General features: G+C 41.4%; 8 protein-coding genes across 22 annotated transcripts in view; 1 reads left to right on the forward strand and 7 right to left on the reverse strand.

The window, feature by feature from the left end:
• The first annotated feature begins 7,577 nt into the window (after positions 1–7,577).
• Positions 7,578–13,874, forward strand: traip (TRAF-interacting protein). 4 transcript variants are annotated; one of them, XM_045705352.2, is made up of 16 exons: positions 7,578–7,635; positions 8,935–9,046; positions 9,197–9,254; positions 9,398–9,484; positions 9,620–9,659; positions 9,777–9,904; positions 10,002–10,096; positions 10,211–10,324; positions 11,451–11,538; positions 11,659–11,748; positions 11,869–11,957; positions 12,073–12,228; positions 12,341–12,392; positions 12,546–12,653; positions 12,883–12,933; positions 13,160–13,874. In XM_045705352.2, the coding sequence occupies exons 2-16, from the start codon at positions 8,949–8,951 to the stop codon at positions 13,271–13,273; spliced, it is 1,368 nt and encodes a 455-aa protein (XP_045561308.1). In that variant the 5' UTR covers positions 7,578–7,635; positions 8,935–8,948; the 3' UTR covers positions 13,274–13,874. The 4 variants fall into 4 exon arrangements, with proteins under 4 accessions (XP_045561308.1, XP_045561307.1, XP_045561305.1 ...); XM_045705351.2 differs by lacking the exon at positions 7,578–7,635 and adding an exon at positions 7,880–8,187; XM_045705349.2 differs by lacking the exon at positions 7,578–7,635 and adding an exon at positions 7,880–8,117.
• Positions 13,875–15,778: 1,904 nt separating this feature from the next.
• Positions 15,779–52,298, reverse strand: LOC106582870 (metabotropic glutamate receptor 6). Its single transcript, XM_014166437.3, has 11 exons — positions 51,596–52,298; positions 49,835–50,445; positions 24,686–24,902; positions 24,394–24,529; positions 24,091–24,245; positions 23,806–23,946; positions 23,491–23,691; positions 22,580–22,719; positions 21,706–22,329; positions 21,223–21,534; positions 15,779–16,018 (listed from the first exon to the last, which is right to left on the reverse strand). Exons 2-11 carry the CDS (start codon positions 50,402–50,404, stop codon positions 15,779–15,781), a joined length of 2,736 nt encoding a protein of 911 aa, XP_014021912.1. The 5' UTR covers positions 50,405–50,445; positions 51,596–52,298.
• Positions 52,299–52,435: 137 nt separating this feature from the next.
• Positions 52,436–58,123, reverse strand: comtb (catechol-O-methyltransferase b). The gene is made up of 6 exons (XM_014166440.3): positions 57,968–58,123; positions 56,312–56,483; positions 54,346–54,463; positions 53,629–53,822; positions 53,348–53,479; positions 52,436–53,173 (listed from the first exon to the last, which is right to left on the reverse strand). Coding segments are annotated over exons 1-6 (801 nt in total). The 5' UTR covers positions 57,970–58,123; the 3' UTR covers positions 52,436–52,990.
• Positions 58,124–58,661: 538 nt separating this feature from the next.
• On the reverse strand, positions 58,662–69,526 carry LOC106582871 (SRSF protein kinase 3). The gene is made up of 14 exons (XM_082967803.1): positions 69,423–69,526; positions 65,876–66,456; positions 65,668–65,755; positions 65,390–65,477; positions 65,157–65,263; positions 64,848–65,013; positions 64,489–64,591; positions 64,304–64,307; positions 63,493–63,865; positions 62,661–62,758; positions 60,441–60,548; positions 60,291–60,360; positions 60,072–60,164; positions 58,662–59,877 (listed from the first exon to the last, which is right to left on the reverse strand). The coding sequence occupies exons 2-14, from the start codon at positions 65,995–65,997 to the stop codon at positions 59,693–59,695; spliced, it is 1,605 nt and encodes a 534-aa protein (XP_082823929.1). The 5' UTR covers positions 65,998–66,456; positions 69,423–69,526; the 3' UTR covers positions 58,662–59,692.
• Positions 69,527–70,912: 1,386 nt separating this feature from the next.
• On the reverse strand, positions 70,913–99,008 carry LOC106582873 (coiled-coil domain-containing protein 120). The gene is made up of 11 exons (XM_014166441.3): positions 98,865–99,008; positions 80,632–80,794; positions 80,438–80,540; positions 79,857–79,975; positions 78,918–79,022; positions 78,692–78,812; positions 76,497–76,556; positions 75,908–76,064; positions 75,687–75,788; positions 74,302–75,330; positions 70,913–74,199 (listed from the first exon to the last, which is right to left on the reverse strand). The coding sequence occupies exons 3-11, from the start codon at positions 80,484–80,486 to the stop codon at positions 74,103–74,105; spliced, it is 1,839 nt and encodes a 612-aa protein (XP_014021916.3). The 5' UTR covers positions 80,487–80,540; positions 80,632–80,794; positions 98,865–99,008; the 3' UTR covers positions 70,913–74,102.
• Positions 99,009–100,298: 1,290 nt separating this feature from the next.
• LOC106582874 (uncharacterized) lies at positions 100,299–112,798 on the reverse strand. 8 transcript variants are annotated; one of them, XM_045705158.2, is made up of 17 exons: positions 112,565–112,798; positions 110,744–111,444; positions 110,048–110,191; positions 109,607–109,745; positions 109,160–109,482; positions 107,996–108,078; positions 107,784–107,833; positions 107,439–107,579; positions 107,302–107,355; positions 107,079–107,099; positions 103,885–103,983; positions 103,438–103,602; positions 103,030–103,218; positions 102,806–102,877; positions 102,391–102,477; positions 102,105–102,278; positions 100,299–101,889 (listed from the first exon to the last, which is right to left on the reverse strand). In XM_045705158.2, the coding sequence occupies exons 2-17, from the start codon at positions 111,217–111,219 to the stop codon at positions 101,413–101,415; spliced, it is 2,694 nt and encodes an 897-aa protein (XP_045561114.1). In that variant the 5' UTR covers positions 111,220–111,444; positions 112,565–112,798; the 3' UTR covers positions 100,299–101,412. The 8 variants fall into 8 exon arrangements, with proteins under 8 accessions (XP_045561114.1, XP_014021922.1, XP_014021924.1 ...); XM_014166447.3 differs by having other exon boundaries at positions 102,749–102,877; XM_014166449.3 differs by having other exon boundaries at positions 103,030–103,239.
• Positions 112,799–113,985: 1,187 nt separating this feature from the next.
• On the reverse strand, positions 113,986–131,471 carry LOC106582875 (CXXC-type zinc finger protein 1). 3 transcript variants are annotated; one of them, XM_014166450.3, is made up of 14 exons: positions 131,345–131,471; positions 119,150–119,262; positions 118,956–119,056; positions 118,730–118,872; positions 117,077–117,232; positions 116,809–116,955; positions 116,548–116,655; positions 116,145–116,323; positions 115,851–116,058; positions 115,594–115,704; positions 115,197–115,246; positions 115,004–115,100; positions 114,730–114,882; positions 113,986–114,407 (listed from the first exon to the last, which is right to left on the reverse strand). In XM_014166450.3, the coding sequence occupies exons 1-14, from the start codon at positions 131,345–131,347 to the stop codon at positions 114,261–114,263; spliced, it is 1,716 nt and encodes a 571-aa protein (XP_014021925.1). In that variant the 5' UTR covers positions 131,348–131,471; the 3' UTR covers positions 113,986–114,260. The 3 variants fall into 3 exon arrangements, with proteins under 3 accessions (XP_014021925.1, XP_014021926.1, XP_014021927.1); XM_014166451.3 differs by having other exon boundaries at positions 131,145–131,442; XM_014166452.3 differs by lacking the exon at positions 131,345–131,471 and having other exon boundaries at positions 118,956–119,003; positions 119,124–119,262.
• Positions 131,472–143,649: 12,178 nt separating this feature from the next.
• The window catches only part of LOC106582876 (transcription factor E3), an 11,177-nt gene continuing 10,647 nt past the window's right edge, over positions 143,650–144,179 (reverse strand). For all 3 annotated transcript variants that reach the window (XM_045705233.2, XM_014166453.3, XM_014166454.3), the window contains one exon: positions 143,650–144,179. This exon is cut by the window's right edge and continues 1,801 nt beyond it. The gene's annotated coding sequence lies outside the window, so the exon portion shown is untranslated.

Consider the following 144,179-nt stretch of genomic DNA (forward strand, 5'->3'; position numbering starts at 1 on the left):
AGTTATTTTGCCAGGTCAGATAATGATTTAAGTTCTCCCCTGGAAATATAAAATCAATGAAAAGAAAGTTGAAACTCTCATAGTCTAAAACAGAGCAAAACCTACCACTTATTTAAAATACCACTTATTCTAACTCCAGTAAAAAAAGTATGTGGATGAGAAAGGATACATGTGAGCCCTTGTACATGGACATTCCTACTCCCTCTTATCCAGCCAACACACACTGACGGTTTGTTCACATTTGATTTCAATCACTTTTTGACTGAACCCCTTTTGACTTATATTTGCCCATGGTAAAAGTGGTCAGAAAGTAACTTTTTGGACCTGAATGCCAAAACATTAAGAAGATAGAAATGCTCTAAATTGGCCCATTTTGCATACCCCACCCTCCCACCCTGTTTTTAATTTACATGCTCCCTCTCGGCCAAATCCTCAGAGATTATAACATCAACTTCCACTGCTACAGAGACAATACCCAGGTTTACATTAACAACAAACCGGACACCATCTCTGCCTTAGCAAAACTTAGCAGCTACCTAGAGGACATCAGGGCATGGATAAAAGAGAACTTCCTCCAGTTGAACAGAAGCAAGACTGAGGCTATACTTATTGGGACACCCAAGCAGGTCACCAATGCTGGAAACATCTGCCCTACAATCAACAGTCAGGCCATTCACCTGTTATCTCCAACCCAGGAGTCAAGTTTGATCCTTCTCTGTTCTTTAAATGCCTACATAAAACAAATATGTAAAACATAATTTTTTCAAAACATTGCCCGGGTCATGCATCCCATCAGCCTCCCAGCCAGATGCAGAGAAACTCAACCACGCCTTCATTTTCTTTCGGATCGACTACGGAAATGCGCTGTTTGTGGGCCTCCCAGCCAAATCACTACAGAGGATCCAACTAATCCAGAACAGTGATGCCAGGGTCCTTACCTAGACCAAGAAGTCAGACACCATCAACCCAATCCTGGGCCAAGTCCACTGGCTACCAGTGTTAGCAATTGTTGTTATTCTTCAATAACACAAGCACCAAAACAAATCAGGGGGAGAAAAATAGGTTTATTTGAGATGGACAAATCAAGATGTGATGCTGGGAGGTAGATGTTCAGTCTCCTCTGTCCTCAGCTTTTCTCCACTGAACAAAGGAACAGGATGCCATTTTTAACCCCCCACGGTAGCCTGGGATTGACCAATCAGAAGTCCTTGCAGTACGAATGTCCAAATAACAAGTATCCTGCTCCCGACTCAATGTACAGAACGTAGCACACGTAGCTCTGAGTTCAGGAGTGACATTCCACAGATTCTTAACAGCTGTTGAACTGAAACCCAACTCCTATTTACAATTCCCTATTGACCATTAGTACTCTAGTTTTTAGTCATCTCATCCTCTCAAACTCTGCGTTGTGTATTTATCTTCAAAATAATCTTATACCGGTCAACTACAGGATCAACTTCTAAATCCTCGTGCTTCTATTTAAAGCCTTGAATGGATTGAGTCCAACCTAAATCAGCGACCTCATCTTAATCAGCTACTTTTCACTCTCCGCTCCAGCCCCTCCCTACTGCTTCAACGTCATGGTGTGTGTGTAGGTGACAGGGAAGTCAGGCGCAGGAGAATCAAACTTGGTATAAATGGAGTAGTTTAATAACGTAAAACAAAACCTCCAAAACCAAAGTACATAATAAAATAAACGTGGGTACAAGAACCCGTCGCGCACCAATCGAATATCACGAGCATAACAACAAACAATCTCTGACAAGGACATAAGGGGTAACAGAGGGTTAAATACACAACATGTAATGAATGGGATTGGAACCAGGTGTGTAGGAAGACAAGACAAAACCAATGGAAAATGAAAAATGGATCAATGATGGCGAGAAGACCGGTGACGTCGACCGCCGAGCACCGCCCGAACAAGGAGAGGCATCGACTTCGGCAGAAGTCGTGACATTCAAGTCCCCAAACACGTCTCCGAACTATGAAGGACCGAGCCTTCTGCTCCCTTGCCCCTCGCCTATGGAATGCTCTCCCTGACCAACTGAGAGCCGCACAATCACTCTGAACTTTTAAAACGGGCCTTAAAACCCATTTCTACTGACTGTCTTTTTCATGGACGTCTCCAGCCATCACCGCTACCTAGTCTCAATCTAAAATGTATTGAGCACCTAGCACACTATTGCTATTTTACCTGCCTTGATTCTAAATGTATGTTGTTTTTATTGTATAATGTTTATTTGTTTTTACCTCAGTAGAGCTTTGAGATAACTCCGTTATGAAAAGGACCTCTCCATAACATTTTTTTAATAAACTTCCTGTAATTCTACAGTGTTTCTTAACAGGGGGAATCCATATTTCTAAACAGAACACAACAATTTTTCGTAGGTTTCGTCAAACTAAATTATATTGAAAACGTGTTTTAATGACTAGATTACTAATCTACTCCCTTCCCTGAAAATCCCACCCCTAATAGTGAATTGACAGGTCTGAAACCCTACAAACCCTGTGACTCACAAACATCCCACCATTTCCCTGAAAATTCCACCCCTAATAGTGAATTGACAGGTCTGAAACCCTACGTACCCTGTGACTCACAAACATTCCACCCTTTCCCTGAAAATCCCACCCCTAATAATGAATTGACAGGTCTGAAACCCTACGAACCCTGTGACTCACAAACATCCCACCCTTTCCCTGAAAATCCCACCCCTAATAATGAATTGACAGGTCTGAAACCCTACGAACCCTGTGACTCACAAACATCCCACCCTTTCCCTGAAAATCCCACCCCTAATAATGAATTGACAGGTCTGAAACCCTACGAACCCTGTGACTCACAAACATCCCACCCTTTCCCTGAAAATCCCACCCCTAATAATGAATTGACAGGTCTGAAACCCTACGAACCCTGTGACTCACAAACATCCCACCCTTTCCCTGAAAATCCCACCCCTAATAATGAATTGACAGGTCTGAAACCCTACGAACCCTGTGACTCACAAACATCCCCCCCTTTCCCTGAAAATCCCACCCATAGTGATTGATTGACAGGTTTAAAACCCTACCAACTCAGTGACTCTCACAAATATTCTGCTCCTCCTCTGACAATCCCACCCACAGTGCTCGGTTGACAGGCCAAACTGTTAAGAATGTGACCAGAATAACACATAACAATGAGGAAATTAAATAAAAAATGGGAGGAATAATATTGTCTTAGCCAATAAGGATTTGAATTAGAATTTTGCACTTGGTAGGTCAAGAAGAATCAAATCAAATGTTATTTGTCACATGTGCCGAATACAACAGGTGTAGAGCTTACAGTGAATTGCTAACTTACAAGCCCTTAACCCACAATGCTTTAAGAAGTTAAGAGAAAAAAAAGTGTTAAATAAAAAAGGTAATTGAGGTAATAATTAGAGTGGTTAAATTGCACATTGAGTTTTCATATTTTTGTCACAAATAATGCGATCAAAATAATGTACTACAATTACAAATGTGAACTTTGATTTATATTTTAACTATTTTCTTTCTCAATATGACAGTGTTATCTGGAAGGGCTTTGAACAAGAACTGTCAACTTGAAAATACAAACTGTGGAGTCTTGCAAATTAAATTTGGTCATTGATCATGTTCACATAAAAACAATATTGCAAACAAATTATTAATTTATCAGTATCAAATGAGCATTTTTTGTGCAGCTATATATACAGTACCAATCAAAACTTTGGACACCCTTACTCATTCCAGGGTTTTTATTTATTTTTACTGTTTTCTACAATGAAATAACACATGGAATCATGTGGTAACCAAAAAAGCATTTGGTTGAAGACTCTCAAAAATGTCATATTTGAGAGTCTTCAAAGTAGCCACCCTTTGCCTTGATGACAGCTTTGCACACTCTTGGCATTCTCTCAACCAGCTTCACCTGGAATGCTTTTCCAACAGTCTTGAAGGCAGGACGCCCATCTGTCACCCTAAGTTCAACACTGCTGGCTTCTTCCACACCCACATCTCTTACCTGGAGCCGGCCTCTGACCTTCGCCTCATCCTGGTGTCCGCCGACCGGGAGGACTTCTTTAACCTTTCTGATTGCAAGCATCGCAGTCTTGGAGTTCCACATATGCTGAGCACATGTTGGCTGCTTTTCCTTCACTCCGTGGTCAAAATCATCCCAAACAATCTCAATTGGATTGAGGTTGGGTGATTGTGGAGGCCAGGTCATCTGATGCGGCACTCCTTCACTCTCCTTCTTGGTCAAATAGCCCTTACACAGCCTGGAGGTGTGTTGGGTCATTTTCCTGTTGAAAAACAAATGATAGTCCCACTACGCGCAAACCAGATGGGATGGCGTATCGCTGCAGAATGCTGTGGTAGCCATGCTGGTTAAGTGTGCCTTGAATTCTAAATAAATCACAGACAGTGTCACCAGCAAAACACACCCACACCATCACACCTCCCCCTCCATGCTTCACAGTGTGAACCACACATGCAGAGAACATCTGTTCACCTTCTCTGCGTCTCACAAAGACACAGCGGTTGGAATCAAAAATCTCAAATTTGGACTCATCAGATCAAAGGACAGATTTCCACCGGTCCAATGTTCATTGCTCGTGTTTCTGGGCCCAAGCAAGTCTCTTCTTATTATTGGTGTCCTTTAGTAGTGGTTTCTTTGCAGTAATTTGACCATGAAGGCCTGATTCACACAGTCTCCACTGAACAGTTGATGTTAAGATGTGTCTGTTACTTGAACTCTGAAGCATTTATTTGGGCTGCAATTTCTAAGGGTGGTAACTCTAATGAACTTATCCTCTGCAGCAGAGGTAACTCTGGGTCTTCCTTTCCTGTAGCGGTCCTCATGAGAGCCAGTTTCATCATAATGCATGATGGTTTTTGCGACTGCACTTGAAGAAACTTTCAAAGTTCTTTAAATTTTCCGTATTGACTGACCTTCATGTCTTAAAGTAATGATGGCCTGTCATTTCTCTTTGCTTATTTGAGCTGTTCTTGCCATAATATGGCTATCTTCTGTATACCACCCTTACCTTGTCACAACACAACTGATTGGCTCAAACGCATTGAGGAAAGAAATTCCACAAATTAACTTTTAACAAGGCACACCTGTTAATTGAAATGCATTCCAGGTGACTACCTCATGAAGCTGGTTTAGAGAATACCAAGAGTGTGCAAAGCTGTCATCAAGGCAAAGGGTGGCTACTTTAAAGAATCTCAAATATAATTTTGATTTGTTTAACACTTTTTTGGTTACTACATGATTCCATATGTGTTATTGCATAGTGTTGATGTCTTCACTACTATTCTACAATGTAGAAAATAGTAAAAAATAAAGAAAAACCCTTGAATGAGTAGGTGTGTCCAAACTTTTGACTGGTTCTGTATATCCATAAATTGCGGCCCTGAACCTGCAATATAAATTATAAAATGTTACTCCGATAATATGGGACATGTTTGGGCTAGGGCAGCCTGGGTTTCCAACCATTTATTTAATAAAGGTTAGTTCCTAAAACAGAAATCACGAGCTACAAACAGCCTGCATTTTTTGTTATTGTGTAGGCCTAATTTGATAAATTGAAACAAAAAACAGCACTGCATGCATAATGTAATTGCGTTTTGATTTGAACCAAAATTATTCTACTGTTAGCCTGCCTTGAGAATCTTGCCTTTTTAAAATGAGACAAAATATATGGGGTTTACATTTGAATCTGTAGCCTGCAGTTACAGGACTAGGCTACTATCAATTATTTGTATTTTGTCATTTTCAACAACAACCACATTGAGTTAGCTACATACTGTAGTTCATAAAAAATCGTGTAGGAAAAGAATAATTATGAAAAGTATGAGGAATAACGTGTATTCTCAGCAAGCACATTAATTGACCATTCTGTTTTTCCCCCAACATTAACTTTTTTTGGCACTTTTGTTTGAAGCAATGTTAGTCACCATGAACATTTTTTAAATGAACTTGTCTCAGTAGCATACATATTTTCTATATTAATTACCAAGTCAAGCAGCGCAGTTTGTTTTAACGAGGTATAAATTATCCTGTGCTTTTTCATTTGCCGCATTTACGCGAATACACAGCTACAGGCAAAGTGAAATTATACAATGAATTAGCTCATGATGCACGCTGCTCAAATGATGAAACAACGACACAAATGTAACAACAGCACAACAAAATAGATTTAAAAAATATATATATATTGCTGGTGCCTTTTCATTTTATACACCAGCAGCGCAACTAGTGCTTTCTAATTGCACTGAACTAAAATCGTGGCGCGTGCGACAAAGCAAAACTTTCCAGTGGTCAAAACCATTCATCTTGAGGCGACGGGGTGCAAAATGCAATCTGTTAATTATCCATTTTAATACACACTTTCTCAAAACATTACTCATAATATAAAATTACAAAAGACCCAATGGATTATGATTTTCTGGTAAAAAAAAATAAAAAATTCAAATTGAAAGTTGGGATGCAGCTGCTCGGTTTGCTCCATTACTCACGCGACTATGGATGCAACAGTTCTTTCACTGCTGCTGTCTCTCTTGGGAAATTATGACACAGCGAGAGCCGTTAGCGTAATCAATAGCGAATGTGGCTTGTACAGTATTTATTCTAAACGATTTCCAATAAGGAAATATCCAATATCCAAATAATTATTCTAATTCCTGTTTTCATTGGAGGAAATGATTGAAGCAGCCAATTTAGCCTATGTTCAAGTGGCCACATATTTCAATTAGAGAACTATTCATTTTCATTGTTCAGGACAACCACTGGATTTTGTATTCCCGAGAAGGGAACTGTTCTGTAGTAACATGACATCTACAGTAGGTAGACTACAAGTGGACATTGCTTGCTGGAGCACAATGCCACCATTAGAGTTGTCTTGCCCACCTGGTTCTGTGCCCTCCACCAGGCCTGTGGTGGGGCTTTCAGTCCTCTCGTTGCAGAGACGTCCATTGGTGCCAGGGTGCCATTCTGTTGGATCTCCCATGGCACACCCCTGTTGTGGACGTCTCTAGCCATCACTGCTACCTAAGTAACTACCTGGACAACCACCTGAAACACAAGATAGTAGATACCGAGTCTGTCAACATCACAGAGGGGGTGAAGGTCAACATCTGCTTACAAAACAGTGAGTTTCTGTGTGAGCAATCGTGTCGTTGTGCATCCTGCCTCAAAGTTTTGAGTATGATACACTGACAGTTTTTCTGTGTGACTATGTTGCTATCATGATAAAGATAAAAGGGACTGGTACAACACTCTTCAGTCAATCGCTATGGTCATTGCGATGGAAAGAGGCCTCATCATTATACCTGTGCCATTATGGTGTATGTGACAGCATGAGCAGTGCCATTGAGCCTATCTCCATTTTAAGTAATACTGTAACGACCCGGTATTGTGTTCTGTGTTTGTGGGTGTGTTATGGTTCTCATGGCTACTAGCAGGGGTTAAATATGTCAGGACAGAGGGAAAGGTTGGGGGGGGTATGATGGGTAATCCCGCGGGATTTGGAAATGCATAAATAGGGATTACTGTCTCATCTTCTTTCTTTCTGTTCGGGGCCTTGATCTGTTCCTATGGGAGTGACCCTTAACTCGACATGGTATAATTGTGTACGTTCGGCATTTAGCGGCATGGGCTGTGGCCTGAACAATAGCCCAGTTTAGGAATAAACCTGTGTTCTGACCTGTACACCTAGAGTCCGTCTCTTTTTCCTTTATGACCCAGCCGGGTCATTACAATTTTTCATTTTCTTCTTCACGATTGGCTGATCCCTCCTGATGACCCGGTTGGACATGACTCCAACAGGGTCACCAGGAGGGATCAGCCAATGAAGTTGGAAGTCCCACACTGTTGACTACATTAAAATGGTGGAAGCGCTCAATGGCGCTGCGGTGCCAATGCTAATTCAGCCTTTTGGCCACTAGAGGCCCACTATTACTCATTTGTTCACATTGGAAACGACAGGCCGTGGTCTATCTTGAGTTAGTTATGAACCCACTCGCTTTTGGAAACGACAGGCCGTGGTCTATCTTGAGTTAGTTATGAACCCACTCGCTTGGGCTGGCTAGCACATCATGTTCTGAGAGAGAAGGTACAGGGTTGCAATCGTTAGTACAGTTTCGTTTTGCAACAGAAACGAGTTTATTATTCGACAAATTCGGGTATGTCCCTCCCCGTTTCGTTCAGTTTAAGAAACGTTTTGCAACAGAATCGGCGTAATGAATACGCCCCAGTTGTTTCGCTATCATTGAATCTTGTGGAATTAAGTATTTTCTCCACATTTTCGCTCGTATTGGATACGTTCCCGAATGCTTATATTTTCACTTCACGAGGGTTTGCATGGCCTTGATTGCCACAGATCCGTTCATATTTTCTGCGGGCCTAGCTCGCTATTTGTGTTGGGGTTAACACTATTTCAGGGTTTATCTCAGAGTAATCTCTTCCACGGCAGAAGTCAGACAGAGAGAGCAGACAGGAAGATATCTGAACGTACCATTTTGATGATTACGTACACGCAAGGGGCGGGGACTTTCACGTTCGAACTGCGCCGCGCGAGTGTTGTGTTGCTAGCTGGGTGTAAACCGGTTTCGATAATTATTCTAACTGCAATGAATAATATACGGATTAATGTAACAAATACTCAATAGCTTTAAGGTAAATACGGGCGAATGTATGCAACGCAACCTGCTGTATCGTAGGTGACAATGAGGGTTAACAGCTATCTAGTTGGCTAACGCGAGCTAGCCGGCTAGCTAGGTTGCTAACTATTGGTTAGATAACTTGGCAATAATAACAAAGCTAGCTAGCTAGCTAGCTAGCAACTTAACTACAGGTAGCTGATATCAACATTAGAACCAGCAAACATGACTATGTTGAACACACATGATAACTTGCTTTTTTCTTGACAGGGTTTTCTTCAAAAATGCCTATTCGTGCCTACTGTACCATCTGTTCAGATTTCTTCGATCACTCAAGAGATGTGGCTGCCATCCACTGTGGGCACACCTTCCACTATGAATGGTGAGTTACCAATGACTGTCAGAGGAATCAGTCTCTACATTAAGGAAATAGTATGACTAGCCAGTACTTGTGGCCCTAGCCAAATGTAGTAGTCTAGCTATTGTTGAATGTCAGTTGTGTGTAACTTTTCACTCCTTCCTCTGCTTACAGTCTTCTTCAGTGGTTTCAGACTGCCCCCAACAAGACATGTCCACAATGTAGAAAACAGGTAGGACTAACTTGCTATACTGCTGACCCCTTTCTGAACACTGGTGTTTCATTCTGCACACATTACATCAATCCCATTCATCTCAAAATAACCCTACAAATACTTTTTCTACATGTTTATCTTTGTCTGGACTCTCCCCTCAGGTTAGCACCAGACACATTATCAACAAGTTGTTCTTTGACATTGGTGGTGAAGGAGAGGGATCCTCTGCAGATCCAGAGTGTTTGCAGGTAGGCCTACACCTGGAGGACTACCATCTTGACTCACGTTGTGGCTACATTAAATAGAACATTGTCATTGCATGTGAATTGGGGATATTATTGTATGATGTCGCTTATTCAGTGTTTAATTTTTTTCTTCTGCAGAACGAGCTCGATAGAATGAAAGCTGTTTTAAGTACCAAAGGTAAGAGGCCAGTGAACACAACTGATGCTTGCTTTGATAGACCACGTGTCATTATGATGGTGTAACTATTTTTGGCATTTGGATAGCTGAAACATTGACTTGTATTTCTATCCTCAGAGAGAGACTGGAGGGACAGACTGAAGATGCTAGAGGGCTTGAAGGAGACTGTGGACAGGCAGAAGAAAGACCTGGACAGTGTTAGGAAGGAGATTGGCGAGAAAGAGATGCTCTGCTCAGTTCTCAGGGTAGGACGTTAAGTTGTCAAACGTAAAGCCAAATGTATTTACATGCTCCTTTCTACCTGACATGTCTCTAACATTTTGAGGGTTTTGGAACTTTCAGAAACAGATGAAATACCTGGAGAACCAGCAGAGTGAGACTCAGGCTGCTAAGGAGGAGGCCCGACGACTCAGGACCAAAATGAAAACATATGAGAGGTAGCCCACAGACTCACACAATAATCATTTTCTGACTTTTGTGCCAACCCAAACCATACTGTGCTGGCTTGTATATTTTACTTGTGTGTGTGTGTGTGTCCTTGTCCTTCCCAGTCTGGATGTGGTGTTACAGGGTCAGAGGGCTGAGGTGGAATCCATGATCAGTGACATGGGTGTTGGCCAGGCTGCCGTGGAGCAGCTCTCCATCTTCTGCATCTCTCTCAAGAAGTAAGGAATGTCAAACTTTTACACTATACACTGAGTATAGCAAACATTAGGAACGCTTTCCTAATATCAAGTTGCACCCCTCCCTTGCCCTCAGAACAGCCTCAATTCATCAGGGAATGGACTCTAGAAGCTGTCAAGCGTTCCACAGGGATGCTGGCCCATGTTGACTCCAATGCTTCCCATAGTTGTGTCAAGTTAGCTGGATGTCCTTTGGGGGGTGGACCATTCTTCATACACACAGGAAACTGTTGAGCATGAAAAACCCAGCAGCATTGCAGTTCTTGCGTCTGGCACCTGCTACCATACCCCGTTCAAAGGCACTTAAATGTTTTGTCTTGCCCAGTCACCCTCTGAATGGCGCACATACACAATCCATGCCGTAGTTGTCTCAAGGCTTAAAAACCCTTCTTTAACCTGTCTCCTCCCCTTCATCTACACTGATTTAAGTGGTATCAATAAGGGATCATAGCTTTCACCTGGTCAGTCTGTCATGGAAAGAGCGGGTGTTCTTAATGTTTTGCATACTCAATTTACATTGTCAGGGCAACAGTGTTTTGTAAGGATTTTATTTATTTATTTATTTATTTCACCTTTATTTAACCAGGTAGGCAAGTTGAGAACAAGTTCTCATTTACAATTGCGACCTGGCCAAGATAAAGCAAAGCAGTTCGACAACATACAAAAACACAGAGTTACACATGGAGTAAAACAACATACAATCAATGATGCAGTAGAAGAAAAAATAATTTAAAAAAAATTAAAAAGACTATATACAATTATAAGACTATATACAATGTGAGCAAATGATGTGAGATAAGGGAGGTAAAGGCAAAAAAATGCCATGGTGGCAAAGTAAATAAAGTATAGCAAGAAAAACACTGGAATGGTAGATTTGTAGTTTGAAGAAAGTTCAAAGATAAAATATAAATAATATGGTGCAAAGGAGCAAAATAAATAAAATAAATAAATACAGTAGGGGAAGAGGTAGTAGTTTGGGCTAAATTATAGATGGGCTATGTACAGGTGCAGTGATCTGTGAGCTGCTCTGACAGCTGGTGCTTAAAGCTAGTGAGGGAGATAAGTGTTTCCAGGATATTTACCAAGTAATTCCTATTATCATTTGCAGAGAGTATGAAAACCTAAAAGGGAGCCTCCGATATTCAAATGAAATGTCTGAAAAGCTCAAAAGGGAGGTATTTGCTTCAAACAACAAGGTAATACATGTATACATTATTTTTTTTTTTTAAACACATTAATTGAATTGTTCTGTGATAATGTGGGATGTCTCACCTACTTCCAATCTGAGACTGACACAGTTTCTCATGTCTCTGTAGTTGCAGAAAGCCACAATGGAGATGAACAGGACCAATGATGACCTGAAAGCTGTCCAAAATGACTTGACCAACGCAGACAAAGAGATCACTGTAAGGAGCCCTCAATTCTAGAAATTATGAGCACTATACAATTTGCAAAGCTATGTTATATTTGGGTAATAAAAATACTGAGTTTACTATTCCACTACTTTGTGTTTTTAACACTGTTAGAGTCTGAAGAAAAAAGTAGAGATTCTTCAAAAGACCCTGAGCACACCAACCCGCACTAACGAAGCCTTGAGCCGACTAGTCTTTGAGAGGTTTGTCACTTGACCAATTGATTTTCTACACAGCGAATGCTACTTATTATATAGATACCTTCTTGCTAGATCTGGTGTTAGTCACTAATTGGGGTCTTTCCCCCTTGTCTTTCAGCCCTGCCCCAGTGGAGCTGCAACAGCCCCGTCTCCACCAGCCTGCCAACAGTGAGGACATTGACCTTAACATGACCTTTGACATCACCACACCTGACCTGGTGGATAAGAGGGCGTCACAGGTCCCATCCAAAAAGATGCGTCTGGATCCAGCCACGTGAGTCTCCCTCTACAGTGTGTCATTGACGAGGGACATATGCTCCTGACACTTATTTGTTAAACGTTTCTGAAGTATTGATCATATTTATCTTATGTTCTTTCTTTCTCAGGTTGTCGTCCTCGCCAACCAAACACCGTGACAGCGCCTCGTTGGGAAGCAAGGTATTTTACCACTTCCAAGGGTTCACCTAACACATGCACCATATGTACTGACTTTGTGTTGACCACATTGCTCTGGATACATTTAAAGCTAGACGTGTTGTACTTTAGTGTGCATGGCATGCCATAATCTTCTGTGTTTATGAATTCTCCCAGGCCAGAGAGGAGGCAGCGCCAATGGGTACATTCTTCCGTAATTCCATTCTGTTCAGGAAGAAGACCTTTGGCAGCATGCTGGACCCCCAGAGGAGTAAACTGGGAGCTGTAAGTAACCTGACTCTATTCTCTTTCCCTCACAACACTGCAGTTACTGTATGATTGTTCTGGTGTTTTTCTTACTATGAGCCTGTTCCACATTTTCACACCATCAATTACAGTGAAGTACAGTGCATTCCACCTAATGACTTCCAAAACATGACCCACAAATGTCCTTGCTTTCCTGTCTTGTTCCTGTCAATGATATGACAAAATGTATGGCTATCTCATATTCCAGGTCAGAAGTGGTTATGATGGACTTGGAGGGAGAACCAAATTCTTCCAACCTGTATCCATTTTCTTAAACCGTACAATTCAGGTTTCCTGACTGGTATTTCTCATTGAAGTGGGTGTTGAAGTACATATTGTGACTGAATTATATCCTCTATGATGTCTATTGATAAATGTATGTTATACATTGCTTTAACTAATCTCATAGGAAACAATCAGGGAGGAACAGGGAAATGCCATTTGTTATGGAATGCCATTTTCCTTAACTCAGCCACCCACACCAGTCTCCTTTGTCAGATATTCGCCCGCTTACGATGAAGGCAAAGAGAAAAAAGGTTTCCCGACCAGCTCCTCCCAAGATCCCCACCTGTCTTACTCTGGACAGTTTTCTGGAGTGACCTATGACCTGTCCATCCGATTAATACAGACGTGTCAGATGCACCTCTGACAGTAGGGGCCAGCCGGTCTGGAACAATAGAGAGAGGAGCAACCTGAATAGGTTTACCGGTCAAGTAAAAGGACTATGGTCTACTTTGGTTTGCGCTTCTTACTTGAGGGCTTGCTCCAAGCTTTGGGCATGAATGGGAACAGCAGATGGTTTGGTGTAGAATATTTGTTTTGGTGTATTGAGACTTCTTTTGTCTCATCATGAAACTCTGTCTGTGTGTAGTAATCTTGTTTTGAGATGTTTCATCTAATTGTAATTAAGTGTGCGGTACAGAGTTATTCTGGGAACTTTCCTGCATTATGAGCATCTGTGAAATGTCAGCCATTTGACTGTTGCACATTACAAAAAACCTCTCTTTCGCACTTGAACATTTGTTTTACTAACACTGTCTGAATATTGTAATACAGCACTGTATTGAATATTTGTTTTCCACTTCCCCAGAACATCATCCTCTTGTTTTTAGTGCTATTTATTTTAGATACATACTTTTACTTGTGATTATTGCGTAAGATCTCTTATGTTTGTGAAATAATAAACTATAGTTTCCTTAATTGTTGAGTGGGGTGTGTTAATGTTTTATTTTTTAAGTCTACACACTATGCATCTCACTATGATACTGTAGCAGAGATGCCCTCTCCACAGCATGGTCCAGTAATGTGCCCTACAGTCCACTCCATGCTACAGAATGGTTAAGTTTCTTAGCCAGCACTTTGCTGTTTTACTGTACACTTTTAATAAATCTCCAGCAGGGGGCAGTGTAAGCATGATGGCAGCCTCACAATGGCTACAGTTACAGAAGTACAATAGTATGAAGGTGGAATTATTGGGTTTTATCTATATTTTCGTTTTCACAGTATTTTAAGTAAAAATTAATTTAAAAAAATTAGATTCCTGAAAACTTGAGCATAGTCCCAGCCAAGCCAAAAAATAATCTTACTGCAAATAACTTAATGGAAACTGTGCTGCCTCCACTGCATTGTGTTCTGACAAAATCAGAACGCAATACCGCTCGGCACAGAGTGAATGCTACACGCATGCGTTATGCGATCTAGGACTGCTTGGAGTGTGACCTGAACTGGGCTATCGTCATTTTGTGGACCATTACAGTGCCACAGTATTCATTTTCAAATACGTTTACATAATTTAAATGATATTGTAGTGATTTTATTTTAAGGGAAACTTGTAACATTACATACATTTTGAGAACACAAAACAGTGATTTAATGGCACAATATTGAAGAACACAAGTGATCATTGATGCTAAAACCAGCGATATTCTCAGTGAACTCAAGTGTTACCATTAACTGTTCTCATAATCGCAACACCAGCAGCACTATAAAGAGATTGTTCTTAATCTACAGAAATGCCATACGTTGTTGTGATTCTAACAATTGTCTCAGAACACAATATCCTGTTCAGAACCACTGGTTTCCAATTTAGAAAGTAGCATTGTATATATAAGTTATTACTGCTAAAGCAATTAACAGCAAACTAAACCAAAGCATAACAGAACATGTTAAAATGGTACCTTACATGAGATCTGGCAGTATTGATGTCAGTAATCAGAATTTCCTACAGTTGTTTCTCTTTACCACTATGTCATTCAAGAACCCTACACTAGTTATTCCATGATAAAGTGGTGCATAGAAAAGCAAGTTCCTTCCAGTGTAATCAGTAAAAAATAACAACGCGTCAAAGTTGTGACACCCATACAAACAGTACTGTGGAAACATTCGTATAATGTACACACAAACTCACAACCCATGCGGTGCTGATAAATCAAGTAAACAACAAAGCTTGTTCTCAAAGGATCCTACTTTAGGTCCTCCAGTCAGGAAAAGGTTTAACATTTTATTAACTATTGATCCAACTAATTGTCCTGAGGAGAGAAATCAAAGAGAACTAATTAATTGCCATGGTCACTTAGACATATCCTAATGTAAAAGAAGACTTTGTCCTGAAATCTAGCAAAGCTGTCCACAGTGTTCATTGTGGACAGCTGTCATTTATTTAATTGTTTTATTTAACCTTTATTTAACTAGGCAAGTCAGTTAAGGACAAATTCTTATTTACAATGACGGCCTACCCCGGCCAAACCCTAACGACGCTGGGCCAATTGTGCGCCGCCCTATGGGACTCCCAATCACAGCCAGTTGTGATACAGCCTGGAATCGAATCAGGGTCTGTAGTGATGCCTTAGACCGCTGCGCCACTCGGGAGCCCCCTCTCACATGTGAGGGAGTGCTTTGCCAAGAGAGACCATTATAAGCTGTCATCTGTTAGGTGCCAGGTGTTGTATTCATCTCTGGTTTCCTGCTGGATTATCTAAAGTGATTGAAGAGAGAGACAATTACCAATTGTTTTAGTGAAAAATGAACACTAATCTGTTTCTATATCATTGTGAATACATACAGTAGCACAGGTGAGGGATCAGTGGATACCGCCGCTGCTTTACTCACTGTGATCGGTCAGGCACTATGGCACTACTTTTGGACTCTCCGTTCTTCTTGTCGTCTTTCTGGGAGAGTTGTGAGGTCACTGTGGAAGCCACAGCCTTGGAGCTGCGCTTGCGTTTCTGCACGTTCTGCTCCGGTTGGAAGATGATGACGTAGACCTTAGGGATGTACAACATGCCCAGGGACACCGTGGCACTCAGGCTCATGGACACCGTCAGGGTGGTGGTCTGGATGAACATCTAGAGCAGAGGGAAAACAGGGTGAAGGTTAATAATAAATACCTCAGTATACACCTAGACATTTTACAATAGGGTTTGGATTGCCTGGCTGAGGACTATATGAATTGTCTGTGTTGCGTTCACAATTCAAAATATTAGTTTTCCTGATTTTCCTTTCTATCCTATGCCTATCCTTCCATCTATTAATCTGATAATACCCCCGAGAATGAGAATATAGTATTTTGATAATATTCTGAGAACACAGTAAAACTGTACATTCAATAATTCATAATAATAATGTATGGAGGTTGTCTTACATAATATTTTCCATGGCAATCCCCATGACATACCTTTATTATACCTAATTATTGTATGAAGAATCAACAGGAGGTGAAATAGGAGGTACACAGTATACAGATGTTGTTTCTTCATCTGAATGTTCAAGGACACAGCTGTGTTTTTAGCCTGGGATGAATGATTTATATTCCAGTATAAGCACTGAGGAGTGGTGTTCTATTTATGGGCCTTCAGAATGTCTATTCACATGTTGTTCCTCTGTTGTCAGGCTGGCAACAACAATACTAAGAACAGACTTGTGGTCTGAGTCCGATGCACTGACAATTCAAAAGCAGTACATCTCATGAATAAATGAAGAAATACATGGAATAAAAAAATAAATAAACAAAGACCTAAAGTGCATTTGGAAAGTATTCAGACCCCTTGACTTTTCCCCCATTTTGTTACGTTACAGCCTTATTCAACAATTAATTGAATTGTGTTTTTTCCCTCATCAATCTGCACACAATATCCCATAATGACAAAGCAAAAATAGGCTTTTAGACATTTTGGTAAATCTATAAAAATATCACACGTACATAAGTATTAAAACCCTTTACTCAGTACTTTGTTAATGCACCTTTAGGGGCGATTACAGCCTCAAGTCTTCTTGGGTATGACGCTACAATCTTGGCACACCTGTATTTGGGGAGTTTCTTCCATTCTTCTCTGCAGATCCTCTCAAGCTCTGCCAGGTTGGATGGGGAGCGTCGCTACACAGGTTTTTTCAGGTCTTTCCAGAGATGTTCGATCGGGTTCAAGTCCGAGCTCTGGCTGGGCCGCTCAAAGACATTCAAAGACTTGTCCTGATGCCACTCTTGCGTCGTCTTGGCTGTGAGCTTAAGGTTGTTGTTCTGTTGGAAGGTGAACCTTCACCCCAGTCTGAGGTCCTGAGAGCTCTGGATAAGGTTTTCATCAAGGTTCTCTCTGCATTTTGCTCCGTTCATCTTTTCCTCAAACCTGACTAGTCTCCCAGTCCCTGCCGGTGAAAAAAATCCTCACAGCATGATGCTGCTACCATCATGCTAGACCGTAGGGATGGTGTCAAGTTTCCTCCAGACTTGAGGCTTGGCATTCAGGCCAAAGAGTTTAATCTTGGTTTCATCAGACCAGAGAATCTTGTTTCTCATGGTCTGAGAGTCTTTAGGTGCCTTTTGGCAAACTCCAAGTGGGCTGTCATGTGCCTTTTACTGAGGAGTGGCTTACATTTGGCCACTCTAACATAAAGGCCTGATTGGTGGAGTGCTGCAGAGATGGTTGTCCTTCTGGAAGGTTCTCCCATCTCCACAGAAGAACTCTGGAGTCCTGTCAGAGTGACTATTGGGTTCTTGGTTACTTCCCTGACCAAGGCCCTTCTCCCCCGATTGCTCATTTAAGAATGATGGAGGCCACTGTGTACTTGGGGACCTTCAATCCTGCAGAAATATTTTGGTACCCTTCCCAGACACAATCCTGTCTAGGAGCTCTACAGACAATTCCTTCGACCTCATGGCTTGGTTTTTGCTCTGACATGCACTGTCAACTGTGGGACCTTATATAGACAGGGGTGTTCCTTTACAAATCATATCCAATCAATTGGATTTACCACAGGTGGACTCCAATCAAGTTGTAGAAACATCTCAAGGATTGAGCTCAGGATGTACCTGAGCTCAATTTAGAGTCTCATAGGAAAGGGTCTGAATACTTATGTAAATAAGCTATTTCTGTTTTTGTATAAATTTGCTAAAAAAAAAATAAAAAAATGTTTTGTTTCGTCATTATGGGGTATTGTGTGTAGATTGATGAGGAATATTTTGATTGCATACCTTTTAGAAAAAGGCTGCAACATAACAAAATGTGAAACAAGTCAAGGGTCTGAATACTTTTCAAATGCACTGTAGCTATATAGCACAATATCCCTTATCTTCTCTGTCCTCGTCTTTGTCATGTTTCTTATTGGCTCTCAATGTCCTGTCCAGCACTGATGTGGCAACGCATGGATGACCAGGGAGCACTGTTCATCACAGCCATTCATATGAAAGATAGACTCAGCGATATGGTGTAGATAACAAAGTGTGTCAATTTCCACAACAATTAAGAGTGTTGACGCGAGAGGCTCAACTTCTCCACTCTTTTGGTGCCCTGGCTACCACGCTGTAACAGCGTGAAGCGAACCTGTGCACAGGTGCAGATATTGTGTGTGAGACTGTGTGAGAGCAAAATCTTGCAACTCGCTCATCTCTATATCTGCGGTGCTGCAACTTCATTTTGAAGAGTTTACCATTAAAGACATTACTGACTCCAGGCTAGTGCTAGGTACAGTATATGTATGCCTCAGCCACTTCTGATCTTCTTTTTCCTCTAATTGGTCTTTTGACCAATCACATAAGGTCTTTACACAACAGATCTCTTTTAGAGCTGTTCTGATTGGTCAAAAGACCAATTAGTGAAAAAAGATCAGAATTGGGCTGCCTGTCTAAACGCAGCCAAAGTGGCATTGAAGTATGACAGACAACAGTTCTAATGAGACTTAGGCAATCCAGAACAGAAAGGGATCTTTTCTTGTCAGGTGCATCATCAAGCAAGTCAACCATCTGCACGAAAACAACACACATTTCTGCATCGCAGTGCTTGAGGCGTTCAATCACTACAGCCCCGGGTTCACTACAGCCCCGGGTTCAATCTCAGGCTGTGTCACCAGTTGGACAGTGTTTCCTCCGACATATTAGTGTGGCTGGCTTCTGGGTTAAGCGAGCGGTGTGTCAAGAAGCAGTGTGGCTTGGCAGGGTTGTGTTGTCAAGAGCCATGAGGACCATGGCTCTTGACCTTCGCCTCTCCCAAGTTCGTAGGGGAGTTGCAGCGATGGGACAAGACTGTAACTACCAATTGGATATCACGAAATTGGGGAGAAAAAGGGGGTAAAGTAAAAAAATAACATATATATATATATATATATATATATATATATATATATATAATAATTCACACATTGAGGGAAGTCAGTAGAAAAATGTAAGAAAAATAGCCAACCCCCCTAAGTTTGCCAACACCTTCCATTCACACTTCCCTATTGATCAACTTGCAATTCTTTACACTTTTCTGAGTACCTCTCAAAGTCTAATGCATCAATACCCTTGCATCCTATCTAATAACACTCCTTCCCTGTTGTACTGTTTTAATACTGTCTGGTCAAAAATGTCAACTAATGCGATCTGACAACTAAATGTTATTGATGCTATATTTAGATGTTCTAAGCTGTAAGTGTGTAATTGAATAGCATGTAGTGGATATTTTTTTGTCTCTCAGAGACCCATTTTGCCACTGAGCTTGTCTGACCTCTTTTCTGACCTCTTTGATTCATTTCATTTCGATTTGCAGAGGTGAAAAGACTAAAGACTTAATTTAGGCTGACTGATTTAACAACACACTCTACTAGTCTGAACATACACTACATTGCCAAAAGTATGTGGACACCTGCTTGTTGATCATCTCATTCCAGAATCATGGGCATGAATATGGAGTTGGTCCCCCTTTGCTGCTATAACAGCCTCCACTAATCTGGGAAGGCTTTCCACTAGATGTTAGAACATTGCTGCGGGGACTTGCTTCCATTCATCCACAAGAATATTAGTGAGGTCGGGCACTAATGTTGGGCGATTAGGCCTGGCTTACAGTTGGTCTTCCAATTCATCCCAAAGGTGTACGATGGGGTTGAGGTCAGGGCTCTGTGCAGGCCAATCAAGTTCTGCCACATTGATCTCAACAAACCACTTCTGTATGGACCTCGCTTTGTGCACAGGGGCATTGTCATGCTGAAACAGGAAAGGGCCTTCCCCAAACTGTTGGTACAAAGTTGGAAGCACAGAAACATCTAGAATGTCATTGTATGCTGTAGTGTTAAGATTTCCCTTCACTGGAATTAAGGGGCCTAGCCAGACCATGAAAAACAGCCCCAGACCATTATTCCCCCTCCACCAACTTTACAGTTGGCACTATGCATTCGGACAGGTAGCGTTCTCCTGGCATCCGCCAAACCAAGATTTGGACTGCCAGATGGTGAAGCATAATTCAACACTCCAGAGAACGCGTTTTCACTGCTCCAGAGTCCAAAGGTGGAGAGCTTTACACCACTCCAAGAGACGCTTGGCATTGCACATGCTGATCTTAGGCTTGTGTGTGGCTGCTCGGCCATGGAAACCCATTTCATGAAGCTCCCGACTAACAATTATTGTGCTGACGTTGCTTCCAGAGGCAGTTTGGAAATCGGTAGTGAGTGTTGCAACTGAGGACAGACGATTTTTACGCACTTCAGCACTCGGCCGTTCCCTTCTGTGAGCGTGTGTGGCCTACCACTTCGCATCTGAGCTGTTGTTGCTCCTAGACGTTTCCACTTCACAATAACAGCACTTACAGTTGACCGGGGCAGCTCTAGCAGGGCAGAAATGTTACGAACTGACTTGTTGCAAAGATGACATCCTATGATGGTGCCACGTTGAAAGTCACTGAGCTCTTCAGTAAGGCCATTCTACTGCCAATGTTTGTCTATGGAGATTGCATGGCTGTGTGCTCGATTTTATACACCTGTCAGAAAAGGGTGTGGATGAAATAGCCGAATCCACTCATTTAAAGGGGCGTCCACATACTTTTGTATATATAGTGTACCTCCTTCTTTTAAATCCTGACCATTGTTCCGCTGTCAGACAATGAAGAGGATGCTGAACATACTGTGAGTGCCGCATGGAAAAAAATCTGATATTAAAGGTAACAAACTAGCATTTGATAACAGTCTAGAACCTATTCTAGAAAACATACTTTAGTTCTAGAGTTGCTTTTTTAAGTATATACAAAATTGACTTTCTCTGCCAATGGATAAATACCAGCAAATATAGAAATATGATTGATTTTCAAACCTTCTCAGTAGACTGTGCTGTACCAAAGAAGATGGGCACAAAGGCCAGCCAGATGATACAGGTGGTGTACATGGTGAAGCCAATGGGCTTGGCCTCGTTGAAGGTCTCTGGCACCCCTCTGCTCTTGATGGCATACACAGTGCAGGTCACCATCAGCACGATACTGTAGCTCAAGCAGAGGACCAGGGCCAGGTCGGACATGTCACATTTCAGGACCCCACGTGCAAACTCTGGGTTGGGCGGCCGCTGCTCCTCATAGTCTATGATGGTGTGTGGGGGCACCACTCCGAACCAGATGAAAATGCCAAGTAACTATGGAGATACAGAGAATGATCCAAAGATTGATGTGGCCCATGATTCAGCAGATCAATCTAATTCTACTGTATACCATTCCAGATACCATTTCCTGTCTTTAACAAGCACTGTTGTATTACTGCCTTGTTTTCATCAAATGCAATAGGATAGAGGCAGCAACTCACTTACCTGCACACCAATGAGTATAAAGGTGATGATCAGCTGAGAAGCAGGGCTGATGAACGGAGGTGGCGTGACTGCTTTCTTGCCCTGCTCAAAGATACGGTATATGCGGTTGGTCTTGGTGAGCATAGCTGAGTAGGTAATACACATGCCCAGGCCCAGCAGCAGCCTGCGGAATGCACACACTGGGGCGCTGGGCTCTGCGATCATGAGGAAGGTGATCAGGTAGATGAGGAAGATGCCTGTCAGGAGAACGTAGCTGAGCTCCCGGCCGGAGGCTCGGACGATGGGGGTGTCGTTAAAGCGGATGAAGGTGATGATGCATCCGGAGGTGGCCAGGATGCCCAGGACAGCCAGGAACACAGGGATGATGGCCCAGGGGGAGCTCCACTCCAGTTTGATGATGGGTGTGGACCGGCAGCCTGTTCGGTTTGGCATGGGACGCATATCGAAGGGACACATGTCACAGTTTAGCTCATCCAGCTGGTATTGATATCCGTCACACAGTTCGCAGTGCCAGCAACAGGGTACACCCTTCACCATCTTCTTCCTCTCTCCTAACTCACAGGGGAAACTGCACACAGAGTCAGGGACTGCACGGTCCCCACCCGACCACTGCATCTCCTCAGCCTTTAACAGAGACAGAGACAATGTTAAAGAACATTAAGTGAACTCCTGAAGTAGTCACATCATGTCATTACTGGGGAAAAGAGAATGAATGACTAAATGGAGCTAAATAAAAGTGCATGAATAACTGGAATGAGTTTGCTTAAATTGAAAGGTAGTTAACTCAAAACACAAACAGTACATTCCTCAATGCAATAGCAACACTGATAAAGTGCATCATTGAAAAATAAAATAGACCAAAACAAATGTTTACATTGAGTCGCAGATGGTTTGTCCACTGGCCAATACACCGGTAGCCAGGGTTGGTGGTGTTGGAAAGTTGGAACTGGAAGATGTCATAGCGACCAGGAGCATCTCCATTCTCATTGAACATGACCCCAGTCCCTGCACTGCCTGTTGGATAGAGGAGCAAGGATTTTTAACAAGGCTACACGCTAGTGGGCCGTGCAATGCTTTTACCTTTGAACAAAGAAAAATGAAACCTACGGTGAACCTAAGGCTCATGTCTTACGCAACCAGGGCAAAGCTGACCATAAGATTCTTCCTGCTGAGGGTTCCTTTCCATACATGCTATTTTTTTTCTGTACTCTCTGTTCCCTTCAAGCATTCAATCAGAGAGGGCTTCCATACAAGCAAAGGTCATCCACAAACAGGGAAAAGGAAATAGCTTTGCTTTTCACAGAAAGCTTCTTGGACTCCAAGAAAAATATTTTTCATGAAAGATGGAGATGAAAAGAGGAGTGTTTCTTGTGTATGAAGAAAGAAGAGAGGCTGCCCTGGGGAAGAATAGTGCATTGAAGAGGTTAACGCAGAGTGCAGTGACGTCTTCAGACTGACTTCCATCCACACGTTTTTGGAGTGACTGACCTCTCAGACTAACCTCTCCGATGGTATGTGATGGGAACCAGTAGTGGAAAAGGCTTCATGAAATCAGGACATTTCCTCTGTTTGGGCTTTAATTAAAAATATATATAATTTCAATTATCAAGAGTATTATCTAATTTGACAGCCACAACAAAAAGAAAAGTCAGGATAGAAGGTTAATTTTCAAACTCGATCCAAACAAAGTTTATTGAATGTTCCCAGACCTGATTAACTGCTGCTCCAACGGAATTGCTCAAGACTCCTTTTTAACAACCCCTGGTCTGTACATTTCCAACTCACCATTAAAGTTGACTGAGCGAATGTAATGGAGCAGCTGACTCCCTTCCACTGGGTCCATCTTCTCACAGATGCCCATGGAGCCCGGACAGAGATCCAGGTGCATGCTGTGTAAGGCATGGGCCATGGCATACACCGCATCTATCACAAACTGTACTTTCCCTTCCTGCTCGTACTGAGATTCCTGTGCGATTCTCTCTTCCCCTGAAGAAGGGAGGAAGGGTGGCATACAATGGATAAAACCTGTGTAGCCTGTAAGTAAATCTGCTTATTTGAGATAAACCTTTGAAATATGTCAGAAATAATCTCTTCTCCTACCTGTACATTTTCTTCTACCAAGGTCGTACTTGATACCTGGTCGAGTGAGTTTACATTTGAAGTCGTCCTCCCAGTATTCTGCAAACCAGATGTTCCTTCTGTTGTTTTTCAGAGATCTCGAGGTGAAGTAGTTGTCAAACCCTGGGCAAAGGACCAACAGAGCATCACTATCACCTTATGTTTAAGACTTTCCCAGACTTTCCCATCCCCCACTAAAGTTAAATTCATATTGAATAACAAAATACAATGTATCTCTGCAATATCTTTTTCATGTATTTGCCTTACCATCGATGGAGGCCCTCTTGGGGAGGATGGTGACAGCCCCCTCAGCCACATCCTCCTGGTCCAGGATGGGGGAGCTCTTGGCCCCCCAGCTGTCAGAGCCCACAAACAGGAAGTGACCCGTCAGGTTGGCCCTCTTTGCTGCCTCCAAGACACGTCTGTGATAAGTGGTGATAATGGATTAGCACACTGGACCTTCATTAGCTCTAGAGTCTATAGGAACTTGACAATGTGGAGCTTAAAGAACAAGTAGCATGGTGGTTATGTGACAACAGTCCTAGGGAAAGGAACTAGTTTGCCACTAACCTGATGTCGTCCTCATTGGCAAAGATGATGACCCCACGAGCATTAGAGGTCTCCATTAGTCTCTTGATGATCTTATCAAACCCACCTGGTTTCGGCTCTCGAGGGATTTTGATGGATTGGCCGATGCATAGACCTCCTGAATGAAGGGAGAAGAAAGACAAGACCCAAACCAAGGCTGCTCCTCCATTGGACGTCATGTCCTCCCCATATAGTACCATCAGTTCTAACACTATATTGGCCATGGTTAAGCTACACCAGAACATTTTAATTCACCACTAAATTCGGTACAAACCTGCCTCTCGAGAAATCTGGAGGAAGGCATCGACGCCGCTCTCACCGTAGTTTCCTTCTGAGGCCAGTGTAGATACATAGTTCCACCCCATAGCCTTGACGATGTCCACCATGGCCTGGGCCTGGTAGGAGTCAGGAGGGACCACGCGGGAGAAGAACTCATAACGACTTTTGTCACTCAGCTCTGGAGCCGTGGACGCATAACTAATCTGGGGGATCTGAAAGATACAGACGTTACATGATGTTTCCCTGCTGCATGGTTTTAAGAAGAGACCGGAGACAGTCATTAGATTCAAAAGGAGGGTTAATGGATGTTGGACAGCTACTGAACCAGACACCATGTGTTATTATCAAATCAATCTTCGTCGGGACAAATCAGACACAGTTGGTAAACTAACCACATAATACCTTATGATGACACGTTGCCAGTAATTGAGAGTACTGAATAGTTCTCACATGTCCAGCCAATGTAACCCACTAGGACATGGCGACATTCATCCACTGTAATATTTCTAGAGCTTTACTACTGGTTTATGTCGGCAATAAAAACCAACGTCATGGTGAAATACAGATGGTAAATTTCACTGCTGTAAAAGCATTTGTTTGAAAAAAATTAATGGATGAGAGGATTAATTTACTGGTGTGCTACTTCCTTAATGACACAGTTTATGTGAGTGGGCTTGACTCTGATCCCACTAATGCCCGCCCATGGCTTGATGAGAGGTTCTTTAGAGGGAGTAGAGAAAGGTAGACACACAAAGGGTTGTGAAGGGAGAAGAAGAGAAGAGGGAGAGAACCATTTCACAGATTATCTGGAAGGATTATATGGGTTTTAGTCAAATTACATTGAACACAGAGGGACAGAGACAGAGATCAAGAGACAAGGTTACCATATCTCAGCTGTAAGCCATACAATATATTTAATTCTGATGGTCACGTGCAACTTAAATTTGCTGCTTTACTTTAACTCTTTCTCTCTAGTGGGAACATTCATCTATTACTGTGATATGTATGGCTCCTACTAGTTTATAATCTTCTGTCTGGGAGGGTGAAATTCTAGTGACCAAACATTGATGTGATCAATGATAACATCATCTTCAAATATTTACATTCCAACACTAATTCCTAAAGCAACATGAAGCCTCCTTTAATACAAAATACAAGGATGCCATAATTTATCTTCAAAATCAATTAATTATGGCTGTCAGACAGTCCATCAAAAAAATAAATACATCTGTAGACTGTTATGCTATGTTGCAACCCTAACTGATTCTTTGGCCCTCCCATGTACATTTCAGTGCCATGCGTGTTGAGTTCAATGACATATCCAGGGATCTCTGACCTCAACCCCATAGACAAACCTAACCTTTTTCTGACAGGAACATTTAGAGCATAATTATCTAGATTTCCATTCAAATGTAGTTGTAATCCTTATCATTGGCATAAAACACTCATAACTGAACTGACTTAGAGTAGCTGACATGTTATGTCAAGGTGCTATGACACATTCCTCCTCTGTGTAACCCATTTTCATTCAGAATATACTGAAATTACTGATGGCAAAGCATCAGTAGGCAAAGTATTGTTTAGTAGATGCGCTAGCACTCTCCATTTATAGAATCCTGCTCTATAATTGCACTGTCCCTGGACCCTGCCTTGTCTTACCTCTAGCCCTTTCCCATAGCTCTTACAATTCAATCTCAATGTTTGTGTAGTCACAATTCAAATGTTTGTGCTGAAATTCAATAAAATACCACAAAGAACATGTAGTTCAGATGTCATGTTAGAATATTATGTAATGTGATTAAAGAGAACAATCATTCAAATATCTGATATGGGCAGAAAGCTTAAATTCTTTTAATCTAACTGCACTGTCCAATTTACAGTAGCTATTACAGTGAAATAATACCATGCTATTGTTTGAGGAGAGTGCACAATTATGAACTTGAAAATGTACATAATAAACCAATTAGGCACAGTTGGGCAGATTTGATGCAACATTTTGAACAGATATGCAATGGTTCATTGGATCAGTTTAAATGTTGCGCATACACTGCTGCCATCTAGTGGCCAAATTCTAAATTGCGCCTGGGCCTTTCTCTTGCATTTCAAAGATGATGGTGCAAAAAAAGCATGTTAATTTCTTTGTATTATCTTTTACCAGATCGAATGTGTTATATTCTCCTACATTAATTTCCACAAACATTTCCACACACTTCAAAGTGTTTCCTTTCAAATGGTATCAAGAATATGCATATCTTTGCTTCAGGTCCTGAGCTACAAGCAGTTAGATTTGGGTATGTAATTTTAGACGAAAATTGAAAATAAGGGTCAGATCTTAACTGAGTAACTGTGCATACTCTAAAAAAGTGCATACTGGGAAATGGCAAAATAAAGGAATCGCTGGAGTAAATGAGGGATAGAAAGTATATTGAAACCACAGGTGTTTCCACACAAGTGTGGTTTCTGAGTTAATTCAGCAATGAATTCCATCATGTTTAGGGTATTGTAAAATAATAGAGTCAGCTATAACTCTGAGTTGGACGGGGACAGACTATATAGAGCACCTAGATGGACAGTATAGCAAGCAACTGGACGGCCCCGCCAGGAGGAACCGTCGAATGGATGTTGAACTGGATGCAGTTCCGCATCCAGTTCAACATCCGCTCGTGGACTGCCCCAGGCCGGGGCTGTCCAAGTGCACTATACATTCCGTCTTAGAGCCCACGAGTGGATGTTGCGCAGGATGCAAGGACGTCTCAGTCAGAGAGAGCCACTGCTCAACTGGACGTGGAAGTGTAACCAGATCTGGACGGATTCTGCAGTGATTTGCATTTTGCCTGTACATTTCATAATATATGTTTTTTTTTTATAGGCTTATATGTTGTTTTGGACTATTGTTTAAGACATTCTTTCAGATCAAATTCGATTGTTATTGTTTCAAACATTTGTTTTGGTTGTAGCAGTTGGGCTAGCTAGCATGCTAGCTAACAAGCATACTGGTTTGGTTAGCTAGCTAGCTAGTACACACTAACTATCTAGCTAGCACAATACAGCACTAGCTAGTTGGGTTTGTCTAGCTAGCACAATACAACACTTGCTAGATAAGTTGGGTTTGGTTAACTAGCTAGTACACACTAGCTTGCTAGCAAGTACACTAGCTAGCTCAATACAACACTTGATATCTAGCTAGTACAACACTCACTAATACACATATGTGCTTGAGCCAGACCCTACTGAACCCAACTCTCACTTGGCACTACTTGGTGGGCACGGTGTGTAGTTGATCGTCACTACACATTGTGACCCACATGCCGTGCACCCCTGTCTGCGGTCCGCAGATAGACCCTACTCATCTAGCCTAGTTATTTGTATTCCAGTCTGTCCATGTAGCCAGTTGGCTCTTTGCTATGTTAAAATATGTTATTTGTTCTAATGTCTCCAATTCATAAATGTTCAATGTCAAAACATAATTTGATAAACCACCGACAAGGCAAGGCAGTTTACCATTCAATTCAGCATGTATTTTTCCAATATTAGGGTACGAGATAACTTTACAGTGATCACAACTTTAGTTGGGTGATTCTGCAACTACGGACACTTCTATGTCCTCGGGGTAAATGTTGAGGATTGACACACCTACTCATTCAAGGATTTTTACTATTTTCTACATTGTAGAATAATTGTGAAGACATCAAAACCATGAAATGACACATATGGAATCATGTAGTAACCAAAAAAGTGTTAAATAAGTCAATATATATTTTAGATTCTTCAAAGTAGCCACCCTTTGCCTTGATGACAGCTTTGCACACTCTTGGCATTCTCTCAACCAGCTTGAAGGAGTTCCCACATATGCTGAGCACTTGTTGGCCAATTTTCCTTCACTCTGCAGTCCAACTCATCCCAAACCATCTTAATTGGATTGAGGTCAGGTGATTGTGGAGGCCAGGTCATCTGATGCAGCACTCCATCACTCTCCTTATTGGTCAAATAGCCCTTACACAGCCTGGAGGTGTGTTTTGGTCATTATCCTGTTGAAAAACAAATGACAGTCCCACTAAGAGCAAACAGCTTAAACTTGTTTTAAACGCTAAGAAAACAAATGTCATGTTTTTTTCTAGGTCTAAACTCTCAGTTAGAAACACTTTTGTAATCACTAGCTTGGATGGTACTCAAATCAAACAGGTCTCTGCATATAAATATTTAGGGGTATGGTTAGATGATAGGCTTTCTTTTAAAAAACATGTTACTGAATTGGGAAAAAAGCTAAAATTCAAGATAGGGTTCCTTTACAGAAACAGGGCTTATCTGTCCTTTGTAAATAGAAAACAAATTGTGCAGGCTACTTTTATGTCCGTTTTAGATTATGGTGATATTATCTATATGTATGCATCGGCAAACACATTAAAACCACTGGATGCTATTTACCATTGTGCACTCAGGTTTATCACGGGTGATAGTTACAAAACTCATCACTGTATCCTATATCAACATGTGGGTTGGGCCTCTCTATCTGTGAGGCGAGAGCAACATGCTCTCTTGTTTATTTATAAAGCGCTTCTTTTAAAACTACCTCCATATATATCATCATTAATTTCCACTAGATATACACATTTTAAACCCAGATCACAGATGTGGATTACATTAGAGACTCCTGCGGTCTCCACAGAGTTGGGTAGGACTGCCTTTAGTTCCTTTGCGCCTTATTTATGGAACAAACTGCAGATCCAACTTAAGTTAGACACTCTGGTGTCCCTTGCCCATTTAAAAAATGTTATGGAGGATCAATATGATATTGTCTGTGATTGTTTCTGTTGAATTGTGTCTTTGTTTTGTATGTTTCAAATGTTCTTGTCTGTATGCCTAAAACTGTACATGTCAACATGTTTACACAGGGCACAGCCATAAAAGAGATCCAGGTCTCAGTCTGTTTTCCCTGTTAAAATAAAGATTAAAAAAACTAACTAAAAAAAACAGATGGGATGGCATATTTCTGCAGAATTCTGTGGTAGCCATGCTGGTTAAGTGTGCCTTGAATTCTAAATAAATCACAGACAGTGTCACCAGCAAAGCACCCCCACACAATCAAACCTCCTCCTCCATGCTTCACGGTGGGAACTACACATGCAGAGATCATTTGTTCACCTACTCTGCGTTTCACAAAGACATGGCGGTTGGAACCAAAAATCTCAAATTTGGAGACCAAAGGACAGATTTCCACCAGTTCATTGCTTGTGTTTCTTGGCCCAAGCAAGTCTCCTCTTTTTATTGGTGTCCTTTGGCAGTTGTTTTTTTGCAGCAACAAAGGCCTGATTCACGCAGTCTCCTCTGAACAGTTGATGTTGAGATGTGTCTGTTACTTGAACTCTGTGAAGCATATATTTGCAATTTCTGAGGCTGGTAACTCTAATGAACTTATCCTCTGCAGCAAAGGTCTTCCTTTCCTGTGGCGGGTCTTCCTTTCCTGTGTTCGTCCTCATGAGAGCCAGTTTCATCATAGCGCTTGATGGTTTTTGTGACTGCACTTGAAGAAACTTTCAAAGTTCTTGACATTTTCCGTACTGACTGACCTTCATGTCTTAAAGTAATGATGGACTGTGGTTTCTCTTTGCTTATTTGAGCTGTTCTTGCCATAATATGGACTTTTACCAAATAGGGCTATCTTCTGTATACCACCCCTACCTTGTCACAACACAACTGATTGGCTCAAACCCATTAAGGAAGAAAGAAATCCCACAAATTAACTTTTAACAAGGCACACCTGTCAATTGAAATGCACTCAAGTTGACTACCTCATCAAGCTGATTGACAGAATGCCAAGAGTGTGCAAAGCTGTCATCAAGGCAAAGGGTGGCTACTTTGAAGAATTTAAAATATATATTGACTTATTTAACACTTTTTTGGTTACTACATGATTCCATATACTTCATTTAATGGTTTTGATATCTTCACAATTATTCTACAATGTAGAAAATAGTAAAAATAAAGAAAAACCCTTGAATGAGTAGGTGTGTCCAAACTTTTGACTGGTACTGTAAATGTTAAGTTCACACAACAATCACCCCAGACTTTTTTAACACCTTTCTATCAAGTATTTTAGCTACTTCTCAGATGCATTTTATACCTACATTTCCCTGTTTTGCTCTTGTCCCTGATCCAGACATTTGAGCTTCTACTATGTTTTTCTATAAAAAGACATTAATAATTACACATTATATAATGTGATCTACTCTAGAAAGAGTCAATGGCATAAAATCTATATCAATATTTATTTTGAGTATGCCCTTTATATATTTTTTCACACAAAATATACCTGTCCTTCGGTAGTGGTGTCATTTTCACCACTGAGGACAAATAACTCATTAATAAACTTTTTACAAGAGAATGTTACCATGGAAACTTAATGTGACACTGAAGCACATGGCTGCAGCGGACATTTGTTCCAGATGTGATGTCCAGAAGTTTGCTTGTGTAGAGAATATTCTTCTTGTCAGACATTTCCAAACAGGCTATAATTTCTTTAATTTGTGGTAGAATTTTGTATATTTTATGTATTTATTGTAAACTATATGCTAGTTGTAATACTAGCCAAAACATGTTAAACAGCCTGTCATTTTTCTGCAAAAACTGTACGAAGCATAATTTCGACCACAGTCAATTCCACCACAAACTTAACTGTGGTGGAAATGACAGAACGTGGAGGAAGAGGAATGAAAAGTCGAATACTCGCAGGAAGGAAAAAGGTTGGAAGAGGTCGCTCAAAAACATACAGAGATCTTTGCATTACAAATGTCAAACTTGATAATGCTTTACGGAAAGCTGAGAAATACAAAAAAAGGTATTCCCCAAAGACAAAGACAAAACAGCAAATGAAGGGAACTCTGAATAACTTGAGAAGGATTTAATTGTTTAAAGATTCCATCATTGCAGAGTTAAAGCAAAAGTATCAGAACATGTTCAGGGCCAAGGACAAACAAGTGGCTTCAAAAATGCTCAGAGGCTACATCCTGAGAAAGTATGGCCTGGTCAAAGCCACAAACAGAGAATGAGGGAAAAGGGAAACAGGCCAACAAGTCTTCAATACTCCATTAAAAAGCAGTGTAACAGAATTATCACAGCCACAGAAGACAAAATCACTAGATTCTATGAACGTGATGACAACAGAGCAACAACCGGGAAAAAGGACACACTAACGAGGAGCTAGAACAAAAAGAAGAAGCGCTTCTTGAATGGTGCAATTCAGAACCTTTATCAGAAGTTTAAGAGGGAATATTCAGAGATTAAAATGTCCTACTATGAATTCTTCAAAAGAAGAATTTGGGTTGTCAAGCCAACAGTCCAGGATAGGAACACATGCCTCTGCAAAATCCACGCCAACCTCCAGTTCATGGTGGACAAACGACAGTATCACAAAGTGATCAGCTGCAACAACATTGAGAACCTTATTGAATCTTTCTGCTGTGAGGACCTAAAGAAAGAGTGCATGTACACAGTGTTCCCTTTGCCAAGCAAAAGAGCTTAAACATCTGACTTTGATGCTGGTGAGCAGACATGCTGGTTTAGGTGGAAAAACAAAGCTGAAGAGAGAAGACAAAGAGGGAAACATGGAGAAGTTCATTGTACATTTGACAGTAAAATGTGGCACACTACAGACTCTACTGGAGGACTTCTCCAAAGGAATGAAAGAGAACTTGGGGAAACACGTGTACAATATTTGACACCAATAAAGAGGAGATCATTGTGCATATTGACTTTGCAGAGAACCACTTGTGTAAATACACCAGTGAAATCCAGGCAGTTCACGTTGGTGATTCTCACAAGCAGGTGACCCTCCACACCTGTTTTGGATATACTACAAATTATACAGTTTCACTTTGCTCACTGAGCTCTTCTATGCGGCATGACCCCTCAGCTATCTGGGCCCATCACTCAAAAACACTGGCCTACTTCCTTGAGCTCTACCCATCGGCTTCTTTTGGAATCTTACTTTGTCTTATATTAATTAAATGTTTAACAATGGTTGTTGTTCAAAATGTTTGCAATAAAATATTGTTTTCATACGTTTTCTTTTAACATACTGTAGATGTCATTTCCACCACACCCATATTTTCTGGGTAAATTAGTATAGTATGTATAATTTACATTGATTGGTTTGTTTTAGATAGGTGGTTGATATCATAATCTCACAAAAAGGTTGGGTGGAAATATTTTATTTTTCATGATAAATAAACATTTTCAGCTGTCACAAAGGCAAGTTTATACATTCAGGGGTCGTGTTGAATTATTAATATTAGGAAAACCTTAAAAATCACAATAATATTCAATACAAGTTAATGTACAAATGTATAAGAAATATGTCTAAATAAATTGTATGATATTTATTTTTCAACTAAAATGGATGTTTAATGACGTGATGGAATTGACATTTGTCCATGGCTGTCTGGGAAAAATGACAAAGATATATAAATTCCTGAATAGTATGATCGCAGCCATTATCAAATATTGTTTCTAGACAAATCAAAGACAATTATAATACTGGTAAAATGGTGTTTTAATAAGTTTTAATTTCTGAAATCTTGCAGGGCCAAAGTGCCCGAAGTTGCAGAATCACCCAGTTACCATGTTGCCAACTTTTAGGTAGACCCACAACTTTTGTTTAGTCTGGAAAATATTGCAAAACATGTTGATGCTCTCATTATCACTGTGTTGACACATACTGCTTTTTTTGTTACTATTTTGCATGCTGCGTGAGCCTGGTGGATGCCACACCCCTAACTCAAACTGATCTGAAAGAGGTGGCTGCAGCTTTGGTCCATGTTGTGTCTAGAACTGTCTCCACACTGACAGGAAAACACACGCACTGCTGTGAAGAAGCTTGCCAGACCCAAATGCTTCAAATGACACAATTACATAAGAGGCTGTCTGTTTGACAAGGTGTTTATCAAAAGGAAACCACCAGAACAATCCCTCACAAGGTCGACTAAAAACTGTGAAAAAGTACATTTATTGAAACTGTTTTATCATTAACTAGTGATTCATGAATTACATGTTGCCTACATGTTGTTACCCTTTCCTGATGTAATTTAATAAATCCTGACTGCTGTCTCTAGGCTAGTATTATATGGCACTTGTAGCTGAATGTATTGCTAATACCGCCCCAAAAACATTGCCATTCCCATGCTGTTTCATTCTGTGTATCTCATTAATCATTTACATAAACATCTGTGTGTGCTATGTTGTGTTGTTTTTCCTGTGTTGACAGTTGGTCAAAATGACAAGAATTACAAATATATTTATACATTTTCTTTCATTGATTTTGATCTAGGTGCCAGTTCCAACATCATAAATTGTGTACTCTGCCAGGTCTTAACTACATGTTCTCTGTGGTATTTTATTGAATTTGGCCAGTTCGTTAAGTACACCACCCCGTTCACAAAAATGGTTCGCTCCTACAGACAGACAGAGTCACGTGGCTGTCACTTGCTATATAAAGCAGGCAGACAGGCATCGATGCATTCCATTACTGTTCGATTGAATGGGCAAAACGAGTGACCAAAGAGACTTTGAGCATGATATGATCGTTGGTGCCAGGCGTGCCGGTTCCAGTATCTCAGAAACGGACGGCGTCCTGGGCTTTTCACGCACGACAGTGTCTAGGGTTTACCAAGAATGTTGCGACAAACAAAAAACATCCAGTCAGCGGCAGTCCTTTGGGCGAAAAAAGCTTGCGGGTGAGAGACGATGAAGTAGAATGGCAAGAATCGTGCAAGCTAACAGGCGGACCACAAACAGGCAAATAACGTTGCAGTACAACAGTGGTGTGCAGAATGGCATTTCGGAAAGCACAACTTGTCGGTCCTTGTCATGGTTGGGCTATTGCAGCAGAAGACCACACCGGGTTCCACTTCTATGAGCTAAAAACAAGAAGAAGCGGCTCCAGTGGGCACGTGATCACCAACACTGGACAATTGAGGAGTGGAAAAACATTCTCTGGTCATACGAATCCCGGTTCCTGTTGCGTCAAGCTGATGGCAGAGTCGGGATTTGGCGTAAGCAGCATGAGTCCATGGCCCCATCCTGCCTGGTGTCAACGGTACAGGCTGGTGGCAGTAATGAAATGGTGTGGGGAATGTTTTCCTGGCACGCGTAGGTCCCTTGATACCAGTTGAGGAACATTTGAATGCCACACCTTGTAGAATCCATGCCCCGAAGAATTCAGGCTGTTCTGGAGGCAAAGGCAGGTCCGACCCGCTACTAGATGGGTGTGACCAATAAACTGTCAACTGAGGTTTAAACGAGAGCATGTAGAGTTCTGTAGAGTAGAGTTCTGCCTAGGAAAGGAAGGATGGACGACCCAGAGTTACCTCTGCTGCAGAGGATAAGTTCATTAGAGTTGCAGCCCAAATAGATGCTTCACAGAGTTCAAGTAACATGTATTTGGGCTGCAATTTCTGAGGCTGGTAACTCTAATGAACTTATCATCTGCAGCAGAGGTAACTTCGGGTCTTCCTTTCCTGTTGCTGTCCTCATGAGAGCCACTTTCATCATAGCTGATCCTAACTGTTATAGGCCTATTTCTATTTTGCCCTGTTTATCAAAAGTGTTGGAAAAACTTGTCAATAATCAACAGACTGGCTTTCTTGATGTCTATCGTATTCTCTCTGGTATACAATCTGGTTTCCGCTCAGGTTATGGATGTGTCACTGCAACCTTAAAGGCCCTCAATGATGTCACCATTGCCCTTGATTCTAAGCAATGTTGTGCTACTTTTTTATTGACTTGGACAAAGCTTTTGATACGGTAGACCATTCCATTCTTGTGGGCCGGATAAGGAGTACTGGTGTCTCTGAGGGGTCTTTGGCCTGGTTTGCTAACTACCTCTCTCAAAGAGTGCAGTGTTTAAAGTCAGAAGATCTGCTGTCTCAGCCACTGTCTCAGCCACTGCCTGTCACCAAGGGTGTACCCCAAGGCTCGATCCCAGGCCCCACGCTCTTCTCAATTTACATCAACAACATAGCTCAGGCAGTAGGAAGCTCTCTCATCCATTTATATGCAGATACAGTCTTATACTCAGCTGGCCCTTCCCCGGATTTTGTGTTAAAATCTCTACAACAAAGCTTTCTTAGTTTCCAACAAGCTTTCTCTACCCTTAACCTTGTTCTGAACACCTCCAAAACAAAGCTCATGTGGTTTGGTAAGAAGAATGTAAACTGGTCATCTCTGTAATCCCGTCGGAAGACCACCTCTTAGGCCTCACTCCCCCCTATCTGAGATATCTACTGCAGCCGTCATCCTTCACATACAACACCCGTTCTGCCAGTCACATTCTGTTAAAGGTTCCCAAAGCTCACACATCCTTGGGTCGCTTGTCTTTTCAGTTCGCTGCAGCTAGTGACTGGAACGAGCTGCAACAAACACTCAAACTGGAAAGTTTTGTCTCAATCTCTTCATTCAAAGACTAAATCGTGGACACGCTTATTGACAGTTGTGGCTGCTTTGAATGATGTATTGTTGTCTCTACCTTCTTGCCCTTTGTGCTGTTGTCTGTGCCCAATAATGTTTGTACCATGTTTTGTGCTGCTACCATGTTGTGCTGCTGCCATGTTGTGTTGCTACATTGTTGTTGTCATGTTGTGTTGCTACCATGCTGTGTTGTTGTCTTAGGTCTCTCTTTATGTCGTGTTGTGTTGTCTCTCTTGTCGTGAAGTGTGTTTTGTCATATTTTAATTTAATTTATTTTTATTTTTAATCCCAGCCCACGTTCCCACAGGACGCCTTTTGCCTTTTGGTAGACCGTCATTGTAAATAAGAATTTGTTCTTAACTGACTTGCCTAGTTAAATCAAGGTTAAATAAAAAATAAAAATAAACCGACATCTCAACATCAACTGTTCAGAGGAGACTGTGTGAATCAGGGCGGCCCATCAGGAAGTTCAGGGCCAAATCGCACAGGATGGGGTTTGGACCCAGGGCCTCAAGATGAATGATGACCATGGAGGGTACTATAGTGTTGAATGCTGAGCTGTAGTCAATGAACAGCATTCTTACATAGATATTCCTCTTGTCCAGATGGGATAGGGCAGTGTGCAGTGTGATAGCGATTGCATCGTCTGTGGACCTATTGGAGCGGTATGAAAATTGCAGTGGGTCTAGGGTGACAGGTAAGGGGGAGGTGATATGATCCTTGAATAGTCTCTCAAGGTACTTCATGATGACAGTTCAGTTACCTTTGCCTTCTTGGGTACAGGAACAATGTTGGCCATCTTGAAGCATGTGGGGACAGCAGACTGGGATAGGGAGAGATTGAATATGTCCGTAAACACACCAGCGAGCTGGTCTGCGCATTCTCTGAGGACGTGGCTAGGAATGCCGTCTGGGCCGCAGCCTTGCGAGGGTTAACACATTTAAATGTCTTACTCGCGTTGGCCATGGAGAAGGGGGGGGGGGCACAGTCCTTGGTAGCGGGCCGCGTCGGTGGCATTGTATTATCCTCAAAGGCGGGCAAAGAAGGTGTTTAGTTTGTCTGGAAGCAGAATGTTGGTGTCCGTGACGTGGCTGGTTTTCTTTTTGCAGTCCGTGATTGCCTGTAGACCCTGCCACATAGGTCTCATGCCTGAGCCGTTGAATTGTGACTCCACTTTGTCCCTATTCTGACTTTTCGCTTGTTTGATTGCCTTGTGGAGGGAATAACTATACTGTTTGTATTCGGCCATATTCCCAGAGCATCTTTCCATGGTTAACTTTTTAGTGACAGGGGGCAGTATTCGGAAATTCAGATGAATGACGTGCCCAAATTAAACTGCCTGCTACTCGGGCCCAGAAGGTAGGATATGCATATTATTATTATTGGATAGAAAACACTCTGAAGTTTCTAAAACTGTTTGAATGATGTCTGTGAGTATAACAGAACTCATATGGCAGGCAAAAACCTGAGAAAAAATCCAACCAGGAAGTGGTTGTAGTTTTTCAAGTGATTGCCTATCCAAACTACAGTGTCTGGGGGGTTATTTTGCACTTCTTTAGGCTTCCACTAGATGTCAACAGTCTTTAGAACCTTGTTTCATGCCTCTACTGTTACTGGGGAGAGAATAAGAGCTGACTGAAGCCTGAGACCTATGAGTTGTTTACTGCTCAATCACACAGGCGCGCCGTTCGTTCTTTTTCCTCTGTAATGAATACGCTATTGTCCGGTTGGAATATTATCGAAGATTAATGTTAAAAAGACCCTAAGGATTGATTGTAAACATCGTTTGACATGTTTCTACGAATGGTAATGGAACTTTTTGACTTTTCGTCTCGGGTTTTGCGCTCGCGCATTATGCCTTTGGAATAGTGTTCTGAACGTGCGAACAAAACAGAGATATTTGGACATAAATATGGAGTTTATTGAACAAAATGAACATTTCTTGTGGAAGTGGGAGTCCTGGGAGGGCATTCGGACGAAGATCAGCAAAGGTAAGTGAAGATTTATAATACTATTTCTGAGTTTTGTTGGCTCCAGAACTTGGCGGGTAACTGTATAGCCTGATTTGATGGCTGAGCTCTGTACTCAGAATATTGAACAATGTGCTTTCGCCATAAAGCTATTTTGAAATCTGACACAGCGGTTGCATTAAGGAGAAGTGTATCTATAATTCTTTCAATAACTGTTGTAAATTTGATCAATGTTTATGATGAGTATTTTTGTAAATTGATGTGCTCATTCACCGGAAGTTTTGGGAGGCAAAACATTTCTGAACAATGTAAAATGGGGTTTTTGGATATAAATATGAACTTTATCGAACAAAACATACATGTATTGTGTAACATTGAGTCCTGGGAGTGTCATCTGATGAAGATCGTCAAAGGTTAGTGATTAATTTTAGCTGTATTTCTGTTTTTTGTGAGGCCTCTCCTTGCTTGGAAAATGGCTGTGTGGTTTTTCTTGTTTAGGCGCTGTCCTAACATAATCTAATGTTATGCTTTCGTCGTAAAGCCTTTTGAAATCGGACAATGTGGTTGGATTAACGAGAAGTGTATTTTTAAAATGGGATATAATAGTTGTATGTTTGAGAAATTTGAATTATGAGATTTTTGTTGTTTTGAATTTGCCGCCTTGCTATTTCACTAGCGTCCCACATGTCCCAGAGAGGTTAACCTGTTTGGGATAGGGGGCAGTATTTGCACGGCCGGATAAAAAAACGTACCCAATTTAATCTGGTTACTACTCCTTCCCAGAAACTAGAATATGCATATAATTAGTGGATTTGGATAGAAAACACTCTAAAGTTTCTAAAACTGTTTGAATGGTGTCTGTGAGTATAACAGAACTCATATGGCAGGCCAAAACCTGAGAAGATTCTATACAGGAAGTACCCTGTCTGACAATTTGTTCTCCTTCTAGGGCATCTCTATCAAAATACAGCATCTCTGCTGTAACGTGACATTTTCTAAGGCTTTCATTGGCTCTAAGAAGGCGCCAGAAAGTGGAACGAGAGCTCTCCAGTCTCTGGGCGAAAAACAGCAGGGGTTTTTGTGAGTGGTCCTTCTGAGAACAATGACACTGGAGCGCGCGTGCACGAGAGGACTCCATTTTTTTAACTACACATCCGCCATGCTGATCCTTAACACAGGGGCCCCTCAGGGGTGCATGCTCAGTTCCCTCCTGTACTCCATATTCACGCATGACTGCACAGCCAGACACGACTCCAACACCATCATTAAGTTTGCCGATGTCACAAAAGTGGAAGGCCTGATCACCAACAATGATGAGAGCATATAGAGAGGAGGTCAGAGACCTGGCCATGTGGTGCCAGGACAACAACCTCTCCCTCAACGTGATCAAGACTAAGGAGATGATTGTGGACTACAGGAAAAGGAGGACTGAGCATGCCCCCATTCTCAGTGACGGGGCTGTAATGGGGCAGGTTGAGATCTTCAAGTTCCTTGGTGTCCACATCACCAACAAACAAACATGATCCAAGCACACCAAGACAGTTGTGTAGAGGGCACAACAAAACCTATTCCCCCTCAGGAGACTGAAAAGATTTGACATGGGTCCTCAGATCCTCAAAAAGTTCTACAGCTGCACCATCGAGTGCATCCTGATTGGTTGCATCACTGCCTGGTATGACAACTGCTCGGCCTCCGACCGCAAGCCACTACAGAGGGTAGTGCGTACGGCCCAGTACATCATTGGAGCCAAGCTTCCAGCCATCCAGGACCTCTATACCAGGTGGTGTCAGAGGAAGCCCCTAAAAGACTCCAGCCACCCTAGTCATAGACTGTTCTCTCTGCTACCACACGGCAAGCGATACCGGAGCGCCAAGTCTTGGTCCAAGAGGCTTCTTAACAGCTTCTATCCCGAAGCCATAAGACTGCTGAACATCTAATCAAATGGCTACCCAGAATACTTGCATTGCCCCCCCTCTTTTACACTGCTGCTACTTTCTTTTATTATCTATGCATAAGTCACTTTAATAACTCTACCCACATGTATATATTACCTCAATTACCTCAACTAACCGGTGCCCCCGCACATGACTCTGTACCAGTACCCTCTGTATATAGCCCCGCTATTGTTATTTTACTGGTGCTCATTAATTATTTGTTACTTTATTTCTTTTTTTTTTTGGTATTTTTCTTAAAACTGCATTGTTGGTTAAGGGCTTGAAAGTAAGCATTTCACTGTAAGGTCTACACCTGTTGTATTCGGTGCATGTGACAAATACAATTATTTGATTTGAAACTAATCAAAATATATTTCAGATTCTTCAAAGTAGCCACCCTTTGCCTTGATGAAAGCTTTGCACACTCTTGGAATTCTCTCAACCAGCTTCACCTGGAATGCTTTTCCAACAGTCTTGAAGGAGTTCCCACATATGTTGAGCACTCGTTGGCTGCTTTTCCTTCACTCTGCAGTCTAGTTCATCCCAAACCATCTCAATTGGGTTGAGGTCAGGTAATTGTGGAGGCCAGGTCATCTGATGCGCACTCCATCACTATCGTTCTTTGTCAAATAGCCCTTACACAGCCTGGAGGTGTGTTTTGGGTCAATATCCTGTTGAAAAACAAATGATAGTCTCACTAAGCCCAAACCAGATGGGATGGCGTATCACTGCAGAATGCTATGGTAGCCATGCTGGTTAAGTGTGCCTTGAATTCTAAATAAATCACTGACAGTGTCATCAGCAAAGCACTCCCACACCACCACACCTCCCCCTCCATGCTTCATGGCGGGAACCACACATGCGGAGATCATCCATTCATCTACTCTGCGTCTCACAAACACATGGCGGTTGGAATTAAAAATCTCACATTTCCCCCAGTCTAATGTCCATTGCTCATTTTTCTTGGACCAAGGAAGTCTCTTCTTCTTAGCAAGATGGCGCCGACAGAGAGGGTCGCCTCACTTCTAGTCCTTAGGAAACTATGCAGTATTTTGTTTTTTTAATGTATTATTTCTTGCATTGTTAGCCCAGAAAATCTTAAGTATTACTACATACAGCCGGGAAGAACTATTGGATATCAGAGCGACGTCAACTTACCAGCACTACGACCCAAAACATCACCGGCAGTGGAGAGGCACTCGAGGCGGCCTGCTGGTTCGCACATACCACCCACCGCTTCCGAGTATATTACACGCCAATGTTCAGTCTTTGGATAACGAAGTTGATGAGTTTAGAGCAAGGATTTCTTTCCAGAGAGACATCGGGGCCTGTAACATACTTTGTTTCACGGAAACATGGCTCTCTCGGGATACTCTGTCGGAGTTGGTAAAGCCAGCAGGATTCTCAGTACATCGCTCAGACAGGAATACATATTTCTCCGGGAAGCAGAAGGGTGGAGGGGTGTGTTTCATGATTAACGACTCATGGTGTAATTCTAGGAACATACAGGAACTCAAGTCATTTTGTCCACCCGACCTAAAATACCACACAATTAAATGCTGACCATATTATCTCCCAAGAGAATTCTCCTCCATCATCGCCACGGCCGTTTACATCGTACCTCAAGCCGAAACTTTGACGGCCCTCAAAGAACTTCACTGGACTTTATGCAAAATGGAAACCACATATCCTGAGGCTGCATTTATTGTAGCAGGGGATTTTAACAAAGCAAATCTGAGGACTAGGCTGCCGAAGCTCTATCAAAATATTGACTGTCTTTCTCACGCTACTAAGACTCTCGACCATTGCTATTTAAACTTCCGGAATGCTTACAAGGCCCTCCACTGCCCTCCCTTTGGAAAATCTGACCACGACTCCATCTTGCTCCTCCTGTCCTATAGGCAGAAACTTACAGGAAGTGCCCGTGCTTCATACTATTCAACACTGACCTGACCAATCGGAATCCACGCTTCAGGATTGTTTTGATCACGTGGACAGGGATATGTCCTTGGTAGCTTGCGAAAATAATCTAGACGCATACACGGATATGGTGACTGAGTTCATAAGGAAGTGTATAGGAGATGTAGAACCCACTGTGACTATTAAAACCTACCCTAACCAGAAACCGTGGATAGATGGTAGCATTCGTGCGAAACTGAAAGTGTGAACCACCACAATTAACCATGGCAAGGCGACTGGTAATATGGCAGAATATAACATTTTACATTTACATTTAAGTCATTTAGCAGACGCTCTTATCCAGAGCGACTTACAAATTGGTGCATTCACCTTATGATATCCAGTGGAACAACCACTTTACAATAGTGCATCTAAATATTTTGTTTGATTACGCAAGGTAATCAAACAAGCTAAACGTCAGTATAGAGATAAAATGGAGTCGCAATTCAATGGCTCAGACACGAAACGTATGTGGCAGGGACTACAAACAATCACGGGTTATTAAAGCAAAACCAGCCACGTCGCAGAGACCGACGTCTTGCTTCCAGACAGGCTAAACACATTCTTTACACACTGAGGATAACACAGTGCCACCGACGCAGCCTGCTACCAACATAAGTAAAACATTTAACAATTCTCAAGGATAAGGAAACGCCCCTTTCTTTCAATTTTCACCTAAAATGACATACCCAAATCTAACTGCCTGTAGCTCAAGCCCTGAAGTAAGGATATGCATATTCTCTGTACCATTTGAAAGGAAACACTTTGAAGTTTATGGACATGTGAATGGAATGTAGTAGAATATAACACAATAGATCTGGTAAAAGATAAAACAAAGAAAAACCAACCGTTCTTTTGTATTATTTTTGTATTTCATCTTTGAAATGCAAGAGAAAGGCCATAATGTATTATTCCAGCCCAGGTGCAATTTAGATTTTGGCCACTAGATGCCATCAGTGCATGTGCAAAGTTTTAGACTGATCCAATGAACCATTGCATTTCTGTTCAAAATTTAAAAAAGACTGCCCAAATGTGCCTAATTTGATTATAAATAGCTTTTCATGTTCAAAATTGTGCACTCTCCTCAAACAATAGCATGGTATTCTTTCACTGTAATAGCTACTGTAAATTGGACAGTGCAGTTATATTAACAAGAATTTAAGCTTTCTGCCAATATTAGTTATGTCTATGTCCAGGGAATTTTTCTTGTTACTTACAACCACATGCTAATCACATTAGCCTACGTTAGCTCAACCGTCCCGTGGAAGGGACACCAATCTCGACGTATTAACCTTCGCAAGGCTGCCGGCCCAGACGGCATCCCTAGCCGTGTCCTCAGAGCATGAGCAGACCAGCTGGTTAGTGTGTTTACGGGCATATTCAATCTCTCCCTATCCCAGTCTGCTGTCCCACATGCTTCAATATGGCCACCATTGTTCCTGTGCCCAGGAAGGCAAAGGTAACTGAACTTAATGACTATCGCCCTGTAGCACTCACCTCTGTCATCATGAAGTGCTTTGAGAGACTAGTCAAGGATCATATCACCTCTACCTTACCTGCCACCCTAGACCCACTTCAATTTGCTTACTGCCCCAATAGATCCACAGACTATGCAATCGCCATCACTCTGCACACTGCCCCATCCCACCTGGACAAGAGGAATACCTACATAAGAATGCTGTTTATTGACTATAGCTCAGCGTTCAACACCACAGTACCCTCCAAGCTCATCATTAAGAGGCCCTGGGTCTGAACCCCATCCTGTGCAACTGGGTCCTGGAGTTCCTGACGGGCCGCCGACAGGTGGTGAAGGTAGGAAACATCACCTCCACTGATCCTCAACACTGGGGCCCCACAAGGGTGCGTGCTTAGCCCCCTCCTGTACTCCCTGTTCACCCATGACTGCGTGGCCAGGGACGCCTCCATCTCAATAATCAAGTTTGCAGATGACACAACAGTAGTAGGCTTGATTACCAACGATGACAAGACAGCCTACAGGGAGGAGGTGAGGGCTCTTGGAGTGTGGTGCCTGGAAAACAACCTCTCTCTCAATGTCAACAAAACCAATGAGATAGTCGTGGACTTCAGGAAACAGCAGAGGGTGCACCCCCTTATCTACATCTACGGGACCGCAGTGGAGAAGGTGAAAAGCTTCAAGTTCGTTGGCGTACACATCAGTGACAAACTGAAATGGACCACCCACACAGACAGTGGTGAGGTCAGTACAGGTGCATCAAAGCTGGGACCGAGAGACTGAAAAACAGCTTCTATCTCAAGGCCATCAGACTGTTAAACAGCCATCACTAGCACATTAGAGGCTGCTGCCTATAGGCATAGACTAGAAATCACTGGCCACTTTAAGAAATGGAACACTAGTCGCTTTAATAATGTTTACATATGTTGCATTACTCATCTCATATGTATATGCTGTATTCTATACTATTCTACGATATCTTAGTCACTTAATAATGTTTACATATCTTGCATTACTCATCTCATATGTATATACTGCTGTTTTCTATACTATTCTACTGTATCTTAGTCCGTTCCGCTCTGACATCGCTCGTCCATATGTATATAGTCTTAATTCATTCCTACTTAGATTTGTGTGTATTGGGTATATGTTGTGTAATTTGTTAGATATTACTTGTTAGATATTACTGCACTGTCGGAGCTAGAAGCACAAGCATTTCGCTACACCCGCAATAACATCTGCTAATCACGTGTATGTGACCAATAAAAATTGATTTGATGATTCGATCTTAGTCCTGTATTGACACATTGCCTGTTTGATGGTTCATCGGAGGGCATAGCGGGATTTCTTATAAGCTTCCGTGTTAGAGTCCCGCTCCTTGAAAGCGGCAGCTCTACCCTTTAGCTCAGTGCTGATGTTGCCTGTAATCCATGGCTTCTGGTTGGGGTATATACGTACAGTCACTGTGGGGACGACGTCATCGATGAACTTATTGATGAAGCCAGTGACTGATGTGATGTACTCCTCAATGCCATTGGAAGAATCCCGGAACATATTCTAGTCTGTGCTAGCAAAACAGTCCTGTAGCTTAGCATCTGCTTTATCTGACCCCTTTTTTATTGACAGAGTCACTGGTGCTTCCTGGTTTAATTTTTGCTTGTAAGCAGGAATCAGGAGAATAGAATTATGGTCAGATTTACCAAATGGAGGGCGAGGGTGAGCGTGGTACACATCTCTGTGTGTGGAGTAAAGGTGGTCTAGAGTTTTTTTCCCTCCAGTTGCACATTTAACATGCTGATAGAAATGAGGTAAAACAGATTAAAGTTTCCCTGCATTAAAGTCCCCGGCCACTAGGAATGCCGCCTCTGGATGAGTGTTTTCCTGTTTGGTTATGGCGGTATAGAGCTCATTGAGTGCGGTCTTAGTGACAGCATCGGTCTGTGGTGGTATGTAGACAGCTACGAAAAATACAGATAGTGTGTTCTACAGCTTATCATGAGATACTCTACCTCAGGCGAGCAAAACCTTGAGACTTCCTTAGATATCGTGCACCAGTAGTTGTTTACAAATAGACATAGACTGCACCCCTTGTCTTACCAGAGGCTGCTGTTCTATCCTGCCAATGCAGTGTGTAACCTACCAGCTGTATGTTAATCATGTCGTTGTTCAGCCATGACTCGGTGAAACATAAGATATTACAGTTTTTTATGTCCCGTTGGTAGGATATACATGCTTTTAGCTCGTCCAATTTATTATCCAGCGATTGTGCGTTGGCCAGTAGTACGGATGGCAAGGGCAGATTAGCCACTCGTTGGCGGATCCTCACAAGGCACCCCGATCTCTTTCCGCGATATCTTTTTCATCTCTTTCTCCTGCGAATAACGGGGATGAGGGCCTGTTCGGGTGTCTGGAGTAAATCCCTCTCATTCGACTCATTAAAGATAAATTATTTGTCCAGTTCAAAGTGAGTAATCGCTGTTCTGATTTCCAGAAGCTCTTTTTGGTCATAAGAGACGGTAGCAGCAACATTATGTACACAATAACTTACAAAAAATGTGAGGAAACTAACAAAATTGCACGGTTGGTTAAGAGCCCAAGAAACGGCAGCCACCCTCTCCGGCTCCATCTTACTTGCGCCAATTGTGTACAGATCCTTGCGACATGGGGCCGTACATTATCATGCTGAAACATGAGGTGATGGCGGCACGACAATGGGTCTCAGGATCTCGTCACAGTATCTCTGTGCATTCAAATTGCCATCGATAAAATGCAATTGTGTTTGTTGTCCGTAGCTTATGCCTGCCCATACCACAACCCAATCCACCACCATGCGGCACTCTGTTCACAATGTTGACATCAGCAAACCTCTCGCCCACACGACACCATACACGCTGTCTGCCATCTGCATAGTACAGTTGAAACCAGGATTCATCCGAGAAGAGCCTACTTCTGCAGTGTGCCAGTGGGCATCAAAGGTGAGCATTTGCCCACTGAAGTTGGTTATGATACCGAACTGCAGTTAGGTAAAGACCCTGGTGACAATGACAAGCACGCAGATGAGCTTTCCTGAGATGGTTTCTGATAGTTTGTGCAGAAATTATTTGGTTGTGCAAACCCACAGTTTCTTCAGCTGTCCAGGTGGCTCGTCTCAGATGATCCCGCAAGTGAAGAAGCTGAATGTGGAGGTCCTGGGCTGGCATAGTTACACGAGGTCTGCTGTTGTGAGGCCGGTTGGACGTACTGCCAAATTCTCTAAAACGACGTTGGAGGCGGCTTATGATAGAGAAATGAACATGCAATTATCTGGCAACTGCTATGGTTGACAGTCAGTATGCCAATTGCACGCTCCCTCAAAACTTGAGACATCTGTGGCATTGTGTTGTGTGACAAAATTGCACTTAATAGAGCGGTTTTTATTGTCCCCAGCTCAAGGTGCACCTGTGTAATGATCATGCTTCAGCTTCTTGATATGCCATACCTGTCAGGTGGATGGATTATCTTGGTAAAGGAGAAATGCTCACTAACAGGGATGTAAACAAATTTGTGTACAACGTTTTAAAGAAATAAGCTTTTTGTGTTTGAAAAATGTCTTGGATCTTTTATTTCAGATCATTAAACATGGGACCAACACTTTACATGTTGCGTTTATATTTTTGTTCAGTGTATTTGAAAAAATGGTGAAAGTGTTTGCTATTGGACTGAATGTAAATATATACTTTTACATAATCTATACAGCTAAAAACAACAATGGCATTGACATTGAGGTTAAGAACGTGTACTATATCAATTTACCTAATTTTGCTAACTGTTACTTTGGACAAAAACATCAGTATTGTGTAATGCTTTTTATATAAAAACGAAATCTTAAAATTACAGCGCAATGAGCAAACTCTGAATTTTCAATTAATCTTAATTAATCACAGCAAATCCTACGATTAACTTGATTACATGTGAAAATCCATGTGGAACTTCACATGTCCTAAAACCACGTGTCTGACTCATGTGAAAGAAATATGAATATATATTGTGTTTTTTTACTTGTCATTTGTCACTTGTGTCCGAAAGCCACATATTTTTTCCACATTATGTTTTTAGCACATTTGGTTCTTTGGAAGTTATGGGAACATATGTTTTCGGTTTCACATTGGTTGGGGGAACGAAATCCTACGTTTCCTGAAAACTCATTTCTTTTTTATTGTGAAACAGTATCATTGAGATTCAAACCTATAATCTTCTGGTCTCTATCTGTGGAATTAGTCCACTGCACCACCAGAATAGAGCTACCATGCCATGTTTTCTTACGCATGCAAAGCTGTTTATTTTGGTTTATTCAAACTAGAGGATAGACAGAGTTTTGTTGATGCTGAGAAAGGAATGTATATGTTTTTATATAACATTCTTAGAACGTTCTCTGAATGTTATTAAAGTTTTCTTGTGTTTTTTTTATGGATAGTTTTCTTAACGTTCTCTGAACAATTTGAGAACATGACTTTAAAATAGAACAATGAAGAAACCTGTAGGAAACGTTACGCTGAAGTACTGAAATTCCCACAGAAGAACATTATTTCTTAACATTCTTGGAACAATGGAAACATGAATTTAAATAGAACCATGAGGAAACGTTATGCTGAAGTACTGAAATTCTGAAGTACTGTTGTTTCTAAACGTTCTCTAAACTACAGGATCAGTCAAAAGTTTGGACACCCCTACTCATTCAAGTGTTTTTCTTAATTTTTTTACTATTTTCTACATTGTTTAATAATAGTGAAGACATAAAAACTATGAAATAACACATATGGAGTCATGTAGTATCCAAAAAAGTTTTAAACAATTCAAAATATATTTTATGTTTGAGATTATTCAAAGTAGCCACCCTTTGCCTTGATGACAGCTTTGAGGTGCAGTTAATTGCCGATTTCTGAGGCTGGTAAATCTAATAAACGTATCCTCTGCAGCAGAGGTAACTCTGGGTCTTCCTTTCCTGTGGCGGTCCTCATGAGAGACAGTTTTATCATAGCGCTTGATGGTTTATGCGACTACACTTGAAGAAACTTTCAAAGTTCTTGATATTTTCCAGATTGACTGACATTCATGCCTCAAAGCAGGGGTGGGCAATTCCAGTCCTCGAGGGCCTGAATGGTGTCACAGTTTTGCCCCAGCTAACACACCTGACTCCAATAATCACCTAATAATAAGCTTCAGTTTAGAATGCAATTTGATTAATCAGCTGTGTTTGCTAGGGATGGAGAAAAAGTGTGACACCAATCAGGCCCTCGAGAACTGGAGTTGCCCACCCCTGCCTTAAAGTAATGATGGACTGTCATTTCTCTTTGCTTATTTGAGCTGTTCTTGCCATAATACGGACTTGGTCTTTTACCAAATATGTCTATATTCTGTATAGTACCCCTACCTTGTCACAGCACAACTGATTGGTTCAAATGCATGAAGGAAAGAAATTCCACAAATAAACTTTTAACAAGGCACTCCTGTTAATTGAAATTCATTACAGGCGACTACCTCATGAAGCTGACTGACAGAATGCTAAGAGTGTGCAAAGATGTCTTCAAGGCAAAGGGTGGCTATTTTGAAGAAACTAAAATCTCAAATATATTTTTATTTGTTTAACACTTTTTTGGTTACTACATGACTCCTTGTGTGTTATTTCATAGTTTTGGTGTCTTCACTATTATTCTACAATGTAGAAAATATAAAAATAAAGAAAAACCCTTGAATGAGTAGGCGTGTGCAAATGTTTGACTGGTACTGTAGGTCTATTACATCTCACATAGTTTTAATATTTACTCATGCAAAAATTAGTAGCGGTGCATGGGTAAGATCACTGTGGAATGATGATGACACACACACTGTCATTTCACTCAGAAAACTCTCAAAGGGAAACGCTGTCGTAATACCTTTCATGACAGGTCTCTGGAAGAATCGCAATACTATAGTAACAATGGTGAACTTTTAACTTTTAAGGCACACCTGTTAATTGAAATGCATTCCAGGTAACTATCTCATGAAGCTGGTTGAGAGAATGCCAAGAGTGTGCAAAGCTGTCATCAAGGCAAAGGGTGGCTACTTTGAAAAATCTGAAATATATTTTGATGATCTGTTTAACACTTTTTTGGTTACTACGTAGTTTTGATGTCTTCACTACTATTTTAGTGTAGAAAATTGTTAAAAAAAAATGAAGTAAAACCCTTGAATGAGTAGGTGTGTCCAAACTTTTGACTGGTACTGTATATTGACTCTGATGAAGAAAATGTAAGTGTGTGGATGAGAGTTCAGCATGGGATTATAGTATAGGGAGGGCTAAAAATGCACAGCACAGGAAGGAGTCTCACCGCAAAGAGTCTCAGCACGTTGGCCACCATGATGGACACAGAGCTGCCTGATGCCCCGATTACTCCCACCACCCTCTCTGGTTTGCGAATAATGGGTGGCTCATTGTTGGAGCAGCGCACGTCTGAGTTATCCTTCTGGATGAGGGCCTGGACGAAGGTGAGTGACTGCTCCAGAGCGTAGGTGTCTCTGGAGCAGGTGTCCAGGACCATGGCCCCCAGGGTGATGTTAGGCAGGAGATCAGGGTCACTGTTGATCTGATCCAGCGCATACAGCATGGCCTCCATTCGGTGGATCCCCTTCTCCCTCTTGATCTCCCCACAGGGCACACCGGCTGGCCCACGGGAGTGCACTGGAAACAGGCCACCCAGGGTGATGTCCCCCTTGATCTTGATGGAGTGTGGTTGTGTGCCCTGCTGAGCCCATGACTCTGGACTTAGACCCAGAAACAGCATCCACAGTAACCTGAGCAATGTTGTTACATGGCATCCAAACAGTGGACCAAACCGACAGCAGAACTGTGATGTGTGGCACTGTGATATCATGATTCTGGCCACCAAAGGTTCCTGCATCCAGTGTTAAAGTACCAGGCTTCTCCCTCTACATTTGATACCTGTGAACAGTAATGAGGACATGTTGGTCTTTGGTTTAAGTTCAGTTATAGCTTTTGTTACATCAATTTTAGACTAATTCTGAGTGAACAAAATAACTTTTAATCATGCAAATTGATCTGCAAGCGCTCTTACCATGACATCAGAAATTGCTATACAGTATGTCTTGGCATCAAAGGCATATTACCAAACATTATCATTCAAGCAGACAATATAGAACATGACACTTCAGTTCTTCACCACAATCTCAAAATGGGTATAAAAATATGTGTCTGTGTCCGAGAAGATCTACTGCTTCTAGACTTAAACATAGTCACACTCAAACCCCACAGCAAAGAGTCTTCTAAGTAAAGGGTATCTGCATGGAAAAGGTTGGACAAGTAAAACACAGCCAAGAGAGCAGCAAAGAGCATAGTGATAACATCTCATAAATATTGCACAAAAGCTAACATGGACAGATATGTGTTTTATGAATGTTTTTCATGTTCTGTAAAACTATTTAGGTTTAATGAAACATAAGGGAAACATAGGGGTGAGAAATATAATTAAGGGGCATGTTCAAGATACAAATATGTGTTACGCAAAGAACAAGTCTTATCCTGATTAATTTCATCTTGATATGAAGCTAAGAATATAAATATATACTGAAATATTTATAGCTCAGTTTGACTGCCTAGCCAGCTTACTTTCCTTCCAATTTCACTGTGTCATCCAATTAAGTTATAATGGTATTGAAAATTGGTATATGATGTAAAAGATTTGGTTTAAGACAAATCCGACTAAAGATATTGAAATTACAAGTAAGTTTAATTAAAGTTGTATCTGTTCATGTTTTTTTTGTTGCAAAACAGAGTTTTATCTTAGTTGTATGATTATCATCCAACCAAACATCATATTCTATCATTTGATGCAACATATCAATATTGTGCAAACAATGAAAAAACTGTGTTGGATACTGGCCTGAAGTTTACACAAATGATGCAATGCATTGAAATAGAGATATGCCTCACAGAGATTAAATGTTCAATACACAGTACGGGTAGCAAGCTTAACATGTATATGACACCTAATAAAAGAGTCAAATGTGACCTAGGTTCTTGAAATCTGAAAAGAGGTTTATGGGTGTAATAATTATAAGAATTGACTGCTTACCTGAACATTCCATTTGGAACAGTCTCGATTTCATCCATCACGCCAACACTCCCAAACAGGTCTATTCCCATATTCAATATGTGATGATGTTCATGTGCCAGATTCTTCATTGTTTTCGCAAAAAGTAAATCCATTAACATCTCAGATATTATATGTATTTTCAAAAAATAACTGGAATGGACTCAAATCCTTCAATAACATAACATTTGTTTTAGTTAGCAAAAAAGTATAGAACATTTTGGCTTTCGAGGCTTTAGTGTACAGCATCGTCTGAATCACGGAAAAGTAGAAAAAGCACAATATTATGCCACTTAGATTCTACAAATCACTGCCAGATCCCTTAAAAGTTCTCTCCCACTTGCTCTCTGTTTATGTCACTGCTTCATTCTCTCTGTTGAACCCTCTTCTCTCTCAGTGCACTAATGGGCACAGATTGAGATTATCATGTGGCTGTCTGTGAAGAAAGCCCTTGGTGGACTAGCCTTTATATTTGTATGCAGCTGTACTATATGTAGTAACCTCCCCCTTTTATGATGGAACTCCGTCACTTTGCAGGGGAGATTAGAAAGGCAGTGACATGAGAATACATTCTCATACACACCTGTAGAGTATCATGTTCTAACAACTGAAACATGTTCAACTAAAACAATAGTGATTCACAATCACATGCAAATGATAAAGATGCATCAGTTTCTCTGCTGTATAGACAAAATCATTTTCTATAGCGTCTCCAGGATCAGTCACATTAATCAGTACTGTTAATACCCGGCTTAAGTTGATATTTTAGTGATCTGTTTGATACCCATTGGATTTGATCAAATCAAAGATTTTGGTGCAACAGACCTTTCTCACAGAATCTTTAATAACTAAACGTCGACCTGATACAGATTCATAACAAAACATAAATAATTATTTACAGTTGCTAGATATGGTGTAAGATTTTAGTCCGTTTTCTGTCTGTCTATACCGGAAAGAAGACTATACATGCTATGAAGTTATGATGGGGCCACTTTGCAAGCTGCTTTTCAGTTGTTTGATTGGAATCTCTAAAAAGGCACACTACTGCCACCTACTGTATTAGATCCATGTTTGACATCACACTACCGTAATCCGGCAGCGGTAAAACTGACAGCACTAAATGTAACTGTTAAGACCTGACATTTTAACAATTTGCATAGCTAGATAGCATTGTGACAAAGTCAAAACACACAGAAATACTTTTCAAAGACATATTGGTTTACTCTAGATAAATCATACAGGGAAAGAAATGCTTTGCACGGTAAGTTACAGTATGTCATAACTCAGATATAAGGCAGCGCTTAAAATTGAAACAAAACAAAAAAATACATTACCAAGAAAGTTACAGTGTTTTAAAACAAGAGGTTCAATGTTTGGCTAGTATCCTAAGAACACAGACTTCTCCAAGCCGTCCTCTGCTTTGGTGTACTCCAGGTGGGATCTGTAGTAGTGGCTGTTGTAGCGAGGGCTGTTGCGGACGTACTCCAGATAGTCAGGGGTTCCTGGGCAGATTACATTGTCTGCCAGCAGCACTGTGCCTTTCTGTATGAGACCACACTCCTAGAGAGAGAGAGAGGGAGATTGAAGAGATAGAGTTGGAAGAATGGGAGAAAGAGGGAGAAAAGAGAGAATGACATGTGTTTTGTGTTTTGATTATTCACATCGGTGTAAGAGTGTAGGACTATCAATGCTTCCCTATAATCACAGGGTGATCAGACTAGTTATCTTACTTACCTCCAGCAGTTTTGTGTCAGGAAGGTAGCGCTCTTTCCAGTGGTCCAGGAAAACTAAGTCAAACGCCTGTACCCCGAAATGCTCCTTCATCCAAGGGATCCAGTCTCCTGATGCTCCCTCCACTAGCTGCACCTGGACAACAGTAATGAGATCTCATCTGAGCTTCTGAGTTACAACTGACCCGTATCTTTTAACATCTACTACCCACCCATATTTACATGAATGTACATCACATTCATCATCAGATGTAATTATATTAATCCATCCTAATCTCCTTTTACCTTATCTTCCAGTCCTGACCATTTGATGACTTGACGAGCAATGGCAGCATAATCTGGGTTGAACTCCAAGGTAATGACACAGGCTCCAGGGGGTAATAGGCGGGCTATGCGTACTGTTGAGTAGCCACAGTAAGTGCCTAACTCCAAGACAGTGACTGGACTCACTTCACTGACCACCGAGTCCAGAATGGAGCCTGTAATAAACACACAATATATAGACACACACACACACACAAAGATGTGGACACAGTCAAGACCAAGCAGACATGTGGCCTGGGGTGGTCTAGAGGTCTAAGAACACATCCTGTATATACGGTTGCAACATGGGTTAATTCAATTCGACTGCTCTTTCAGCACTCTACCCAACCTTTCACCTCTATCTAGCCAATAAACATACAAAATATTTACTATATACTGTGTTTGTGTATATATATATATATATATACATTACCAAGAGAGTTACAGTGTTTTAAAACAAGAGGTTCAATGTTTGGCTATATATATATATATATTATTTTAGGTTTTAAATACCAGGTGGACTGATGATAGGATAAAGATCAATTCAAGAATTGTATTGACTTCTCATTTAGCTGGTTATCTGAGGCCACACGAATATAAAATGTATGCACACATGACTAAGTCGCTTTGGATAAAAGCGTCTGCTAAATGGCATTTATTATTATTATTAATAACCCATTCAAAGCACATGTAGAGTACCTTTCTCATCCCCCACATTCATGGCCCATTCTCTATGCCTGCAGAAGTGGTCGATGGCTGTGATCACACTCTGGGGGTCTCCTACAGTGGCTTTCCTTTGCACTGCCTTCAGAATACGCTAGATATTTCAAAGGAAAGAATTATGGATGGTATTGTACCTATGATGATACCTACATTAAATGTAGTATTTACTATTTTATTAGGATCCAAATTACCTGCTGCCAAGGCAGCTGCTTCCCTTCCTGGCGCCCAAACAACAATAAAACGACACATCACAACAAAACGATAGTCTACTCTACATCATAAATAAAACAACACATCACACAATACATTGTGCACTATACACATTTACACTGGTCCACCATAACAAATGTACAATATAACATGTACAACATTACAATATCACAAATACAATTTGTGGGTGTGTGTGCGTGCATGCGTGGCAATGGGTGTGTGCGCGTGTCTCTTCACAGTCGGCTATGTTTAATCGTTATTTTTAAATCTGATTTTACTGCTAGCTTCAGTAACCTGATGTGGAAGAGAGTGCCATGTAATTATGGCTCTATAGTACTGTGCGTTTCCCAGCCTCTGTTCTGGACTTAGGGACTGTGAAGAGACCCCAGGTGGCATGTCTTATGGGGCATGTATGGGTGTCTAAGCTGTTTGTTAGATGTTTGAACAGACAGTTGGGTGCTTTCAACACGTCAATACTTCTGACAAAGACAAGTAGTGATGCAGTCAATCTCCCCTCTACTTTGAGCCAGGAGAGATTGACATGCATGTTCTTGATATCAGCCCTCCATGTACATTTAAGGGCCAGCTGTGCTGCTCTGTTCTGGGCCAACTGTAATTTGCCTATGTCCTTCTTTGCGGCACTTGACCATATATATATATATATATATATATATATATATATATATATATATATATATATATATATATATATATATATAATATATACAGTACCAGTCAAAAGTTCAGACACACCTGCTCATTCAACCATGAAGGCCTGATTCACGCATTCTCCTCTGAACAGTTGATGTTGAGATGTGTCTGTTACTTGAACTCTGTAAAGCATTTATTTGGACTGCAATCTGAGGTGCCGTTAACTCTAATCAACTTATCCTCTGCAGCAGAGGTAACTCTGGGTCTTCCTATCCTGTGGCGGTCTTCATGAGAGCCAGTTTCCTTATAGCACCTGATGGTTTTTGCGACTACACTTGAAGAAATGTTCAAAGTTCTTGAAATTTTCTGGATTGACTGACCTTCGTGTCTTAAAGTAATGATGGACTGTCGTTTCTCTTTGCATATTTGAGCTGTTCTTGCCATAATACGGACTTGGTCTTTTGGTCAGGAAAGAAATTCCACAAATTAACTTTTAACAAGGCACAATTCATTCCAGGTGACTACCTCATGAAGCTGGTTGAGAGAATGCTAAGAGTGTGCAAAGCTGTCTTCAAGGCAAAGGGTGGCTATTTTGAAGAAACTAAAATCTAAAATATATTTTAATTTGTTTAACACTTTTTTGGTTACTACATGATTCCTTATGTGTTATTTCATAGTTTTGGTGTCTTCACTATTATTCTATAATGTAGAAAATAGTAAAAATAAAGAAAAACCCTTGAATGAGTAGGCGTGTGCAAACGTTTGACTGGTACTGTAGGTCTATAACCTCTCACATAGATTTAATATTAACTCATGCAAAAATCAGTAGCGGTGCATGGGTAAAATCACTGTGGAAGCCAAGCCCCCCCTTAAAAAAAAAACATATTACAATTTATATGTTGTGATAATTGTGTTGTTTGCATTAAAGGGATGACACACACACTGTCATTTCACTCTGAAAACTCTCAAAGGGAAACGCTGTCGTAATACCTTTCATGACAGGTCTCTGGAAGAATCACAATACTATAGTAACAATGGTGAACACCAAAGACTGAACTATACATCTGTTTAGAGAGCTCACTTGAGGACGTGAAGTCCGGGTCAAGGTGTCCAGTGCACGCTCCACGATGATATCATGCCACAGTAGCGCCAGTCCTCCATGATACTGCACAGCCGTGGGGATCACCCAGCGGTAAAGAACAAAGAGGACAGCCGCTCCCATGATCAAACCAGAAAGAAGGCTCAGCAACATCCTAGGACACACAAAGATGGCTGTCATGAAAATGAATTCACTGTAATATAAACTAATTCTAATTTAGTTATGAAGACGGATAAACCAATAAATAACCATAGACACACTGTACCCATTTTAAAAGATTTTGCAACACAGTATGTTCTCTTATAAACAACAAGAAATCTGTGTGATCATAATGAAATGAATACTTATGGAAATCAATGCCCACGTCCATCAGCTCTTGTATCTCTCCTTTCATTCCACCTTTTGTACTAGGCTAATGAAATGGGTATTTACTATGCAGCAGATGACACTCAAACATATCCTCCTCTCATTATCATTCAACCACTGTTGTCATATCCACTCATTACTCTCCATCACTCTCACCATCTCTCATCAAGGGGAAATGTATTTCATGATTGGCACTTTATATTAATAGTATCAACAAATACATTCATGTGTCCATGTGTTCTAAAATAATACTAACTAAATCACACTGGACTAAGTAACAACAAATACAACAAGTGTCTATTCATGAAGGAAAGACAGTCAACAACCTAGCGCTCATATTGAAAATCCAAAACACCTCTGAAGCATGGTGGTTGAGTTGAGAAAAGTGCAAAAAGGGATAAGAACTAAGCCTAAATCCACTACAAAACAAATGATTTGCTGTTTTCTAGGAAAACAGAAAGCATGCTTTGAGGCGGGGGGTGGGGGGTGGGTGGACTCTTGAACCTTTCATAGAGAATGCAACTCATGTCTATAAGCCCAAAAGAGACTGAACGGAGGTAATGCCTCGAGATGGGCTTTGCGTTGCATAGCAACGGGCAGAACAGGTCAAGCTGTGAGACAAAACCCATGGCACTTGGGCTGAGACCATGTTTACTTAAGCTTTCTTACACGTGTATTGTAGCTACATACATAAAAGCTTCTGGAAATTCAGTCAGGCGCTTTGAGAGAGTGCCTTAATTTGATGGCAAATATACTGTAAATTGTTTGATGAAGCGGATTAACTGTACCATATTCCAGTGGGCATTACACCCTCAAGGTGCTTGAGATGTATAAAGACAAAATAAAATGTATAAAGACAAAATATTAACATCTGCTTATACTAAGTAATTATGAACTGCAGTGTACAGAGATAGAGCTCAATAAAACAACTCTGAAGATCGTTCCAGGACATCATGAGGTGAAGAATGGCATGCGAATCAGATGATAGAAAACACATGCCACACATATTTAACCCAATCCCCTCTGATGTAATTATGGAATCTAAATAGTTCCATTGAAATCTACACAATTCAGTCAGTCAAACTTCAGAATGCTCTGCAACATCTTAAGCTTTTTAAAGGGAGAAGACAATTTACTGCACTGTTGTCATAAAACCACAGTTGAAACCAACAATGTAAGCATGCAAAAAGTAGCAGCTATTTACTATACTATTTCAGCATGCAAAGATAGATTAAAGACATGTCAATGGCATAATAACATGGCTATACTTACATCTGAAGCTTGTCAGTCTCCAATCAGGATGGAGATATTCTTCCTTTTCTTCACTTACACTTCTCCTTCTTGATGCCACCTCTCTCGCCATAAAACTGTTTCACACCTTCCAGCACAGTTCGTCTCACACACCAGCGCACGCACATTTCCACGCGACTAACCCCTCCCTACTTGCCAACCCTCCCCCTCTCTTTCCGCTGCTGAATTATAGCTAACCCTTAGTGTGAACAGAGAGGAATCCCACTGGGCACAGACGTCAATTTAACATCTGGTCCACGTTGGTTTGACATCATTTAATTGAAATGTGGAAACAACATTGAATCAACCAGTGTGTGCCCAGTGGGATGTGGAGGTCTCACTAGAGAAAGCCCACTTTCAGTCATCAACACACTCACAGCCCACTCACACATCAGTTAGATCATGAGGGACAACACAGAAGGAAGCAATGAAAAGAGGGGAGGTACGGCTTACCTTGCACGGACTGGGTGACCTGGCTGCAGTTTTGAACCCTACTCATCAGTATCCTAATTCCCTTTGAAGCCACTCCTTCTCTGTCATTCCATGAGGTCTCACAACAGGAGTCAGGTGAATCAGAGTATTATGAATTCATGCATGAATTGGCTAAATTAACACAATGTCTAATTCTAACCCGATTTCTATGAATTATTTGAAGAAACGTGGTAGATAATGAAAGCCTTGTATAAACAAATAACATTTATTAAATGAAAGACAAAAACAAAAGTAATGTTCCCAGTGTCCTTTTGAAAAGGCAGTATTCCAGTAAGTCTTGCCTTCTTTATGATTTTGGTCATTGATGTGCTTACATTTGAATAATCTGAACACAGGCCATCACATCAGAAATAATGTGGAATATCAAATGAATATCTAAAGAGAGCTGTAAAATTAAACCGTGACAGTTTTACATAAACTGGATTTGTTTCATCATCATGTCATCTCTCCATATGAAAAGTTATTTTCTCCACATCAAACGCTTCAAATCACCAGACAAAATATAGTGATAATTGATTGCTCTCCCAGAGCAAACAGAAAAATAGCACATGCAGAAAATCAGCTGAAAAAATAACACTTGCTGAATATCGTACGTGACCCACAAAACCGCCCTCCCCCACTTAAATGGCAATTCTGCCACTTTTCAACCTCAAAATTATCACGAGCACCAAACCAGTGTCTACATACGGTATGTGAAAACAGCACGTTTCTATGATCTGTGGTTAAACAGATAAGGTCCTAAAAAAAACCTCTCTGTGACATCACAGGGTAGGATTAAAAGTAAGAGAAACTGATTTTCTAAACCTGCAACAAGCTTCTAGTCAGAGGGAGGGTATTTTCTTGCTCCCCACATCGCCGCATATCTCACAGTGTTAGAAAATCACATTTTTAAAAAATATTTTAACTTTTGATGTTGTCATCAGGTTTAACTTTTTCAATTTATATTTTGTTATACAAAAAGTAGAATTACGCAAATTTCACATATGTAGACACTGGTATTGTGCTAGAGATAATGACATGAGGTTTAAAATTGGTGGAATTGCCCTTGAAATCATCATCATATTAAGGGACTTCACCTGTGTAACCTCTGTGGCCTCGGTGAGACGGCTGTGTCTATGATGTAATCCAGGGTGGTTCAGACACTGGGCAGTGGTGGCGACTCTGTGTCCATGAGGGGATCCAGAGGGGTTCAGACACTAGGTAACAGTATGATGTCTATGAGGAGATCCAGGGATGTTTTAGACACTGGGCAGCGGTGGCTCTCTTCTCTGGGAGGGGCTCCAGCATGGTGAGGAGGAAGGCACTGAACTGGACTGCCTGCTCCCGTGGCCACTCGTATTTATCCAGCAGGATCTCACACAAACTCCACGGCTTCAGCCTTGAGATGCGCCGCAGATGCCCTGTTAGCAAACAAGGGAAAGAGTCTTACATAATTACACTAGGTATTGACTGAACAGGATATGTAAAAGGAATTTGATAGTCATTGTGTGGGTGAAATTAAAATAAGGGTGCTCTTTCACATACATATGAATCATATGCTACAATAAACCGTTTGTGTATACAACAGTTCACAAGTCATTGTGAATAGATATACCTTTGTGATTGAAATATCGCCTGGAGTTTCTCCCTGAGAGGGCAAACTGGGATGGAAGGGGTCCCAGCAACTCAATTATGTGAGCAATGTGATCTGAAAGGAGACATTGGACTATGCTGGTTAAATAAATATTATAGCATTTATTTTCTTTCTTTTTTTATGAGCAAGGCCAATCACCAGGAAAAACACAGGACAGAGAGGAGAAAGAACAAGGCTTACCTTCCTCTCGAGAGAAGTTGTCCCCTGAATGGGGTTCAAACAGATATTCCCCAGTGGCCAGCTCAAATGCCTGTATGGACATGTTAGAGTTCTTAGCAATAGATATTATGGACAGTCATAAGGGTGGATGTGGTGCTCCTGGGTTCTCACCATGCAGGCTGTGCTCCAGATGTCTGCAGGAGTGCCATAGTCAGCCCCAATCAGGACCTCCACAGAACGGTACTGACAGGTCTGGATGTCCTCTGTGAAGTGTTTGTACTGGAGAGCAGACATGAAGAATTAGCCCTCCATACTATGAGCAATTACTTGATATTAGCCTGTTGAATGTTGTATTAATGTATTTTGTCATCTAAGGTACAATATTTAATACCTATACAGTACCAGTCCAAAGTTTGGACACACCTTCTCATTCAATGGTTTTTCTTTATTTTCACTATTTTCTACATTGTAGAATAATAGTGAAGACATCACAACTATGAAATAACACATATGGAATCATATACTAAGCAGAAAAGTGTTAAACAAATATATTTTATATTTGAGAATCTTCAAAATAGCCACCCTTTGCCTTGATGACAGCTTTGCACACTCTTGGCATTCTGTCAACCAGCTTCATGACGTAGTTACCTGGAATGCATTTCAATTAACAGGTGTGCCTTAAAAGTTAAAAGTTAATTTGTGGAATTTCTTTCCTTCTTAATGCGTTTGAGCCAATCAGTGGTGTGACAAGGTAGGGTTGGTATATAGAAGATATCCCTATTTGGTAAAAGACCAAGTCCATTTTATGGCAAGAACAGCTCAAATAAGCAAAGAGAAATGATGGTCCATCATTACTTTAAGGCATGAAGGTCAGTCAATTTGGAAACTGTCAAGAACTTTGAAAGTTTCTTCAAGTGCAGTCGTAAAAACCATCAAGCGCTATGATGAAACTGGCTCTCATGAAGACCTCCACAAGAGGATATCATAAGGTGAATGCACCAATTTGTAAGTTGCTCTGGATAAGAGCGTCTGCTAAATGACGTAAATGTAAATGTAAAAACAAGAAAGGAAGACCCAAAGTTACCTCTGGTGCAGAGGGTAAGTTCATTAGATTTAGAGTTAGCATTCTCAGAAATTGCAGCCCAAATAAATGCTTCACAGAGTTCAAGTAACACACATCTCAACATCAACTGTTCAGAGGAGACTGCGTGAATCAGGCCTTCGTGGTGGTATTGCTGAAAAGAAACCACTACTAAAGCACACCAATAACAATAAGAGACTTGCTTGGGCCAAGAAAAATTAGCAACGGACATTAGACCAGTGGAAATCTGTCCCTTGGTCTGATGAGTCCAAATTGGAGATTTTTGGTTCCAGTCTTTGTGAGACACAGAGTAGGTGAATGGATGATCTCCGCATGTGTGGTTCCCACCGTGAAGCATGGAGGAGGAGGTGTTATGGTGTGGGGTTGCTTTGCTGGTGACACTGTCAGTGATTTATTGTGATGGTGTGGGGGTGCTTTGCTGGTGACACTGTCTGTGATTTATTTTGAATTCAAGGCACACTTAACTAGCATGGCTACCACTGTAATGGTCCTGTGTGGAGCTGGTGTAGATAGTCAGGCGCAGGACAGCAGATATGAGAAATCAACATTTTTTACTCAAAAAGACAAATATACAACGTAACATAACAAGCCCACAAAGACGGACCAAATTGCAATAAACAATCACTCACAAACACAACATGGGAAACAGAGGGTTAAATAATAAACAAATTGGTTGAGTGAAGCCAGGTGTAAAGACAAAGACAGAACAAATGGAAAATGAAAAGTGGATCGGCGGTGGCTAGAAAGCCGGTGACGTCGACCGCCGAACGCCGCCCGAACAAGGAGAGGGACCGACTTCGGCGGAAGTCGTGACAACCCCAGCATTCTGCAGCAATACGCCATCCCATCTGGTTTGCGCTTCGTGGGACTATCATTTGTTTTTCAACATGACAATGACCCAACACACCTCCAGGCTGTGTAAGGGCTATTTGACCAAGAAGGAGAGTGATGGAGTGCTGCATCAGATGACCTGGCCTCCACAATCACCCGACCTCAACCCAATTGAGATGGTTTGGGATGAGTTGGACCACAGAGTGAAGGAAAAGCAGCCAACAAGTGCTCAGCATATGTGGGAACTCCTTCAAGACTGTTGGAAAAGCATTCCAGGTGAAGCTGGTTGAGATAATGCCAAGAGTGTGCAAAGCTGTCATCAAGGCAAAGGGTGGCTACTTTGAAGAATCTCAAATATAAAATATATAAGAAAAACCCTGGAATGAGTAGGTTTGTCCAAACTTTTGACTGGTACTGTATTCATTCATATACATAATGGCTGTCAGATAGTAACTCACCACCCAGCAGGCGTTGCCCAGATCTGCAATCTTGATGCTGATTTCATCAGCATTCTGTGGCTTCAGAAGATTCACCAACATATCTGTTTCACTGAACCCTGAAACAAATTACAAGACAGATGGCGCAGATAGATATTATGGATGATGGATGCGCCGTGAGTGCTCTGGTGTAAAATGGATGCTATGTATGATGTATTACAACATAAATATCATTCATATACACTGAGCATACAAAACATTAGGAACACCTGCTCTTTCCATGACATAGATAGACTGACCAGGTGAATCCATGTGAAAGCTATGATCCCTTATTAATGTCACCTGTGAAATCTACTTCAATCAGTGTAAATGAAGGCGAGGACAGAGGTTAAAGAAAGATTTATAATCCTTGAGACAATTGAGACATGGATTGTGTTTGTGTGCCATTCAGTGGGCGAATGGGCAAAAACGTGCTCAAGTTTCCCTGTGTGTATCAAGAATGGTCCACCACCCAAAGGACAGTCAGTCAACTTGACACAACTGTGGGAAGCATTGGAGTCAACATGGGCCATCATCCCTGTGGAATGCTTGACACCTTGTAGAGTCCATGCCCCAACAAATTAACGCTGTTATGAGGGCAAAAGGCATTGCAACTCAATATTAGGAAGGTGTTCCTAATGTTTTGTACACTTAGTGTAATTAAACTTAATCATCAGCATATGCATGAAATACTATAATGCAAATCACGAAAGTTCAATTGAAACACTGGACAGGTATTCTACACGGAAATATACTACACGGAAATATGCTGTGACAATATACTCTATACAGCCGGCTCCAGATCACGACTGACCATGTGATGGTGATGAGGGCTGGTTGTCTCTCTGGGTAGAGTGATGCAACACTGTAGATTGTCTAGAGCAGTGAGACATTGTAGTCAATGATTGTGCATCTTCTATCGGTGACGAGACTGACTCCTTGCTGTCAGAGCCCATTGCTTCTTCATGCAGCAGGTTCCGTCTCCAAGTAGTACGCACAGGACCTGAAGGCTTAGGGGGAGAGGTGGAACTGGGAGTACTACAGGGTGTGGTGATATTGGAGAATGACACATGAGGTTTTGCCCTCTTCTGACGGTCAACTAAAGTGTCCTCGCCCTGCTGCGGCTGTTGATGTTTGTTCTCCTTTCTCGACAACCTGGCCCTCGGGATCCTGGAAACCTTCCCGGTCTATGAGCACAGTCACAGGACTTTGATGGGAAACTTAAAATGAGACGTCTCTCATTTTGCAGCATGCAACAGTGTTAAAAATATTTTAAACCAATCTCTGCAAATAAGGTACATTTCTTTAAATATTAGTACCACAAATCCCTTTTTCATGCAGTGCATGCTAATTTTCAATGAATTGATCAAGGTGAACAATTTCACTACAAACGCAAAGGTATAGTTATACATACTGAATGAATACAAATAGCAATTAGTAAACTGTGCATCTTCATTCAGAAATGCTGTTCATGTGCAAGTTAATGATTAATACACATTTGTTATAAAACACACACCACTGCTGTTTTAATGGTTGAATGAGTAGAATGAGTAGAAAACCTGAAACAATACTGTAACTATTGACAACAGCGAGATTCACAGATCAATGCTTTCCTCCAGAAGAACCTTCCTAGGGCCAAGATGCAGTGACTCAGCACACACTCACAATGCCAAGGCCATCTTACCCAAACCCCAAGAGTCTGGAAAGCCACAGTCAACTTCCCCAACAAGTTTGACACAATCTAATACCCAAATTATGATAGGAGGGGTCAGAGAGACATAGGTGACAGATGAGGTCATCAAAAGATTACCAGAAACTATGTTTCCCCCTTTGTAGCAATATGGTTGGTTCATGATTTGAGACAAGACAAAGAGTTGATGCCCATACCTGCTTCTCTCTTAGACTGGTATTTTCTGGCATCAGTAGTAGATGAAGAGATCAGCAAGGCACAAGAGAGCATGAAATCAAATCATAGAGAACAAAAATAATAACATTGGGTAATATTAAACTTCGACTCCTAATATTCAGCATTGTTATTGCATCTCTATCTCTCTGTAACAAATCTGTTCCATTTCCCTCCATCTAAAAATAAAAGAAGTTCAAAAAAGACAGAGGGAATTGTACTTAATGACACATGTATGCCAACTTGGAATAGAGAGCAATCCTAACCTGAACAGCTTGTGGGAGCAGGAGAAACTGGAAGCTCCTGTAGGTTGGTGTCGGCTGCCAGCTCCTGGACGTAAAGATCATCCACTCTCAAAAGGATGTTCTCTGGCTTGATGTCTGTGTGGATAATCTTGCATTTAGTGTGCAAGTAATCTAAGCCCTGGAGAACCTGTGATATGAAACAACAATGGTGATATACTGTGGCTACATGACACCAGGGAACACACAAAGGAGATCATCCTTTCACAAAAGCTGCTCTGGATGATAAAATGGTAGAGACAGGATTTGGAGATCACAGGGAAAAGACACCACCTGTCTGAGGATGCTCTTAACGCAGGGCAGGGGAAGGCCAGTGTAGTTGGATTTGATGATCCACTTCAGCAGTTGGTGACCCAGCACTTCAAGAACCATGCATACATCTGACACATAGCTGAATTAAGGAGAAACCCTTTCACTCAAATGTGCAAGTTAACATACGACACATACTGTATGAGAAATAGATCATGGGTAAAATGATAACACGTGGATGACTTTTAAAAGGATACGCTCCCCATTGACTCCAGAGACCTTGAAGTCATCGATAAGTTGCACAACAGTGTCTCGTTTAGGGTCAGATGGGTCACTGTCCCTTACCTAAATGCAATTGATAACAGGACATAACTTGGGAGTAAACATGTGACGTTTCATTATCACCATTGTGCAACTAATAAAAGGCAATATTTCCTAATAAGCTTGGCTCTGGTTGATGAACAAGAAAGGTATTAGACTGATTAAGCCTATATAGCAGAGAATAAAAGGTTGAACATGGGTATACAATACTAACACATTTCAGAAGCTTGATCTCATCCAAACCAGCCTCTGTGAAGGTTGGAGCACTCTTTACCACCTTCAGAGCAACAAAACGCCTCTTCCTGCTCATACAAATAAAAAATGTGAATCACTTGCTTTAGCTGTCATAATCACAATATGAAACCGAAGGTCTATCAATAACAAAAACAATGTTATCAGTATACAGTAACTATTATACTTACTCAATGTCCCAGCCTAGCCACACAGTGGAGAAGTGGCCCCATCCCAGCTTCTTCACCACCTGGTAACGGTCAATGAATATTGCTCCAATTTCCACCGGGTAGTAGCCACCTACAACGAACATTGAAACCTCTTTCCGATCAACAATAAACTGTATAAAAACTCCTACCACACACTATTGTATTGTTTTTTGGTGATATTTGGCACGCTGGTGAAGTACCTATACAGTAATCAGATGGATTCTCCTGTTCCTCGTCATCTGATCCGAAAATCTCAGGTGAAGGGGGATATGATGATAGTTTGATGGTAAGGGGTGGTTTGGGGGTAGGGGCAACTAGTGGTTTAGGGGTCAGGGATTTGGGGGTAAGGGATGATTTGGGGGTAAGTGGTGGGTTGGGGTTAACAGCAGGTAAACTGAGGGAAAGGGCTGATATTGCAGCAGCATATCTAGATGAAGGCACATTGGACATTGTCAAAGGACACACAATAGAACAGGGAGCCGACGCCTTCTAGCCTAGACAGCACAGGTCATGCAAGTGTAGGACTGAAGAAAATGGAGATGAAGATGGTACACGCAGAAGGCCTATGGCAAAAAGAAAAACAGACAAACTGTTCATTAAACACTTTCACACTATTATAAATTGACATCCTAAGCATTCATACATAGGATATATGAGGTTAAATCAGGCAACACAACATGGCCAATATACAGGTAACTGCCAAAATAAAGGAAACACCAACATAAAGTGTCTTAATAGGGTGTTGGGCCACCACAAACCCCTCTTTTAAAGTCGTGAGATCTCTTCTAGCCATGGTAGTCAAAACAATGGGCAAATGGGCATTTTCATACATGACCCTAAGCCTACAAGCCACTGATGCAGACCTTTGGAACATCTACCTTTTAAAAAGTATAATAAATCCATGTAATATAGCCTACACCTTCACAATAAATCCATTATTTATTTTAGACAGGTCTAAAGAAACATGATATGAAGAAAATGTAGTCTATTTCAGAAGAATGAATAGCATACTCTGAGTTGTCCTTAATTAGTTCCTGATCTGGCTATGCCAAATGGCTGTGGGCTACACTAGTTCATTTAACAGACAAGACTTGCTTAGAATTCCGTGGCATTACTTAATATTATTTTATAGTATGAAGAATACAATTGAACAAAGCTGAATAAAATAGACAGGATATTTTCTCCAAATGATTTGAGGGTGTGCTGTCACGGTCTTGGAAATGAGCAGACCAAGACGCAGCGTGAGTATAGTTCCACATATTTATTTATTAAGTGAAACTAACAAAACTTACAAAGACTGTGAGGACATAGTGCCCAAACACACTAACAATCAATCAATATCCCACAAAACACAGATGGGGAAATAGCTACCTAAATATGATCCCCAATCAGAGGCAACGATAAACAGCTGCCTCTAATTGGGAGCCATATTAGCACCAACATAGAAATAGACATACTAGATCACCCCCTAGTCACGCCCTGACCTACTACACCATAGAGAACCAAGGGCTCTCTATGGTCAGGGCGTGACAAGTGCACACGTGGCTATTCTGTGTTGAGCGGTTAACAAAGAAATATGTACTCCTATATGCTTATTTATAGTTATTAATGTAACTTTAGTTGTTCTACAAACGTTGGGCTATATGTTTGGATTTTTAATACACTGTAAGGCTGCATGATGCGACTCCAATGATGATTTGAAAAAGTTGCTTGAAAGGCATGAGCTCTGCTTTGTTTTTTGCGCAGTCTGTACACTCTTCGTCAGTCTCTAAATTACAATTTGAGAAGCACTTGATAATGCCTCGAATTTCCCGGCGGCCTCCCCTTTGTGTGGCGATAACGCACCCTAAAATCAGAAGCACCTGGGACGCAACTATCCCCCATAGTACAAATTCTATTCTGTGGGATAAATACATATTCCGAACATATTCTGGGACAGTTGTAAGATGCGATAGATCCCAAATTATTATAACAACTAGCTTCAAAAAAAATTACGCAATATGGCTGACGCAACAGATCAGAACATTTAGCTTAAAATGTTGATACACTATTCGGCTATTTCTTCCCATTATAAATTCAGTAATGCGTACACAGCAGTAGGTTATAAGTGCAAATGTTCCATTAGCCGGAAAACACCATTATCAAAAGTGACCATGAATGCGATTATGCATGTAATGCTTTTATTATAAAGGTGCATTTTTATGGTGAAAATGATCTTTCCCAAACTTGAAACTCAAGCGCTGCATACAGTATGTACGCCCTTTAGGCTGTACACCCCTTGTAAAGAGGATTAATGTGCTTCATTTTAAGAAGTTATTTGGCCACTTCAGTTGTGATACAAACCTTATCAAAACATATAGGCCTATGGGTTAGGCTACATGAGGTGTCCGACTCTGATTAGAAACAGTCACACAAAAATCTTGTCTTGACATATATTAAATAATATATGTGTGAAATTCTCTTTGATTTAGAATGGCAGTAAGCAAGTTTGGTAGGCTACTAATGACCATCAGCAGCATCAGAGTTTGGAGAAGCCTAATAACAGTGACTGAAAGGTCACGTGGAATTTGACTGCCTTCATGACTGGTGGCAGCTGGTGTGGCGGCAATATGGTCACCACAACAGCTCTAGGTGTGAATACTTATGTAAATGAGATATTTCCTTTTGATTTTCAATAAATCTGCAAAAAAGTCTAAAAACATGTTTTCACTTTGTAATTACAGGGTATTGTAGATAGATGGGTGAGATTTTTATTTTATTCATTTTGAATTCTGGTTGTAACACAACACAATGTGTGGTAAGTCAAGGGGTATGAATACTTTCTGAAAGCACTGTACTTCGTATTCCTCATTTACTGAAGTATTTCCTTTATTTTGGCACTTACCTGTATCTACAAAAGAGTAAAGCCTATTCAAATTCTACATTTAGTAAATCTTATCATTCTAGATACTGTCTGCAATTAAATTTTCATGGTCCAGTGAATGTGCAAGAGACAGTTTATTTTTAGCTGGGTTTCGATGAATGGCTTGTCAACTTAAATAGCTCTTCAAAGCTGGCCTGTAAGTATTGACAGGGTGCATGCTCTCTAGCTGAGTCCTTCTTGTAAACATGTCACAACTATAGCTAGATAGGGCCGTCTGTCAAGTCATTCTCTCAGTCAAGTCATGAAGGTGTCAAACACAACCTCCAGTTTGAGTTGTTTGGTAAGACTTCAGCACTGCCAAGTACAGCAAACCTGTCCTCTAAATACACATTTTTTAAATATGTAACAGATGATTTACATTTGTGTAACTGATTTATAAAAGTAACTATCTAAGGCAAAACGGAAATTAGCGTGCTAATAATAGTCGTTAGGTAGCCTGGGTCTGTTCGCGACAAAAGTTGTTTATTTGTTGCAGTTTGTCATTGCTTTGAAGCTGATATCAGCGTCCAACTTCAAGTTCATGCAGTTATTACAAGGTGACATATTAAATAAATAACATTTGGTTCTAAACTTAAATTATTGTTTAATATTTACCCAAATACTTACATATAATAGTGAAAAACAGTGTCCTCCGATTTCTCTGGCAGCTGAGGGACTGTTCTTTCCTCGTCAATGTTTGCTCTGCGTGCGTGCGTGCCTGCCCATAAGCACAGCACATGTTCTGAAAATGACATGAGCTGAGCTGTGCTTGTGGCTGGCAGGACACTGGTTTCCACTTTCCACTAGAATCAGTGGTATTCAACTGGGTCTCCGCGGCCCGCTGTAGGGGCAGAGGCGGTTCTAGACCATTTCAACTGAGGGGGCCATGCTGGGGCCAGTTGTACTGTTAGAGGGGCCAGTTACATTAGACGTTATTGTTGTCATATCGTTTTCTTCACTGCATTGCAGGCATTAGCAGGCAAAAGACCATGTTCATAATCATCATCGTTGCCACTGTCTAATAACGGATGTAAAAAAAGAACGATAGCAAAAATTAGTTATGTAAAAATTATTTCATACTCCACATTTAGGGGGGCTATTGGGGTCCAAAATTGCTGTCACAGGGGCACTGCCCCCCCCCCCCCCCCCCCCCCCTCCCTCCCCCAGAACCGCTAGTGTGTAGGGGGTTTCAATGTTTTTATGAATATCGCTAGAAACAACAGAATACATTCATTTGGAATTACAAACCTACAAGTGCATGTGTCGCTGCCTGCTGGTAAGCTTTCTTAACTTGGGCATACATTTTTGCCAACACATGGCTAACCTTTGTTTAACCAGCTAAACAGCTGCTCTTAGTGAAAATGTGTTTGGAGTTACCTTTCTAGCTAATAGGCTATGTTGGAGTGTACACCTCCGCTTCCAATTATAATGTGGGATGGTTAAAATAATGAAAAACTGTCTACCAAATCTATTCATTTTAAAATGTTGATTATTTCTCCATCCCATTATCATTCACCTGATGAGAAAACTTATGATAGGGTCACTGGTTTGCCTGGGAGGGGGTCCCTGGACAAGAAAAATATTTTTTAAGACCCCTGCACTAGATAACACAGCCACAAAGTCAAAATTGGCTATATTATAAAGATTCATGCTTTTTGGTCTTAATTTAAGCTTAGGGTTAGGCATAAGGTTAACAGTGTTTTAAAAGTTAGGGTTAAGGTTAGGTTTAACATTTTAACTCACTCACGGCGCTCTTTCCCTCACTCACAAACTCCCTCCAGGGGTGGAAAGAGTACTGAAATATCCTACTCAAATACTGTTACTTTAATAACATTTTACTCAAGTAGAAGTAAAATTACTCAGAAAAGCTATTCAATTTTAGTAACAAGAGAATTTGCAATTAGTTACTTTGCACCTCTGTAAAAAAGTAATCTGTCAAATTGTGTCATTCTTCAAGCAAAGCCAAAGCCATTAGAATTAGGCTAATAAGGATGAACTGATAAAATGTCCTATGATACATATTTTATTTAACTGAGGCAAATCACTCACAATCAACACTGTAAATACATGAAAATCAATATACTGTAGTTTATTTTGAATGACTCCATTTCAACCTGTTGAATTAACCATGATTACACTTTATTAAAAAAAGATCTATGAATGCACCCCATCCTCCTCACACAGAAAATGTACAGTATGTCTCACCCCTTTGAAATATGGTCATAGCGTAATGGGATGAAAAAAAAGATGTCTCAAATCATTCCAGTCAATCAATAACTCATTTGAGGCATTACTCCAAAAACAAATACATTTGTAAATGTCAGTTAACACCACACGTATCTTGCTGGTGCTGAGAATTGTATGGGCTTTATGACAGAAGTGTATTTCACAAAAATATACAAAATATTATAAGTTCATAAATATACAATATATATTCTGGATAAATTTGCTTTGAGCTAAGTGTATATTCATTTATGTTTTACAGACATAAGTTACATCACCTGAAAAATAAATTTACGACCCCCAATGCACAGCAGTTTGGTCATCAGTTTCAGGTTTAGACTAGCTGGAAGAATTTCACACACTAACTATTGAATGGAAAAACAGCAACATTTAAAACCATATAACATTCCACTAAAGGTACTTGAGAATAAAGGAATATTTTCAGCTGTAAAACATGTCAATAGATGAAAAGCCATGGCATTCATGAGTCTATTATCCTCAGTAAAAATGATAGGTCATTATTAGCTACGTACATACTTTTTTGTTTTCAGATGACAGTTTGCACCATAATGATCAATAAAGAAATAAACTTACACTTTCAATATTATTCCAGAGGTATTCCTTTCCTACCATTAATTTTGTTAATGATGCCCTTTTATAATAGTATAATCATGAACATAAGATACACAAGAACAGACAAGCACATACACTATAAATACAAAAGTATGTGGACACCCCTTCAAATTAGTGGATTCTGCTATTTCAGCCACAACCATTACTGACAGGTGTATAAAATCGAGCACACAGTCATGCAATCTCCATTGACAAACATTGGCAGTAGAATGACCTTACTGAAGAGCTCAGTGACTTAACGAGGCACCTTCATAGGATGCCACCTTTCCAACAAGTCAGTTAATCAAATTTCTGCCCTGCTAGAGCTGCCCCGGTCAACTGTGAGTGCTGTTATTGTGAAGTGGAAACGTCTAGGAGCAGAAACGGCTTAGCAGCGAAGTGGTAGGCCACAAACGCTCACAGAACGGGACCACTGAGTGCTAAAGCGTGTAGCGCGTAAAAATCGTCTGTTCTTGGTTGCAACACTCACTACCGCGTTCCAAACTGCATCTGGAAGCAACGTCAGCATAGTAAGTGTTGGAGCTTCATTAAATTGGTTCCCATGGCCGAGCAGCCGCACACAAGCCTAAGATCACCAGGCGCAATGCCAAGCTTCGGCTAGGGCGGTGTAAAGCTCGCCACCATTGGACTCTGGAGCAGTGGAAACGCGTTCTCTGGAGTGATGAATCACGCTTCACCATCTGGCAGTCCGACGGACGAATCTGGGTTTTAGAGGACGACAGAACGCTACCTGCCCAAATGCATAGTGCCAACTGTAAAGTTGGTGGAGGAGGAATAATGGTTTGGAGCTGTTTTTCACGGTTTGGGCCCCTTAGTTCCAGTGAAGGGAAGTCTTACCGCAACAGCATACAATGACATTCTAGACGATTCTGTGCATCCAATTTTGTGGCAACAGTTTGGGGAAGGCCCTTTCCTGTTTCAGCATGACAATGCCCACGTGCACAAAGCGAGGTCCATACAGAAGTGGTTTGTCGAGATTGGTGTGGAAGAACTTCACTGGCCTGTAGAGGCCTGACCTCAACCCCATCGATCACCTTTGGGATGAATTGGAACGCCAACTGCGAGCCAGGCCTAATCGCCCAACATCAGTGCCCGACCTCACTAATGCCCTTGTGGCTGAATGGGAGAAAGTCCCAGTAGCAATGTTCCAATATCTATTGGAAGGGCTTCACAGAAGAGTGGAGGCTGTTATAGCAACAAAGGGGGGGGGGATCAACTCCATATTAATCCACATAGTGTCCACATAGTTTTGGTCACGTAGCATATCATGGGAAGCTTATAAAAGGGTCGTTCTTGAATTGTGGTGGCATTAATGACTTAAAATATTTTTGACCATTATGATAACATTGTGCCAACACGATGCACCTGCGTATGACAACATGATACATTGGAAATGGAATCTCCAACTAGCACAGTTCTGACACAGTTTTCTTATTTGCTCAAACTTGATACCCTGTCAACCATGTTCTGGTTTTCAAGTGTTCTCTCTTGGGGGAAATGTCCCATCCCACTGTTCTACTTGTTTTGAAGGGTTAAGGCTTTTTGACATTCATAAAGTGCTCTGAAGGAAAACATGCTACGCAACTGAATGAATAGAAATGACTAGAAAGTTCATTAAACGACTGTCCTAGACCACTAAAAGCCCCCAGGTGTTTATCTGAACTTTACTATTATGACATTTCAGCAGCTGGACTCAGAAAATGCAGAAAAATTAGATTGCATGAAACAACTCAATTTGGCAACAACAGGCATTACTTTCATTTGTTGATTGAAGACCAAGCTTTGAAAGGATTTGTGTTAGCATTGCAGATTATTAGAAAGCACTAATGTTTTTACAAAAGGTAGGGTTCTGTATTAAACACAGAGCCACAGCTCCTGTTCATCAGTCTACGATATTGCAATGTAAGTCCCCATTCGTTTTACAAAAAATGAGAAATAGCAAGCCAATGCATGTTTGATGGACAGATGAAAAGACAGATGTAATATATTCATCTTTACAAACATGTACATTTACACATTCACTGGTGTCTAAATACTTTTTAGATCATATGAGTTCATTACATATTTTTCTAAATCACAAGACTAATGAGCAATAAATTACCTCTTCTATATCTATTCTTTATATCTCATAAGATACAAAATAGTCATTTAGAATACATATAATATATTCTGTAAAAAATGATATCTTGGGAGATTTGTTAGGTTAAACAAGGAGGATGTTTGTTACATGTGGCTTGGGTCTGACCAACGATAGAATACAATACAGCATACGGTAGCTACAGAATAACAGGGCATTCAGAACGGCTTTACAGTCTTTTTCTGCTGGGGTTGTAATGTGTTTTTTTTAGCTTGTGAGGTCACCTTATATCAGCTCCTTTTGCATTGTTCGGATCTGTGTGTGTGTGTCCGTGAGTGTGAGCAAGTATGTGTTTAAAAAATGACTCGGCTACATTAGACCAACGTGCCAGGGTCAGCACTGGGCTCCTTCGGAGTCATGTCTTGCATCTGAGGATGAACGGGCTCTTGATAGAGTGAGAACTCCATTGACCTGCCATAGAGAGGGCACAAATCATCACAGCACTCAAAAGTACCGTAATCTGCACCTGTGTGAATGTTACCAACAATCATTACAAAGTACAGAAATACTCACCTTCCATGCAGTGGGTGGCCATGGAAGCTGGCTGACTGAGACATCTGGGACCTATGGAGTGGATCACCTTGTATAGACTGAGCCTGGTGCACCAAAGGGTGGGGGTGTGAGAGGCGGGAGACCCCTGCATCATGCCCCTTTGACGTGGTAGTAGGGTAGCCGAGGGCGTTCCTCAGGTACCAGTCTCTGAGACCCTCCAGTGCCAGGGCTTTATGTAGACTCCTCGTCGAGTCCTCAGCGGTTGGGCGAGAGAACTGGGGAGGCCTGTGATTGAATGAGGGGCCGGACAGCTCAGTCTGGTAGGGGTGCAGGTTGGGAATGGAGGAGGTAGTGGAGCTTGGGGCAGGGTGGGGAGACTCATAGGCAGAGAGCAGGATGGTGTCATGCTGCAGGGGGATGAAGGGTCCACAGGACTTGGTCCGTGTGACTTTGACTCGGTGAGGCTCAGCCTGGGAGCCACGGATCACCATGGGGCTGTAGGGTGGGGCAGCACTGGGAAGATGCACCTGGGATAGGGAGAAGCCGTTGGCTTGAGGAGGCACTGCAGCAGTGGACGATCGAGGAGAGGAAATGTCCTGCCAGATTCTACCCGTTGATTGGTACAGCTCGTGTTGCACTTGAATCCTCTGTTGCTTCCCCCAGATGTAATCCATTAGGAGCTCGTTGTAACCCCCTCCCCCTGCTTCTCCTCTCCCACCCATGGACAGTCGCATGTTGCCCTGCTCCACAGAGTTGTCCAGGTGTCTCTCAGGACTGCCCAGGTGGATGTGCCTCAGCTTGCCATCAGTGAGGGTCTCAGAGCTTTTGTAAGGCCCTCCTTTGGGGGGCATCCCGTTCCTGGGGCCTGGGTCCCCGGGGAGACTGGAGCGGTCAAGCAAGGCCTCAGAACTGTTGCTCCGCCGGGCACGGGAGCTGTAAGGGCAGCCTCTGCGCTCCGAGGAGGAGCCTTCCTGGGTTAAGGGCACCATATGAGGTACATCCATGCTGCCAGACCACTGCTTTAGTGCAATCCCACCAGAGCCGTCCGATCTGAAGGAGAGAAAGAGAGCAAGGAGCAGCATTTGATGAGCTTATTGTAATAGGTTAGTCCTAATGTAAACACAGTATCTTTACAATTCATATTCCATTGATTGAATGTGTTATATCAAAGGGAACATGATATAAGTATCTATGGCACTAAGCATCTGACTTCTCACAAATAAATAATATTGAGAGCTTTGATGATAAAATGTTGATGCAATGTTTACCATGGCTGGCATGTTCTGTAGTTTAATTACTTGCTACACTCATCTGTTATTCTGTCAGTCTCTCTGTCATCATAGTGGGTGGGTAGCAGTGGATGTGCTGCATTAAGCAGAAGCACTGGACCAGAGGAGGAATATTACCTGACATGAACACTGATTGGGGCAGTCCGGGCGATGAGGGGGGTAGCAGGAACACTTCTGCCTTCAACATTAGATGTACTCCTTGGTAGAGAATGACTAGGGCTAGGAAAAAAACATGAGTTCATAGCATTAGACACAAGAAGGAGTGCGTTACACACACACACACACACACACACACACACACACACACACACACACACACACACACACACACACAATACCTGATGGAGCTGGTCACAGAGTTACGCCGCGTCCTCATTTCATAGTATATCTCCACTGGGGACAGTTTCCTACAGACCTGGTGGTCTGGGCTGCCCAGGGACAGATGGGGCTGGGACATGGAGCAGTGGTCTGCTGCCACACTGGGAGAGGACTCCTCTAAGGGAGGGAGAAGATGGGGTTTGGTCAACTTGAGTCACTAACTCACAATGGACATGCAAATACAGTAAACAGAACATTCTCTTTCATGAACATAATCAGACAGCAGCCGTGTAATTCTGAATTTAAGGAAGACAAATGTAATTCTTCGCTCTTCTCATTTTTACGATAGGTACTGAAATGTGATCTGTCATCTAGTAACTGATTATAAACTGTGAATATGCACAGTACCAATCCTCCAATCTCTCTTTTTCTGTAGCCTCATCGAATAATGCAATGAAAACAAACTCTGTCTAGACGTTTGGATAATATTTTGCAAGACTTCAGTGTTTGGGTGAAACAGACAAAGATAACTGCTCATTGATTTTTACCCTACTAGCATTAACAGATTGGGTTGTTATGATTGTTTTTGCAGCTCAACGGCTGACTCACCATTGTCATGGGATGTTGAATCTGACATGGAGCTAGTACTCTCTGACATCACCGTGTCCTCTGCAAGAAAAACAAACAGAACTTCTTTATATCAGGGAGTAGAGACCAAATACACATACCATCACATCATTGGAGGAGACAGGAGAAGAAACTGGCTCATATCAAAGTGAACTTCTGTGAGGTTAACCTTTCTCTGCAGTGGGCTAAATCAGGGTCACACAGAGAGTTTCTTGGTAGTCTTAAACAAATACACCTCACACACATGGTTATAGGCTTTAAAACAACAACGTACCATGTACGTGCCATGTCCGATATACAGTCGTGTCCAAAAGTTTTGAGAATGACACAAATATTAATTTCCACAAAGTCTACTGCTTCAGTGTCTTTAGATATTTTTGTCAGATGTTACTATGGAATACTGAAGTATAATTACAAGCATTTCATAAGTGTCAAAGGCTTTTGACAATTACATGAAGTTGATGCAAAGAGTCAATATTTGCAGTGCTGACCCATCTTTTTCAAGACCTCTGCAATCCGCCCTGGCATGCTGCCAATTAACTTCTGGGCCACATCCTGACTGATGGTAGCCCATTCTTGCATAATCAATGCTTGGAGTTTGTCAGAATTTGTGGGGTTTTGTTTGTCCACCTGCCTCTTGAGGATTGACCACAAGTTCTCAATGGGATTAAGGTCTGGGGAGTTTCCTGGCCATGGACCCAAAATATCAATGTTTTGTTCCCCGAGCCACTTAGTTATCACTTTTGCCTTATGGCAAGGTTCTCCATCATGCTGGAAAAGGCATTGTTCGTCACCAAACTGTTCCTGGATGGTTGGGAGAAGTTACTCTCGGAGGATGTGTTGGTACCATTCTTTATTTATGGATTCTTTATTCAAGAGCCCACTCCCTTGGCTGAGAAGTAACCCCACACATGAATGGTCTCAGGATGCTTTACTGTTGGCATGACACAGGACTGATGGTAGCGCTCACCTTGTCTTCTCCGGACAAGCTTTGTTCCGGATGCCCCAAACAATCGGAAAGGGGATTCATCAGAGAAAATGACTTCACCCCAGTCCTCAGCAGTCCAATCCCTGTACCTTTTGCAGAATATGAGTCTGTCCCTGATGTTTTTCCTGGAGAGAAGTGGCTTCTTTGTTGCCCTTCTTGACACCAGGCCACCCTCCAAAAGTCTTTGCCTCACTGTGCGTGCAGATGCACTCACACCTGCCTGCTGCCATTCCTGAGTAAGCTCTGTACTGGTGGTGCCCCGATCCCGCAGCTGAATCAACTTTAGGAGACGGTCCTGGTGCTTGCTGGACTTTCTTGGGCGCCCTGAAGCCTTCTTCACAACAATTGAACCGCTCTCCTTGAAGTTCTTGATGATCCGATAAATGGTTGATTTAGGTGCAATCTTACTGGCAGCAATATCCTTGCCCGTGAAGCCCTTTTTGTGCAAAGCAATGATGACGGAGCGTGTTTCCTTGCAGCTAACTATGTTTGACAGAGGAAGAACAATGATTCCAAGCACCACCCTCCTTTTGAAGCTTCCAGTCTGTTATTCGAACTCAATCAGCATGACAGAGTGATCTCCAGCCTTGTCCTCGTCAACACTCACACCTGTGTTAACGAGAGAATCACTGACATGATGTCAGCTGGTCCTTTTGTGGCAGGGCTGAAATGCAGTGAAAATGTTTTTGGGGCATTCAGTTCATTTACATGGCAAAGAGGGACTTTGCAATTTATTGCAATTCATCTGACCACTCTTCATAACATTCTGGAGTATATTCAAATTGCCATCATACAAACTGAGGCAGCAGACTTTGTGAAAATGTATATTTGTGTCATACTCAAAACTTTTCGCCACGACTAGAGTTGAAATGTATTACATTTTGAGTTTGCATCCCAATATTACACTTTATATACAGTACATCATAGAAGACTGAAATATAACAAAACCGTTTGACATAGAAACACAGGATTTCTGGCAGTAAATTTGTATTTATTTTATTAATTATCAAATTATGAAAAATATGATTAACATTCCACCAATGAAGCCACTAGGTAATTTGACTGCAGGAAAGGGCTACCCAGTACCCTGGTGTTTGGCCTAGATGGATATCATGGAAACATTGATCAAGATATGTATGTATAGCTGTTAAAACGTCTTTGAACTCTGCTGTATACAGCACTGCCTTGCCTGTGTGGCATCCCCGGTGAACGGTCCTCTTGCTGTTTGGGACATTCCTGTCTGACTCTGAGTGCCTGTACAGAGCACCACTGAAGATTGTTTTCATCTGCCTTCGCTGACCTGTCTCATCCTGCACAAAGCAATAACTTAAGTCAGTTATGTGGTGATAATCAGTATTAACAGACATACAGGACCTCTGTGACCAGTGTCATAGTATTTGAGAAAGTTCTCTGACCTCTCCCTTGGTGTTGTTATGTGGCAGGCCAACCCTGCGCTGTACAATGGGAGCTCTCTCTCCTGTCTCCAGGGGAAAAGCATGTGGGACCTTCCCGGTCAGCTCCTGCAGACAAAATACATGCCACAGAATTAGCCTAGTTAGATTAAAAAGCGAACACTGTTTTCATATAGCCAATGCCAAGTCAAATGTCATACTGTCTGTTATATAATATAGTTATATAATTGAGCAACAGAAACAAATGTAATAAACACTGATACATATACTGTTACAGTCTCCAGCCTTTGTATTTTAAAATAGTTGATTGTTGCGCCGGAATAAATGTGCTAGAACTAATGTGATAATAGTCCAATGAAGATTAAACTACGTTGGTCAAGAATAGTATAATTTGAATGGTGGTACATCCGACCACCAAATAAAAAGTACTGTATATAGAGAGTATATAGAGAGCGTTCCCATGCATTAATAATATTATTCTAGGGAGAAGCTGAGACACATCTGTGTTCAATTTCAAACCAAAAGCAGGGGGATGTGTGAAACAGCTGTGAGTGAAAAGCTGGAGCTGCTGCCTGGTATGTCTGGCTCTGGAGAAATCAGGCTAACATTGATACGCTGCCGCTACATATTCTTGACTCATGCAGCTCTGGAAGGGGAAAGCTTTAAACTTCGCTATGTAACAAAAGCTGCCAAATGTTGTTCTTTCATCTGTGTAGCCAAACTCAGTGAGCCTGATTTACAATTTCAGGTGGTTGAGGTTTACAGGGGTTTAGAGCTGCTCCGTAGTGAGTCAGATACAGAAAACAAACCCAAAGTTGGTTTCTGCTTTTCAATAATCTGATAAAGCGCACGTCTCTATATCATGGCTTGGGTGAATGGAGCCATTCCCTCTAACCTGCCCTGAGACCTACAATGGTTAAAAGGTAGGAGAGAGGAACTGACCGCCTCCAGCAGACACACTTGTCTCAGCTCTCCCACTCGGCTGCTGAGGAGGTCCTCCAGGAGTTGCTTTCTCTCCTGCAGCGCGGAGATGCGTTCAGCTTGCAGCTTGCTGTCCTGATCTGCACACCAACACACACATCAACACATTCAGCTGAGCAACAACCATTTATACAATTACTTTGTAGCAACAATGGTGTTACCAGGTAATTACAGTATTACTGAGTACTTAAAATATTGTGTAATTGCATCAGATTATCAATTAAATTCTGGGGGCAGACGTGTTAGAAAAGATGCTAGAACGAGGAGCGGAAGCAGGGCGGTAGTTCCAACCCCCTGTCTCTTCAAGTTCCGGCAAGTCTATGGGCCAAATGTCCCCTCCCCGAAAGATGCGAACACCTGCGAAATTGGGATTTGTCCGAATGATCAGTGACGGAAAAATCTGTGCGCCGGAACAAAGTTCGTTGTTAGTCGTTACATCCCACAGGCTGTTGACAGATGCTACGATACCATCTTATGTTACATGCGTCTGTCCACGAGAGATTAGTAAGTACCCCCAAATCTCTTTGTGGTGTAAAACTCACCTGGAGCCCCCACACCCATGGATGTGATGAGGCGCCCTTTGACCTCCATGTGGTCTGATTCGTGAGGTCTTGCTTCTCAAACCTCAGCCAATCAAAACCTCACCTGTTGAGAGAGAGCACTGTGATTACCTAATAGAAATGGGACAAATAATGTAGGCCTAGAGCACAGGTTGGTTTAAATACATTCATCTTACCTAGCAACTTCAAGCATGTGTTCTCCAGTAGTTTGGTTAGCCATCTACTTTTGTTAAACCAGTAAGAATGGGCGTCTCCACTAGTCAAAAACAATAAAGTGATCCCAGCCACCGCCAGTGGGGGGAGCCTCTGTGACTCTTTTCAGGTGTCTAATGCTAAATCCTGTAACAGAGAGGCAGAGAGTTTCAATTTTCAGTAATGTGACTAAAAACGAATAGGCCTACAGTTAATAATATAGAATAACAACCGTGTGTGTTGTTTCAATGATAGACTATCAGGCCTAGCCTGTCTATGTCCATCGTAAGTGCATTATATAAAATGTATGCTTGGTGGCATTGGATGGCTTCATCTTAACAGGTTCATTTAAAAGTTTGCTTAATAGAGTGATTCAAAAATTAAATAACTTAAGTATTTAACATGATAGTGTAGACTGTGCCAACATAATAAATAATATTAAAGCAATTCTACACAAGGGCATGGTAAACAACTTTTTTAGCACTGCTGTGCTGCGATCATAGGTATGCCTGCCTGCCTGCGTAAAATGTATCTCTTAGCTCTGACAAACATGTCTTCGAAGAGGAGTGAGAGTGAAACAGAATTAATAACATTTGGAGAAAAACAGATGGAGAGAAACCTAAACTGTGTTTCATGTCTCAATTTCCAAAAGGTAACCAACACAAAATAAAATAATGAACCAAAAGTAACAGCAATAACTTTGCACTGAAAGTAAGACACAACCTGCTCTGTTTATGCGCAGTTGCACACATTCAGTGAAGACAACTTACACCCAACAGTTTATTTCAAGTGACAGCATTCTCCACACGTTCTCTAAAACAGTGGCTCCCAAACTTGTTTGTGTTGTGAGCTGAACCTTCAGGATTTTCTTGTGACTCACCCAATAAACCAAAAACAACATTTCTAATCAGAAACCCAGGAACACATCCCACAAGTGGGTCCTGATTCATCATTTTGGAAACATTGCTTCAAGATATTTAGCTGACATCTCAACAGAACCTTTAAAGGCAGTCTAGCACCTATTTCTCAATGCCAGAAACGCATATAATAGTAACTTAAAGCACCCCAATAAAACATTCTCAAATGACAAACTCTTCAATTAATTGTTATAATAGTGTAATGTTGTTCTAGAAGGTGGGTTTGAGGTTCTCTCTAAATCAAACTTCAGAAACAATCCCACAACGCTCTGCAGTCAGCGTCACTTGGTGAATGAAAAACTGGGATAAATTTGTGAATGTTAGGCGGGCGAATTGGGCGTCTACTCGTCAATCTGCGGGCACATTTCATCCGAGAACTTCCACGGCAATAAACAATGAAAGGAGGGCTTCAGCAAAAAAAATATTCTAAAAGCAGATGCTGTGCCTACCATTAATGTTACTTCTTAAGCATCTCAGACAGCTAGCAGCACCAGCAGAGACCGCAAGTATGATCCCTGGCATGGAAGTGAACCAGGTAATTGAAAGAGCAAGCTAGCTTGCTACCTCTATGCAAACGTTAGCTAGCTATAGAACTACCGCATTTAGCTGACGTCGTCCATCTAAATAACACTGATAAAACTAACCACATGTAAACATGTCTGCCAGCTGTTGGTAGCTAACTGCTGATGCTGTCATAGATAGTACAAGCCTATGGGAAAGAGTAGTTTTCAAGGTATTTTTGGGGGCTGCATGTTGCGGTAATTTGTCACTCTGTGGCTCTGGGGGAATTTTCTATACGGCCTGCTGAGTGCGGGCTAAACTGAAATGCTATGCTTTGGCCATGGCTCGGATCGCGGATCAGGTGTCACTTCAGAGAAGCCCAGGAGCCATGTTTTCTTTGGAGGGATGGATTTTGGTCCATGGGAAAGTTTTTTTTGGGATCTTAGGATCAATGTGGTCACAGTTTTTTCTTGTTGAAGAGGCAGCAGATAACTTTAGCTTGCTATCCTCTTACTCCATTTCTGGATGACTTTTTGGCTATTTCTTTCTAGCTGACAAAATAAGGGAGCTAGATTTTGTTTGTGTACTACCATATGTCGATAACATAGCTGCGTTTATCACTGGTATGGGCTAGTAAATATCCTAAAGCTAGCCAGTTAAACAGTGATAGCTGCAAGCTAAACCCTTGGAGAGAGGATGGAGAGAATTCACTTTCTGTTTCATCTGTAGCTGGCTTTCTGATATTCACTCAAATATGTTTTTACACATTTAATTAATGAAATTATATTTTTACTCTAGAAAGATTGTAATTGTATCAATATGTTGTGAATATTGTTGAAAATCCTCAGAGCCATTTTACATTTAAAAAAAATTAAGTTCCACTTGGTGCGCCCCATCTTACCATGGGTGAGTCATAGAAATTACAATCTTGCGTTCAGGGCTTTCCGGCAGTCTACATGGTTTTTATACGCGGGGAGCATAAATTGTACAATTGTAAGTAACAAAGAATTTTTCAAGTTAGAACCCATGTATTCTGAACAAAAATATAAATGCAACATGTAAATCCCAGAAATGTTCTAAACTCACAAAATGCTAAATTCTCTCAAATTTTGTCCACAAATTTGGTTACATCCCAGTTAGTGAGCATTTCTTCCTTGCCAAGATAATCCATCCATCTGACAAGTGTGGCATATCTAGGAGCTGATTAAACAGCATGATCATTACACAGGTGCACCTTGTGCTGGGGACAATAATTCTGTATACTTCTGGCCCTTCTTTGGACACTGTGTTAACCAATCTCCAGACAAGCTTCAATGCCATACAACACTCCTTTCGTGGCCTCCAACTGCTCTTAAATGCAAGTAAAACTAAATGCATGCTCTTCAACTGATCGCTGCCCGCACCCGCCCGCCCGTCTAGCATCACTACTCTGGACGGTTCTGACTTAGAATATGTGGACAACTACAAATACCTAGGTGTCTGGTTAGACTGTAAACTCTCCTTCCAGACTCACATTAAGCATCTCCAATCCAAAATTAAATCTAGAAACTGCTTCCTATTTCGCAACAAAGCATCCTTCACTCATGCTGCCAAAAATACCCTCGTAAAACTGTCTATCCTACCGATCCTTGACTTTGGCGATGTCATTTACAAAATAGCCTCCAACACGCAAATTGGATGTAGTCTATCACAGTGCCATCCGTTTTGTCAACAAATCCCCATATACTACCCACCACTGAGACCTGTATGCTCTCGTTGGCTGGCCCTCGCTTCATATTCGTCGCCAAACCCACTGGCTCCAGGTCATCTACAGTGGGGGAAAAAAGTATTTGATCCCCTGCTGATTTTGTACATTTGCCCACTGACAAAGAAATGATCAGTCTATAATTCTAATGGTAGGTTTATTTGAACAGTGAGAGAAAGAATAACAACAAAAATAGAGAAAAACGCATGTCAAAAATGTTATAAATTGATTTGCATTTTAATGAGGGAAATAAGTATTTGACCCCCCTCTCAATCAGAAAGATTTCTGGCTCCCAGGTGTCTTTTATACAGGTAACGAGCTGAAATTAGGAGCACACTCTTAAAGGGTGTGCTCCTAACCGCAGCTTGTTACCTGTATAAAAGACACCTGTCCACAGAAGCAATCAGTCAATCAGATTCCAAACTCTCCACCATGGCCAAGACCAAAGAGCTCTCCAAGGATGTCAGGGACAAGATTGTAGACCTACACAAGGCTGGAATGGGCTACAAGACCACCGCCAAGCAGCTTGGTGAGAAGGTGACAACATTTGGTGCGATTATTCGCAAATGGAAGAAACACAAAAGAACTGTCAATCTCCCTCAGCCTGGGGCTCCATGCAAGATCTCACCTCGTGGAGTTGCAATGAGCATGAGAACGGTGAGGAATCAGCCCAGAACTACACGGGAGAATCTTGTCAATGATCAAGGCAGCTGGGACCATAGTCACCAAGAAAACAATTGGTAACACACTACGCCGTGAAGGACTGAAATCCTGCAGTGCCCGCAAGGTCCCCCTGCTCAAGAAAGCACATATACATGCCTGTCTGAAGTTTTCCAATGAACATCTGAATGATTCAGAGGACAACTGGGTGAAAGTGTTGTGGTCAGATGAGACCAAAATGGAGCTCTTTGGCATCAACTCAACTCGCCGTGTTTGGAGGAGGAGGAATGCTGCCTATGACCCCAAGAACACCATCTCCACCGTCAAACATGGAGGTGGAAACATTATGCTTTGGGGGTGTTTTTCTGCTAAGGGGACAGGACAACTTCACCGCATCATTTGACGGGGCCATGTACTGTCAAATCTTGGGTGAGAACCTCCTTCCCTCAGCCAGGGCATTGAAAATGGGTCGTGGATGGGTATTCCAGCATGACAATGACCCAAAACACACGGCCAAGGCAACAAAGGAGCGGCTCAAGAAGAAGCACATTGAGGTCCTGCAGTGGCCTAGCCAGTCTCCAGACCTTAATCCCATAGAAAATCTGTGGAGGGAGCTGAAGGTTCGAGTTGTCAAACGTCAGCCTCGAAACCTTATTGACTTGGAGAAGATCTGCAAAGAGGAGTGGGACAAAATCCCTCCTGAGATGTGTGCAAACTTGGTGGCCAACTACAAGAAATGTCTGACCTCTGTGATTGCCAACAAGGGTTTTGCCACCAAGTACTAAGTCATGTTTTGCAGAGGGGTCAAATACTTATTTCCCTCATTAAAATGCAAATCAATTTATAACATTTTAGACATGCGTTTTTCTGGATTTTTTTGTTGTTATTCTGTCTCTCACTGTTGATATAAACCTACCATTAAAATTATAGACTGATCATTTCTTTGTAAGTGGGCAAACGTACAAAATCAGCAGGGGATCAAATACTTTTTCCCCCCACTGTATAAGTCCTTGCTAGGTAAAGCCCCGCCTTATCTCAGCTCCCTGGTGACCATAGCAGCACCCACCCGTAGCACGCGCTCCAGCAGGTATATTTCACTGGTCATCCCCAAAGCCAACTCCTCTATGGCCGCCTTTCCTTCCAGTTCTCTGCTGCCAATGACTGGAACGAATTGCAAAAATCACTGAAGCTGGAGTCTTATATCTCCCTCACTAACTTTAAGCATCAGCTGTCAGAGCAGCTTACCGATCATTGCACCTGTACATAGCCCACCCAACTACCTCCTTTCCATATTGTTATTTTTTGCTCCTTTGCACCCCAGTATCTCTACTCGCACATTCATCTTCTGCACTTCTACCACTCCAGTGTTAATTGTTAAATTGAAATTATTTCACCATTTATTGCCTTGCCTCCCTAATCTTACTACATTTGCACACACTGTATATAGACTTTTCTATTGTGTTATTAACTGTACGTTTGTTTATCCCATGTGTAACTCTGTGTTGTTTGTGTCACACTGCTTTGCTTTATCTTGGCCAGGTCGCAGTTGTAAACGAGAACTTGTTCTCAACTGGCCTACCTGGTTAAATAAAGGTGAAATACAAAAATAAAAAGCCACTAAAATGTGCAGTTTTGTCACACAACACAATGCCACCGATGTCTCAAGTTTTGAGGGAACATGCAATTGGCATGCTGACTGCAGGAATGTCCACTAGAGCTGTTGCCATAGAATTGAATGTTCATTTTTCTACCGTAATCCACTTCCAACATAGTTTTAGAGAATTTGGCAGTATGTCCAACCGGCCTCACAACCGCAGACCACGTGTAACCACGCCAGCCCAGGACCTCCACATCCGGCTTCTTCCCCTGCGGGATCATCTGCGACCAGCCACCTGGACAGCTGATGAAACTGAGGAGTATTTCTGTCTGTAATAAAGACCTTTTGTGGGGAAAAACTGGCTCCCAAGTGGGCGGGCCTGTGTTTTCCCAAGCCCACCCATGGCTGTGCCCCTGCCCAATCGTGTGAAATCCATAGATTTGGGTCTAATGAATTTATTAAGATTGATTGATTTCCTTATATGAACTATAACTCAGGAAAATCGTTGAAATTTTTGCATGTTGCACTTACATTTTTGTTCTGTAAATATCAGTGGAGACCATCCTCCTCAGTTAAAAATAGTAAAACATTAAAAAAGTTATCCTTTTTAGATAAGACTGGTCACCAAATAGTTGATTAAAACACACTGTTTTGCAATGAAGGTCTACAGTAGCCTCAGCAGCACTCTGTAGGGTAGCACCATGGTGTAGCTGGAGGACAGCTAGTTTCCGTCCTCCTCTGGGTACATTGACTTCAATACAAAACCTAGGAGGCTCATGGTTCTCACCCCCTTCCATAGACTTACACAGTAATTATGATAAACTTCCAGAGGACATCCTCCAACCTATCAGAACTCTTGCAGAATGAATTGACATGTTGTCCACCTAATCAAAGGATCAGAGAATGAATCTAGTACTGAAAGCATAAGCTACAGCTAGCTAGCACTGTAGCGCATAAAATGTGGTGAGTAGTTGACTCAAAGAGAAAGACAATAGTTGAACAGTTTTGAACAAATTAAGGAGAAGCGAGAGAGAGAGCTAGCTATATTTCGTAGTATATATTTTTTTTACTTTCACTTACTTAGCTAGCTAGTTTAGCCTACACAAACACCTGGCTCAAACAGAGAGGGATGACATGTTAGTTAGCTGGCTATGGCTATTCAACACTGGAACTCTTCCAAGTCAAGGTAAGCTTTTGGTTTTATTAATTTATTGCCACTGGGGCCCACCGGTATAACTGCTTGCTGCTGATAGTTCTAGTAGCTAACGCGTTAGTACAATGTTGACTATGACGTGACAACGATGTAGGCTGTGTAGCAGTTAGTGGTCATGATATGAAGGTTTGGCATGGAAAAGTTGTTTCACCTGGTCACAGACAGCTGATGTGTTGTGTACTGAAGTCCACAAGCGAAGGGAAAAGGTGAGAGGAGGACAGCGCGTAAAGAGATGCGAGAAGGAACGATATATACAACGAGCTACTTGTATTTGTCTACTATGAAAGTGAACTGTGTTTGCGTGTGATGAAGGGTGTGTTCATTGCGCCGATTATGTTGAAACCCTTCTCTTAAACGGAAGCAAACGGAATGAAACGGAGATAAAAAAATACTTGAATTTCTCCAATAGAAACTCTCGTTTACAACTGTTGGACTAGTGATTACACCATAGATCAGCTAGATGCAGGCAAGAGTGTAAATGTGTCACTGTCTGTCACCTTGATTAATCAAAATTCTCTCGACCTGTACACCTACAGTTGAAGTCCAAAGTTTACATACACTTAGGTCATTAAAACTCGTTTTTCAACCACTTCACAAATTTCTTGTTAACAAACTAGTTCTGGCAAGTCGGTCAAGACATCTGCTTTGAGCATGACACAAGTAATTTTTCCAACAATTGTTTACAGAGATGATTTCACTTATAATTCACTGTATCACAATTCCAGTGGGTCAGAAGTTTACATACACTAAGTTGACTGTGCCTTTAAACAGCTTAGAAAATTCCAGAAAATTATGTCATGGCTTTAGAAGCTTCTGATAGGCTAATTGACATTATTTGAGTCAATTGGAGGTGTACCTGTGGATGTATTTCAAGGCCTATCTTCAAACTCAGTGCCTCTTTGCTTGACTTCATGGGAAAATCAAAAGAAATCAGCCAAGACCTCAGAAAAAAATTGTAGACCACAAGTCTGGTTCATCCTTGGAAGCAATTTCCAAACGCCTGAAGGTACCACGTTCATCTGTACAAACATTAGTACGCAAATATAAACACCATGGGACCACGCAGCCGTCATACTGCTCAGGAAGGAGACGCGTTCTGTCTCCTAGAGATTAACGTACTTTGGTGCGAAAAGTGCAAATTAATTCCGGAACAACAGCAAAGGACCTTGTGAAGATGCTGAAGAACACCATCCCAACCGTGAAGCACGGGGGTGGCAGCATCATGTTGTGGGTGTGCTTTGCTGCAGGAGGGACTGGTGCACTTCACAAAATAGATGGCATCATGAGGTAGGAAAATTATGTGGGTATAATGAAGCAACATCTCAAGGCATCAGTCAGGAAGTTAAAGCTTGTTTGAAAATGGGTCTTCCAAATGGACAATGACCCCAAGCATACTTCAAAAGTTGTGGCAAAATAGCTTAAGGACAGCAAAGTCAAGGTATTGCAGTGGCCATCACAAAGCCCTGACCTCAATCCTATAGAAAATGTCTGGGCAGAACTGAAAAAGTGTGTGCGAGCAAGGAGGCCTACAAACCTGACTCAGTTACACAATCTCTGTCAGGGGGAATGGGCCAAAATTCACCCAATTTATTGTGGGAAGCTTGTGGAAGGCTACCAAAAACATTTGACCCAAGTTAAACAATTTAAAGGCAATGTTACCAAATACTAATTGAGTGTATGTAAACTCATGACCCACTGGGAATGTGATGAAAGAAATAAAAGCTGAAATAAATCATTCTACTATTATTCTGACATTTCACATTCTTAAAATAAAGTGGTGATCCTAACTGACCTAAGACAGGCAATTTTTACTAGGATGAAATGTCCGGAATTGTGAAAAACTGAGTTTAAATGTATTTGACTAAGGTGTATGTAAACTTCCGACTTCAACTGTACATTGTCAACTTTTATTCATAGGCTAGGTTGTCACAACCTCATGATGGGTACAGGGAACATTCTAGCATCATGTAGTAGCCTAAACCTATCGATGTTACATTGAGCTGGGTGAATGGAATATGAATGGCAGTCATCCAATACGCTGTAATAAAAAAAATCTAATCCTCTAAATGGCACCGACCACCACTGATGTATATTAGTTAATATACAGCACCAACTAAATAAATATCAGATAAGGTCCATCATCTACTGCCTGGACTTTTAAGCCTGAGCATCTCTCACTCCACAATCTTAGTCATAAAGAACAGGCAGCTCCTTGCAGTCTACTAAATTATCAAATCCTTCTTTCCTAAGCAAAACACCATCAACAACACAGAATGCCTCAAGGGCTAAGACTAAGGTTGGAAATGTTTTAAAGATGTGTACAGAGAACGGCACCATATTATCATCGTAAACAAATAACATGTATCTACCACCTCAGTCATACTATATGGGAGATTCATGCTTCAAATACCTCACACATTTAACATGGGGTCCAGTCCTGGAGTTGAGATGGTCCTGTTTGCGCATACTAGTGTGAAATTCCCCTTGTGTGACTTGACATTGATAGACACAGAGGAGCCTCTTAAACAAACAACTGACACAGTAATGATTCACTGTCCATTGACACTGAAAGTCTGACCCAACCCATCACAATAATCCACTCCAGTCCTAGTCAATCGATTATTCTTCATTTAACTTCATCTGCACTCAAGAGGAAATCATGTTATTGACCAGAGGGAGGTGGTGTACCAAACTTCGACCAAAATTATTAATAATGTGCCATTCAATTGTCTAAAAACATGGGGAAAAGGGGCAAGACTGAGAGATTAATAGGAAAAATGGCGAGACAGACAGGAACAGTTGGGTGTCCACTCCAAACAGGAACCGTTGGGTGTCCACTCCAAACAGGAACCGTTGGGTGTCCACTCCAAACAGGAACCGGTGGGTGTCCACTCCAAACAGGAACCGGTGGGCGTCCACTCCAAACAGGAACCGGTGGGCGTCCACTCCAAACAGGAACCGTTGGGCGTCCACTCCAAACAGGAACCGGTGGGTGTCCTCCTGGAGGGAAGGGGGTGAGTTGATGCCTGGAGCCATAAGGCAGGCACGTCATCTAGGAATGTTTTCTTCCACACAAACCAAATAATACACACACAGCACAGAAAGGCAGTGTGAGCAGCTAGATCTCTACTTTCCACAATCCGTTTAGAAAGTTCATAAATAATGAAGGTACGTTCATAAATAATCAAGGGAAACATGGCATGAGAGGGATGAGGAGCGGGGGAGCTAGTAAAATACAACGGGACTCCTATCTCACTGTTCTGGATTTACTGCCTTTTGAACCTAGAACCAAATAAAGCCCACCTGAAAGGACTACTGATCCCATGGTGTGAGTCAGAGGTAACTACTGGCACATCTGGAGGGCAGATGTGTTCAGAGAAACAGGTACAATAACTCAGCACTAAGCTCACATTCCTGAGTGAATCCTACGGGAAAGAAAGAAGGTTTAGAGGAAAATCATCAGTCAGACCAAGTGAGGTAAGAGACAGTGAGATGAGTGGGATGATCAGAGAAACGAGAGGGAGTGAGTATTGACAGTTTAAGAACCAGATGGACACTTGGGAGACCCGGCTAGAATATGCTAGGAGGGAGAGAATGGTTATCGTGATACAGATGAGCTGTGGAGAGAAACACGCTGATTAAAACATGAGCTGTGAGCGCAGGCAGGTAGCCCCTGTGCAGCTCGCGTCACACGCATGCAAAATGTAAATCAGCCAGGAGTTTAATATTCAAGTCCAGGGGGGCCACATAGTCAATGCTGCAGGGCTGGCCTCTCTTTCTCTTCTACTATGTCCACACTCACAACACCACATATCTTTACAAGCTTAGCCTATTATTTGATAATATTCACAGGCCGTATAGCCCCACCACTGCAGGGCAGGCAAAAATTCATCACAGCTCAGTAAACAATGCGTCATTCCAGCCCATTATAGATACTAAAATGGTTTTCTTCTGTAGTTTGGATTGTCCAAATACATATTCATTTGCATATTTTCATGCATACTACTATGAATACTGTGATGTAGGCTACTATATCTTTGCCAAATGGAAATGATTTCTTATTTGTAGGAACCCAATGCTTTGATACCATATAATGTTGATGCTACTAGCAGAGAACCAGAGAAGAGAAGCTGAAACGTGTCCTTGGCTCCAGTGCAGATAGATCGGTGATGCTACAGTGACACACTCAATCCTGGTGGTGGCTATAACCATTGTTTACACAGCTGCTGCCTGTTCCTGTCATGAGTTGTCAAAGGACACAAACTCACCTCAACAGATATGCTATGAATATATATACTCAGCATCAGAATTTAATAATAACTAACCAATTGTATTTTTTTTTTAAACGGACCAGCATCCTTCTTTAAAAAAAATTATAAGCGATCTCTCTCATAAGTAAGCATTGCTGTATCAAACAGATATATTGAATTTACCTGCTCTCTTCTGTAGCTCTGCCACATTTTCTCTATGTTCATTTGTGTAACTTTCCTGAATTGACTTCCGATAATAATAGTATAGTAAGTATGCAGTACTCCTGGAGGACAGTTATGGAGACTAAACCATTAGAAAGTTAACAATATAACAGAGGAAATGTCCACACCTGGGAAGGAACTTCAATTAAAAATGCAGAGTTTGAAATGCATATATCTTACCATATGCATTTTGGCCAAAAATATGTTTTCCGTTAAGTTCATTTTATAGTCATTTTCATTTGCGTACCCCTCTAAAGGTCCCTGACTCCTGTTGCTTTTGCAAGAGATACACTACATGACCAAAAGTATGTGGACACCTGCTAGTCGAACATCTCATTCCAAAATCATGGGCATTAATTTGGAGTTGGTACCACCTTTACTGCTATAACAGCCTCCACTCTTCTGGGAAGGCTTTCCACTAGATGTTGGAACATTGCTGCGGGGACTTGCTTCCATTCAGCCACAAGAGCATTAGTGAGGTCGGGCACTGACGTTTGGCGATTAGGCCTAGCTTGCAGTCGGTGTTCCAATTCATCCGAAAGGTGTTCGATAGGGTTGAAGTCAGGCCTCTGTGCATGCCAGTTCTTCCACACCGATCTCGACAAACCATTTCTGTATGGACTTTGCTTTATGCAAGAGGGCATTGGCATGCTGAAAAAGGTTGCCACAAAGTTGGGAGCACAGAATCGTCTAGAATGTCACTGTTTGCTGTAGCGTTAAGATTTCCCTTCACTGGAACTAAGAGGCCTAGCCTGAACCATGAATAACAGCCCCAGGACATTATTCCTCCTCCGCCAAACTTTACAGTTGGCACTATGCATTGGGGCAGGTAGAGTTTTCCTGGCATCTGCCAAACTCAGATTCATCATTCGGATTGCTAGATGTTGAAGCATCCCTCCAGAGAACGCGTTTCCACTGCTCAAGAGTCCAATGGTGGAGAGCTTTACACCACTCTAGCCGACACTTGGTATTGCGCATGGTGATCTTAGGCTTGTGTGCGGCTGCTCGGCCATGGAAACCCATTTCATGATGCTCCCGATGAACAGTTATTATGATAACGTTGCTTCCAGAGGCAGTTTGGAACTCGGTAGTGAGTGTTGCAACTGAGGACAGACAATTTTTACACGCTATGTGCTTCAGCACTCGGCGGTCCCATTCTGTGAGCTTGTGTGGCCAACCACTTCGCGTCTGAGCCGTTGTTGCTCCTAGACGCTTCCACTTCACAATAACAGCACTTACAGTTGACCGGGGCAGCTCTAGCAGGGCAGAAATTTGTTAGAAAGGTGGAATCCTATGAAGGTGCCACGTAGAAAGTCACTAAGATCTTCAGTAAGGCCATTCTACTGACAATGTTTGTTTATGGAGATTGCATGGCTGTGTGCTCGATTTTATACACCTGTCAGCAACGGGTGTGGCTGAAATAGTCGAATCCACTAATTTAATAGGGGTGTCCACATACTTTTGTATATATAGTGTAAATTGATATTGATTGTTTATTCAGGTGAGTCAAGGGACTCCAAGGGAAAGTAGGCCTATACTTGTTTTGGCTCTAACTGTTCTCCTTCTATCACAACAATATCATTATTTCCTAATCTAATGCCAAAGGATGAAGATCAAAGACGTGAAGTCAAAAAAAGCTATATTGGTGCACTAAAATTCGTAATGTTTTAAGTACACTCTTTGAAAAAAGGTTTCCAAAAGGGTTCTTCGGCTGTCCCCATGGCATAGGAGAATCCTTTTTGGTTCCAGGTAGATCCATTTTTGGTTCCAGGTAGAACCCTTTTAGGTTCTAGATGGCAGCTTTAAGAGTGTAGACAGAGGGAGGGAAGCCATTTCGTTGGGGGGGGGTGGTGAGTGAGGCGGTGAGTGAGGCTTCGATTAAAAAAAATATATTGTAAATACAGTCTTCAAGATTTATTACAGTCATTCTGTCTCTCATTCAACAAGCTGCACCTGAACAGCCAGCCACCAGCTGGACCCTGTGGAGAGATTATGGAGGGTGAGGTGACCTTCCAATATGATATCGTCTCACTCTCTGTACCTCCCTGAACTACTGATTATAACATGCTTATCAGCAAGACCTAGAGCAGTTTAGCACATGGTGGCCAATCCTATGGCCAGCGCAGTATTCCCATTTTGAAATCCTGCTCCCTTCCCTCTGCCCTTGATGGCTCGCTACCCTACACAGATCTGAAACAACAGTATAGGTGAAAGCAATCTGGTGATTCCTCCCACTACTAGATTTCTGGTAGGTTCAAGGTATAACAGAATGTAATAAAAAAATGGAATGTGGCCATATGTCCATGGAGATTATTACTATACTGTTTTCCCACATGAAGGAATCTCTGTATCTATTCGAAATCCTTGCAGTGAAAATGTTTTGTCCTAATCCCCAAGCCCTTTATATTGGTTCGAATCCTCGCTGTTGGATGAGACAGAGACTCATTGACACATCACAATGTGTATGATACAAGGTAACACTTTCAGCACTTTCACCTATCCAGCTGAGTCTGGATCAGTATGTGAGTGGGTGGGACCCAAGAATATTATTGTGTAGGCTACATTACACAGAGTGTACAAAACATTAAGGACACCTGCTCTTTCCATGACATAGACTGACCAGTTGAAAGCTATGATCCCTTATTGATGTCACTTGTTAAATCCACTTCAATCAGTGTAGATAAAAGGGAGGAGACAGGTTAAAATAAGGATTGTTAAGCCTTTAGACAATTGAGACATGGATTGTGTACAGAGCCTTTGGAAAGTATTCTAAAATAATAAAAACATGTACTCAGCCATCTACACACAATACCCCATAATGATAAATGCTCTGGATCGACGTGTACGACAGCGTGTTGAAGTTGCCGCCAATATCCAGCAACTTCACACAGCCATTGAAGTGTGAAAACATTCCACAGAACACAATCAGCAGCCTGATCAACTCCATGCAAAGGAGATGTGTCGGGCTGAATGACAAAAACGGTGGTTCTGATCCACGGCCCTTTTTCTTTAAGGCACAGTGCATTCAGAAAGTATTCGGACTCCTAGACCTTTCCACATTGTTACATTGCAGCCTTATTCTAAACTGGATTAAATAAATGTTTCCTCAATCCACACACACACACACTAACCCATCATGACAAAACGAAAACATGTTTAGAAATGTTTGCACATTTATAAAAAATAAAACCGAAATACCTTATTTACATAAGTATTCAGACCCTTTGCTATGAGACTCGAAAGTGAGCTCAGGCGCATCCTGATTCCATTGATCATTCTTGAGATGTACATGATTTGTCCAAAATGTGGAAAAAGTCAAGAGGTCTGAATACTTTCCGAAGGCACTGTATGTGTGCCATTCAGAGGGTGAATGGGCAAGACAAACGATTTAAGTGCCTTTGAACGGGGTATGGTAGTAGGTGCCAGGTGCACCGGTTTGTGTCAAGAACTGCATGCAATGGTTCTGGGTTTTTCACGCGCAACAGTTTCCCGTTTGCATCAAAAATGGTCCTCCACCCAAAGGACATCCAGCCAACTAACACACACACATGGACGCAGCGGTCTAAAGCATTGCATCTCAGTGCAAGAGGTGTCACTACAGTCCCTGGTTCGAATCGAGGCTGTATCACATCCAGCCCGTGATTGGGAGTCCCATAGGGCGGCGCACAATTGGCCCGGCGTCGCCCGGGGTAGGCCGTCATTGTAAATAAGAATTTGTTCTTAACTGACTTGCCTCGTTAAATAAAGGTTACACACACACACACACACACACACACACACTGACCAAAAAGTTATTTTGTTGGCATTTACGTATGTCCCCATTACCAGTAAAACATAAACAAAACCTATTTCTTTCACTTACTAGCTGTTTCGCTGTTCAGTCATTTCATTCTCAACCAGGATTTCATCATACATATCAAGCAGTGAAGTTTCAGCTCTGTCTGTCCGTGGCCTCTCTTCCTCGGTACGCACTGTGCCCATTTCCATCTTGTCCAGCTGTGTATGTAACATTTCACGTAAACCCTGTTTCTTGTCTGCATCGAAGTAGCGGTCCTTGTACATAGCATCGAGCATGGTGGCGACACAGTGAAGAGAGAATGCCACCGAATCGCTTGTTCACAGCCTGTCATCAGTTTTGTTGAGCAGGCGTTTCAATGCCATGGCAGAGGGTATCACATCTGCTGCAGACACAGTTGATGAGCTTATTTCTCGAGTCAGTTGTTCGAATGGACCTAGCTAGTGTGTTCATGTTTCCAAGTTTCAAACATGTTCTCAAATGCATTGAAATGGCAGCAGCGGTATGACAACCAGCACATTCATGATCATGAAATACAACTTTCCTCAGTATGAAATCCTCGATGACCCACTGTGCTGTCAGACTCAGCATGCTCATGGGGCTGATATCGCTGGTCCAAATGTCAATCATGAAGCTAATAGCAGTGACGCTCTTACTGTGTAACTCCGGTAGGGCAACATCTGATAAATAGCTCACTCGGTAACTTAGTGTGTACCGGTGCTCGACCAGTCGGCGAAAGCCAACATTACCCACGACAGAGAACGGTTGATTGTCAAGGGCAATGAATTCCATTATCTTGGCGTTAATGGATTTCGCCTTTTGAGTTGTCTCGCTGAAATTGTCTTACTCTTTCAAATGACTGCTCGACTTGGTGACTGCTCGATCCACACAGCAGACATTGTGGGCTAGGTTAGGAATGCTGTGTTGCATGTGTAGCACTACATTTTACGTGGTGTCATTACGTCATCTACCTACGTTATATAGGTATGCACGTCAGCTTTGACATCGGTTTTGCACATCGCCGTTAAACTAGATATCGGGCCGATGTCGATGTTGGCATTTTTAGCTAATATCGGCCGACTCCGATATCTTCACCAATATATTGTGCATCCCTATTAGGAAGGTGTCCTTCGTGTTTTGTACACTCAGTGTATGTCTGGTAGCTGATAACTACATTCATGGAACATCAAGCCAGCTGCTCAAATCCTGTCAGTCCGTTCCAGTTCAACATCCAATAAATGGCATGGACATGGTGTCTCCTTGGCGTAACAGCCAATTATAATGTTTGTGTTCACCTGAGTCTGAAAACTCAATTTCCACACATTGTGAAGTGGAATTGACTGTACACAAGGTCAGAGCATGCTTTATAGAAAAGTAGAATGATAATTATACTTGATTTATATGAAACAATGACATGATGAGGGGAAGAAGGCCAAACCAACCTGCAGCTCTAGTTAACTTTGAAAACTGTGCACAAACGATACTCCTAGACAAGCATTCGAAAAGGTTTACTGTCTTCCGCCCACTGATTTCCAGACCATTCTTTAACTTCATGGATGTACTGTGACATCCTCTAATGGTCATGCTCAATGAACTCAAAGACCATGTGAAAAGGATAACTTCTAAAGTGACCAGTGCCAAGCATCACTGCATTTGCAACAATATAGAAAATAATTTTCTGAGAACACTGCAGTGTTTCCCAGACAGACCAAAGCGGCAGCAGCAGTGAATTACCCCGAGGCGCTGTCCGGGTGAACAGTACCTCAGATCCTGGCAGCTCTGGATATCCTTGTTCATGAATGTTTTTATAATAGTGTTAATATCAGTGCCGGTCAATGAGTGTGGGAACATGCACACCCTACAGACCTTGTCTCTAACAACTCCACTGTTAAAGCTGAAATGATAAATATAAGTAACATAATTAACCATCTTAAAGGTTTAGAAAATATACAAATATTTATCCTAAATATATATAACATAATTAACCATCTTAAAGGTTGAGAAAATAAAGAAATATTTAATTATGTTGGATAGTCAGACAATAACTGGGACAGATTACATGAAAATTGCTTTTGAGAACAACAAGTAAAGGCTCTAGGTAGTAACTGTATAAACTATTGATGGGCCCAGTGTATGTATGTATGTTCCATATCATCATCATATGCAGCAACAGCTCAAGGACATTAAAGCTCCCCCATCATACATGTGCCTCAGTAAATCCTACAAACATAGAATTTCATAGTATTCAGAATAAAATCTTGATATCTTTTTGGAATTTAGTATGTGTCCAACATGATATGGGAATTCATCAATGTGTCATGAGGAAATGTCAAAATGTAAGGTACAACCAGAAGAAATCACAACCCAAAACAGGCAGATGTTTTGGTTTTTCATGTGACAGGAACACAGTGGGGAAGGCTACAAAAATATTACAGTAGCAGTGGTGAGGTTGTTGAATAGAAGATATATAATTATGAAAAGTATATTTCAAAAAGAGCATGCTACATGTGGCCACCTCCCCATTCAATTAAGCCCAGCTTAATAGGCTAAAAGAGCAGTTGCCTACCCTACATCTGCATAGATGCTGCAGATGGACACATTAGACTGGTACAGCCTAATCAAAAACAGCTGTGGGTTGATGAAGGCATCTCATATTGCATTGCGTCAGGAAAGACTTTTAATGCACGTTTTTGTTGTAAAGCAATTCTACAACATGATATTGCAGAAGGTTTTACTTGCCTGAAAGGGAACCCCGTGATGACGAAGATTTGAATCTCAAATTAATTAAGACGTGCCATGAACTCATGGCTTGAGTATAGTATTGGCTATAGGCTAATATTTTCCATGATGTACACTTGCCTATACTGTTACAACGAAGAGGACATATTAGAGCCTATAGAATCCCCATCACTGGGAGTATGACCGGTGTGTGCGGAAGTCTCCATGATGCTGTTCAATGTGGTAACGCCACGGGAGACGGCCCGATCAAAGCGGCCGATCTTTGACTAAAATGTTACAGTGGAGCAATCAATGGCCCATTCGCTACAATTTCACGATATTCTTCTTCTGCTTATCCAATGTGGCTCCATATTCCAATTGAAATGCATCAGCTGCCCCTTTCTCGCGCGTCTACAACCCCCATTCTCCCTTGCGTCAACGCCTTCCGCATCTCAAACGTGAAATCTGTCTTCACGGAAAAGGTTGTCCTACCTAGTGCAACCGACAAGATATAGAACGTTTTGAATAGCAGGTTTCATATCACACAGACCTATTAGTATAATGTCACTGTCGGTCATGTTTCAGAATTAAATAAATACCTGCGTTTTGCAAGCCTACATTTCCAATCCGTGGCGCGCTCCGTGTCGTCCTACATTATAGCCTATACCGTTTGCTAAATTCACAAGCCATGGTCACCACACCTTGTATGTAAATTAGTAACGTGCTCAGTCCTTGATAAAGAACCAAATAGGCTTGTAGCTAGAATACCTCGTTTTTATTTTCATACGGTCCTTCACTGCCTCCTGTTGTAGCCTAACTGACATTTTACAATTAGTCCTATCCTGATAAAAAAAAATGTATTTGCCCTAAACACTATATAAATTCGTATAGTGAATCACAGCCACAATACTTCTCATATTTTCATCATAAACCACCACTTTATTTATTTTTTAATAGGCTTTATTATATCACCAGATTTTTCCCACTTTACAGATGCATATTTCTCTACGATACCAACAGTTTTAAAGAAACCATATGGAATAACTGCCTGAAGTAGAAAAACAAAAAATACACTGACCAAACTCATAGGAATAGAATTCACATGCTTCAAACAAGGGGCAATAACAGGATTTTTTTCAATCATGATAGAATAATTTCGGGGTTAATTTAAAACAAATTAAATACAAATATTACTTATGGAAATGAAATGTTTTCAAAAATAGCTGTACAGAAAACAAAATAGTGCTTACATTTTAGCACATCTGTTTTTTTCAGATGTGAATATCTGAAAAGTACATCTTCAACAGAGACCTGACTGTAGTTACATAGCAACGTTTCCATGAGCACTGTGAAAGATACAGCATAACATGCTTAATTCAAATCAAGCAAGCCATTTGGCTGTGGTTCTCTTCAGATGATGATTGACAGTGGCAATAGGAAGATAATGCTTCTGAAAATTATCACAGTCTGTCACCCTCTAGAAGAGGTTCTGGAAGCCCTTCTCTCAAAACAACAACATTGTGTTAAATAGTTGACAATGTGATAATCCCATCACAGGAGGTTGGTGGTACCTTAATTGGAGGAAGGGCTCGTGGTAATGGCTGGAGAGGATTCAGGGAAACGGTACCAAACACAGGTTTTTGATGCCATTCCATTCGCTCCATTCCGGCCATTATTATGCACTTTCCTCCCCTCTGTAGCCTCCTGTGAATCCCATCCATGTAGGTCTTCATTTGGGGCATTGGTTTCACATACTGATGTGCAAATCAATGATCTAATCAAACAATACTCATGTGCTAATGGTCAATAACTTGTCTGGAGGTTTCTTACTTTCCCAAGATAATCAGTGGTTTATCTACATGAGGAAATGTGGACGCACTGACCTTCCACATCGAGCACTAAACAGGAGAAAAATAAACAGGCCACACAGCTCACATTGGACTTCAGAGAGCAGCTGAAAGCTATATCTGTATTTTGTACTAGTTCTCCAATCAACCTGAACACCTATTGGGAAAAAAGCAGGCTTTAAACCCTCATGATTTGTACATTTATTTGTAAGACAGACTAACAAAATGGGAAATAAAAAACACTTTCCTCAATTTCTTAACAAATATCATTGCAAAGTCTAGTGGTAAAAGCGTAAAATACTAGACAGTCCTGGTTGTCCATCGCCAGCAGACTTGAGATGTTCTGTAAGGGCAGAGCTGTGATGCTCTGTACTGTGACACTGCTAAGTGCTGGTGACTCTTAACCCTGCGCTGCGGCACCAAATGTTCATAAGGCCAGGCACCACAGGCTGAAATGACATCACAGCATCTACCTATCCATTTTTAGATTTGTTGGTATTTTGGTCCATTAATATTAGTATTTTCAAAAAGTAAACAAAAATGACAATCTTGATAAACTAAAGAAAATATGCATTACTATCATACTACAGTCATCAAAATGTCATTAATATGAACCACTTTAAAATGGACATACACCCATAATTTCAAAGCCCACTACATTAGATTACACAATTTATAAGCCCATTTCATAGAAAATGTAAAAAACTGAACTATATGTAGTAACTTACTTTGAAGAGATGGTGATTGGGTCTAAATAGGTGATTGGTAGTCTAAATTCAGTGTACTTGTCTTTAACTGCCAATTCCGAAAAGTCAAGACTCTTCCCACACGCCAACTTATTTCCACCCGCTTTAGAAGCATCTGTATTCACCAAATAGTGAACCTTAGATATATTCTCATACTTGCCCAGAAGGAATTGTAATTTTTTATTATTCTCAATTATTTTTTTATGTGCCAAAATGCATTTTACTTTCATGTCTTTAGTATTTTACAGATACAAATATTTAAAAAGTATTTGTCCACAATGCACTGAGTAAGTCCGGTCCTGGAGTGTCTTAACAATATGAAACCAAAAATATTTAGGCTGACTTAATCCAGTGTCCAGACTTTTTTTGTGTGGGATATGCAAATATGCACATATTTAATGAGATGTAACCTAATTTGTATAGTTCAATAAAAAAAAAAAATGGAAAATGTAATACAACAAAATATTATTTGTGTCTACATTCAACTGTAGAAAGTTGATTGTGATATGATTGGGGGGGGGGGGGGGATCCCTATTACGGTGTGGCGTCTGGCCTTAATAGCTGCAGGATAAGGCCTTACACCTCGCACAATGCTCTGTTTCTTTAAGTACCAGAAAGTCACAGGTTGATGCCCGCTCAATGATGATTGGAGCCTGGCTGAATGGCTGCTCCTTGGTCGGGACCCCCTGGCACAAATTGTACTTCTCCAGATCCAGGAGCAGGTTCGCCACCTGGGGCACAGACGTCAAGCAGGATGGGTGAGCTTCATACAGCGGGTGGGTGAGGAGCAGCGGCTGGCCCTGTACACAGATCTGATAGTAGAAGCTCGAGTCAATCTGCACGGTTGTGTCCACCATGTGGGAGAGCTTGGAGCACTGCAGTAGCTGTAGTGTCGGACCCTCCACCATTATGGCAAACCAGAGTGTGGGGAGTGCAGAGCTGTGAAGGGACTTCAGTAGCTTTAACAGCTCATGTTCTTGGTCGATCCCACTTGTTCCTGCACTGTCAGCCAGACTGAAGATCTGGGTGATCTACACAGAACATAATAGGGGTAACAAAATACAGTTGGAATCAATTCCACTCCAACTCAAGTCAATTACAGATTTACTTTCACATGAAATATCCAAGCATAATTGTAATCCCTAACTTCCTGTAGTTTGAAATTGAAAGGTAATTATTGGCCTTAAATATCAGTTACGATGTTGTAAAGTGTACTTATGCACGAAAGCAGGAAGTGGTCACTTACCATAGGTGTGACCTCCACTTCTGGCTCCCCAGACGGCATTTCTACATTTGTGTCCACACTTGGCCTTCCTCCGTTCATTCCACTCTGTCTGTCCGGAGCTGCTGAGGACGTATTCTCAACTGGTGGTCCAACATATTTCACTGCGGGGTCTGCCGGTTTGAACAGTGTGCAATACTGGGCAATAAGAAAGAAATACACCATTACACCATACTCCAGTCTAAATATTAAAAAGGTAAACACTGAAGAGCTTAAGAGAATTTCAATAAGGTAGAGAAGGGTGACTCACTGCTGGAGAACTTATAAGGTTGAGGATATCTGGGACATGGTCCAGAAGTGAATTATTTTTGACAATTTCCACAGTCTCTTTGTGAGCCTGTAAAATATGAAAAATCTGTTGAAAATATTGCGCATTGGAAAGATAAGAGTATTTTTTACCAATATAAAATGCCAAAAGACAAATGCCACAAAAGTAAACCTAAACAAAAGCTTAAAGGGAAAAGCCATTGCATTTTGCACCATCATGATGTGGCCAGTGACACTTTGCTTCTTGAAAGTCCTAGATCTTGAAAACCTGACTGCTGACATATAAACATTTTTTTGGGGATCAACAGTGGACTAATGAAAAAAATAAAATAAATAAACACCAAAAGATAGGTTTGAGTGGATGTTCTCTTTAAGGTTGAATCCAAATTGATTCCAACCTGGACTGTCGGTATGTGGTTTCTGAAGTTCTCATCCTGGGGTTTGCTGGGAAGCATAGGGCGCCAATGTGCCTACAACAATAACAGACACAATTAATGCACGTATCAGTATTTGCATGGAATCCTGTACTCAAGACAATGTGAGGTTAAAATGGGACAACAATAATACAACTTTTTAAACACTGCCTTTCCCTATTGTGCCATCTCCACATAGCAGTACTCACTGTTTCCATGTAGCGATAATCCTCTTCTTCCTGCAGTGGCTCATCTTCATCATCAGTGAACTCCATGTCCACTTCCAGATGCGGTGTTTTTCTTTTCTTTGGGGTTGTCTTGCGACTGTATGTAAAGTGAGGCCTAGGCCTGCCAAGCTGCACCCACCCCTCTTGGGACCCAAAATCAGTCTGGCCCAACTGAAAGGGCAACAAGTGTCTCTGTCAAACACATACATACACATAAGAGCACCATTGAAAGCGTTGTTAGAATTCCATTCATGGCATAACAATGAGTACGGCCATTGCTTAATTCCAAACAGGGACTAATTCAAACGGTACTTTCAAAAAATATTTTCACCCTCAAAATGCTCATATGACTGACAATTATTTCAACATAGGTGAGTTATCAACCCTTACCATGGCTTGTCTCTGGCACTGCCGTAGACGGCACTTCTGTCTCTTCTTATTGCTGCCTCCAAACTTGGGTTTGTCTATGCAGAAATCACAAGTGCCACAGTCTGTCCTACTATTACAGGCTTCACATATCCCACAGGAGCGCCGCTTACGTTTCCTCACCCAAGCCTGAAAGTCAGAAAGATTATTAAAATGTTTTAAAAAAAGACAAATCATTATTTGTACTACCATCGTTAAATGTAAAAAAAATTAAAAAATCCAACAAGTAAATGTCACCGTCTAAATATTCAGTGGACCGATATAAGGTAGCTTGTTGGCCCAAACTGTGACCAAATTCAGATGGAGACCTCACTAGGAAGAGCAGGGTTTAAATGTGGGAGAGGTTGTAAGTGGCCAGCAGAGGGCACTCTTAGATAGAAGTGGGGTAAGATATCTTGAAGCAGAGCTCACCTCATAGTCAGCATCATCACCATCAAACTCTTCATCGTCATCTTCTATATCGACATTCACAGAGAAGTCCTCAGGGTCACTGTATTGAGGAGTGGAGTTCTGTGGGAATAATGAGATTTATCTATTCTGCCCTCTCCTCTTTATTCAATACCAAATCCAATTTTATTTGTCACATGTGCCAAATACAACAGGTGTAGACCTTACTGTGAAATGCTTACATACAATCCCTTAACTCTATTTTCTTTAACTGCATTGTTGGTTAAGAAAATATTTACTAAATAAACAAAAAAATAAAACAAAAAGTAAAAATAACGAGGCTATAAACATGGGGTGCCGGTACCGAGTCAATGTGCAGGTTAGTCGAGTTAATTTGACTATGTAGGTAGGGTTAAAGTGACTATGCATAGATAATAAACAGCGAGTAGCAGCAGTGTAAAATCAAAAGGGTAGCTGTGCCACTAGAGATTCTAGGTTCGAGTTCAGGCTCTGTCGCAGCCGGCCGCGAATGGGAAACCCATGGGGCGGCGCACAATTGACCCAGTATCGTCCGGGTTAGGGGAGGGTTTGGCTGGCAGGTATGTTCTTGTCCCATCACGCACTAGTGACCCCTGTGGCGGGCTGGGCGCAGTGCACGCTGACACAGTCGCCAGGTGTACGGTGTTTCCTCCAACACATTGGTGCGGCTGGCTTCCGGGTTAAGTGGGCATTGTGTCAAGAAGCAGTGCGGCTTGGTTGGGTTGTGTATCGGAAGACGCACAGCTCTCGACCTTTATCACTCCCGAGTCCGTATGGGAGTTGCAGCAATGAGACAAGACTAACTACCAATTGGATACCACGAAATTGAGGGAGAGGTTGTTGTCACATTGACGGAGAGGTTGTTGTCCTGGCACCACACCTGCCAGGTCTCTGACTTCCTCCCTATCGGCTGTCTCATCGTTGTCGGTGATCAGGCCCACCACTGTTGTGTCAGCAAACTTAATGGTGGTGTTGGAGTTATGCTTGGCCACACAGTCGTGGGTGAACAGGGAGTACAGGAGGGGACTAAGCACGCACCCATGAGGGGCCCCAGTGTTAAGGATCAGTGTGGCAGATGTGTTGTTGCCTACCCTTACCACCTAGGGGCAGCCCGTCAGGAAGTACAGGATCCAGTTGCAGAGGGAGGTGGTTAGTCCAAGGGTCATTAGCTTAGTCATGAGCTTTGTGGGCACTATGGTGTTGAACGCTGAGCTGTAGTCAATAAACAGCATTCTCACATAGGTGTTCTTTTTGTCCAGGTGGGAGAGGGCAGTGTGGAGTGCGATTGAGATTGCAGATCTGTTGGGGCGGTATACGAATTGAAGTGGGTCTAGTGTTTCCGGGATGATGGTGTTGATGTGAGCCATGACCAGCCTTTCAAAGCACTTCATGGCTACCAACGTGAGTTCTACGGTAGTCATTAAGGCAGGTTACCTTCACTCTCTTGGGAACAGGGACTATGGTGGTCTGCTTGAAACATGTAGGTATTACAGACTCGGTCATGGAGAGGTTGAAAGTGTCAGTGAAGACACTTGGCAGGTGGTCCCGCGCATGCTCCGAGTTCACATCCTGGTAATCTGTCTTGCCCTGTGGCCTTGTGAATGTTGACCTGTTTAAAGGTCTTGCTGACATCGACTACAAAGAGCGTGATCGCAGTCATCCGGAACAGCTGGTTCCCTCATGCATGCTTCAGTGTTGCTTGCCTCGAAGCGAGCATAGAAGGCATTTAGCTCGTCTGGTAGGCTTGCGTCACTGGGCAGCTCGCAGCTGGGTTTCCCTTTGTAGTCCGTAATAGTTTGCAAGCCCTGCCACATCCGACGAGCGTCAGAGCCAGTGTAGTAGGATTCAATATTTGTCCTGTATTGACGATTTGCCCGTTTGATGGTTCGTGAGGGTATAGCGGGATTTCTTATAAGCGTCTGGATTAGTGTCCCGCTCCTTGAAAGCGGCAGCTCTAGCCTTTAGCTCAGTGCAGATGTCGGCTGTAATCCATGGCTTCTGGTTGGGATATGTACGTATGGTCACTGTGCGGACGACACCGTCGATGCACTTATTGATGAAGCCGTTGACTGCGGTGATATACTCCTCAATACCATTGAATGAATCTCGGAACATATTCCTGTCTGTGCTAGCAAAACAGTCCTGTAGCGTAGCATCTCACCACTTCCGTATTGAGCGAGTCACTGGTATTTCCTGCTTTAATTTTTGCTTGTAATACAGGAATTAGGAGGATAGAATTATGGTCAGATTTGCCAAATGGAGGGCGAGGGAGAGCTTTGTATGAGTCTCTGTGTGTGGAGTACAGGTGGTCTTGAGTTTCTCTCTGGTTGCATATGTGACATTCTGGTAGAAATGAGGTAAAACAGATTTAAGTTTGCCTGCATTAAAGTCCCCGGTTACTAGGAGTGCCGCATTTTCTTGTTTACTTATGGCCTGATACAGCTCGTTGAGTGTGGTAATAGTGCCAGCATCGGTTTGTGGACGTAAATAGATGGCTACGAATAATACAGTTTTCATCTATATCTTGGTAGATAGTGTGGTCTACAGCTTATCATGAAGTACTCTACCTCTGGCGAGTAATACCTCGAGACTTCCTGAATATTAAACTTTGCGCACCAGCTATTATTGACAAATAGACACAATCCCACCCCTCATCTTACCAGAGGTAGCTACTCTGTCCTGCCGATGCATGGAAAACCCAGCCAGCTCTATATTATCCGTGTTGTCGTTCAGCCACGACTCGGTGAAACATAAGATATTACAATTAATGTCCCGTTGGTAGCATAGTCTCGATCGTAGATCATCCAGTTTATTTTCCAATTATTGCACGTTTGCCAATAGAACAGATGGTAGAGGCGGTTTACCCACTCGCTGATGAATTCTAGCAAGGCACCCCATCCTCGGCCCCCTGTATTTCCGTCTTCACGCGAATGACGGGGATTTGGGCCTGGCCTCGGGGAAGCAGTATATCCTTCGTGTCGGACTCATTAAAGAAGCTCTTTTCGGCCATGAGACGGTAGCAGCAAAATTATGTACAATATAAGTTACAAACCATGTGAATTTTTGTTTTTTTTAAGCCCCATTATTATTAAATTACATTCATAGTTTCCTTTGCATATTAAATGATTACTAAGATAAGGATTAGAGGAGTATTATTAGAGAGGGCTGGGTATTGTTACCTGCAATTCTCTGCTGTCAATCTGCAAAACAAATGCTTTACATTCAGTTATGGGAGCTTTTCATGGAGAGGTGAAGAGAATATTCCAAATTCACATGTGAACTTGTGGGACATACTGCTCTATACTGAGTAAGCAAAATATATATAAATAGACAATAGCCTTCTGCATTTGTCATATACATGCAAACTTGGATATGCTAGGTAATGGAGTTCTAGAAAATTACCTTAAAATTCGTCATGGGATAGGAATCCAACATTTGGGGACCATCGGGTTTATACTGAAATACACATACATAAACAATCAAAATAAACTACCACTTGGATTTCTTCAATCTCTGTCTGTTCTATGGTAAGTCTGTACCTTGAGGATAGGACATAAACATTTGCGTTTCCGACAGCGGACAAGTTTTTTGGTGTCAGGGTTCAGTGTTTTTTTGCAGTTCGCACAACTCCCACAATCTTCTGTGGTAAGACAAGCCCTACAGTTACCACAGGGAATCCACTAAAACAGACAAGAAGAATTCTGGAGTTAGAGTATTCCTATCCATTTAGACCTATGTTGATAAATCATTGTTTAACTACGTAAAACTGAAATAAGTAAAAGGGAAAGACTCAAAAATACAAAACGGGAAGTCAAGGAGCCTGCACGCATGTTAAAAACAGAAATGGGAGTAGTAGACTCGTTAGTTGAGGAACACTTGTTTACCTTTCTGAATCTTTGATAAAGTGGAATCTTGGCTATAGCTGGATTGTTGGCTAAAATCAAAGAGGGATACTGTTAACACAATATTAAACGTATACTTCATAAACAGTAAAAACAGGCACATTTACAATGTTTATAAACTTAAAACTATGTCAATTCTGTTCCTCTTTGAAACAAATTTGTAAAATGGTTTTCCTTTAATTGGATTGACATACCCCTGCATTTGGTGCAACAGGGATTCTTCATCTGCCTTTCATACTCAAAGCCTGTATATGAATTACCACAAATGGCACAGATGCTGAAATAAAGAGTATCGAAGCAAGTTACCTAAGGTACCAAGTGCATAATATCACAATCATCCTCAAGATATAAACATCAACCCCTTCAATCAGTCCCATGTATTCTTCGCTTATTTTACATTAAAAAAAGCTGTATCTCAGGGGAAAACACTCAAGCAGACATGCAAAAAAACATTTCCAATTCACACATGCGTATAATAGGGCAAATATAAGCAAATAAACAAATATGTACTGAACAAAAATATTAAACGCAACACGCAACAATTTCAATGATTTTACTGAGATACAGTAAATCTGTCAATTTAAATAAATTCATTAGTCCCTAATCTATGGATTTCACATGACTGGGCAGGGGCGCAGCCATGGTGGGCCTCAGAGGCAGAGACAGCCAATCAGAATGATTTTCCCCCAAAAGGGCTTTTTTACACACAGAAACACTCAATTTCATCAGCTGTCCGGGTGGCTGGTCTCAGATGATCCCGCAGGTGAAGAAACCGGATGTGGAGGTCCTGGGCTGGCGTGGTTACATGTGGTGTGCGGTTTTGAGGCCGGTTGGACGTACTGCCAAATTCTCTAAAATGACGTTGGAGGCGGCTTAAGGTAGAGAAATTAACATTCAATTCTCTGGTGGACATTCCTGCAATTCACATGCCAATTTCACACTCCTTCAAAACTTGAGACATCTGTAGCATTGTATTGCGAGACTAAACTGCACATTTTAGAGTGGCCTTTTATTGTCCCTTCACAAGGTGCACCTGTGTAATGATCATGCTGTTTAATCAGCTTCTTGATATACAACACCTGTCAGGTGAATGGATTATCTTAGCCAAAGGAGAAATGCTCACTAACTGGGATATAAACAAATTTGTGCACAAAATTTGAAAGATGCTTTTTGTGCTTATGGAAAAATGTCTGGGTTCTTATTTCAGGTCATGAAACATGGGACCAACACGTTACATGTTGCGTTTATATTTTTGTTCAGTGTATATATAGCCTAAATCATGATTATGTATGAGGAATGTGTTAAACTTAAATTCTCAGAGATAAAATTATAGGATAACATAGGAGCATTTGACTCACCAAAAGCAGGGCTCTGAACCAGCCATCCCATTGATGGAGACTGAAACTGACGATGCAGGGCTCAAGGGCAGTTTAGTTGCATTTTGCTTCATACCTTCCACATCATGAGCGACAGAAGGAGAACTAATCTTTGCGAGAGACGAGTTCGGTCTTGGGGGAGTGGTATGTTGGAGATCTTTGCTTGGCGTGCCCATAGAGCTGCGACTCAGAGGGGTCAGTCTGTGATTGGAGTCAGGACTGTCTGCCCGGTCCCCTCTGTCCTTCAAGCTGGACTCTGAGGAAAATCCACAGTCCACTAAGGGAGGAGGATCCTTCTGTATGTTCTAACAGACCACAGGTTGGAATAGACAAGATGGTAGTTGTTAGAAAATACATTCAAATTAGTGAAGTGAAAGAAAAGGTATAATTTCAAGTAGATACTGGGAGCTTTTTTTTTTTTATTATTACCGTCTTTCTCGCACGCAAGGGCTTGGGTTGTCCAACACCCCTGAACACCCCTGCTTTGTAATCAAACATTGTCATGTCCAGAGTATCTGCCAGGACTTTGGAAAGCTCAACCCTACTTCTCACACGCTCATTACTCGGACTTCAGGTTCACAGAGAAGAAGGGAATAAAGATAGTGTGATCCATTAGTGGCATCAATGGTTTATAAAGTTACCTTAAAGCATATAATACTGACAATGAAATGAATGCGCTGTGGGCCTGTATTATTAAGAAATTGGTTTTGCCGTGTTTTTATTTCAAACCAATGGCTTATTCAAACAGGTACAGCAAGTGAGCTCTCGTAAATAACAATGAACCTCATGTCATCAGACAATACCGATGGTTAAAAATCTAGACTGGCACTTGGTCTAAAAATGAACCGAGTTTTGCCAGAATGTTTTTACCTCATGTAATAAACGTCACTCTGGCCAACACTAGAACCTGAACGACGAACAACCGCTTTGCGCTTCCACCCCTTTCCAAGTGCCGGCCAGTCCTCCCAGCCCTCTTCAACAGTTACTCTTTTCTTCCGTCTATAAACAGAAAACCTGGCATAAAATAAAAACAAATGTCAGCAAAGTATATCAGCATAAGAGCATAAAACATACCAGCAGAGCATATCGACTGGCTAGTCTGTATAGTTTGACTGTCTACATATTTGCTACAAGAAAGAACATATGGGGCCCATTACAGAAGGTTGACGTTAATTTTGATGAATCTTGCCCTGGAGGCAGAACTGAGCAATTTCTGCTTGATAGGCCAGCTGCAAAGACAAAATTGTCTATATTGCAAAAAAATATGAAAATAAAAATGTGCTTTAGGTCTTAATTTAATGTTAAAATTTGATTGGATGACGTTGTGGCTGCGCCAGCTAACCTCCAGAACAAGATTCATGACAACAACAAAAAAACACTAAACTGCCCCAATTCACTGCCCCAGATAAATCCTTCTTAAAAAAGGTAGGGTACTTATGTTGGGGAGTAAATTAGCCAACTTCTGTATTGATTTATGGGCCCTAGAAATCCTGACATGTTTTAATAACATTGATACAACAGCAGTCAAAGCTAGTCAAATCAAGTGTCACATCTCACTCAACATACAGGTTGTTGCTATTGATTTTCTTCTCAAGGCCTGCCACGCTACCGCTCCTTTCACTCCCTGCAACACTCTCCTCTTCGGCATCCCCTTTGCCATTCACGCGTCGCTCCCCCATCGCAAGGCCCAAGTTCCAACCCTGTGTGTCATCTTCATAATTGTCATCCTCCAGGGGCTCAAACCAGTCTACAGGTTGTTCCTCAGCAACTCCCCCTGGGATCTTCTCTGTCTGCCCATGGCCTGTCATCACAGGAACAGAGGTGGCATGGTCCTGAATGTCAAGACTGTCCGAGGGAGCCAGGGCCTCCAGCGGCGATAGGACCTGAGAGGTCCTTTCCATCCCATTGTCCCCGACCTCAGTCCTCTCCTCCTTTTCTATAAGTATATCATTTGTAGGTTTGAGTACCTCTCCGTTTATCTCCATGTCTTCCTCCCCTGGCCCTCTCCCGGAACCTAGGTTATCCACCAGTCCTTCACTCATTTCTGGGGCTCTATACACTCATGAAGCCACAGGTCTAAATGTTCTCCAAAATGTTCTTGAACAATGACTTCCAAGGTTCACACATCCAAGACTTTGCATAACAATACAGAGGAGTGCTCACATCCAGTTGAGTCCTAGAGTAACTCAAGCATAAACTTTGCTTCTCTGTATATGTTATTGCGTTCCCACAGTGCTTCCCAAAACCTTCCCATTGATGTATAGGACCTGAAAAGACAAAGTTGAGAAATTACAGCATTGGCTTTACGCAGGCTTTTAGCAGAATTTCACATGGGTATACCCTGAATCAATGCATCCACATCATAACACCATCCCAATACAGTCAGCTGAGCTGTTCAAGAAGTTTCAGCCTAATCAAGCCACTGACATTAATCATGATACTTGCTTGACTGACAGTCTGCTATTGCCAGAGACTGCTACTCATAATATATTTGTCTTGACAGTCAGTTGTCCGGTAATTGAAAGCGTGTAAGTTTTGTTAACGATTAGAAACATCATGTGGAGATATATATAAAAAAAATAATTGGTACTTAGTTGTAATAGTAGTTTTTATTAGTTGTATGGCTATTAGTAGTTGCACCACAACTTTATTTTGTTAAAAATAAAAAGTATTAGTATTATTTGACAGTATTTGCCAATTATCGTTTCTACGGGTTTTTTTACACTTGAAACAAGATGGAGCATCATTCAAGCCATTGTATCTTCCATGTCAATTCCTAGCTACTGTAACGTTAGCTACAATAATCAAACCAACGTTAATCAATTAACTCTAACAATGTAAAAGTTAACTAATGCTCCTCTCCCCTATGTACTGATTATTTTAGTGACGGCGTTACCAGATATTATTTGGTAAGAACGACATAAGTGTTAGCTAGTAGCATCACACAGACAAGCTAGTTAACGTTAGTTAGCTAATGCTACCATACTTCGTCGCCTTTTGATTGTTAACTAACGATAGCTAGCTTGTTAACATAGCAGCTAACGTTAACAAGCAAGCGACAATACACGACCACCATGGCAAAAAGACTAAAGTCATTTCAAACACATTCACATATTAAAACCGCGAAACAGCTACCGAGATACCACAGACAAATATATGAAACATATTAGGGCTAGCTAGATAACGTTACCTATTCATATAATCGATGTTAGCGGAAGTATAGCTAGATGAGTTAGCCACATTAGCTAGCAAAAACGTCGTTAGTTGTTTATTGGACAGAGCTAACCCACCACTTGCGAGGAGAGACATACATGTGATAAATGGACGCAGCTCCAAAACAAAACGGCAGAAATATTTTCAAAACAGCATCAAATATCGAAAACTTACCATCGACGGTTAAGAACCGGAAACGACATGCAACATAACAGGAAACACAGATTAAACGCAAAAATGGATGCTTGGGTGGTTCCTATCCTCTACCCCTTACTATTTCTATTGCTACCGTCAGTTTACCCCTACCTTACCTTAACCTAAGACGGTGTGTATTACATTGACAAGACATTCGCGTGACCGCTACAACAATGGAAACTCATGTCCTCAAAGATGGAAGGCAGGCGGGAGGTGAAATCAGGTGGGACCATTCTAGCCAATAAGAGGGCAGATACTTATGTGACCAATGTGACCATATAGATAGATATTTGTTAATACAACCTGTATTTATTTTATTAACACTTTATTAACAACTATTAACACTGTATATAGACATATGACATTTGAAATGTCTTTATTCTTTTGAAACTTGTGTGAGTTTAATATTTACTGCTCACTTTTTGATTATTTCACTTTTGTTGATCCATTTCACTTGTTTTGGCAATGTAAACATATGTTTCCCATGCCAATAAAGCCCCTTGAATTGAATAAAAGACTCATCTTTGTATCTGTGACATTATAGCATCTTTAACAGCATGGGCAGGGCCAGAGACTCTCCATTTTAAAGTAGTCAATTTTCTTCTTCATTTGCTGATTGCTTGAAAATCATAGGAATAGCCACGCAGTTGACTACTTTGAAATGGTGGAACCCCTCAATGGCAATGTCCATGCTAAAACAGGTTATGTCCATGATGACTCAGTCCTCTATCTCCATGACAACAGGCATAACTCCAAAATAAAGTATTTTTTCAAAGTTGCCGAAATGCCACGTGCATCCACTCATAACAACCTAGCCATTACGAAACATCTATTCAACCAATAAGCCTCACGTAGAAAATTAGCAATTCAATGTATTTCTGCCGAAATTCGACACTCATTGACCTCCATACAAAAATTCCTCACTTCATAGGCTTATTTTCGTGGCCAGATTTTGGGCGGAGTTAAACCTCTCGCTTCGCTTAACCGAACTTCGAGTGGGGTGACGTGAGAGTTGGGACGTCTAGACGTATCCGTTTAGACGTATCCTTCCTCGCTCGCGTGAAACGCCTGCTTTTAGTAGCTAGTGCGTTTGTCTTTTTGTTGTTGTTGGTATACTGTGTTGTAAAGTATGACTGTATATTTTATATTTCTTAATAAAAAAAAGTATCTAGCTAACGACTACTAAACTAACTTGTCGTGTGAATGTGTGGAATATTCCATCTCATGACAACTTAACAGTTGACTGTGATAGTGCAGCTAAAGAGGTTGGGAACCACTGGTGTACCTGTTTCTTAGTGGGTGCATAACAGAATGACATTACACGTGGTGAGACAAACATCAAACCAAGATACAAAGCAAAATACTCCAAACAAATATAAATGCAACAGAAAATTATCAACTTCTTGTGTTGTTCACATATCCTTTATTTTTTTGACTAGAGAGATACCAGCAGTGACAGTGCAGCAATAGTACTGGACACAAGGAAAAATATATTCATTTACCATTCAAATATTTCAGTTCATCAATTTCAGCACAAAGGTCTTAAAATCCTTAATAAAAATAGCCAAAGTCTCTACAAAAAGATGGAAAAGATTATATTCTAAGATATACTATAAATCTGACAAATGTACAAAAATGCCACTCAGAAATAACATGAAGATGCAGATGTGGCTGTCTATCTGTCCTTGTTGCAACGGAGATCCGTTGTCAGGGGGTCGTGCTGAATGGTTTGGTGCAGCATGAGAGCAAGTAGACCTGCTCTGTTGGTCATAGCAGTCCTCATGTTGCGCTCCTGCTCAAAGAGCTCGTCTAGTTTGTACCACTGTTCACAAATACATTTTGGGAGAAAAGCAAGGTGTAATGATTAATATACTAAAATAATTTTTGAAAACTGTCTTTGAAATCAAATGTTGTTTAAAATTCACTTTCACGATCGTATCACCTACCACTTATGAAGGTCAATTATATGTTTGTTATAACCAGGGTCTTAGTCAATTCCAATTCAAGTTAGCTAGAAATCAAAAGATGAACTGGAATTCTGGGATCTTTCTGATTCTAATCTACAGGAATTCTAATGGAATTGACCCCAACCTGGATGACGTGGCCTAAAATAAGAGAATGATGTGGTGCATTCCACTACTAACCACTCGGACACGCTCCAGGTCCACCTCGGCTCTTCTGAGCTTCTCCCAGTTGTAGTGCTTATTACATTTGCGCTTAGAAACCCTGCAGTATTCTCCCGTCACCTCAAACACATTACGGACCAGAGGACAGCCGCACACCTCATCCCCTGGGACCTACCCACAACACATGAGAAGGGCAAGAGAAGCCAAGGTACAAATCATAAGTCAAACAGCAGGACAATTAGTGTGCTTTATGACAAAGTTCTTTGGATTTGACTTGCCAATCATCACTGACCTTTGGGTCCCTGGAATGCTCTGGGCACAAGACCTGAAGCCTCTTGCAGTAGGTCTTGCTCTGGGGATTGTACACATCGCAGAACAGTCTTGTTGCTCTGAGAAAACAAAAAGCACATAGAACACCTTGGTGAAACAATATGGAAACAAAGTCCACTTCTAGCAAACCCATTCAAAGTGCTTGACTCTCTTACCCTTCGATCTTAGTTGGGTACATGGAACCAAAAGAAGTCTGGCTCTCATACTGTCAATGCAAAAGAGCGAAATACAGAATGTTATCAGTTTATACAGTAAAGAGTACACATTTCCTTGGTCCTTTTGGTAGGAGTGCATATTTGCAACTTATATATTCGTATTGTTAGTACTCTATATTAAGTGTTCATTCTGTACGTTTCATCTTCTCCCCATATAGGATGTTGCAGTAACTGCAAGCAGACACTTATCAGGCAAGTGCACTGCAGTCTGGATGTATACCACAAACTGTCAGAACCAAGATCAGAGAAACTAAACAGGAAGTCTCTGTCTGAAGCCTCTCGCATGTTTCCCAGTCAAAAACGTTAGCGCATATATTATGATGATCTACAGGCTCACCTTAGCATAACATCTCTCCATGTGTCGCAATGCCACTTTTGGGTTGATAGGGTGACTGCAGGACACACAGAAAATCAGCAGATCTGTTTCTTCGTTATCCCCTTCATTCGCCTGAAACAGGAACCAAAAGATTTTAACAAAAGAAAGATTTTAACCCAAACGGGAAAAACATAGCTCTAGTTGAGGAGCTTCGACCTTACTGGATAAATACTGCAGTGGGCAACAACAACAACAATTCTTATACTGAAGGGGCTCACCTCCTCATCCTGCTGGACCACCTGCTGCTTGGCCTTGGCAATGATGCCCTCCAGCTCGTGGAAGCGTTTCTCCATGTCGGTGAGGCGTATGCGGGCGTTCTGCTGATCCCTCCGGATCCGCTCCAGTTGCTTCTTCCCCTGCTCCTCAGCGACGCAGGGGCTCTGCTGCCACTGCTGGATACGCTGAGGGAGAATCTCAAAGATCCGGCTGCACAGACAGAAATACAAAGTATTTTACAGTTTACACATTTTCTTACTGTTGCATTGTGTCAGTGTTGTAGTTTGTGTTCTTACTTGGTAGCCAGCTTTATGCCACATTCCTCTGAGCAGTATTTGGAATTGGCTCGTGCTGCCTCCACACAGCTGGGCCCGAGGCACTGCCGCTGCCCTCCTCCATCTCTGGCACCGCCCTTATTGTTGTGCCTAAGTTTGTCCTTGTGCTTCTGCTTCTGTTTGTGCCGCCGTGACTCTTTCTGATGTAAATTCACAAAAACAAATCCCATTGCACACATATTATATTGTCATGTAAAATCATTGCACTTTTATGTATTTTGTCACAACAGTAATATTCCCATGATGCCATAAAAAACTAAAGCTGAAATATTCAAATATTTGGTAGATGTGGACGGCAACTGCATGGATACAAGTAACAATAATCTTTGTGTGTTTGCTAGATCTAAAAATAAAGTTTGCTTACTTTCTTGTCAAATTTATTTTCCCGTCTCTTCACATGCTTGACCTTAACAGCTTTCTTTCGCAGGACAGGGCTGAAGGGAGGGCCGTCATCCTCATTACTGAGCCATGGCTGGGTTGAACAAAACCAATAGATGAACCCACATTCAAAATACTTGAAAGTGCTGCCCAAGCTAAAGATGATCTGTGTGTATTTTGAATGCATTTCAATTTGTTGTTGTTGTTAGATAAATGAGAAACTAGGCTGAAAATTCTATTGTAATACCATGTTTTCGTCGTATCCTGTCGCCTTGTACTTTTCGTAGAGTTCTGCCTCACTATCGTAGTCATCTGAATATCGTCTTCGCCGGTGGTAGGAATTGTCCCTCCTTTCACGCAAATTAAACTCTTCATCCTTTACACGCAACATTTTCTGCAGAGAATAAGAGACATTATGTCACATAGTTTGCAAGACTACAACTGTTTTTTGACCAGTTCAAAATAAGTTAGGAGGAAAAATAAGATTGATTGCATAGTCTCATTAGGAAACTGACCCTGGCTCGGACATCACACTGCCTAAATCGACACTTCTGTCTTATTTTGTTGGGACCACCAAATTTCTTCATATCCTTGCAGAAGTCGCATGTGGCACAGTCCTCAGTCCTCAAGCAGGGCTCGCACTCCCCACACATACGAGCGGAGCGCTTAACCTGAGAAACACAAAAGAGACAAAGATACAGTGCCTTCAGAAAATATTCACACCCCTCGACTTTTTCCACATTTTGTTGTGTTAGACTGAATTTAAAACTGATTACGATTTGTGTCACTGGCATACACATAATACCCCATAATGTCAAAGTGGAATTATGTTTTTCTAAATTTTAACAAATTAATAAAAAATGAAAAGCTCAAATGTCTTGAGTCAATAAGTATTCAATCCCTTTGTTAAGGCAAGCCTAAATAAGTTCAGGAATAAATATTTGCTTAAAAAGTCACATAAGTTGCATGGACTCACTCTGTGTGCAATAATAGTGTTCAACAATAATAGTGTTATCCCTTTGAGCATGATGAAGTTATTCACTAAACTTTGGATGGTGTATCAATACACCCAGTCGCTACAAAGATGCAGGCATCCTTCCTAACTTTGTTGCCAGAGAGGAAGGAAACTGCTCGGAGATTTCACCATGAGGCCAATGGTGACTTTAAAACAGTTACAGAGTTTAATGGCTGTGATAGGAGAAACCTGAGGATGGATGAACAACATTGTAATTACTCCACAATACTAACCTAAATGACAGAGTGAAAAGGAAGCCTGTACAGAATAAAAATATTCCAAAACATGCATCCTGTTTGCAACAAGGCACTAAAGTAATACTGCAAAAAATGTGGCAAAGCTTTTTGTCCTGAATACAAAGTGTTATGTCTGGGGCAAATCCAATCCAATACTGAGAACCACTCTCCATATTTTCAAGAATAGTGGTGGCTGCATCATGTTATGGGTAAGCTTGTTATCATTAAGGACTGGGGAGTTTTTCAGGATAAAAAAATAAATGGAATGGAGCTAAGCACAGGCAAAATCCTAGAGGAAAACCTGGTTGTCTGCTTTCCACCAGACACTAGGAGAGGAATTCACCTTTCAGCAGGACAATTACCTAAAACACAAGGCCAGATCTACACTGGAGTTGCTTGCAAAGAAGATAGTGAATGTTCCTGAGTAGCTGAGTTACAGTTACAGACTTAAATCTACTTGAAAATCTATGGCAAGACCTGAAAATGTTGGTCAAGCAATGATCAACAACCAACTTGACAGAGCTTGAACATTTTTTTTAAAGAATAATGGGAAAATGTTGCACAATCCAGGTGTGGAAAGCTATTAGAGACTTACCCAGAAAGACTCACAGCTGTAATCACTGTCAAAGGAGTGTGAATACTTATGTAAATTAGATATATGTATTTAATTTTCAATAAATGTGCGCAAATGTCTAAAAACATGTTTTCACTTTGTCATTATGGGATATTGTGTGTAGATGGGTGAGAGAAAAATTTTATTTGATCCATTTTGAATTCAGGCTGTAACACAACAAAATGTGGAATAAGTCAAGGGGTATGAATACTTTCTGAAAGCACTGTATGTTCGCCAACAGAGTAGCTCCAAAGATACATTGAAAGAAAGTGGGAACATAACGTTTAGACGTAAAATAACTAACATTTGATCCACGGCGCTTTTCAGATGTATAATCTGGAGTGCTGTTCTGTCTTTCAAAATTTCTCTCTGGCTCTCTCTGGCTCTCTGCCTCCTTTTCACGGCTCTTCTTTGGACGGTATTTTATCTCCAATGATGGGTTGTCGTCTAATCAAAAGCAACGGACATTGTGTAAGGTTAGAAAGCACATGTGAGTAACCAATGTGAATGATAAACCATTAAAACCTCACCTTGGCATCGCAGGCAGTACCACTGCCTGATAGCTTTGGCCATCTTCTCTGTGAGATTGATGCAGTTACCATGAAACCACTCATTGCAATTGTCACAACCACTACAAGAAAAACAGATGTGAGCCCTATGAAACCAAGGTTAATGTTTCAAAGTCATTTCATGTTTACCTGTATGATCATCTGATTAAACTCACATCATGAAGCAATTGATGTCAGGTTTTCGACAAATGCAGTACACCGGTGCCTTCTCCCCCTCCATACTGCTCACAAGCGCCGGTGCAGGCTCGAAGTCTGACACTTCACTGTCCTGGAAGAGATAAACATCAGAAGATCATAATCATCTTGCCAATCAGATCAAACCTCCAGTGGCTTAGCTAAACTAGCCCATTGAATAGACGGTAATATTTAATTAAGGATCGGACCCTTTTTTTAAATTTTCGCCTACAATGACGTACCCAAATCTAACTGCCTGTAGCTCAGGACCTGAAGCAAAGATATGCATATTCTTGATACCATTTGAAAGGAAACACTTTGAAGTTTGTGGAAATGTGAAATTAATGTAGGAGCATATAACACATTAGATCTGGAAAAAGATAATAGAAAGAAAAACATGCGTTTTTTTCCTTGTTTTTTTACCATCATCTTTGAAATGCAAGAGAAAGGCCAAAATGTAATATTCCAGTTTCGGTGCAATTTAGATTTTGGCCACTAGATGGCAGCAGTGCATGTGCACAGTTTTAGACTGATTCAATGAACCATTGCACTTCTGTTCAAATGTTGTATCAAGACTGCCCAAATGTGCCTAATTGGTTTATTAATACATTTTCAAGTTCATAACTGTGCACTCTCTTCAAACAATAGCATGATATTATTTCACTTTATTAGCTACTGTAAATTGGACAGTGCTGTTAGATTAACAAGAATTTAAGCTTTCTGCCCACATCAATTTAAGCTTTCTGCCCATGTCTATGTCCTGGGAAATTGTCTTGTTACTTACAACCTCATGCTAATCACATTAGCCTACGTTAGCTCAACTGTCCCGCGGGGGACACACCGATCCTGTTAAAATCAAACACTGTTCGCTCAATTTCAGTTTGAGAGAAAACAAGCACTGAATAGTGTAGGGCAGGGGTGTAAAACTCAATCCATGGAGGGCCTTGTGTCTGCGGGTCTTTGGTTTTTCCTTTCAATTAAGACCTAGACAACTAGGTGTGGGGAGTTCTTTACTAATTAGTGACCTTAATTGATCAATCAAGTACAAGGGAGGAGTGAAAACTCGCAGACACTCGGCCCTCTATGGAATAAGTTCGACACGTGGCGTAGGGAATCATGGTACCATCTAAATCGCTGTGAAATATATATATATAAATTGCGCACAGTAAGTGTATATTTTGTATTTGAAAGAAGATTTCTCTTTTTTATGAAAACGTTAAGTTTCAAAGGTTTACAAAACCGTATCGCAAGTGAGGTGTATTTGCGTTTAGACAGAGCGTTGGGATTAAATAGTACGTCCGAATTGTAGTTCACATGGAGCCAGCTGTGGTCCGTACTATCAGCTGAGAACCCAGCTGGGTATTCCCCCCTTGAGTACGAGAGCTATAGCTGAACTAGCTTGTTCTGGAGGTCGATCCGATAGGCTATTGAAAGCATTGTACATTTATTGTCAACCAACCTTGCCGAAACTTTCTTAATTCTCGATTCGGAAGGCACGGGTGTCTTATAGACGTCTGTTTCTAGTTGCAGGTGGAACTCTAATAAACAGAGTTCCCTCATTTTAGCTGCCAGATATCTCGCAAACCCAAACAAAGATTTACACACATGCGAGAAGCCATTTCTCAGTCAATACAAAAAGTGGATATAATATTTTTCTGAATTCTGTTTTATGGGGTTCCCCCTGAAACTGGAAACAGACATTTATAAGACACCAGTGCCTTCCAAATCGAGAATGAAGTATAGCCAACTAAAGGTTGGATGAAAATAAATGTCCCATGCGTTCAATGGACCATAGGATCGACAACAAGCTTGCTGCCCCAGTATCTGTGCGATGAGTATGACATAGGGCTGTGACAGTAATTGAATAACCGTGTAACTGACGGTTATGAATGAAGACGGTCATGAAAATAAAATAATCGTCAAACCATTTAAATAGGCCTACATTACACGTTACTATTTATCTTTATTAACTTTAATTTCATGTAGATAAACTTTACGTAATAGCTGGAATGTTTACTAATTATAAGCAAACAAATACAACTAACTTATTCTGTCTGTTAAACTTTCTACATCTCCTCTTACCAACTTTCCTTTGATGCTAGAGCAGCTAAATCACTAGATGCAGGGATGAACAGTGCTATAGGTTATGGCACTTCAGTAAAAAACAATTGTGGACTTTCTTTGATACAATGCACGTTTTCATTGCTTGATAGTATATATAAAAAAAAGGTTGTGCGTGTCTTGACTATTCATTAATTATTCTACAGCAGTCGTCAAGGTTGTTCTGGCTCTGAGGCCTAAAATGTGCTAATGTTGTGTCAAATGGACAATTCGCCAATCCTCTCCAACCTGACATGTTATAATTTGATGCGGAATCTTTTCTTAACTTAGACTAATCAACGCTGATCAGGCCCGGTCCTGGCCGATATGCGGCCCTAGACGAGGCTAAAAAAATGTCCACCCTCCTATCCCCGCAAAGTAGAATAGTAGCCTAGGCTATTCAGTGTGAAATCAAATTGTATTTGTCACATGAATCGAATACAACAGGTGTAGACCTTAACGTGAAATGCTTACTTACAAGCCCTTCACCAACAATGCAGAATTAATAGCAAAAAAAAAAAGCTATATACAGGGGGTAGCAGTACCGAGTCAATGTACGGGGCTACAGGTTAGACAAGGTAATTGAGGTAATATGTACAGTACCAGTCAAAAGTTTGGACACACCTACTCATTCAAGGACTTTTCTTATTTCTTTTTTTATTACTATTTTCTACATTGTAGAATAATAGTGAAGACATAAACGATGAAATAACACATGAAATCATGTAGTAACCAAAAAAGTGTTAAACAAATCAAAATATTTCAGATTCAACAAAGTAGTCACCCTTTGCCTTGATGACAGCTTTGCACACGCTTGGCATTCTCTCAACCAGCTTCACCTGGAATGCTTTTCCAACAGTCTTGAAGGAGTTCCCACATATGCTGAGCACTTGTTGGCTGCTTTTCCTTCACTCTGCGGTCTAAACCATCTCAATTTGGTTGAGGTTGGGTGATTGTGGAGGCTAGGTCATCTGATGCAGCACTCCATCACCCCCCTTATTGGTCAAATAGCTCTTACACAGTCTGGAGGTGTGTTGGGTCATTGTCCTGTTGAAAAACAAATGATAGTGCCACTAAGCCTAAACCAGATGGGATGGCGTATCGCTGCAGAATGCTGTGGTAGCATGCTGGTTAAGTGTGCCTTGAATTCTAAATAAATCACAGTGTTACCAGCAAAAGCACCCCTACACAATCAAACCTCCTCCTTCATGCTTCACGGTGGGAACTACACATGCGGAGATCATCCGTTCACCTACTCTGCGTCTCACAAAGACACGGTGATTGGAACCATAAACCTCCAATTTGGACTCATCAGACCAAAGGACAGAATTCCACCGGTCTAATATCCATTGCTCATGTTTCTTGCCCCAAGCAAGTCTCTTCTTCTTAATGGTGCCCTTTAGTAGTAGTTCCTTTGCAGCAATTTGACCACAAAGGCCTGATTCACGCAGTCTCCTCTGAACAGTTGATGTTGAGATGTGTCTCTGTGAACCATTTGGGCTGCAATCTGAGGTGCAGTTATTCTGGGTCTTCCTTTCCTGTGGCGGTTCTCATGAGCCAGTTTCATCATAGCACTTGATGGTTTTTGCGACTGCACTTGAAGAAACTTAAAGTTCTTGAAATGTTCTGTATTGACTGACCTTCATGTCTTAAAGTAATGGACTGTCATTTCTCTTTACTTATTTGAGCTGTTCTTGCCATAATATGGACTTGGTCTTTTACCAAATAGGGCTATCTTCTGTATACCACCTCTACCTTGTCACAACACAACTGATTGGCTCAAACGCATTAAGAAGGAAATGTACTTTTAACAAGGCACACCTGTTAATTGAAATGCATTACATGAAGCTGGTTGAGAGAATGCCAAGAATGTGCAAAGCTGTCAAAGGCAAAGGGTCCTCTTCATGCGAATGACAGGGATTTGGGCCAGGAGGAGCAATAAATCTTTCACCTCCGATTCTTTGAAGAAAGAATCTTTGTCCAGCCCGAGGTGAATAATCCCTGTTTTGATGTCCTGAAGTACATTATGTACAAAAAAAGTTACAAACAACTCAAACACACAGAATAGCACAATTTGGTTAGGAGCCATCCCCTCCGGCGCAATTATACACTCCCTTTCCCTTTTATGAATGCCCAGGGTCGACATTATGGGCGGTCTTTAGGGGCCTGCCTTATCGTATCTCCTTGCCCATATACATTTTATTTCTAAGTTGTTTGACCGAGACGCACACCGACAGAAAGACGCATTGATTTTAGTTAAATAATCTCTGCATGTGTACACCATGTATCTGATGCTGTCTGGATGAAAAGAGTATGATATGTCATTATTTCTGTCCAGACAGCATCAGATATGGGCTACATATACTGCCCTACCAAGCAAAAAGGCAGTAACTGTTCATTTGGTCAAATGTGTTAATGTCATTTTTGCTACATTAAATACATGCTTAACCATGTGGACAAGTATCATGCGTTTTGGAGAAAATGGGGGTCATGTTAGCAGTAACTGCATAAAGTTACAGTGAAACCAAGGTATATAAAAGCAATTTTTCATTGTTCCAAGCTTTGAGCAGTTATTGCCTTTTTGGGGAGGGGGGGAGGGGTCTTTTTCTGGTGATATACAGTGACTTCAGAAAGTATTCAGACCCCTTGTATTTTTCTAAAAATGTTTTACATTACAGCCTTATTCTAAAATTGCTTATATTGTTTTTTTCCCTCATCATTCTACACACAATACTGCTAATTTATAATAAAAGAAAAAACTGATATCACATTTACATAAGTATTCAGACCCTTTACGCAGTAAGTACTTTGTTGAAGAACCTTCGGCAGCGACTACAGCCTCAAGTCTTCTAGGGTATGATGCTACAAGCTTGGCACACCTGTATTTGGAGAGTTTCTCCCATTCTTCTCTGCAGATCCTCTCAAGCTCTCTCCGGTTGGATGGGGAGCGTTGCTGCACAGCTATTTTCAGGTCTCTCCAGAGATGTTTTGATTGGGTTCAAGTCCGGGCTCTGGCTGGGCCACTCAAGGACATTCAGAGACGTGTCACAAAGCCACGCATGCGTTGTCTTGGCTGTGTGCTTAGGGTCGTGGTCCTGTTGAAAGGTGAACCTTTGCCCCCAGTCAGGTCCTGAGCGCTCTGGAGCAGGTTTTAAAATCAAGGATTTCTGTACTTGGTCTGTTCATCTTTGCCTCAATCCTGACTAGTCTCCCGGTCTCTGCCGCTGAAAAACATCCCCACAGCATGATGCTGCCACCACCATGCTTCACCATAGGGATGGTGCCAGGTTTCTTCCAGACGTGACACTTGGCATTCAGGCCAAAAAGTTCAATCTTGGTTTCATCAGACCAGAGAATCTTGTTTCTCATGGTCTGAGAGTCTTTAGGTGGCCTTGGGCAAACTCCAAGCGGGCTGTCATGTGCCTTTTACTGAGGATTGGCTTCTGTCTGGCCACTACGATAAAGGCCTGACTGGTGGAGTGCTGCAGAGAATGTTGTGCTTCTGCAAGGTTCTTCCATCTCCACAGAGGAACTCTAGAGCTCGGTCAAACTGCTTCCATTTAAGAATGATGGCGGCCACTGTGTTCTTGGGGACCTTCAATGCTGCATAAATGTTTTGGTACCTTTCCCCAGATCTGTGCCTCGACACAATCCTGTCTCGGAGCTCTACGGACAATTCCTTCGACCTCATGGCTTGGTTTTTGCTGTGACGTGCACTGTCAAATGTTTTAACTTTTCATAGACAGTTGTGTGCCTTTCCAAATCATGTCCAATCAATTACATTTACCACAGGTGGACTCCAATCAAGTTGTAGAAAAATCTAAGATTATAAATGGAAACAGGATGCACCTAAGCTCAATTTCGAGTCTCATAGCAAAGGGTCTGACTACTTATGTAAATAAGGCATCGGGTCATTTTTTTTAAATAAAATTTGCTAAAATGTCTAAACCTGTTTTCGCTTTGTCATTATGGGGTTGTGTGTGTGTGTGTGTAGATTGCTAAGGATTTATGATTTATTTAATCCATTTATCCATTTATTTAATCCATTTTAGTAATTAACATTACGTAACAAACTTTGGAAAAAGTCAAGGGGTCTGAACACTTTCCAAAGGCACTGTATACTAAACAAAAATATAAATGCAACATGCAACAATTTTACTGAGTTAGTTCACATAAGGAAATCAGTAAATTGAAATACATTCATTAGGCCCTAATCTATGGATTTCACATGACTCGGATTACAGATAGCTTTTTTTTTTAAGGGCGTGGCTCATAAAACCAGTTAGTATCTGGTGTGACCATCATTTGGCTCAGGCAACGCAACATCTCCTTCACATAGAGTTGATCCGGCTGTTGATTGTGGCCTGTGGAATGTTGTCCCACTCTTCAATGGCTGTGCTAAGTGGAATACACTGTCATACACGTCGATCCAGAGCATCCCAAACATGCTCAATGGGTGACATGTCTGGTGAATATGCAGGCCATGGAAGAACTGGGACATTTTCAGCTGCCAGGAAGTGTGTACAGATCCTGCGACATGGGGCCGTGCATTATCATGCTGGAACAGGAGGTGATGGTGGCAGATTAATGGTACGACAATGAGCCTGAGGGTCTCATCACGGTATCTCTGTGCATTCAAAATACCATCAATAAAATGCAATTGTGTTTGTTGTCCGTACCTTATACCTGCCCATACCATAACCCCACCACCACGGGGCACTCTGTTCAACCGTTGACATAAGAAAACAGCACGCCCACACGACGCCATACACGTGGTCTGTGGTTGTAAGGCAAGTTGGAATTACTGCCAAATTCTCTAAAATGACAGAGGCGGCTTATGGTAGAGAAATTAAGATTAAATTCCCTGGCAACAGCTCTGGTGGACAATCCTGCAGTCAGCATGCCAATTGCACGCTCCAGGATCATTAGCTTCTTTAAAAAAATAAATAGCTGTGGGTTGTTTCAAATCACAAATGTGTAGGCCTATGCCTATTTGGGAAGGCCGCAATTTGGGTAGTGCCCGTGGCAATAGGTCTAGCTAATTGAGTTGCAGCTGTCAGTGAAAGAGTTACAGTTCATATAGGGAAATCAGTCGATTGAAATAAATTCATTAGGCCCTAATCTATGGATTTCACATGACTGGACAGGGGCATAGCCATAGGTGGGCATAGGCCCACCCATGTGGGAGCCAGGCCTAGCCAATCCAAATTCAGTTTTTCCACACAAAGGGGCTTTTAACACACACAAACACTCCTGAGTTTCATCAGCTGTCCGGGTGGCTGGTCTCAGACGATCCCGTAGGTGAAGAAGCCGGATGTGGAGGTCCTGGGCTTGCGTGGTTACACGTGGTCTGCGTTTGTGAAGCTGGTTGGACGTACTGACAAATTCTCTAAAACGACGTTTGAGGCATATTATGGAGAGCAATGAACATTAAATGTTCTGGCAACAGCTCTGGTGGACATTCCTGCAGTCAGCATGCCAATTGCATGCTCCCTCAACTTTTGACATCTGTGGCATTGTTGTTTGACAAAACTGCACATTTTAGAGCAGCCTTTTATTGTCCCCAGCACAAGATGCACCTGTGTAATCATCATGTTGTTTGCAGCTTCTTGATATGCCACATCTGTCAGGTGGATGGATTATCCTGGCAAGTGAGAAACTCTCACTAAGAGGTTTGTAAACAAATTTGTGCACAAAATTTGAGAGAAGTAAGCTTTTTGTGCATATGGAACATTTCTGGGATCTTTTATTTCAGCTAATGAAAAATGGGACCAACACTTTACATGTTGCATTTATATTTTTGTTCAGTATGTGTGTGAAGATGTGTCTTGTGTGTCATTTAAAATACTGCATAAAGAAGATGGAGGGGTGTGTGGCAAAGATATGGTGTGTCTCTCCAGAATGCATGCATATGTAGGAAAGTGACATTGTCAATGTCTGTCTTAAAATCCCCACATACACCACTAATAAATTGAGCTTCTCAGTCATTTTCTCTTCCCCTCACACAAGTAAATAAAGTCTGTTTTTTTAACATCCATTGAGAATGATAGTTCCTCAGTATGTGAAAAATCTTTCCAACACTGCCGGCCTCGATAAAACAACAAGCCTTGTGTGAAAGAGAAAAATATCATGATCTGATGATCCCACATTTTATTTATTTATTTATTTATTTTACCTTTGTTTAACCAGGTAGGCAAGTTGAGAACAAGTTCTCATTTACAACTGCGACCTGGCCAAGATAAAGCAAAGCAGTTCGACACATACAACAAAACAGAGTTACACATGGAGTAAAACAAACATACAGTCAACAATACAGTACAAAAACAAGTCTATATACAATGTGAGAAAATGAGGTGAGATAAGGGAGGTAAAGGCAATAAAAAGGCCACGGTGGCAAAGTAAATACAATATACAGTGGGGGGAAAAAAGTATTTCATCCCCTGCTGATTTTGTACATTTGCCCACTGATAAAGAAAGGATCAGTCTCTAATTTTAATGGTAGGTTTATTTGAACAGTGAGAGACAGAATAACAACAAAAATATCCAGAAAAACGCATGTCAAAAATGTTATAAATTGATTTGCATTTTAATGAGGGAAATAAGTATTTGACCCCCTCTCAATCAGAAAGATTTCTGGCTCCCAGGTTTCTTTTATACAGGTAACGAGCTGAGATTAGGAGCACACTCTTAAAGGGAGTGCTCCTAACCACAGCTTGTTACCTGTAAAAAAGACACCTGTCCACAGAAGCAACCAATCAATCAGATTCCAAACTCTCCACCATGGCCAAGACCAAAGAGCTCTCCAAGGATGTCAGGGACAAGATTGTAGACCTACACTAGGCTGGAATGGGCTACAAGACCATCGCCAAGCAGCTTGGTGAGAAGGTGACAACATTTGGTGCGATTATTCGCAAATGGAAGAAACACAAAAGAACTGTCAATATCCCTCAGCCTGGGGCTCCATGCAAGATCTCACCTCGTGGAGTTGCAATGATCATGAGAACGGTGAGGAATCAGCCCAGAACTACACGGGAGGATCTTGTCAATGATCTCAAGGCAGCTGGGACCATAGTCACCAAGAAAACAATTGGTAACACACTACGCCGTGAAGGACTGAAATCCTGCAGCGCCCGCAAGGTCCCCCTGCTCAAGAATACATATACAGGCCCGTCTGAAGTCTGCCAATGAACATCTGAATAACTCAGAGGACAACTGGTGAAAGTGTTGTGGTCAGATGAGACCAAAATGGAGCTCTTTGGCATCAACTCAACTCGCCGTGTTTGGAGGAGGAGGAATGCTGCCTATGACGCCAAGAACACCATCTCCACCGTCAAACATGGAGGTGGAAACATTATGCTTTGGGGGTGCTTTTCTGCTAAGGGGACAGGACAACTTCACCGCATCAAAGGGACGATGGACCGGGCCATGTACCGTCAAATCTTGGGTGAGAACCTCCTTCCCACAGCCAGGGCATTGAAAATGGGTCGTGGATGGGTATTCCAGCACAACAATGACCCAAAACACACGGCCAAGGCAACAAAGGAGTGGCTCAAGAAGAAGCACATTAAGGTCCTGGAGTGGCCTAGCCAGTCTCCAGACCTTAATCCCATAGAAAATCTGTGGTGGGAGCTGAAGGTTTGAGTTGCCAAACGTCAGCCTCGAAACCTTAATAACTTGGAGAAGATCTGCAAAGAGGAGTGGGACAAAATCCCTCCTGAGATGTGTGCAAACCTGGTGGCCAACTACAAGAAACGTCTGACCTCTGTGATTGCCAACAAGGGTTTTGCCATCAAGTACTAAGTCATGTTTTGCAGAGGGGTCAAATTCTTATTTCCCTCATTAAAATGCAAATCATTTTATAACATTTTTGACATGCGTTTTTATGTTTTTTTTTGTTGTTATTCTGTCTCTCACTGTTCAAATAAACCTACTATTAAAATTATAGACTGATCATTTCTTTGTAAGTGGGCAAACGTACAAAATCAGCAGGGGATCAAATACTTCCCCCCCCCGACTGTAGCAATTAAAAAACACTGTAATTGTAGATTTGCAGTAGGTGAATGTGCAAAGTAGAAATACTGGGGTGCAAGGGAGCTAAATAAATAAATACAGTAGGGGAAGTGGTAGTTGTTTGGGCTAAATTATAGATGGGTTATGTACAGGTGCAGTGATCTGTGAGCTGCTCTGACAGCTGGTGCTTAAAGCTAGTGAGGGAGATAAGTGTTTCCAGTTTCAGAGATTTTTGTAGTTCGTTCCAGTCATTGGCAGCAGAGAACTGGAAGAAGAGACGGCCAAAGGAGGAATTGGCTTTGGGGGTGACCAGAGAGATATACCTGCTGGAGCGCGTGCTACAGGTTGGTGCTGCTATGGTGACCAGCGAGCTGAGATAAGGGGGAACTTTACCTAGCAGGGTCTTGTAGATGACCTGGAAACCAGTGGGTTTGGCGACGAGTATGAAGCGAGGGCCAGCCAACGAGAGCGTACTGGTCGCAGTGGTGGGTAGTATATGGGGATTTGGTGACAAAACGGATGGCACTGTGATAGACTGCATCCAATTTGTTGAGTAGGGTGTTGGAGGCTATTTTGTAAATTACATCACCGAAGTCGAGGATTGGTAGGATGGTCAGTTTTACGAGGGCATGTTTGGCAGCATGAGTGAAGGATGCTTTGTTGCGAAATAAGAAGCCAATTCTAGATTTTACTTTAGATTGGAGATGTTTGATGTGAGTCTGGAAGGAGAGTTTACAGTCTAACCAGACACCTAGGCATTTGTAGTTGTCCACATATTCTAAGTCAGAACCGTCCAGAGTAGTGATGCTGGGCGGGCGGGCAGGTGTAGGCAGCGATCGGTTGAAGAGCATGCGTTTAGTTTTACTTGTATTTAGGAGCAGTTGGAGGCTATGGAAGGAGAGTATATATCCAGTGGCTGTCTTGAGCTCACTGGCACATCCAAACTCTGAGGGCCCTGAATAGGCTAGTTAATACAATGTTGCAATTTAGCTAGCTAGCAACAGGCCCAACCCAGTGATAATTTGATACATTGCACTTCACTAGCAATAGCTCAAATCAAGACAGATTGAGAGGCAGACATGCGTAGTAGAGAGATGAATGTAATTGAAGGAACACGAATTTTTACCAGGATATTTTCTGCTGTTTTTATTTTGTCGACTTTAGGTCCATGTATTTCAATTAGTTGATGATGGAAGGTATAGGCCTACTGCTGTATTGGCCATAAACTATCTCGGAGTTCCTGGCTCTCATTTCTTTAACCGCCAATTGATCACAGTGTATTAATGTGTCCATAACTAGGCTGGTGCTCTCGCCTTAGTTGAATTCCAACTTTTAGCACAAATACTGGGGCAAAGTTTTCAGCCATTAAATTCGCCCACATTTGGCTCCATGTACACTACAATTACGACACTAGGTTTTAACTTATTTTTAATTGGTCCGTGGGCCATTTGCCCATCCCTGGATTAGACCAAGCCTCTGGGCTCTTAACAAAACACACCGGGTCAGAAAATACTATCGTGGGGTGGTGCAAAGCTATCTACAACGCTGGAGTTTCGATCTGATCGGCTAATCATATATATATATTTTTTTTAACTACCCTGATGGCAAACACAAGATAAACATTTTAAATTGTGTCATATCTACTATTTTACTTAGTCTCTACATCGAGTCGTACTAGTCTGCGCAATGAGACATTTGTTTACAATCGAATTCTGCCGCGTTCCAGATGACAAATTCGTTAGTAATATGGCTCTTGATAATACCACAGACGAAAAAGGAAGCGAGACAACCCACTCGCTGTTTTTTTCTGGTTCATTGCATTGGTGCCTATGGGAGACACACCCAGTTAAGTTGACCGGAACTTACCTTTTTTTCAATGGTAAACTGCAAGGGTTGAACTATAGTCCTTTATCCACCATCTTTGCTTAATAACCAAAATTGCTGGCTAGCTAACTACCTACCTTAGCCTGGAAAAAGCACGATTCTACCTCAATGCTAGGCAACTAAGCGTGAAATTCACATTAAATAAAACGCCTCTCTTTATTAATTTAGCCAACCAAAATTACCATTTGCGATGTCTTTGCAATCCTCGATCAAATTTCAACGATAGTAAACAACTGCACAGAGTCAAAATCTTGTTCGACGACGCCGTAAATCATCGGCTGAACTCGGATGGATTCGGTATACAGCTGGCCAACCATTGGTTGGGTCTTCTTCTTCTATGATGTCATGGCGGTCCGCAAACAAACGTTTAATGTGCATGCCCCCGCGTACTGTGCTGGAGTGTGCGATCAATCATGGCGTGCCTAATTCTGTACTACTAAGAAAATAAAATGTAAAAACCAGATAAATCCCTACTAATTTATACCCCCCCAAACAAAAAACCTCCCAAGCCCCCCAAGCCCCCCAACCATTAGACTTGATATCATGCTGAAACAATCCCCCCTAAGGATTATTCAGCATGTCAACAACCATTTCGGCAGTAGCATCTGTTACCCTGAATATCTATTTTGCCTTATCCACAATAACCTTCAATTTCTGCTCTCCACAACCTGAGGCGTGTTGATAAAATGAAATGAAAGCTATGAAGTTAACTTTATTTCACTATCAAAGTGTCCTTTGACACAGCACATTCATGAGCACAAGATTTCTGAATAGGTCTCGAAACCATGCCAGGACCAGCAGAAGCACCAGCCACCACATTAGGTCCACTTAGTACAGGAGCAGCCATGGAAGCTCCATCTGCCTGCACTGTAGTTCCACCAATCTGTCTTACAGCCTTTGCATATGATACATCATGACTGATTCTATATTGCTGAGCCTCTCTAGATTCTCTCTGCACCTGACATCAACCAAATTCTGCACTATGTCGTCGTCGTCCCCCCCCCCCCCCCCCCCCCCCCACACACACACAATTACAACACTTAACCTTCACATTGCTCCCACATTCACCATAATCATAATCCCCTCCAGACTTGACACAAGTCTTTCCTTTACACAGAACATGTCACATTCTTTGGCATTTAAAACACTGCAATGGGAACAGGACAAATTCTCTGATATTGAAACTAAGGAATCCTATTTGTACTTTTTCCCAGGCAAAACCTTATCAATCCTCAGCAGCAATGATAAGCTTTCCCTTTTTTGACCCTCATCCCAACTGATCAACCTTTTGGCCTCAATCACTCTGCCTCCCTTCACATTTTCTTTAATATCATCTGTGGACATAGATATTGGGACCCCAGTGATGACTCCCCTCAATATAGTATAAGCACCAGGGACATGGCATTTAATCTTCTTCCCATTAAGCTTTTCCATTTGCAGAATCTTCCCTTGCTGAGCCTGACTACCACAAAATATTAACAATCTACCATGTCCAATGAACCGGGCTAGTTTGACTTCACCTGTCTTTCTCTATGGCATTGGTTAGTCGGATAGGGTGTAAATGAGGCCCTGTGGTCTCAAACACCATCACTACTCTCCACTCCGGCACATTATTACTCTTGCTTCCTACCTTGGTCCTCTTTATGCTTTCTTTACTAGACACTCCACTGCTTTCTCATGATCTCTTTTCTTCGTATGTCTTTCCACTACCGACCATTCCGGTCCTCAACCCTCATCCTCCCACTCCACGCCATCAGAACTGACACCCATATTGTTCACAATCCAGCACAGCTCTTTCTTCTCCAACCTTTTCTCCATTTCCTCCATTTCGTCCACACTACTCGCCGCCATTTTCAACCAACTTCATCAAACCAACAATCACGCTTCCTTTTTTCCTCCAGCCATTAGTTGGTTCTTCTTTGAGGTCTATTGGCAGACTACAACCGATACGGTCTATTGCCGGCACCTACTGTATGGTATAGTAAACTATAGAAAAACAATTATTTGCAGGAAAGGGAAGGTTGGGGGCTGGAGACATCATGCAAAATAGAAAAATAGACACGTTAAAAAAATCCTCCCACTCCTTCAGTCACAGTCCAACTCGAATCACATCCCAACAGGCTCAGGGGCCTGTGAGGGTGGAACATTCTTCAACAGGATTCATTGCAAGGCCTCAGTTGTAAAACATTTAGTCCTAAAAAATGTTCAGCTGATACCAATGTTTTCAGATTACATCTCTGTTTACGCTGTGCATTTTATGACCAATGCAATAAATGACATAAAGTCCACCTTTTTAACATGCATTATATTAGCATCCCTCAGATGCCTAGAAACATTCACTGGTGCAGGCTCTACTACCATTGCATGATCAACATTACTCAATCCTTCGACTCTTTTCTTTGCTTCCAGATAGGAGATACGCTGGCCAGCCCTTACTCTTGTCACATCTTTCTACTTCACCCTAACAGGGCAATCAGGAAATTCGGGTGCATGTTCGTCATCACAATTGCAACATACAGTATAACCTCCGCTGGCACTCAATACTCTTCCCGTATGCATGCACTTCCCACATTACCAAATCTTTTGCACTTATAACACTGAAAGGGTTTATGCACAAAAGCTCTTAAAAAGCCACTGAACACACCGACGAGCACATGTGCTTTTCTGTTGCTCATTAGAAAAACAAAATTTCAGTCTTGGATGTGTGTTTCCTGACCGATTCTGCATTTGGTTAATGATGTTTGTTCCTCATGAGACACTAGATGCGGAAGCCTATTTCCCTTCTTTAAAAGGTAACTCAAGAAATCTGTAATTAATGTTGAAGTTTTTGCCATGTTTTAGTTGCACAATTTTACATCTAACTAAGGTGTTTGGTGCAGTATTTCTCAAGTTAAAAAATATGCAACGTGTTGTCTTAAGTAAACAAAGTCAGAGCTTCTGGGCAGGTCTGTCTCACTGTCTATGCATAGAGAGCAATCAGCGCAGCTGTTCACCTCATGTTGGTGGGCAAATGGATATTGTCAAAACCAAACCTTCATTTACCCGTTGTGACACACGGATGTTCCAAACGTCGTTTTAGACGATACTGACTTTATGAGAAAACACGTTGTAGTAAATTTTGACACTAGAATAACTGTTTCTGACTTATATTGATGCCACATAGGACGTTTTCAAAGGGATTCGTTGGCAGTCACTCTTTAAGGGTATCTCATAACGCCTATTTTTAAATGAGATGGGAGACTCTTCATCAAAGAACAAAAGTATGGATGAAGTGAATTTGTTCAATCCATCCACCATATGGGTCAAATGACGGGTCACCTACTTCCTCATGTATTTAATCTGCATGCACTTCATGCGCTAACCCCCTTGATAGGCACTCTGCTCCCAGATAACACTGGTCCAGAACCCTCACTCTGACTAAAAACACATCTAGACTAGGCTTGGATTTCCTAATTTCCAGCGCAACTTTACTTCTCTTGTTTACTTTCTTTTTCGGCACTGTAGCCCACTCATTCTCATTCTTTGTGCTCTTATCTTCACCCGACATGCTGTCAGTTTCAAACAGAACACCTGTGCAGTCAAGTAAATCTCCTACGGTGATTCATCAAGGTGTCACTTAATCAGGTGCATTCAAATGTAAAACATTTTACCTTGTTTGGCTGGGTAACATTCAAGATAGCAGCATTACATTCCATATATTGTTTCTGAATCCAGTATCTAGAAATATTAGTCTCTAATCCCACTTTATGTCATTTCTTATTTAATCTCATCAGTCACTTCTCTCTCGCACACACGCCACACACACACACACACACACACACACACACACACACACACACACACACACACACACACACACACACACACACACACACACACACACACACACACACACATAAACGCATGGGAGGGAGGGGAGAGGTAGTCCTCAGTGTTGTTTAGGTTGTTAGTACAGTAAGCTGTATCCACTTTCAACTACAATGCCAGAGAGATTCTATCCATGCCAAGGCTTCCAATGTAGGTACATTTCATTATTGCAGAATATGTAATTACAGTGGTTGCATTGCAAAGTTTTTATTAATCTATTAGTAAAATTTGTTGCCGTGTGTGATACTGCTGTCCCGTGCAAAGAAATTATTCTCAATCTATTTACAAATAGATTCACAATAAGTCAAATATATTTGCTATTAATTTGATAAAACCAATATGCTTTTCAATATTTCATTTAGTATACTTTGGGAGTATGTCTTGAAAAACATGAAAATAGAATTGCTTCTGAATGTGATGTGGATTCTACTCTATCGTTCATTGTAGTCAAAGCAAATTCATTTTGCTTTGACTACAATGAATACATGTTTTTTTTTTTAAATGTATCAATGACATGCTGGCTGATCGGGCCATATATTGGGCCTGGTGGTCAAGACTCTTACCTCAAAAGAGACTCTTGGCCAGGGAAGGGGGTTGTGCTGATGTGACGGTCAATTATTACACTTACAGAACTCTCAAACCCTTGCTGATTACTAGCAAAGGCAAATTGTGTGCTCTTATACTTTCATTAGGATGTCAGCATTTCCTCATCCTGGCCAGTATCCAGATGTATTTTTCAAAATGTAGATTAATAATAGATTAACTATGCTATTTGTTGCGTATCTGTGCATTTCCACCAGGTCCTGATTGTAAATTAAAGTACCTGAAACTGCTGCCTCCAACCAATTTAGTGAATAGCTGAAATATCCTTTGTCTCTTTCATGCCTTTTAGATTTAAAATTGATTGAGCTGCTTTGGAGACAGCAAATGTTTCATGACTGATGCCATGGATGGGAACCTTGAGTCTGGAGATGAGAACAAAAAGAGATCAGAGTTGTGCTATGTAATAGACGACCTAAGTGCACAACATGCTCCTAATGGATTGGACCACACAGGTACTTCATGTACTTCATGTGTACAGATTGCTAGCCTTTCAAAGTGAATGTTCAGTATTTCTGGGTGTATTGTAATTTCATAGCTATGTGTTATGTTCCCCTCACCCAGGAAACAAATGTTGTATGTGGTCATTTCTTCCCAATCAAAGAATCTTTGACTTTGTCAGACCAGATGCACAATGACAGTCAACTATCTTTGACTGAAGTCTCTGCCAATGAGAGCTCCTACCTGCTACCTATTTATTCTGTATTAGCAACAAAAAGATTAGGTATCACTTTGAATGAAGATTGAAACAATCTGTACATTGCATTAGCTGAAAACGTAACTGACCAGCACTTATGTCTTGATCTAATTTCATATCAGGTCTGTCACATTCAGAAACTCCTATTGATGAGAAATCTGAATTTCATCACCAGAACATCTGTATAACCTTACCAACAGACAACATGAATGAAGCACAACAATGGTCGGTGGCAAAATACCAACCACAGCTTACTTCCCCACAGTTGACCCCCGCAAACCATTGCCCACCATACCAAATGAGACAGCCATCCACTTCAATCAGCAAGAGCAGCCACAAATCTTCTGCTGCACAGATCCACCAAGTGGATGGAGATGGTGAGAGCCTATTCTGAATGTGAAGAAATTAATTACTTATAGATTTAGATAGTATAAATCTAGTTTTTTATTTATAGTGTTGTACTTTCCAAATGCCTCTGCCCTTCCAATCCATTTTTCCCTGCTTCTTGTCTTATCACACCTTTAGGCCTGTGTGCCTCCATCCTGTTGGCATGTCTGTTCTGCCAGCCTTGGGACTGTTTACTGGCCACGGGGAAAGGATGCCATGTCTGTGCCTCGTCCCTGTGCTCTTCCCTATGCTCCACAGTGTGCTGCTGTGAGCCTGATTCCCTGGAGCCTCTGCTGGACACGTCCCATCACTGTGGCTGCTGTGGGTGTCTGGATGCCCACTGTTGCCTGTGTGGAGGTCCAGGATTTGAGTGCTGTGTCTGTGATACATGCATACATGCCACAGAGTGTCTGGATCTAGGCATGGAGATCTCACAAATGCTCTTCCACTAACCAGATCAGTGTCAAACAAATGTGAACACTGTAAAGAGTCAGATATTGTAGAGATTGTGTGGGCCAAACTCAAAGGACAGTAATGAATCCACTAAATCGTCTAATAAATGTAGCTGTTGTACAGTGGAGGCTCATAACAATGTCCGGAACGGAGTTAATGGAATGGCACCAAACACCTGGGAACCATGTTTTTGATGTATTTGATACCATTCCACTGATTTCGTTCCAATCATTGCCAGGAGCCCGTTCTCCCCAATTAAGTTGCCACCAACCTCCTGTGGTGTTGCATTTAGATCTTGGGGTAACTGACAACGTCTACTTGGTTCTTTGTATTTCTTAGTCTGCACTGGCAACCGTATTTTCTAACCAATGACTCAAGGTGAACCACAATGTAAAAGAGAGCTCACTGTAACCACACACAGACAACTCTGTGATCATTTATTGCTGTTTATAAGCTGTCTCGATATTGGCAGCAGAGAGAAAGGATAGGAAGTGAGTGTGACTATTGAGAGGGTACCGCTGCACTTTAAATTAATTGAGGTTAGTGATGAACTAAATCATGAATCTGCTCATATACAAGTGTACATTTAATTCAGAGCATAGTGGCCCTAAGTGCTGAGTGAGTTGGGGATGGGGTAAATTATCTGGAATTCTTAGCTGCAAGGAAAACATCAGCATTTAGAAAGACAACTGAGAATGAAAAATTAACAACAGCATGGTAATATTATTATGGACAATAAAGAGTATGAATTCTACAAATGTAATGTATTGGGCACATTTTCAGTATGGCTTGATATTCAGAAGTTTCTTAGGTATACTGTATACATTTATAGAAAATTAGTGTTGATATTCTTAGTGTTCAAGAAAAAATATTTATAATGTAATTAAAGTTATTAAAATGAACCCACTTACACAGAAACAGTATCTCTAGACAATTGCACTCATGTATTGAATATCTGTATTTTTGGAGCCAAGGACCATAGTTGAAACTCCCATCTGATTCTGGTTCATTTGACGTGAGCAGTTCTAAAAACCCAGCACAATACCTCATATAACCATTATGGGTGGTAACTGTAACACATTACACTATATCGCAGCTAAAGCCCGTTAAGGGTGATAGACTGTAACAAGGCTCAAGATAGAGGGCTGCGGCCCCGACAGAGATCATTGCGGTGCGGTCAGCATATTGCGGTGCGGTCAGAATATTTCATCCTGACACTAGGCCCTCCGTGGAATGCGTTTAACACCACTGCAATGGCAACCCGTCATTCAGGGTAGGTATGCCAGCGGAAAATACGGAGCGTAGGGCTTGGTAATGTTCTCTAGTTGGGCCGTGATTGGCTTAGTGTTCGATCTGTCATGGGGACACTACATCACCGCAAAATCTACGGTGAGAGTTAAAAAATTCAAGCCCCTTGGGCGCTGTCATGAACCACGTTGACAATCTACTGGCAAATCCTTTTCAATCCTTGTCATATAAAGAGAAATTATAAATAGAACATATCGGTGCTCATCAGCCATTGGACATAAACATTATACAACAAGTTGGAAATAGCAAATTCAACAATGAGTGGTTTGGAAGGAATCTGTGGCTATTTATGTGTCATCACATACGCCTAAAATAACATTGGTGGACTGCGGTTGGGTTCGGGACCAGTTGCGGTAGGAGATGGGAGTTGGACAGAAAGCCAGCGGGTGTGGCCTACCGAGTGGATCAGCGGTCTAAGGCACTGCATCGCATGCAGTGCTAGAGGCGTTACCATAGACCAGATTTATTTCCAACCGGCTGTGGCCGGGAGTCCCATAGGATGGCACACAATTGGCCTAGCGTCATCCGGGTTAGGGGAGGGTTTGGCTCGTGGTGCTTTACTTGGCTCATCACGCTCTAGCGACTCCTTGTGGCAGGCTGGGTGACTGCGGGCTTACCCTGGTTGCCAGTTGAATGGTGCTTCCCCTGACACATTGGTGCAGCAGGCTTCCGGGTTAAGCTGGCGGGTGTTAAGGAGCGCGGTTAGGCGGGTCATGTTTCGGAGGAAGCATGACTCCACCTTCACTTCCCCCGAGCCCGTTGGGAAGTTGCAGCGATGAGACAAGATACAAAAAAATTGGGGAGAAAAAGGGGGTATTTTTTTTCCTTCAAAATAAACAAAAAATAATGCCAGCGGGTGTCGTATGAAATCAGTCGCACGCAGACATTTAGCTCAAGATTCAAGGCCAATTATTTCATGTTCTTTAATGTTTATTTTTACCTAATGAAACCCATAGTGGGTGGTAATTGTAACAAAAGCCCTTCATGTTTAAGTGATTACATGTTACCCCAGGAATCCCTGGCCAAATTAGGAGAGGACGTCAAGTCATTATTATTCTTTGTTTGCCATTATAGTTAAGATCAAATGATGGTTATTGGCGAGAGTGGAGATGGGCTCTATCTGAGGGATCAGGACAGGGGAGCTTTGAGGTCATCGGACACTTCCCTGAAGTATGTATGGTGCCTCCACTCATCTCATTTCGGTCTCTCGGTGGACCCACTCTCCCCAAATAAAGCCCCACCTGCCACTATACTTTAATTCACAAGGTTTTACAAACTGACCACTGTATTTAAGTGGCAGTCGTTCTTCAATGTATTTACAATGACATAAACCACAGATTCTTGGTACGTTAGAGGAGGAGTAGGATCTTTAAAGTCCTAAAAAGGCATAGCCCATCAAAGAACAAAGAAGTACTTGCTTTATGTTTTTTTGTGTTTCTGTTAAATGTTTACTCAGCCTACATGTTCACATGTTTTATATATGTAAAGTATGCAATATGTATTCATACTCTGACTCTTCCATGTCATGTCCACTGTCCTCATGTGACATGTCTGCTAAAATGTTTTATCTGGTCCTACAATAACAGATGGAACAGTAAATGTTAACTTTGATTCTATTCTATACAAGTTAATAAAATCCAACTTATTATATGGAACGTGCACAGGCTTCATGATGGCAAAAAAAGCATGGTTCTTTAACATTTAAAGAGATTGTCAGCAGATGTGGTTTTCCTGCAAGAGCTACAAATGTATGTCTCTATGTCTACAAATATAGACATAGAGAACAGAGAACAGCTGACCTCTGACATCATTTGGGATGTTTTTAAGGCGTACATAAGGGGAATGATAATATCATACTCAGCTAAAGTTAAATCTGAGTTTAAAATGAAAAAGAAATCACTATCTTAGAAAAAGCCCATAAAAATCTTTACAAGGTAAAGATGATAATACAATTTCTGAACTTAGGCAGGAATATGGCCTTCAACTTTTGAAGAGAGCCAACAACTACAGGTTAAACTCAAATAAAGCATACTACTTAATGGCAAATAAACCTTGCAAATCCTTTCGCAGTTCTCACAAAACGAATACACACCAAACCAGTTATAATTTTAAAAGATAAGGATACAAATGCTTTAATTAGAAATAGCAATGCAATTAATAACAATTTTAAAATATTCTATGAAAATCTATATAAACCAGAATTGGACTGATCTTACAGCCTTCTTAGACTCAATAACCCTGAAGCAGATTTAAAAACAAATATCACTAAACATGGAAATCACTCAAAAATAAATATTAGACACTGTTAAAAACATTTGTGTGGAGAAAAGCACCATGGATGGACAGCTTTCTCATAGAATTTTATTTGAAATTCTGTGTCTCCCCTATTTACTCAAATGACAACACATGTCACTCAATTCAGTGCTTCCAAGTCCCATATATCTAACAGTTATTTCAGTTATATTAAAAACAGGAACATCTGGAGAGTCCCCTTGAAATTACAGACCCATACATTTAATAAATTGCAACAATAAAATAGTAACAAAACTCATAAGCAACAGAAGGGCAAAAGTTTTGATAGGACTTTTTTTATAGCATTTCTTTTGTCAATTTAAACCCCTTATAATTCCCCAATTTCCTGAATACGATCTTATCTCATTTCTGCAAATTCTCCAACAGGCTCGGAAGAATCCCCCGAAACATGACCCGCCAAACCGCACTTCTTAACACCCGCTCGCTTAACCCAGTCGCCAGCTGCACCAACGTGTCGGAGGAAACACCGTTCAACTGATGACCGAAGTCGACATGCAGGCGACCGGCCCGCCACAAGGAGTCGCTAGAGCGCAATGAGCCAAGTAAAGGTCCGCCGGACAAACCCTTCCCTAAGCCGGACGACGCTGGGCTAATTGTGCGCCGCCCTATGGGACTCCCGGTCACGGCCGGTTTTGACACAGCTTGGGTTCGAACCCTAGGCTGTAGTGACGCCGCAACACTGCGATGCAGTGCCTTAGACCGCTGTGCCACTCAGGAGGCCCTTTGAGTGGCCTTTTCTATTCAAAACTTTTTAACCTTTAACCTTTCATAATTAAGAACACTAACATCATGTAAGAAAATGTAATGGATTCTACAAGAACCAATATCAGTCCTTAAAAACACACCTCTATGGAACAATCCTTGGATAGCATTTCAAAATTCACTGATAATTTGGTCCACATGGAAAACTGAAGAAATATAAACTGTAACGTGGTAATAGGATAAACAGTTGAAGTCAGAAGTTTACATACACCTTAGTCAAATAAATTTAAACTCAGCTTTTCACAATTCCTGAAATTTAATCCTAAGTAAAAGGTCAGTTAGGATCACCACTTCATTTTAAGAATGTGAAATGTCAGAATAATAGTAGAGAGAGTGATTTATTTCAGCTTTCATTTCTTTCATCGCATTACCAGTTGGTCAGAAGTTTACATACACTCAATTAGTATTTGGTAGCATTGCCTTTAAATTGTTTAACTTGAGTCAAACATTTCGGGTAGCCTTGCATAAGCTTCCCACAATAAGTTGGGTGAATTCTGGCCCATTCCTCCTGACAGAGCTGGTATAACTGAGTCAGGTTTGTAGGCCTCCTTGCTTGCACACACTTTTTCAGTTCTGCCCAAACATTTTCTATGGAATTGAGGTCAGGGCTTTGTGATGGTCACTCCAATACCTTGTCGTCCTTAAGCCATTTTGCCACAACTTTGGAAGTATGCTTGTCCATTTGGAAGACCCATTTGCGACCAAGCTTTAACTTCCTGACTGATTTCTTGAGATGTTGCTACAATATATCCACATCATTTTCCTTTCTCATGATTCCATCTATTTTGTGAAGTGCACCACAGTCCCTCCTGCAGCAAAGCACCCCCACAACATGATGCTGCCACCCCCGTGCTTCACGGTTGGAATGGTGTTCTTCGGCTTGCAAGCCTCCCCCTTTTTCCTCCAAACATAACGATGGTCATTATGGCCAAACAGTTCTATTTTCGTTTCATCAGACCAGAGGACATTTCTCCAAAAAGTTTGATATTTGTCCCCATGTGCAGTTGCAAACCGTAGTCTGGCTTTTTTATGGCGGTTTTGGAGCAGTGGCTTCTTTCTTGCTGAGCGGCATTTCAGGTTATGTCGATATAGGACTCGTTTTACTGTGTATATAGATACTTTGTACCGGTTTCCTCCAGCATCTTCACAAGGTCCTTTGCTGTTGTTGATTTGCACTTTTCGCACCAATGTTCGTTCATCTCTAGGAGACAGAACGCGTCTCCTTCCTGAGCGGTATGACAGCTGTGTGGTCCCATGGTGTTTATACTTGGGTACTATTGTTTGTACAGATGAATGTGGTACCTTCAGGTGTTTGGAAATTGCTCCCAAGGATGAACCAGACTTGTGGAGGTCTACAAATTATTTTCAGATTTTCCCATGATGTTAAGCAAAGAGGCACTGAGTTTGAAGGTAGGCCTCGAAATACATCCACAGGTACACCTCCAATTGACTGAAATGATGTCAATTAGCCTATCAGAAGCTTCTAAAGCCATGACATCATTTTTTGGAATTTTCCAAGCTGTTTTAATGCAGTCAACTTAGTGCATGTAAACTTCTGACCCACTGGAATCGTGATACAGTGAATTAATCTGTCTGTAAACAATTGTTGGAAAAATTACTTGTGTCATGTACAAAGTAGATTTCCTAACCGACTTGCCAAAACTATAGTTTGTTAACAAGAAATTTGTGGAGTGGTTGAAAAACGAGTTTTAATGACTCCAATTTAAGTGTATGTAAAACTTCCGACTTCAACTGTACAATCATTTCCATGACAGAATTTAAAAGACATTTTGGACTGATCAATGTAGACATTTTGAAATATATTGTCCTTGTGATGTACTTGTCTGTTAATGTTATGCATTACCTCATGTTTTATGTTTTGTGTGGACCCCAGGAAGAGTAGCTGCTGCTTTAGCAGATACCAGTCTGAGAAAGCAGTGGGTATGCAAGGCAAGGGTGTTTGGAACAATGAAGCCCAACCATTGAGACACATTGCATTCTGAAAACCCTTTACTTTGTCCATTATGAAATATCATGATCAACAAGAAAAGCATGGAATTGAAATGTCATCACTGTAGGGAAAAGCATAAAACAAGGGCAAAAGTTTTCAAATGTTTTATTTTGGTTAAACTAAAACATACCAGAAAACAGTAAAGAGTGACAGTGCTTAATATTGCTGAGTATAGATAAAGCAAGAAATTCAATACACTTTCAAATATAATTCAAAGCGGCCAACAACATATTCCCATTAAAGCTGTTAAAGGTTTGTGTTCCAGTAAACGCAGAACCATAAGTGAAAATCAGAACAGCAATATATATTTTTCTAAATGATTTAAAATAGAGGATCTCATATCAAACCACAGCCGCAGTTCAAGTAACACTAAACTGCAATAAAAAATAAAAAAATTCAGATAATCAGACATATTGCATTGTTTTTTGAGTTTGTCAAACATTTCTCTTTTTATGTTTAAAAAAAATAAAAGCCTGTTAGGAGAGTACACTCTGCATCCATCTTCCTTGACATGGAGGAAAGGCACAAATGTTTCAACAGTGAGAAGCATCAATTGACAACACATAGAAAAACAGAGTTCCAGACGTGTAAACAGATCCCTAACATATACTGCTAATGA

The sequence above is a fragment of the Salmo salar genome, chromosome 22 (genome assembly GCF_965601325.2).
Source record: "Salmo salar chromosome 22, fSalSal1, whole genome shotgun sequence".
In the NCBI taxonomy this organism is placed as follows: domain Eukaryota; kingdom Metazoa; phylum Chordata; class Actinopteri; order Salmoniformes; family Salmonidae; genus Salmo; species Salmo salar.

Excerpts from the sequence above, each read along its gene's own strand:
- traip (XM_045705352.2), top strand. The coding sequence starts at position 8,949 with ATGCCTATTCGTGCCTACTGTACCATCTGTTCAGATTTCTTCGATCAC. Across the intron at positions 11,749-11,868 it reads ACGCAGACAAAGAGATCACT|AGTCTGAAGAAAAAAGTAGA; the intron begins GTAAGGAGCCCT and ends TAACACTGTTAG. Across the intron at positions 12,934-13,159 it reads GAACCAAATTCTTCCAACCT|TCTCCTTTGTCAGATATTCG; the intron begins GTATCCATTTTC and ends CACCCACACCAG.
- LOC106582870 (XM_014166437.3), bottom strand. The coding sequence starts at position 50,404 with ATGCAGGAACCTTTGGTGGCCAGAATCATGATATCACAGTGCCACACA. Across the intron at positions 24,246-24,393 it reads GCCAATGAGGACGACATCAG|ACGTGTCTTGGAGGCAGCAA; the intron begins GTTAGTGGCAAA and ends CACTTATCACAG. Across the intron at positions 22,330-22,579 it reads CAAACCATCTGCGACTCAAT|GCTGAGGAGATGCAGTGGTC; the intron begins GTAAACATTTGT and ends TCTCTGTTAAAG.
- comtb (XM_014166440.3), bottom strand. Across the intron at positions 53,823-54,345 it reads GAATGTGGGGGATGAGAAAG|GCTCCATTCTGGACTCGGTG; the intron begins GTACTCTACATG and ends TGTTTATTACAG. Across the intron at positions 53,480-53,628 it reads GGTCAGGACTGGAAGATAAG|GTGCAGCTAGTGGAGGGAGC; the intron begins GTAAAAGGAGAT and ends ACTGTTGTCCAG.
- LOC106582871 (XM_082967803.1), bottom strand. The coding sequence starts at position 65,997 with ATGTTCGTTGTAGGTGGCTACTACCCGGTGGAAATTGGAGCAATATTC. Across the intron at positions 65,478-65,667 it reads AGATCAAGCTTCTGAAATGT|GTAAGGGACAGTGACCCATC; the intron begins GTTAGTATTGTA and ends AATTGCATTTAG. Across the intron at positions 65,264-65,389 it reads CTCTGGAGTCAATGGGGAGC|ATGTATGCATGGTTCTTGAA; the intron begins GTATCCTTTTAA and ends GCTATGTGTCAG.
- LOC106582873 (XM_014166441.3), bottom strand. The coding sequence starts at position 80,486 with ATGGAGGTCAAAGGGCGCCTCATCACATCCATGGGTGTGGGGGCTCCA. Across the intron at positions 76,557-78,691 it reads TCACCGGGGATGCCACACAG|AGGACACGGTGATGTCAGAG; the intron begins GCAAGGCAGTGC and ends TTTTTCTTGCAG. Across the intron at positions 74,200-74,301 it reads GGCCACCCACTGCATGGAAG|GTCAATGGAGTTCTCACTCT; the intron begins GTGAGTATTTCT and ends TCTCTATGGCAG.
- LOC106582874 (XM_014166442.3), bottom strand. The coding sequence starts at position 111,219 with ATGAGTGAAGGACTGGTGGATAACCTAGGTTCCGGGAGAGGGCCAGGG. Across the intron at positions 109,483-109,606 it reads CCTTGCGTGCGAGAAAGACG|AACATACAGAAGGATCCTCC; the intron begins GTAATAATAAAA and ends GTGGTCTGTTAG. Across the intron at positions 102,478-102,748 it reads CCACTCAAACCTATCTTTTG|GCTCACAAAGAGACTGTGGA; the intron begins GTGTTTATTTAT and ends CATATTTTACAG.
- LOC106582875 (XM_014166450.3), bottom strand. Across the intron at positions 118,873-118,955 it reads GTACTGCCTGCGATGCCAAG|ACGACAACCCATCATTGGAG; the intron begins GTGAGGTTTTAA and ends GCTTTTGATTAG. Across the intron at positions 116,956-117,076 it reads AGTGTGATGTCCGAGCCAGG|AAAATGTTGCGTGTAAAGGA; the intron begins GTCAGTTTCCTA and ends TATTCTCTGCAG.